The following is a 115408-nucleotide window of genomic DNA, read 5'->3' as shown; positions in this document are numbered from 1 at the left end:
TTCAAAACTAAAGAAGCTAGTACCTTCATTTTTTATCTATCATTTAAGGTTGTTTTTGTAAAAATCAATAAATATAAAAAAAAAATTATTCTAATAAAATTATTGATTCCTAATTTACTCCATTTTTTTTTACTTCACAATAAATGCATGTGTGCACAGAAAAGTTATTGCTAATTGCCCAAAATGAGATAAAAGCAAAAATATTTTGATAAACATTGCTCAATTAATTAAAGATAAGGAGACAAAACAAGGATATAATTAATAAAAGAGTAATTAATATGATTTTGAACTTTACAAATGATAAATAAATAGGGAAAAAATTCTTCAAAAATCCAACAATTAAAAAGGAATGGAGAGACTAAACAACACCATGTAATGTAGGGGTGTGGTAGGCTAGGGCCGTGTCAAACTCGTCTAGCTAATGTTTTTCTCTTTCGGGGAAATTGGTTTGGCAGTTAGTTGATCAAAAGGGCAAACCTTGGGTGCACCTCATGATTTGTAAATATTGCAAGAATGGTAATGTCCAAGTGTGCTTTCGACTGAAACTATGCAGGTTGTGAGGAATGGAGTGTAGCACAATCATTGGAAATATATTCAGTTCAGTCTTTGATTTCTAGAGTTTGGATTGTCTCAATTATTCATAACTTGTGTGAAGGGAATTTCTGTGTGTATATTTTTAGCAAAGTTAGGAGCTTCTTGACAAGAAAGGTTCCTGCGTGTTCCAACTAGCAAATTTTGTAGGAGTTGCTCGTATGAGGTTGTAGTTTTTGTTGTTTTCTTGTTTTTTTTTTTCAGTAGGTGGATTTAACACTCTTACTAATTCATCTTAATCTGAAACTAAATTTGATTAGTGAGAAGTGTAATAAGAAAAGGTAACGGTTTGATGGGACAGTTTGCTAATTCTGCCTAACTCGTACTTCCTGTATCTCTTTTTATTTTTAACTAAATTTAAGCAATTTTGTCCATCCATAATGACTATTTATTTATTTATTTATTTAATTTCTTATAGTTGTCACTTTATATATATTATTACTATTTACATTTAAAATATATTAAAAATATGTATATAATAAATATGACTAAATTAAGACACTTCATAAATTAAATCAAATCATCAAAAAATCAATTTGGTTGAAAAAGAAAAAATAGAAGAAAATTTTAAATTATAAAGTCTAAAAGATATTAATTTATTAAGTTAAGAAATAACTTATCAAATCATCGGATTGGTTAAAAAAATGAAAATCAAAATAATTAAAACTAATTTTGTTCAGATTAAAGAAATCAATTAACTAAATTAATTTGAACCAATTTTAATTAGTTTAATTTATATTATGAAATTCATCAGACCAATTGGTTAGTAGTTCCATCAACACTTCTACTTATGGTACACAAGCTCTTACACTTTGTTTGATAGAGTGAAATAAGTGTGAAATTGAGAGGAGATAGGGAAAATAGAGTGAAGGTTAAAAAATGGAGTTGTTTAGTTGAGGTGAATTACTGCTTGTATGTCGTGTAACCTTTGACGTGTGTAATTAGTTGAAGCACAAATTTCAATATAAACATAAGTAATGAATGCACATCAAAATATGACTAGTGAGAGAAAATCATAAGACAACGGGTCTCACATGAAAAGTTTCATGTTGAAATTGTAAGAAACAGTCGAAAAATAAGTCACATGATACATATTAAATTTTGACTATCTAAGGGTGCTTTGACCGTTATTTTTTTTTATTTTTACTTGAAAATAAAAAATGGTATAAAAATACGTTTGGTTGAATTTTTGAGTAAAAATATTTTCTTAAACGAACCAAAATTTCAAAACAATAAAATCTCATTTTCAGTGTTTTTAGTTGAAATCAGAAACCTCATTTTAGGTAAAATAAAAATCTGGTAACAAAATGTAATTTTAAGCAAATTTAAAAATACATTTTCTTTTAAAAATATATTTTTAGTGTTTTTATTTCTTAAAAATAAAAAATAAAAAGTCAAATCAAACTTATTTTCAAAACACAGCCTAAAATATCCCTCTTTGTTTCTTCACTTGTTTCATTCTTACTGGCCTAACCATCACCCCACACTTTATCATGCTTCTCAAATTTGCTCAACAGTGACGCCAATGTGCTTCGGCAATTCCCTCCATTCTACTACCAATTGCTTCAATTTGGACCACTAAGGTAAATGGTGTGATTAGTTCTCATTTCCCCTTTCATAATCAACTAGTTTTTTCTTCTGAGTTGATAAATGATTTTCATTTTGTGTATTGATAACAATTGATCTGTTGAGTTGTATAATTGATTTTGTGTGTGGTGGTGTGGATTGATAATAGATTTTTCTTGATGATAATCAATTTACCTAGGTGTTGACAGTGTCAATTATGAACTTTTTTTTTTAAATGTCATGCGAATTTGATTATTCCTCTTTATAATTAGTTATATCCACTTTTTTTTCCTACCCTAATGAAAGAAAATCTTTTCTTTTGACTCACAATCGATTATTGTATTTTTTTCCCATTGTATCAATACATAAATGAGTGTGAACTTATATCCATCGATTTTTGTAGTTGAAGTTGTGAGTTGTTGGATTGCAATATATGAACTGACAAAGGATAAAATAATATTTTTATTTCTAATCCCATTTTTCTTATCTCCTTCCATCTCAAACAAAACAAACTCATAATTTTTTTTATAAAATGTTTTTAATTCATCTATTTTGATAAATATATATATATATATATATATATATATATATATATATATATATATATTAGTTCTTATACATTAATTTTAATAGGTTAATCTTTGGTTTTTTAAAAAATAATGATTTGCATCTCTCATCAGATATTATTTTCACGTTTTTACGATGAGAAGAGACAAAAATTATTATAAATCTAAGGATTAAATTGATCAAAATTAAAGTTTAGAGATTAAAATCAAGTTCTACTGAAAATATAATGATTAAAAAAATATCTTCAATTTCACCTTTATTGATATTAAACTAAACAACTAAACAAACTAAAGGATAGTTTGTGAGATACTTCACAGTTTCACCAATAAATAAAACACTCTAATTATAATGGTTAAAAAAAAATTAAATAACTCAACATTTCACTTTATTTTTTTATCTTTCTTTTTTTTTTCTCTCCCTTCCTATTTCCACCTATCCTTTTTCTTTCCTCTTTAGTCAAGCCCCATGCCTTACGCGATAAAACTCTGTATAAATTATTACATCCATATTTTTCATCTGTTCAATAGCCTGCTTAATTGATTACGTAATCAATTGTTTAAACAGTAACTCACTAGTAGTATTAGGTACAAAGAAAAAAGTATTCGATTGCCAACCAAATGCAGAAAATGATTAGCGTTGAGGTTGCATTTACATTACATTAGATGTTTTGATTAAGAAGTTGAGTGAGAATAAAGATTGAAGAATGAACACCCACCACCACCACCCACTACGGCACTACCACCACCACCAACATGCCCGATTCTTTAACAGCTGTACGTGCTGGCATCTTCGTAAATTCCCCCCACAATCAAGCCCTTACTCAACCCCCATTCATTATTAATTACCACTAATAATTATCACAATCCTATATTCTAATTTCTAAATTATACTATTTTTGTTAGGTAAATATCAACCAGAGATTTGGTTAAGAATTTTTATTGGAAGACAAAAAATTATATCATTTATGATTTTTTTAAATTTTTTTTTTAATTTACATAATAAATATTTTTTTCCGTTTAATTTATTATTCAAAAGAATATAATTAACAAGATTCTGATTATTATTTATATTTTATCTCACATATTTTCTCAAGAGACAATCATCTTCAAGACATTAAAACATCAAACATCAACATATCTTTCAATGAAAATTCTAACCTTAGTTGAAAATTTATCTTCTTTCCTAGACCGAATCTCCCGTCAGTAATTATTATTATTATGTATGAAATGGAAGATCTAAGTTTGGCTTTGCCTTTGCCTTTGCATCCCCTATTTTCCTGCGACCACTCCAATCCAAACCAAATCACACGACACGTATAGACATACAAATTTTTTGAAGCTACACGCCAAGATTTTAGAGCGTGAAAAAAGCAGCATAGCAGAAGAAGAAACAGAAGCAGAAGAAGAGAGAGTGTAGCACAGAGAGAAAGAGAGAGAGAAGCATTGGTTGTTATTAATGGCGGAGGGTAAGGAAGAGAGTAAATCTAGCGAGGAGAGCGTGAAGCTGTTCGTAGGTCAAGTGCCGAAGCGCATGTCGGAAGACGAAGTGCTTGCAATGTTCAAGGAGCTCGCTTTGGTTGACGAGGTCAACATCATCAGAGACAAAGCCACTCGTGCCTCCCGAGGTAAGTAACTAACTTGTAACCGTTCCTAGACTCAAATTCGAATTCCTCGTACTCCAATGTGCGTTGTGACATGCTTCAGATTTGTGGTTTGTTTGGTCGCAGGTTGTTGCTTTGTAATTTGTCCGTCCAGGGAAGAAGCGGATAAGGCGGTCAATGCATGTCATAACAAGAAAACGCTCCCTGGGGTGAGTGAGTGGGCTTCGGTCCCGCACGCATCTTCATTCTTTGCTTTTCAGAACGTTCAGAGTGGAATGGATTTTTTTTTCTTTCTTTTAACCCTCTGGTTTATCAGGAAAAAGATGACATGATTAATGCAGAGTTCAGCCAGAAGAAAAATAAAGCCTGACCAATAATTATTTCTCCCAAAGATGGAATGAAATGTTTTGAATCCTAGTTTGGAATAGCAGAATGAGTGGCTGCTTCTATAAAAGTCGCTGATGCTGACCACCACCACATCTTGATTTGCCAACTACATCTCTCTATTTTTAGTAATTTGTATCTATCTAGCACTTGCCATGTTTGTTATTAGAGCAACCTACTCACACCGTTATGGCTTAACTAAACACCTAATATTATTAGGGTAGGCTTCAATCCATGATAACATTGAGAGATATAATAGAAATACAGATACTGGGTACACGAGAAAAAAAATTAAGGATTTATTTTATAGTGTACTTTTATAGTCATGATATATATGCTATTTGAAGTTGAAGGCAATCATGTAAATATTAAAAACTGTTCCGAGATTATGAGTAAACAGTTCAAATCTGTTTTCAGAGCTGTGTTCCGGTGAGCAATACATATTCGTGATTTAGGGAATTAATGTTTGTTGTTGTCTGTAAACTGAAAAAGTAAAAATAAGCATTTATGAATTGACAATGATCTCTCTTTTCAGAAAATATGCTTTAATGCATCATTGATATTTTCTGATCTAGGAATTATTAACTAGTGGAGGTCCTTCTGTACCGTGCTCCACTTTCAGGTGGTTGCTTAGGCAATTATCCAAGCTAGGCTTCTGCTTATGTAATATATTTCCATACTTGACTATCCATAGTTTTTTCTGGATGACTGCAATTGCTGACATTATTGACATCTTTGCTTAATAACTATGGTGTGATGACATAGTACTATTCTCCTGATTGGGAAGCATCCTATTTTTTGTGTCCAATTCAGGCATCTAGTCCGTTACAAGTGAAGTATGCAGATGGCGAATTGGAAAGATTAGGTGTGATACATCTTCCTTGTTATAATTAAAAATTTTGTTCGGCAACTCCATTTTTATGCATTATTTACTGAATGAAAAGTTCCTCTTTTCACTTTAGGAATGTTTATTGTGCCTTGGTAAATAATATTCTGTTGTCTTGGTATCCAGAACACAAACTCTTTATCGGAATGCTTCCAAAGAATATTTCTGAAGATGAGGTCTCCAATCTTTTCTCAAAGTATGGAACTATAAAGGATTTACAGATTTTAAGAGGTTCTCAGCAGACAAGTAAAGGTGCCTAATGTTACAGATGAAGCCATTCTTTATTCCCTTTGAGCATTGTAGCTTCTTAATAGCAAAGCTTTATTCGTAGCTGTATTCCTTTGTGTAGGATGTGCATTTTTGAAGTACGAAACCAAAGAACAGGCCTTTACTGCTCTTGAAGCAATCAATGGAAAGCATACAATGGAGGTTGGTGTTTGTTAAAACCATCACCTGAATACTTGAAAATATATATTTATTTGGTTATTGGTACCAGTGGAACCGGTGTGTAATATTATGATTGTTTTGGAAATTTCTATTGATTACTAATAAATAGGGAGCTGATTTCCAACTCAATTTTTTAATCCTTCTCTTGTTTTGGAAATGTAGAGCTGATTTTGAGCCCTGCAATTTTATAAAATAAGAAACATGCCCCAATTTGGTTTGTGTAAGATAATTTTCTAGGATTAGGATTGACTTGATATTTATATGACAGGATTGAACTGAATCCAAGCTCGGAAAAGGAGAAAACTAAAGCTCTGGCCTCTGAGGCCTACTATATGTTTGCATTAAATGAGTCCAAGATGAATATAGCTCAAACTTGGGATTGTTATACACACACACTTGTGCACATTGTCAATCAACCTATACAACACGATAACTATACAGAAGCTAACATGGTTGCAAAATTGGATCTTAGTGGAGTTACACAAGCATCTCATTCATTCAAAACTAATTGGCATAGGATTTGCTTAAAATTCACATTTTCCCAGCAACTAATGTTTCAGTAAGTTGACTAATGAAATACTATACTTCATGTTGACACCTCATTATTTTATGTTAACACAACTATAGAACTTTGTTTTGCCTGGGTGGTTAATATGTTTGCTACTCGTACATGATGAAAATTGTCAATTAAGTTGACAATTGCAGTCTGATGCTTATTTTTCCTTCTACAGGGTTCAAGTGTTCCTTTGGTTGTTAAATGGGCAGATACTGAAAAGGAAAGACTAGCTCGAAGGGCTCAAAAAACACAGTCCCGAGTTTCTAATGCGCCGCATGCTGATCCTCAACACCCCTCATTATTTGGAGCCTTGCCAATGGGTTATGTTCCTCCATATAATGGATATGGTTATCAGGTTAGTTCTTCTATAATGCACTATTAGAATACCTAGCATTTTTCCCCCTTAATTCAAGGAACTTTTCTTCAGTATAATCATGTCATCCTATGAGAAATTATTACATTTATGGATTAATGCTTGTTATTTTTCATGCCTAACATCTTGATGGAGGCATATGTTTGAATAATCATGTTTTCTCAATAGGCTCCTGGGGGTTATGGGCTCATGCCATACCGTTTTCCACCAGTGCAGAATCAACCAGGCTTCCATAATATGAACCAAGCAAATGCAGTGAGGCCTGATCTTGGTCACAGTATGAACCCTAGAAATTATCCTGCGCCTCCTGCAAGTTACATTGGCTCTTACCCTGCTGTTCCAGGTATACAGCATCCAATGGTATATCCCAGAGGTATTGTAAGTCCGAGGCCGATGAGTAGTTGTCCTGGTTCTGTTTCACCTGCAGGTGGGAATAGCAACTCTTCATCTTCAGGTGCCAGTAAAAGTTCCAGTGGTCAGATTGAAGGTTGTTATCTATATCTTATATTTGTGTATTCTGTGTATAGATAACATGCATGCATGTGTGTAAACATATAATAGGCTTTTTCCCATGTCTTTCCTCAGAGCAGGAAATGTTAGTTTTGTTGATAATTCAAATTCCGTTAATTATTTTAATTTCTCTGGCTTAGGACCACCTGGTGCCAATCTATTTATTTATCACATACCTCAAGAATATGGAGACCAAGAGCTCACAACTGCATTTCAACCGTTTGGTAGAGTTTTGAGTGCTAAAATTTTCGTAGATAAAGTAACAGGAGTAAGCAAATGTTTTGGTAAGCCTGTGTTAGATCTTTCAAAGTGTTAATGAATTTTTTGATGGAGCTTGTATCTGATAACTTTGATTTGCAGGGTTTGTTAGTTATGATACTCCAGAAGCTGCTCAAGCTGCCATTAGTACGATGAATGGTTGTCAATTAGGTGGCAAGAAATTAAAGGTTCAGCTTAAGAGGGATAACAAACAGAGTAAGATTTACTGATGAAGGTGGATAATTCTCAATTCTCCTGACCCATCAGATGTCAATACAATTTGTAATTTTCTGTAACATGAAAATTCATTTAGACATTGATTATTAATTTATTGATTTTTCCCTCAGAAAGCATATTGATTATATTATCACTTCATAACTTCATTGGTTTTATCATCCGGGAGGGATGATATGATCGTTATTTTGGGTCTCGTAGATACCAATCAATAGTACGTTTGTGTTACGCTTAGTTCACTGCAATTTGTGTTTACCATGTAGGAAGCATGAACTATTGTTTGCACCTCCTATTATTTGCTCATTATTTCTAGCAGGATCAGGGTAGTGTCAAACTAGTAAGTAGTTGGTGGGGCAGGGGATTTGGGTTGTTAAATATTTATTATTATTATTATTGAGATTTAATGTTAATGCATGCAGGTTAAGGAATATTTAAGGTTAATTTAATTTATTAGTCCATTAATTTATTTTTAGGTTTGATTTGGTCCATTGGGATTCAATTTATTCTTTTAATTTTCAAGATCGATTCAATTTGATTCTGTTGTCTAGATTGAATCAATAAAATATTAAGAAATTACACGTGATGTTTTAAAATCAAAAATCACGTAATGACAGTTTTTAAACACAAACTTCACATTTAGAAGGTAGGATTATATTTAACAACATGATCACTCAAAATAATTTAGATGTCACATCCAAATTGAACTGGTGTTAAAATTTAAAGTATCAAATTGAATTAAAAAAAATTAGAGGACTAAATTGGATTAATTTTAAAAATTAGAGGATTAAATTAAAAAAAATAAAAGATCAAATCAAATGTTAAAAATAAATTAAAGAAAAAAACTAATTTAATAATATTTGATAAAAAGTAAAATAGTATTGTATTTAGACTAAAATATCCTTATTTAATGTCATTCTTTGTGATAAATTATTATTGTTATAATCATTATTAGATAGGGGAAAAGGTTAAAAAAAAACAATAGTAATGTTTTAGTTGGAGTGAACATAGGTTAGATCAATCTGACTAACTTGAACAAGTCAAATTGAATTGAACAAAAAATAAAAATTTGAGTTAAATTCATTTTTTTTCTTTGAGGTCAGTTTTAGTCAAATCATGAATTAAACAAAATAAAAATCCAATAACATGATTTTATCTGGTTATATTATTTTATATCATAATATTAATAAAATGAAGAGAAATGTTATTACTATACTCTTAGATACACTTTTTTAAGACACTATTTATTATTGGCTAAAAGTATTTGAAATTATAAGATTGTATGAATCTTACTAATGAATGAGTCTTGTTCATAATTATATAATTTTTAATAAATTTTTAGACTTAGGAGTGTGATGTTAGCCCTCTTCTAAAATGAGTGTTGATGATTTGTGATTTATTATGTTTTTTGTTGTTGCTAAAATCTACTTTTTAATTAGGCTTGAATGTGATGTTCTTATGGAAGAGCTTTGAGGTTCTATGACATTTTTTTTTAGTTAAAATAGTTTCAATGTTCTAATCCTATAACCAGGGACGAAGTCAACATTCCGTGTCACGGCCCCCGATTACGTAAACAAAAAATCGTAAAAAAAGATATATATACATAATTTTTTTTTTATGTAAAATCTTGATAACATGATGTTTAAAAACATTAATTATGTGAATCATCTAAAAAAAACATAGAACGTTTTTCTTGTAGTCGAGAAAATTATCTATAATTGAATTTACATTAAACTTTTTAGCAATTTGCCTTTTAATGTATACCAAAGACAATCATTCAAAAACCGAGTGAATGATGATAAAATAAGAATGGAGTAAGTGGTTTTGATTGAAAGCAAATTAAGTATATTTTGATATAATTAACTCAGAAAAAAAGAGTTACACTAAAGGTCAACTACCCACATCGAATATTTAAAGTATAAAACAGGATAAAATCTTATATTTTATTCAATATAGGATAAAATCTTATCTATTAAATAAAATTTGATAAAAGTATATATCCAATATATAAAATATAAAAGTGGATAATTTTGTTAATAAAATAAAGATTTTTTTTTTACTGCAAGATGAAGATTTAATTGATATAATCGATCCTATCCTTTTCAATTATTTTTAATGTTTGTTAAATCTCATCCATTAAATATAACTTGATAATTTGTTGAAGGAAAAGGAAAACTTTTGTCCGATTACACGCATGCTTTAAAATTCTGCAACACTGCACAAGAGAATGAATAAATAATATTTGATTTATTATATAATATAAATATTTGATTTAAAGTCAGGGAGGGCCATGTCCATTTTTCCAGACCTTATACTCTATTTTTTTTCCTCATATTTTTTCTATTTTTTCCCATTTCTATCGGGTAACTTGAGAACTAATTCAACTAAGCCTGAAACTAATTGGAATTGGATAAAAAAAAAAAAAACTCAGAACCAACCCAGCCTCATACATTAGCATTATGTCTAATTCGGGATTTTAGCTTCAAAAACCCATCCGAACCCACCATGCTCACTTTTACATCAATAATTTTAAAAATAAAATGAACATAAAATATATGGAAAGAAGACAGTATTGAATTATTATGATTAATAATGGAAAACAGAAATAAGTGGGAGCCTTCAAAACTCAAAACATTACTCCTTTCATCTTATTGTAATTTTATTTTACAGGGAACAAGAAAAAATAATAAATAAATAAGATTAATAACTTTATAAAATTAATCTTATATTATTAATAGTTCATTTATAAATTTTTTTATTCAGCTTTAATATTATAAAAAATAAAAGTAAAAAAAGATAAAATAAGCACTCAATATTCTTGATAAGTTAAAATAATTACGATTAATTTAACGGGTCTGTTAAATTAATCATTTAAGAGACATCTTGCCATGTTCTTGATAATTAATAATCTCTTCGCTATTGGCGGCTGCTTGTTGGAGTTTGGGACGTCCACTTGCGGCTTTTACGTATGCATTCAATGTACTGACTCCGCCAAAATTAGGTTGGATTGCAAATCTTTTGTACATATAAAATATTTAAATAAACTTTAACAAATCATTTTGTAATTATTGAATTTATTAAAACAAATTCCCGCAAGGGTTGCCATACTTAAAATATTAAACTTCCCTATTTTCTTTAAAAATATATATATATATATATATATATATATATATATACTCCATAGTGATACCTCTAATATTTAACACGTCCATAGCATAAAAAATATGGCGATTCACTTAAAAATTTAGCAGGAAAAAACCAAAATATGGTGTAACACAACCTATCAAAACCAAAATATTGTGTACTTATCTAATGCCTAGAAATTATGAAAATTCTGCTCAGTTTTCTATTTGATAGGTGGCTCACTTAAATGTGTAACTGAACACGTAATGATACTGTATTAAAAAAACACGCAATGCTATTTTTTTTCATTTGCTTATGCTCTGCTACGGGAAGTAATGCTAATTTCTTTTCTTACAGTACCTAAACTCTTTTTTTTCCTTATGCTATTTTTTTGTGTACTCTGATAATTATCCTTAAATAAATCTTGATGATAATTCTTTTTCTTTTTTATTCATTGGTCCTGAATGGTCCATTAGTCCACGATTTATGTAGGGTAGATATGGGTCTACCAAACTAAACCACTCATTTATGTTGGGCATTGCCATTAGCACCTACTTACTAAATGACTATCAAGTGTTAATATTTTTTTTGTTTGACAAAAATACCTCTAATATTTGACACGTCCATAGCATAAAAAAATGACTTTTAAATTTCGGAACTAAAAAATCATTTTTAAGTTTGAGAGACTACAATAATCTTTTAGATTTAATGAACTAAAAAATCATTTTAAATTTAATCCAAATTTGAGGAATCAAATAAATCATTTTTAGTCTCAAGTTCATGTAGCAATTGTTGACGCAACTTCTGTTAGTCACGCTAGCTATTTTCTTAATGTGTCGTTAGTGGATTGAGACTAAAAATGATATTTTTTTTAAAATTATAAGGACAAAATAAAATAAAAAACAAATTTATCTCAAATTTCAGAGACTAAAAACATAGCTGAACTAAGATTTTATGTTGATTTTTATTATTAACTTGTTTTTAGAATAAATTAAAAATATCCAAACATAAATTATAAAATTCATTTAATTCAAAATAATTTTATCAATACTTATCAAAACATGTTAAGTATGTGTTTGGATATGAACGTTTATAAAATTGATTTTAAATGAAACTGATTTTGATTAAATTGATTTTGAGGTGATATACTTTATGTTTAGATGTTTTTATTATAAAATCAATTTAAATGTAAATTTCAATATAAAATTATTGATTGAATGTAAAAATTACCCATAATTGTTTTTGACTCAATGAATTTTAAATTCTTCCTTGACATGAAATTAAATATATAAAAAATTATCTAAAATTAATTATATATTCCAAATCAATTCTCCAACATAAAATCAAATACACACGAGATTGTATTACAATGGATTTTTTAAAAGTATAAAAGAATAAGTAAATTTTTTTAATTAAATTTGAATTTAACAAAATTCAAATTCATTTTGGAAAGGGTAAAATTGTAGGAAAACACTTTCAATCAAACAAGTAAACAACCGTGTACAAGTGAGCAGAAATGCATTAAGAAACCAACCTTTTTTTGTGTGTGAATATTAAGAAACTCCGCCCCACCCACGTCCTAAATGCCATGTTGATCTCATCTGTTATAGATTTAATTTTCATATATATATATATTAATTAATTAATTAATTTTGAAACTATGTTTAACATAACTTTTAGGAAACTATATGGTAAAAAAAAAACTTTCTATTGTTTAAAAATCGTGATTATTAATAATCATAAATATTAAGAGAAGAAATATGTCAAGTTAGACGAGACTTCGATAAACTTATTATTTCAAATAGGTAGGTCTATAAATATTTTATATTTTTATATGTAATATATATATATATATATATATATATATATATATATATATATATATATATATATTGTAATATAATATAATATATTTTTAATCAGAAAAATAAATGCATATGTATATGAATATAAACAGGTCAATTTATATAGTTTAATAAACTCTTTTCAAGGCTTAAAGTCTATTAAATAGATTTTTTTTTAATTACGTATGACCCCTTTCATAAAGGAGTCAAGCATTAGGCAAGTCAAGCCACACATTTTTAATAGGCTATCTTGCCTATGTCCACTCTTAATTTTGAGTATCATGATTCATCCTTAAAAAATATCAATGAAATGTTTTATCCTTATACAACATTACCAAATGATTTGCATTTTCAATATAAAAAGATAATTATGTTTGTTATAAAATGCACACACGCATCCTACGTCTTTCTATCTTATTGCTTTCATCTCTACTTCACGCATTGAAACAAAAACTTAATGTGAGTGCTGGTTCATTTCTTTCTTTGTTTTACCTTATGGTTTGTTTGGGACAATAGAAGAGGGAAGGATCGAAAACTCCACAATGTTCTTCTTTACTTATCTTACTTTTTGCACCTTTTCCTTTCTTTTCTAAACCAACATTTCATTAGTTTTTCTTTATGCTTTCGGCTTTCCCCCATCCTTTCCTGCATCGAGTTGGATTATAAGCTTCAATGATGAAGTAATATGGAAATAAGTCAAAAAGGCTCTAAAAGAAGTAGTCCAAGATTTTTCTACCGCTACGTTTCGTGCAGCCCATAACTTTGCTATCTTTTAATTTTGGTGTAAAGAGTTTACTTTTACTAGAACAAAAAATAATTATTTAATCTGTATTAGATTATAATTTTACCTTAATGACGATAACTTATGTCTCAACTAAACGTGAAAAATGCGCAATTTTAAAATTTTCATAATGCAATTATATCAACCTATAACTCTAGCAAGTTGTGGATTCTAGCTAGGACAATTTTTGCTTCATCAGTGCCTAGAAACAAAATGCACGAAATTTCGGGGAAAATCATATATATATATATATATATATATATATATATATATATATATATATATATATATATATATGTCTTACTTTGGATCCATGAATTAAGTAGCACTTATTACACGTTTTTTTATTCGATTCTTTTTTTTATAGAAAAGTATAGCTTGTCAAATTCCTGTTAATTTTGTTTTATATGTAAGATATACAGTATACACCAGATATACTTTTAAAATATATTAGATCGCATTCCTATACCGGTACCTACGACTAGGGGTTGAAATGAGTCCAGCCAAGCCAAGTTTTACTAGACTTGAGTTGAATATGTAAGACTTGAGTTTGACTCATTACTTATCATATGCGCTTTTTCTAAAGGCTCGGTTCGACTTACATAGACTTGACCCACGAGCCTATTTAAAAGTTTGCTTAAAGACGTCTTTGATTAATTAATTATTTTAAAACCCAGTGAAATATTAACTAAAAAAAACTTATAAAATTTCGTATAAGTAATGCAAATCAAAAAATAATTGATAAATAAAATCATATTGAATTCATGTCGTTAAAGCACAAAGTATATCAAAAGAAAATAAAAAGAGCATAATATTAAAAAATGTATGGATTAGGTCCTCAATCCCAAAGCTTACAAATCTATTTTAAGTCCAAGCCCATAAACGAAATAAAATAAAATCTGGACAAGATAAGATAAGATTAGATGAAATAAAATTTGGACGAAATAAAATCTAGATGGAATAAAATCTGGATAAAATAAAATCTAGATGAAATAAAATCTGGATAAGATAAGATTTGATACAATAAAGTTATTATTATTATTATTATTGTTAGTTAAACCGACCGACTTCTCAAGTTTAACAAGCTTTTTTTATAGTTTGGAATTGACTTTTTTTTATCTAAAAAGACTTTTTAAAAAGCTTGAGTTGGACCTTTTTAATAAATAAGTCGAGCCGAGCTGAGCCTTATGTAGACCGAGTCAAAGGCCCTTGACAAGCTGCTCGACTCATTTCCACCCCTACCTACCACACAAGCGAAGGCAACAAAATAAGACCACCTTCTAGAATGTTAGGGTCTCTATCACGCACGCCGAACCAATTTAAATCAGCTTTATATATATATATAGGATTAAGATAAGGTTCCTTTGATGTTAAATCATTGAGTAGTGTAGCGCATTTGTTCTAGAAGATCGAGCATGGGATACAAATCCTTTTGAGCATGCGGCATGAACACTTATAATCAACATGATAAAAATTTAATTTAGATTTATATATTTATCTTAAAACAAATTATTAAGTTTTATAATTTTTATATGATAATAAAATAAAATACTAAAGCTCATCATATTCTACAATGCAAGAATTTTATCTCTTAAAAAAAATCTAAAAAAAACAACTTAGTTAAGTTTTCTAATAAAGAGTCTCATAGAAAACAACTTTATATCTCTTTAATCTTTAGGATAATTTTTTTAAAAAAAAGTGTCTCGTACATATTTGAATCGCCGTGTCAAAAATTAAAAAAAAAAAATTAAAAATTGGATATTGCAAAAAATATATGATTTGTATGTTCATCACCTTAAACTTCTTTGATCATCATCATGATTCATAACATTTGATAAATAATAGAGTTATTTAAATATATTAATAAATATTTGTTTCTCTGATCATCCATATAAAAAAGATTACTTTATTTTAAAAAATGAAAATAACTTCTTTACATATCAAAAAATTAGTCTCATAACATCCGAGTAATAAATATAAAGATATCTTGTTTAAATAAATAAATAAAAAGTACAATGTACTTTTAGAAGACAGTCACAATATTGTGTAGGTTTGTTTGAGATACTCATTTCTTCATTTAATAATGATCAATTCTATATGAGAGAGATAAACTTTAAATAGTTGAGTTATTTAAATATAATAATAGAAAATTATTTCTTTAGTTATCTTCGCATGTCTATCATAAGTTAAACACCTCTTTTAGTCATCAACATGTTTCATGACATTTGTCATATAATTGAGTTCTTTAAATATAATGATAGAGATTTATTTTGATCGTGATTGCTTATTTGTCATGGGTCAGACACTTCCTTCACCGATATATTTCACAACATTTGACAGATAGTTGAATTCTTTAAATATAAAGATAAAAATTCTTTTGCATATTTGTCACACTGAAACATCTCCTTTAGTCGATGACATACTTCATAACATTTGATAGATAGTAATTATCTTTGAATATAAAGATAAAGATTGGTTTTTTTTAGTGGTCCATATAAAAAATTGGACTTTATTTAGAAAAATAAAAGGAGGACGAGCCCTGGTGCAGCGGTAAAGTTGTGCTTGGTGACTTGTTGGTCATGGGTTCGAATCCGGAAACAGTCTCTTTGCATATGCAAGGGTAAGGCTGCGTACAATATCCCTCCCCCATACCTTCGCATAGCGAAGAGCGCTGGACAATGGGGTACGAAGTTTTATTTAGAAAAATAAAACCAATCTCTATACGGGTCCGAGTGATTAGTCTCATGAAATCAAAGTAACGACCATGGAGATGCCTTTTATAAATAAATAATAAAAAAGTATAGTTACTCTACTCATAGAAGATTATCACAAGCTTATTTGAGGCGCCTCCTTCCCCTTTAATAATGACCAGTCCGCATTTGGGAGAGGCAAACATTGGGAAGATTGGCCAGTCTCTGTCACCAAAAGTGTCAAACAAGAGAGCCCACGTTTAATTTGCTTCTTATTTTCCTATTCTTAATTTGAGCCTGTGGTTGTGGTTGTAGGATCCAAACACATCAAAGTCAGAATATAAGAGAGAAAGAAGACCCCTTTTGCTCATGGAGAGGAAGGAGCCTATTGATTTTTCTTCTCATTTTTACTTTGAAGCCTCTGGTGACTCTGAAGAAGCTGATTTTGATCCCACCTTTGCTTGTGAAATGGCCAAAGCAGATGGTGGCGATGTTGATGATGCTCTATCTTGCAACTACGATGGATCTGGTGCTTGTAATGTTGCTGAATTCGATGGGTGTGATGAGTCTTGTGATGAACATGATGGTGGGGTTGAGAAGAAGGAGGATGATGGTGTTTTTGGAATGTCATATTGTGAAGATGATGAGATGCAAGAAGAACAGATGAAATCCTATGTGTCCTTTGAATCAGGCCAGGAGTCTTTGGATGAAATGGAAAAGAACAGGCTCTTCTGGGAAGCTTGCTTGGCATCTTGATTGTGTTAATTTCTTGGCTTTCCTTTTTCTAAATCGCTCATGTGATCCATATATGTTCAACATTAAGGGTCACTTAGCTTAGATTTTCTTTTTAAATGTAGCAGCTTAGAGAAATCCTTTAATGTTATGTAAATATTTAACCAAGGTATTAGAAGAAAAGTATTTTTCTGTTTTTTAATTTCTCTGCATTTGTTCCATTATTGTTCATTGAATGTTTGTTGTTCAGAATTATTTGCTTTGTGAAATAGAGATGATCCGATAAAGGCGTAGGTTGAAGACACAGCAATGGAGCTTAATTAGTTTGGCCGTACTATATTACTGATTTAGCATGTATGGTTCGACATTGGCTGCTATAAAATATGAGTATGCAACGTTTGACCCGTGTTTGCTAATTTGTCTGGTCCTTAATTTGTTTCTCATCTGATTTGGTTTGGGTCAATTTGTTCTTACAAATTAATCATTTGTTTTTATGTAAAATCACATGTGTTGTGTGTTTGGTAAAATAAGCATGTTAACTTTTAGTTTAATTGAAGATTGTTTGATTAAAATAGATGTATATTTGGCGAAGAAACTTATTAGTTTTTAATATTTTTTGAAAAACTAATTTATTTAGTGTTAACTTAGTACTTTGCATGTGATTTGACTTGATATGAAATTGTTTATTATTTTAGTTCAATTAGAAATATGAAATTGGAGTTCTCATTATGCAGTTAAATTAAATATTCAAGAATTTTATCGTTCATGATGTTTATACCATATTTAAACAAGATTATTATTTAGTGAAGAATGTCTATGATCTTTATTTAAAAAGAAGTTTCAGCTTATAGGTAGATTAACTTTCTTTTTTCATTTTTATTCTCGTTATCTTATTAAAATTTCTTCTTTACCTTTCCTACGTTAAAACACCCTTAACATGCTACGCTTTCACCTTTCTTTCACTCTCATCAAATATTATTTAATAATATAAAATTGTCAAAATTATAATATAAATTTATTTATGTTGTTTAATTTATTTAATGAAAATATTCAAAAATGAAATAGAATTAAAAAATATTATCCTAATTTTCAAGATGATAAATCATTTAATAATTTAAAAAATCAAAAGTGATAATTATTTAAAAATACGTATAATTACCAAATTTAAAATATGACCAAGTAATTGAACTACAAGATAAAACTAACTTTTTATATATCATTTTATATTTACGGGTTGGTTAAATAGTTAGTTTTATCTTGTAGTTCAATTAATTAACTCATCACCTCCCAATTTTTATAGTTAGCTTTTCAAACTCCTTCGTCTTCAACTTCAAGTTTTACCTAACAAGCATGTTTGAGAAAAACTAAAATGCAATCAAATGAGAGATTCAAGTTCATTTGATTTGAACAACCATCCTTTTTAGTTGAAACATTATATTGTGAATATAAGTATAGATATAAATAAATAAATGAAAAGAAAGGCTTCATGCAGCAAGTCATCATGTTTGAAATCACGGGGTGCAACAAAGAAAGGATGATTTTTTTTATTAATTTGGCTTAGTTTAGATTTAAACATGTCAACTTGATTACTTTGGTTTTATTTTTCCATCAGATTGATGCAAACTAATGAGCATCCTTAATTTCGCTTTAGCTTAGGGTCTCCAACGAAATTTTAAGCACAAATGATTTCGAGAAGAGAAATAAAAAATTAATAGAAATTATATAAAAAAAATCACTCTATTTAATGCCTAATTTTAATCAATCTAAATCATTTAAATTTTAAAATCAAATTTGCAAACAACCATTCAAACACTTCCTTCCATCTTGATAAATTTCTGAACCATTCAAATTTTGATCATACTCAACAAGATACATAGAAAGCATCCATGTCATGTCAGGCTAAGCTAAATCAATCTCCCCATTCCGCAGGTTCATCGATTTCACAGCACTTACCTGAAATTTGAAGTGGTGGCTACACCTTTTTAGCCCATTCCCATTTGTCATGGTTAGAATTGTCTAGTACAAGAACATACAGAACCAGGTCAAATTCAGCCCTAAACTGAACAAAACCTGTCCACAGATACACAAGAAGGAAACGATTCCTACTCCATGTATTAATTTACACAAGCAAACCTGCTGCTGCTTGTAGAGACAAAATCTGAAAAACATGGTACTAAAAAACTACAAAGAAAACCAGTTCTTAACTAGAAGCAAGGAGTGGTGGCACGGTTGAAATGGAATCTGCAAATTTATCCATCATCTCCACATCTTTGGTGCCGGTACATTCTATTGATGAGTTACTTGAGTCAGCATTTGAGGTCAGACTGGTCAGTGTTGTCTTCAAGCAGGAATTTCCTGCTTTTCCATCAGTAGTAGATATAAAAGGTTCTATGCTATAGCCAGAGCAACTTCTGGTGCTAACATACTTGTCCAAATGATATGCAGGTTCTTCTGAGAATCCTTCTGTGTTTTCATCCAACTGCTTCAAGAAGCAATCCTCTATCTCGCTTAAAGATTCAGCCTCCCCTTCACTGCTGTGACCATTGTGAGCACGATCATCATAGTCTGATTTGGTCCCTCTCAATTCACCGCTTGTGTCCATTTCTCGCTGACTGTCGTATTCATCCTCAGACTGACGATCTGATGAATGATATGACATCGGAGAATAGCCACCTGTTGCTGTTTCTTCGCGTTCTCTAAGTGTCTTCATGATAAGTGTCTTGAGTAAGTTCATCACTTGAACCGCATGCATCAGGGCAGTTAGAGGATCAGACATCTGTTCCAGGAGGCAAAGATGAATTAGAAACAGACCATTTTCCAGCATTCGTAGTTCTCATGTGAATAAGAGTAGCATAGCCTAGTGTAAGCAAAACATGGCAACTTGTTTGGTAATGAAAACTGAAATTGATTACGTGAGTGAAGATAAGAATGATAGATTATTTTGTTTTAACAACATATGATTTACCCAGAACAAAGGAAACGGATAATCTAGGATAAAAGACTGTAAAAAACATGCCTAAATATCTGCAGTGTGAAAATAATTAATATCATTTTTAGGAATTTTGTTATGTTACAAATTATTAGTATGTATATGTTATTATTTAGATTAAGATAAAACTATTATTATTATCATCTAGACTTAAGGATGTTATCAGTTTGATTATTGTAAGATTAAGATGTTGTTAATATTTGAATTTTGTGTCATACTTTAGATCTATATATAGAGCCCAAAAAATAAAAGTTACAGCATAACATATCTCCTCATCTTTCAAAAAGTATTTTTACAAAAAAAAAAAAACAACAAATACAAATAGAAGAACATGGAGCAAACTATACTAATATTAACAGAAAATGTGTACAGTATGTGAGGATACCTGAGTCATGTTTGGTGCAAAAACCATTGCAATATTTCTTGCATTCATTTTGTTAAGTTCCTCCTCTTCTACAACATCAGCCATGAGATCAATAGCCCAGCTGAGTAAGGCAGACTCAGTTGGCTTTAGTTGTTTCACAAGCTCAACAGATTCTTCTTCTGTGTTGCACTGAAGAACTTGCACTGGGGAAAGTCCATCTAGCACTCCGGAAGGTAGCTCTCGGAACCAGGCTTTAATCAGTCCAGCCAAACAGTGGACATCAATGTCATCCGGCACAATGCCCCTATTCAACTGGTCCCTCACATGCTCCTCTTGACTATTTTCAGGGTTAATACGAAATATACCTTCAGCCTGAAAATTGATTGAAAAGAAAAAAACAACAAAAAGATAGTTAGTATGAAACTCACTACTTGCAAGAGCTTAGAGCTTGGTGTTACAAATGATGACAAAATATATCACACAGTCAGTACCTTTAAGCCTCCCTGTGAGTATAGACGGTCCTGCATTAGCAAGAGAATAGTGGGGACACTGTTTCCTTTTGGATCATAAGAACACTGCATAGATTCTGCTGAGACCCCAAACACGCTTACACTGCAAGCATACAGGACAAGAAATCGCAAGTTAAAACGATGCTACAAACATGGGAAAAGACAAAGACAAAAAAAAAACCTGCTAGAAGAATAAAAGTCAGTAAACAAGGCTGGATTATAACTTCTAAAACATGTAATAGCAGCAAAAAAAAGCAAAATAAGAAACTCTAAATAAGATCGAAACAGTTCATTCTGTGGGTAACTAGAAATTTATACAAGGAATTCTATGTACAAGTACTAGAAAGAATCTCGATCTCAATCTATATTCAATCCGTGGCTAACGAAGCATTCAATGGACATCTTCCCCAAATCCCAAACAATCTGAAGTTCCCCATTTTGCAACTATACATCTAAGTCAAGACTCTAACAGGATCAGGACCAAAGTTAAAAGAATAACGACCAACCCGAATGCACTAGTTTGAAACATTATTGCGTGAACACATTCATTAGACACATAGAAGAAGTTCTGGGCACAGCATCTCTTCACTAATCACTACCCTTCATGAAAATCTTACACTTTCTTTCTCTTCCACACACACAGAGAAACATAAACATCAACACCAAAAGCTCTTCCAAGCAAAGAAAAAAAGAAGGTATTTTAGCATTTCAAGCAGAACCCATTTGAAATCTAAGAAGAAGAGAAGTTCCCACGAAAAAAAAAAATGCGTTTTTTTAGAAAGAAGAAGAGAAGTAGTAGTAGTTTACCTAGCACTGGGAACCCTAGCAGGGATCTCAACTTGGAACTCATAGGGGAGACCGAGGAAGCCGTTGAAGCGGTCGAAGGTGACATGAGTGATGTGCTGGACGTTGGTTGGCCATCCGATCTCCATGTGATGGACGGTGGAGATTACATCGTCGGGTGGGTCCACCCTGCACGACACCATCGATTTTCTGATGGCCGCCAACAGAAGCGCCACCAGCGACAGCTGGTTCTGCTGCTCTTCTTCCTCCTCGGCGGTTCGCGCCGCCCTCGCCCGCTTGCCGCCGCCGCATCCACCTCCCTTGGTAACCATGACCACTCCGGTCATTCTCTCTCTCTCTCTCCGAGCAAGGTTGTTTTTTTTTTAAAAAAATTGAGGATGAATGAATGGGAGGGAGTTAATGTGTTTTGTTGGGTTGCATTCAATTTCGTTTCTCAATGTTTAAAGTTCAAACTTCAAACGGCCACTCCTTTCTCTTTCTCTCTCTTTCTTTTCTTTGCTTTATCTATGCTACCCTCTCTCTCTCTCTCTCTCTCTCTCTCTCTCTCTTTTTTTTTTTTTTTTACCTCCATGTTTGCCTCAATTACCATCCTGCCACTCTGCTTTAATTACTAATTACATTAATTAGTTATCGTGGACACCATTTGATCAATATGTCATATTATTGTCAGTATTTCTAATTAATTAAAATTAACACCTTATGACAAATTGACAATAACAACTTGTCAATGTAAGTTACTGACATAAAGGTAATAACCGCCGAGATATATAATATAAAATTTAATTCAAAGAACAATGCTAACAATATTTAATTATTTATAATAGGTTTTATTGCATTTTTATTCTCTTTAATTTGGATTAGGTATTTTTTTAAGCTAGTTTGGTTTTTATTGCTGAGTTAAAAAAATTTGATTATTGGGTCAATTGTTTTTATGAGTTTAATATTTATGTATTTGCAATATAAAATTTATTCAATCATAAATTATTGTTTAAATTATTTTAAAAATAATTATTTTAAAAATTAATAAATTTATTATATATAATAAGTGATATATAATGAGTGATGATTAGATATTTGTAAAAAAATTTACACAGTCAATTCATAACTTTTTTTTACTCATTTTTTATTTATTTTGAACCCTCATTTTTCTATTAATATTCAAATACTTATGAATTTATGATGAAATTATAATACGGAAAATGCATATAAATGATAAGGAATTTAGTAGAATTTTAATAAAATTTGAAAGATGTATAAAATGTGACACTAGAGTTTGCTTAGGACAAAATTTTATACTTTTATATTTTGAATTAAATTTAATATTATAGTTTAAGAATTTTAAGGGAAAAACATTTAATAAATTAATTTGTAAATTTTTTGACATAAAAATATGAATTTAAGAATTTAAAGTAAAACAAAATCAACCGAAAACCATATCTACTAAATTTTAAAAATAGAGAAAATTAATTTACTAACAAAAAATAAGAGACTAAAATTACTTATAATATACATTGAAAAAACTAAAAGTTCAAGTAAGTTTTTATAATATTATACGATATTAAACACTTCTATGTTTGGAGGTGATGACTGGTAGGTTTTGTTTATTGAGTTTAGGTTTTGGATTTAGAAATACAGTTAAGGGAATTAGGTCCGGCTACTGCTTTAGGTGGATACCATCATACTTTTCTTTGTTTGGATGAAAGGTCTTCGGACTTACATAACATGGGAATCCCTCAATTCCAAGTATGATAATAATTGCTTCCTAATCTTGTTAAGATACACCATCAAAGTAGGATGTTGAATCTCCATGTGAAAATTTAGTTCTCATAGAGAAACGGTTAAGATCTTCATCCATTTTAAAAAATGATTTTTTATTTTCCACAAAATTGATTTACATCCAATTTTTGTAAGACTTATAAAAAAAAAATGAAAGAATGAAGGAAATCTTGAGAGTAATGTAATAGGATCCACCAATGACTAAGATCTCAAAATGAGATATTTTATTAGAGATACTTTAGATTCAAGAACTTTAGAGAAATTTAAGAAAGATTGGTTAATAATTTTTATAACTATTAAAGTATTTTTTAATACATTAAATGTTACTGTTTTATATTTTATTTATTTATTTTGAGTAATTATGATTTGATAAAAATATTTATTAACATAATACGGCATTACTCAGAATTATACGGTGTTGAGTAATTTTACCGTCTCCCTAATAGCTAATTCGCTAGTTTATATATAATGCTCAGAAATTCAAATATATAATAGTTTACTCTTTAAATAAATAAATACAAGTCATTAGTTCATCTCATTATAAGGGTATAAAATATTTTATCTTACAAATGCAATACTGTAAAAAATAATAGTGGAGGTGTGGAGAGGTGAAATTACAAACTGAGTCATAAAGAATGTAGGTATGAGTTAAATGGTTAGCCATTGTGGTGGCTCGGGTGGTCATAGATGGAGGTGTAATGGTTGTTAACAAGTTGCGATAACAAATATCAAATGAAAACTTCCATGGCATTTGTGTTGCTGATAAAGGATGAGGCTAGCGTGTCTTTAGTCATTTACAAAATGAACTTTGAGAATTTTGGTTGATAGTATATGTTTCAAGTTCACTGCAGGCTTCATTATAAAAATATCAATTAATTATAGTTAAAAATTTAATTGAGTTTCTCAATTATTAAAAAGTACAATCTTACTCTAATTATTAAAAATATTACAATCATACTTTTTTTCGTTAGTACTGTTGCTTTGATTGACAAAAAGTGTGTAAATAGACATTTTTATATTGGTTGTATTATCTATTAATATAAAAATGTTTATTTATATCATTTTTAAATCTTAATAAAAATGTCATTTTTACAATGTAGTAAAACAAATTATTTTACATGGTTGTATTGAAAATTGAAATAAAAATATTTATTTTTGTGATAAAAAGGTATCATTGTAGTATTTTAAAATAATTATAGGATTTGATTTAACTTTTTAATGATTAATAAATCTAATTAATTTTTTAATTATAATTAAAAGATTAATTATATAATTAAGCCTCATAAGTTTTGTATTTTGATAACTAACCAACTATATGATGATTCATAGATGGTGTTTGATTATTGATTGACCACATGTATGTAAGTAAGATTGATTTAATGATAAGTAAGGTTTAAAATAAATTTTAAAAAAGCCATATATTGAATCATTTCGTCAATATACGTGACTTTCAATTTTATAAAAATTAATAATTTTTTTTCACAAGCCTAAAAACTTAAGCATTAGTAGTTTTGTCCTTGGGTTGACCATGCGTGTCTCATGCTACTATTTTCTCACTTAGGCTTGACCATTCATTGACCCACAAGTGCCACTTTAAAAGCCACAATTTGATATATAAATAAAGAATACAATGCTCAACTAGAGAACTGGACAATATACATCAATATATTTAGCTGGTTAAAAAAAGAGAAATGTTCTTAAAATTATATGTATTTATCAATATTCAAGGAATGAATTGAAGTTTAACAAGTTATTTAAGGATGAATTTGTTTAAAATTTTAAAAATAACTTAAAAATAAATATTTTTTATATAATTTTTTTAAAATAAATTAAATCTATTTCTTAAAATAAGTAAAAAATTATTTTTTTTTAAAATAGAAACAATTTACACAAACACACTAAAAAAATACTTATTTTATTTAAATAAATATTTATTTCAAAATATAAGTTTAAATAAAATGACTCATGTCTTAAAGTTAATCTACAACTAAAGCTTACCAAACAAAAAAAAGAAGATAAAGTTTAAGTATAATAATAGAAATACTTTTTGTGTTATTATCTTTTAAAATTAAAATTTTAATTCAATATACAATGTTGATTTTTAAAAACAATTTTCTCTATATGTAATTGTAAAAATAAAACTTCAATATTTAATTAAAAAATAACATGAATAGTTAAAACATTATATCCAGGTTTTAACCTAAATTAGATGATAAAAGATGGTGTTCTTTGGTGTGATGTGATGCGATGCAAAGGAAAAGAAAATACCATACCAATTCCCAAGAATTTCAGGACGAAGACATATATGCCTGCTTAGACAGCGGAATTCGAAATTTTGGAAGAGCGTTGCAAAAAAGTTTATTTTGTTTCTGGGGTCAGAGGGCCTTCTTGTCGTGTAGAGATTATTGAGATTGGCCCATGACACTGGATATCATTTTTCTTTTTATTATTATATATTGATCTTGTTATTGGAGAGACAACTTTTGCATTTCCAACAACCATGGTTCTTTTTATGTAATTGGCTTGATTAAAGGATAAGAAGAGTGACAATCCTTCATTTTTTTGGGTCATAACTTATTCCTCTCACACTGGTTATCAAAACTATTTGTCATTTTGTCATAGCTATTTGGATCCTATGCAACATGCATGTCTCTTCTTTTGACGGCACGGAGGACCTCGTTGGTACTGAAATCATGTGTCTTTTTCTCTTCCACGACACCACGAGCCAGAAAGGATTGAGTTGAGAAACATTATTTCACCTGCTTATCAGAACCCACCACCATGAAAAGTCAAATGTGTGGAGTTTGGTAAAATGTCGACATAAAATATAAAGTTAATGAAAAATGTTCACGTGCCTTGAAAAAATGTGGACATATAATATAAAATTAATGAAAATTCTGAGTTTGTTTTCAATGTAATCAATCAACCATTTCATATTTCAAGATGAATAAAAAAAATCAGTCATTAAATGTATAATAAATTATTTACCTAATGAATGTAACTCAATTAATAATACACTTTAAATTTATAGAAAAAAAAATCTGAATTTAATTACCTCAACACACATTCTTGAAAATGAAATTAAATTCTATATCACATTAGTCTAAACTTGTGGGATATCTTGGGAACCAAAGGTCCTAATCACATTAGTCTGGTATGAAAAAAAAATATAGTCAATTGTTTCAAGACCCTTTTTAAGCGCAAAGACTCTGGTGATTGCTGCACCAAGAAATGGTCCCAATGTCCGAGATACTACATTAAACAATTTATAGATCGAGCCTTCAAAATGCAAGTTGCGAATGTTTGATTTCTCTTGCAATTGTAATTCACTAGTTACATATGAAACTGTTTTTCACTCGGATACCATAGTTTGAAGAAGAAGAAAAAACATGTTTAGTATTTTTAATACTCAAAGTAAAACAAAGAGGAAATAAAACTAAAAACTGGTTGCATCGAAAAAAATAGAGGATCCAAAGAAAAAAAGGGCTAACCCCAAGATTGATGGGCCAAGCTTTTGGAATGGAGACAAGGAGCGGAAGTTGTTGTGTCATTGTCCATCCATTTGACTCCCCAACAAGGATCATTAAGATGGGACCCATTAATCTGATACCACATCGATCGTACGTATTCGTATGTATATACATGTTTATGTTATATATAGCTCACTGAGATTCATATTAAGATCTCAGACACTACTCATCCCTCCAAAAGACAAAATTCAAAATTCAAAACAAAATAGTGTGACATTATTTTATTTGTACGAATTTCTTGGTTATTTTGTTTTGCATGTGCATGCTGGCGTCTTCTTCAGAAATCAGAAGGTCACACTCTCTTCTCTTGTTTGTACTTTCAGTCTGTCACCGCACATAATTGGCAACCGTATTAGTGTTTCTGTCATTGTTGTAAGCACGCTCCTTTCCTATGAAGCATCAACATCGACACAGACATGATACGGATATAGAGACACCTATAATATCCAAAATATAGAACGTAGTATAAGTGTCGTGTTAGTGTCGAACACTGTCACGAACGCGTGTTCGACACCGAACACGACAAGAGACTGAAGTGTCCATGCTTCATAACTCCTTTCTTTATCATAGTCAGTCAGACATATTGGTATCTACATTCTGATGAACCAACCCAGCATGCATCTGGGCCTTTGAGAATCTTCAAACCTCTTTTGATTATTACAAGCACGTTTCTTTTACCCGAATTGGTCGTACTTCATTCTAATGCTGAATCACTACATTAGTATAATTTGTGAGGTAAAACAAAAACTTATGGTGGCTAAAATTAGTTAGGAGAGTAGTAAAAAATTATAACTTTGAAGATGCAATAGAATTAAATATTTAAATCTTACTAATTTTACTAAAATCATATATTTGCTTATAAGATAAATATTTATTTTACTTCCTGAAAATATGAGACACTAATAAATTAGTTTGTGAAAAATGAAAAAATTGAATTTATTATTCGAATATGCAAAAAAATTTAATAAATTAGTATTTTTTTTTTAATGAGCAAAGAGATCTGTATTATATAAGGACAGAAATGGATGCCCAAAATCATATATAATGCCATGTATTAGTCACTTCACAATTCTAACAACCCATGGTTATCCAATATTAACATAAGACATGTAAATATTATTGATTAACCAAAGTCTAGCAGTAGCAGTGCCTTTCATCCAACAAAAAGAGAAAGTAGCTAAAGCTTATCCAAGTTAAACGTATTAAACAGAGACATTAAATGTGTCTCGTAAAATAGCTAATCACGTGAAGCACCAAAAATATTCCAGCTCCTCTTCATTTTTCTGTACTCACCAACCAGCATTGAATGTTGAATTAAAGGCCAATCAATACTGCCTTAAAAGTCTCTGCACAGAAACAGTCGCAGAGCACCACTGAATTAGCTGCATCAAAGTCATGACTTTATTAGCCATGCTGTTAATTCTCCTACATTATTCCTAATGTGGTCGTGTAAATGGCAACTCTAGTAATGAGGTGACATGAGATGACAGCGGAGCGGATAGTTGTCACGTTATTAAAAAAAATTATTTTAAAATAGATAAATAATTTATTTTAGGTATCTAGAATTATTCTTTTTTCAATGTATAAAATTTTAACATTGCACCGTAAATACTGGCGAATGTTACGTAGAATAGTCACTTAATTTTCCGCTAAACACATCATTCGTTAACAAGTGTTACATGGTAGTAAATAGTAGAGACCAAAAATAAAATTTTAATTTTTTAGGAATAAAAACCAAAGAAATTTTGTTATGAGGAGTACGAAATCAAAAGTCTCTAATTTTATGTAAACTGAAAACATATTTTAACTTTTTTTTCTTTCAAATCTGAACTTATTTTCAAAAACTTTTTTTAAAATGTTTTTTAAAATTCAACTAAACCATGCATATCACAGGCCTTAACAAACCAAGTTATTTACAAAGTACCTTTCCTAAGTAAACACTATAGCCAAGGTGTTAAAAAAATGTTTATATCACAAACATGCAGCTGGCATATAATTAAATTAACGCATAATAATCTCAACCTCTAGCAGAATATATTGACTTTTATGTGAATATATAAAATGAAATTTGTTGTGATTTTAACACTAGTTTACTGCTTGTAATCCAATCGTGCAGAAACGAGGATAATTTGTTGTAGGCATATTTTTATATAACACAAAGTCTATATATTTATTATTTTTTATTAGAATGTTGCGATCTCTTTCTTTCTTCCTTTAAGCATGAAGTTAATCTTATAATTTTTATTTATATATTTACTATACCATTTTTATATATTATCTGTCTTCTAAATAAACCTCATAATCACATGAAATCAGGTCAAGTTTTTGTTCCCCTTCTAATTTCTTATTCTTTGTTAATTTATTGAATTTCAAAGATGATTTTTATATAATTTTAAGACTTAAAGGTTGAGGTGCCTATATGGATTGAACACATACTATGCTGGATATATAACTCCTAAAATATTGGGAGTCCCCAGCTATCCGTTTTAGGCAAATTACATATATGTCTCAATCTAATATAGTAGCAATCAATGCTAACCAAAAGACTTAATTAAGATATATTCTGCCTGCATTCGCATCTCACTGTGAGTTCGATATATACATGTTATACGGGACGTGTATATATATTCGGCGAGTTAATAACTACACGAGTTAATTATTAGTTTGCTAGTCGATCGCTTAGTCAAAGCTTAACATAAAGAAGAAAAAAAAATAGATAGAAGAAAGCTTTAAAATTGGGTTGACCTAAGAAGATTATGACAACAAAGAACACAACATACAAGGTTGGCATGTTCTAACCAAAATAGAATACAAAGACTGAGGGCCTTTTTTTTAAGCTGATCATTCTATTAATTTCTAAACCGTGTCGTCATTATTCATTGGTAGGTGCTTATTTTAAGGAAACTAGCTATTCCCTATACATGCATGTTGCATCCAATGATTGAAGAGATGCATGAAATTATAGTTGCGCAAGCTAGGGCACCACCGGCCGGTTAATTTAGAACTTAATCCCAAATAATTACAAAATACATATATAATGCTTTAGAAAGATGATATATAAATTATAATGCCTATAAAAGGGAGGAGAACCTTGTAGCTAAGCATTCCATTTCTCAAGGCTATACTATATAGGGAATTCAAGTGAGTGAAGTGAAGGGTTGAAAAATTTGAATATGAAGATCAATATTTTGCTATGTGTGGTGCTTTTGGGTTTCCTTGGGGTTTGTCAAGGAGGCAGCCTAAGGAAAAAGTTCTACAAGGATTCCTGCTCTCAAGCTGAGGACATTATTAAGAGCAAAACCCAGCAGCATGTGTCTGCTAATCCCGATTTGCCTGCCAAGTTGCTTAGAATGCATTTTCATGATTGTTTTGTCAGGGTATATTATTAATTCCAAGATTGTTTTACGTATTTATGTTTTCTTTTTATCCGGTTTTGATATACCGTGGCATATATTTCAACATGCAAAAGTGTGCTAATTGTTTAGGAGAGTATACATAACATAATGGTTGCAATGCAAACATACATTTCAGGGTTGTGATGCCTCGGTTTTGTTGAACTCTACTGCCAATAACACTGCTGAGAGGGATGCAATTCCAAATTTATCTTTGGCTGGCTTTGATGTCATAGATGACATAAAAAGTGAATTGGAGGCAAAATGTCCCAAAACTGTATCTTGTGCTGACATACTGGCATTGGCAGCTAGGGACGCTGTTTCCGTCCAAGTAAGCTAACCCCCTGCATAAATGATTTTTTTTATCTATAAGAATTAAAAATAAATATAAGAAAATTTATAATACTCACACGTCCTTCTAATTATACAAGAAAATTCATGCTGTTGAGAATTTATTTTGTTATACACATGTCACATATATAATCTTAATAATAATAATTACGTTATTACTTCATGCATGTTTATCTGATGCATAAATGAACTTTGCAGTTTAATAAATCTATGTGGGAAGTGCTGACCGGTAGAAGAGATGGCACGGTATCGAACAGTAACGAAGCCTTGGCCAATATCCCTGCACCTTTCTTCAACTTCACCCAACTCAAACAAAACTTTGCTAGCAAAGGTCTCACTTTGCACGATCTGGTTGTATTATCAGGTAATTAACATTCATAATATTAATTAATTGCTAGTAGTATATAACTATATATATATAGATGCATGGAATTACAAAGCAAGACCATAATCAGTACACATTAATTAATAATTTAAGTTAAAGTTGGTTTGGTGATTGTAGGGAAAATGAAAAAGAAGAGGTAGTGTGGGTTTGAATCCCTTCCACTAATATTCTATTTCTAATAAAACTAACCACTAACATATTTATCGATAAAAAAAACATTAACTAATAATCTTAACAGTTTATCACAATTGTGCTTATATATAATTTTCATATATGCAGGGGCACACACAATTGGAATAGGGCATTGCAACTTGTTCAGTAACAGGCTTTACAATTTCACCGGGAAAGGTGATCAAGACCCTTCTTTGAACTCCACTTATGCAGAATTCTTGAAGACAAAGTGCCAGAGCCTGAGCGATACAACCACAACGGTAGAAATGGATCCTGGAAGCTCTACCAATTTCGATAGTGACTATTATCCAAACCTTCTCCAGAATAAGGGTCTGTTCCAATCAGATGCAGCCCTTCTAACAGAAGAGCAATCTGAAGATATAGCTAAAGAATTGGTTGATCAAGACAAGTTCTTCACAGAATTTGCACAGTCAATGAAGAGAATGGGAGCCATTGATGTCCTCACTGACTCGGCAGGAGAAATACGGAACAAGTGTTCAGTTGTCAACTCATAAATATATCCTATACTAATTTGGTTTTAATTTCCTTTCTTTTAATTGTTTTTGAGTTGCTAATTATGATTGTTGTCAACTACCTTTAAACCCTCATTGAGGTTATTACTGTTATCATCAAATGCCTATAAGCTTGTATTAAGTATCAAAATATGTGTTTTTGTACACTAGTGTACTTTCTCTTACCTGGATACATTTATTATATTTTTTTTATTGGTGCAAAATATTCATTTAAATGATTTTTGTCAGAAAATTTGGCTTCCGATCACTTTTCGTTTTATCAAAAGACCTGTATCCTGATAGCTTACTTAAAAGTACCCAAATCCAATTCCATTTGAAAATAATGGTATCTAATACCTCCTTTGAAATATTACTCTCTTTAAAGAAAAATTAATTAAGTACTCTCAGATACATCGGAATGGGGTACGAAGAGCCTCTGAGTAATGGGGTACGAAATTTTTTATCAGAAAATTACTTAAATAGTTTATTATTTTTGGAGAAAATTCAATATTTTGTTCACCAAATTAGTAATTTATTCCAAGATGTTTCATGAAATAGAAAGCATCTTGAGCCTTCCAACATGTGAGTTAACAGAAATTCTTGGTCTAGTCTATTTTGGTTAAATTATTAAAATTAATGAAATTGTATTTTGTACAACCTTATGTATAGTTCTTTAATAAATAAAGAGAAATGAAAAACTGTACATGTGAGATAGGATATCTAATGTAATGTAAAGAGATTAAAAAAATTGCTATTATAAAATGTATAATAAAAAATACTATATAAATAATATAATCATACAATAGATTGTAATATATATATGGCAATAACTTTGGATACTGTTTTATTAGTTATTTATTAGCAATTTAGCAAGTTATTTATTTTTCAAATATTAAGAAATCAAATTAAATTTATTATAAAAAATTTCTTCGGCCCATAATTTTTTTGGCCGAAGAGGACCATTCAATAGGAATTCTGGTAAAGAAACATAAAGATCATTGTTGAATGATATGTCTTTATCAGCCAATGTTACTACCTGAAGGATCTGTGAAAATATTTCAGTCAACCCGCTAGAACTAAGGTCTAGAGTTGTCAAATTTCGAAAACTAGCTAGCAAAAGGATTTTAGTACTGGCAATGATAAGTTATGACCAAGAGGAACTACTGAAAGGTTCTCAAGTCTGGTCAGTGAAGAATCAAGGGGTCTAGAGAGATTGCAGTCTCACATGCTCACTTCAAGACTAAACAGTAGTGGTAGCATATTGGAATATACCCCACAAAGCCAGCATATGACAAATTCAGATACATTTAAGTCCTTCAATTTGTTGAATCTAGATGGTATCTCAAAATTGAAGTTATTATTAGCTACATTCAAAACCTGCAGATTAGTTTGGAGACTGAAAAGAGTACTTGAATTGTCAAGTCCACCGTAGATTGATTCTCCATTCAGGTCAATAACATGTCCCTACTTGTCATAAGTTACACCACCCCACTCACGCCAAGCAATGCTTTGAGGCCAGGACTACACGTTTAGGGAAACTTTCTTAATTAAATTTGAAGTTGTCCCACAGAAATCAGTACTAAACAGAAGAAATACACATTATATATATATATATATATATATATATACCTTATAATAAAGTTTCTCCTTTTACCATAAGAAACTTAAATGCAAAACAAGATTCATGTGTAACTACCATCTTACTTTAATAAAGACTCTCACCAACTTAGAAGCAATAGTTCAAGTCTAATTCTTTGAGTTTGGTATTCTCATCACTTGAAAAGAACCTTTTAAATCAAGGCAACCTCTATCGTGAACCACTTTCATGAGTGGTCCATGGAGTACCACTTTTACTATCATGCACCTTCATTGTAATATTATGTCATGACCTTCTCTTTCTCCTTTTCCTTTCTACACTTTCGTCGCTGACAACATAACCGACCCTTTGATTTTAGTGTTGAACGCGACCTCGACACTGACAACCACCATCCTCCCGCTTTGCCAAAGACCCCAATCTGATTATTCCTCTTCCTGTTGGTATTGTGACACCTTCTGATCCCTTCCAAATCTGAAGCATTGTGATTCTCAGAAACGATTACCACATGCATCATTTCCATCCTCCTCATCACCACACCACCATCATATCCTCCTTCCGCCGCCACAACTAGCCCTAAACTCCCTTGCATGGTAACCTCCTCCTTCACCACACGCCATCGGAAACCACCACTGCCAAAGAGGCAGCCCATCCTTTTCGAAGTGAAATATGAAATTTCTCTATTTCAACAACGCAAAGAATCAAGAACAAGAGGGAAGACACGAAGAAACTAGTCCCTGCCAAGGGTTTTGAATTCATCATTGACAAAGAAGCTACAATGGTTTCACAACATTGAAGCCAAGCGTCTGTGTATGGCGATTTTATTTTGATTTTACAATATTTGCTCTTGATTTATGTTTGTTCACAATTGCTTTTCAAAAACATAATGAAAATCTTTTGTTGAAATTTCATATGGGTGCCTTAAAATTTCTGAACTTGTCGTGTAACTGGCATATGTTGGTTATTCAAATAAATTTGGTTTATTTGATGGTATTGTGAACTCCATTAGTGCCCAAGCTTCATGCACTTCGAAATTTAATATCTTACATTTTTATCGTGCATTGTGGGGAATTGCTGGTTTGGTGAGTTTAGCAATGTCACTATGCTTTTGTGTTACCTTTGTTTTTGGACGGAGGAGGAGGAGGAAGGAGGAGGGTGTGGTGGCGGTTGGGGATTACCCGTGCCAGAGGAGTCGCTAGAGCTGTTGTTGGAGCTTCCATTAATGACATTGGGAGAGGGAGAAACATAAAGGAGATGTTTTGATGAGGTAGAGCTCATATTATTATGAGTCTTCATAAATCCAAGGGCTCTTAAAAGTGATTGATGATGGACCACTTATAAAAGTGGTCTCCCTTAGACACAGCCTTAAATCAAATATGATGGATCCTTAATTTCGTGCAGAACATATTTCCCCATTACAACAAAGCAAAATTGCAAGGAAGAAAATTATATCCAAATATTAGCCTCCTACTAGAGGAAACATATATTACTTTAAGTCTTCTCTGCATGAAGTTAGAGATGCAAGCTGTGATGGATTCAAATAGGCAGTGGACAAATATGAGTAGGATTTCAAAATGTTGGTAGCACAGATTCCCCCATTAATAGAGGATCAGTATATGGGATTCTTCTTAGGGGGCTTGAAGGAAGAATTGAAGTGGGAAGTAGCAGCCTTGGAACCAATCAGTAGGTACAAAATGATTTCTCTGGCCAGACTTATGGAAAAGAACCTCTCAATCGGATTGAAGGAACTAAAGGGTTCCAGATGGAGGAGCATGGGAATAAACCGAAGTTCTTCAATGATGACAAATTCAGGGCAGGGATCGACCCAAACAGAGGCTTTTCTTCAGGAAATTGGAGCCAAGATTTTGCTGCTTCAAATACCGATTTTATTATTTTAATAAGGAGAGGAACAAGAAAAGAGGTCAAGGACAAGATAAGTACTAATGTGAGAGGACCATTTAAGGGGACAAGCCATCTCTCTTATCATAAGCTTATGGAGAGACAGAGCAAGAGAATCTGTTAAATGTAGACAGAATAACAGCCCAACACACCAAATCTTGGACAAAGCATCTTAGGCTCCTTATTTGGGAAGGAGATGAAAATCCGAGGTAAATGAAGACTCTGTCTTAGCAGTGGAAGGAAGTGAAAGAGCATGAAAAGTGTTGAAGAAGCTACACACAGTGATTCTGCAGATGAGGGTAATATTCTAGTGCAAACTTGGGAGCATAGCAAAGAAGCACTTTCATGAACCATTTTGTGAAAATTAGTAAAATTATTTATAAAATGGATATAACTGTCACAACTGCAGTTCAACGTTCAGTTATTCAATATAATAGCACATTACATCTTTATCTAACAATTGGCTGCTAGAAAATAAGGATACCTGCAAAGTAGGTGCACAAATAGGTCTAATTTAATAGCACATAGAGATCTAATTTTGGGATTCAATACTCTCTTGCCAACGGGATAAGAAAACACAGCATTCTAAAAGATCCCCCTGTTTAGAGGGCCGTCATACAAAATAAAATATTATATAAGTGCCAAATGAGACCATAGATGAAGTTGTAAGTAGAATCCCTAAAACACAATTGGCAATAAGCATTTCCCTGTGCTTTCAAAGGATCACAGTTGCCAACAAAAATTCTAGAGAAACTGGCATTGCTTGAATCAAATTACAAGAATAACACATACATTCTTAAATAAAAATTAGAGAGAGAGAGAGAGAGAAAAAAAAAAAAAAAAAGAGGAAGAGGATAGCCTAACAAAACCAGCTCATGGATGAGAAGCCCAAAATTTCATCTTCCAGCAATCTTCAACAAAGGAGAAATTATACCCTGTATCTCTTGCAATGACTGTTGAATCTGAATCTCCTGGGCAACAGCCCGCTTGAGATTTATGATATGACTCTTGATGGCTTCAGAATCAGAAGCTCTAATATCATCCGCCCTCATTTCAAGAACCTTCTTGGCGAACCCCATCAACAAACTAGAATATCTAGGCATGGTACAATACTTATGCAAGAATTCCAAGAGCAGTTCCAACTTCTCCACATCCAAGTTGGAGACACACTTGAGAAATTTCTTCCTAGCCACCAATTCCTCCATCACAGCCACCACATGCCCAGGGTTCATAGTTCCCAACACAGACACCAGAGCCTCTCCATGCTCAAACTTGTTCAACAGCGTGTCGTGCTTAGCCCACTTCTTCTTCTTGGGCTTCATAACCAAGAAATCCCCCTCAGACGGTTTGGTTCCCTGCCCTCTATGAAAATACCTAAAATGCGAAGGCCTCACCGCTTTCTTCTCAGTATTCTCCACAGGAGCAGTTCTCCAAACCAAGCTAGCCTCACTCTCCTCCTCCTCCTTCTCTTTTTCCTTCATCTTCCTCTTGCTAGCATAGATCACTCCATTGGATGTCCCAATCACCCTGGTGGAACAATCTGGCGAGTAGGCGACCGACAAAAGAGGCGCGGGGAACCTCATGGAATGTGTAACCTTCAATGATCCATAATCAAACACCTTCAAGTACCCATCCAACCCCACACTCATAATCCTAAACTGATTCGATGATTCTTCACCATAATCCTTCCCAATTCTCCCGACACAAATCGACGTGACAGTCTTGTTGTGACTCTCCATGGAGTACACAAGCTTCCCTCCACCAATCAAGTCCCAAATTTTAACCGAATTCCCACCCGCCGTCGCAACCATCCCTCCGGACGGCAAGAACACAACATCCTCCACGGGCGCGCCGTGGTTCACCTGCACCGACGATTTCGAATCCCTAACCCTAGCATCCCAGAGCCTGACGACATGGTCATAGGAGCCTGTAACGAAGATTTCAGAATTCACAGGGGAGGAGTCTCCGCACCTGACATAGTCCTTGTGGCCGAGGAACTCGGAGACCGGGGTCTCCTCGGCGACGTCCCAGAGCTTGACGAGGGCGTCGTCGCCGGCAGAGATGAGGTGGAGCTTGTCGAGGCGGGGGAAGTGGACGAAGCGGACGGGGCGGAAATGAGACTTGAGGCGGCGGAGGGCGGTGCGGGATTTGACGTCGAAGACCTGGACAAGGCCGGAGAGGTCGGAGGCGGCCAGGAGGCGGGAGTCGGAGCGGAAGGAGGCGCAGGAGACGGCGTCGGAGAAGGAGGAGATGGTGGCAGCGGGGGAGAGGGTCTGGGAGCTGTAAAGAGTGAGGGAGGCGGAGTGTGCGGCGGCGAAGGAGTGAGGGGGTGTGGGGGAGAAGGTGAGGGAGGGGACGGAGATGAGGTTGGGGATTTGTTGGGTCTTGAAGGAGGACCAGTACTTCGATTCAGGGGTTTGCTTTGGGGTTCTGGCCATCGATTTCAGCTTCGGCTTCACCGGGAAGTTCTTCTGAACTCTTGCTTCCTCCATTTTTTGCACTTTGCCACACCGCACCGCACGCCAAGGTTTAGGGTTTAAGAACTGCTCCTGCGTCTGCTATCTATCACTGTTATGTTCTTCGCTTTTAATTTATTATTATTAAAATGTTTTTTTTTTCTTCCTAACTTCTATTGCTTTTTTATATATAAATCTTTAAGAAAAAAAAGTATTCTTGATAAGCATTTAGACGTCCAATTCATTCTCGAGAAAATTAGTGATTAAGAAAGTTTGATATCATATAGGCTTAATTTCATTCTCAATGTAACATTTACACTAACAATAATTTCTCAAATCATCTAAAAGAAAATAAAATAATAGCATTATTAATTTATCAAATAAAAAAAAGTATTAAATACACACACCTCCGTGTGCCTAACCCAAATCCATGATCTCATTTTTAGTATCTTTTAAGATAGATGACAAAAATTTAGCTGAGAGAATAATCTAATGGCTTAAGACGATAAATTATTGTGACTTTTCCTCCACAACGACTCTAAATCTGCTCCCAAGCATGGATTAGTTTTCAAATTATTATTATCATCATTTCCCTTGGGATGCTTAATATTGATAAGAATTTGACCATAGAAAAAAGTACACTCCCTACTTCCCAAGTAGTTTTTGTTAGAATAATTCTAGAGTAATTCTAAGTAAAAATACAAGAGGTATCATAGTCAAGTCAATCAAGTTGCAAGAGAAAGAGCTTAGAAGGAAGATTACTCACACCAACCTAGGTTGATTCCTGGCTTTTAACACTTAAATTTCAATACATCTAGATCTTAAAAGGATTATTTTTTTCCCTATCAATAATTGGTGAATTATATTGTAGAATCATGTGCATATCAATTTATTTGAGGACCTTTTATTATTGTAATTCGATGATATCTTGCTAGCATCATATATAAATTTTAGTTATATTATTCATACAATATTTTCTATTGTTATTTTTTTCTCTATTTCTCTTCATCAATTATCTTGACCCACACTTTTCTCTCTTTTGTATCTATCTTCCTCTTTGTTATATAAAATTTATGTACAAATAGAATTTTTTTTTTGAAAAGCAGGAGACTCTAAAGAAACACAAATAATGTTAATCTTTGTGGCTGACAAAAAAATAAGTCATTAGGGATATTTAGCTAGAAAAATGAAAAAAAGTCTTGTTTCGATGGATAATTCCATCGTCATGGAGATGGAGCTTATCTTGAAAAGTAACTTGGACTAATAATAAATGTTAAAGGATTTTGGTTGATGATCTTTTGTGAACATCTGTTTTTAGTCTCATAAATTTTGAGAGGTCTTGGTCTCTCAAAAAAAAAAATCAGTCCATTTTTAGTCTATCAATTTTTTTTCTTTCCGTTTTTAGTCCCAAAAAAATTCTACATCTAAGGACTAAAAATTGAGAGGGCTTAATAATACTCACCAACCTGAGTCAATTCTTGGCACACTTATATGCATCAAATCTGAAGTAATATCTTTTAGCTGACTTGATGTGAAAACATGCATCCCAGATGCAAATCCAAACACACTGGAAAAGCAACATAGTAGCTTTCTTAGCTATATCCAAGATGAAGCGAAAAATCTTTCGTTGAGGCCTTTTTTCTCAGTGGACTGGGATACGTTTATAAACCTGAGAACTGCCTACTTCTATTTCAAGCTTTGAGACTTGAGAGACGATTGATCTAAATGTTATGAACATTTATATAAAGGAAAAAATATATATATATATATATATTTCTCTATGATACAATATATATACCAAACATCGGTATTCCCTGACTAAGTTATCCATCCCCATGTTGAGGGGGAGAAGCCACTAGCATCTCTTCCACTTTATCCATGTCCCGTGCCTAGTAAAACCAATCTCCACAAGCCATTCGCTAATTGGCTAACATAAAATAATGCACTCTCTCAAGCTATTTGCATGCTAATGAGAGTTTGCTTTTCTGCAACTAAAGAAGAATCTAGTACAAAATATGTATTCTGCCAACAATGACAGGTTTAGAAACAGAACTTTTGGTTGGCAGGATATCAAGCGATGATGAAAAATCCCGAATATGCAGTATTTATTCAAGTCGTGAATCAAATCATATATATGCTAGTGAGCCACGATCAAGGTCCGGCTGAGGTCGACCCCGAGTAGGAGTTGGTGGCCTCTGAATATTAAGCTCCTACAATAAGCAAATGAGAACCAAAAAATGAGAATTACCATTCAACAAATCCACTTACTTCATTAATTGTTAAATACAGTATAGAGAAGAAAGATACTGCATAAGGGCTCACCTGCATCCATGTTTCATCCATAACACGCTCAGGAGATGTCTCAGGAGACTGAAGGGGAGGTGGTATGGGATGAATTAATTTTGGAACTACAACCAAACCCCTACCAACTACCAGTATAGCTCCCGCATTGTTTGCAGTTCCTAAATAACACACACAACATGAGATTGAAATGCTATAGCATTGCAAAGGAGAACACTGGTGAGAAATTATGCTCACCACAATAGTTAGTTGCAGAGAAAAGGGTGATTAATTGTCCCTGGGCAAATCGTTCAAAGCCATCCATGACACACTCATGGGCCCTTATAATGAGCTGCAATTTATTTTTCTTACAAAATTCTGTGACACGATCAGGCTGCATAAAATAATCGAAGTAATGGGTCAGCTTCCCATTTAAATAGCAAGAACTTTTAAGGCATGCCTACTATTGAATAATATTCCACTGTATAAAATGCTATCAATAAGTAGAAAGATATGATTTTTGAATTGGGTTCAAAACAACTGCTAATATTTCGTAATACTTTTGCACATCAAATGGTATCTTAATTACTAAATTCTAATTCCTACCCTTATTTTTTATCTTGAAGAGACCACCAAAATTTGTTGCTTGACATTTTCATTTTTTCCTTTTTGGTTCTCAAGAAAGATCTTAATTTATATGACTACAGAAAATCATGGATGAGGAGGAAGGGTTAGTAGACCTTTTTTAAAAAAACTGTTCTTTCCTTTCTAGTTAAGCATATACTTACCCCAAAAGTAACAAGCCCTGGGCCTCTAGCATTTGGTCTCAAACCCTCTACACTATCATTCTCTGTGGGATCAGACCTACACAAACCCGTAGAAGTTGTAATAAAAAAGGAATGAGAAAAAAATGGCAACCCAATGCACAACACTCCCTCCAAGTGGGGTTTTGGGAGGATAAATGTTTGCAATCTTACCCCCGCAAGCGGAGAGATTGTTTTGAAGATTTAAACACATGACCTCCAGGTCATAAAATAGCAACCTAACTGTTGCATTAAGGATCACCCCCAAAGAAGAAAGAAGCACGGGGGATGCAAGCATAACAAGAAGCCACATGACAAAAAAAATGATAGATAAACAAAGAGGTACCATAAAAGGTCCATTAAAGTAATAGATCCTGTATCCATTGTTATGGGCCTTTCAAGCTTCTCTATCTGTTCTACTGAATTGATCGATCTTCCAATGCCACCATGCATACAGATAATTTTCTTTTCAATAAGAGCAGCTAATGGAAGATAGTTAAAAAGTTGATTGAATCGTGTCCATGCCCATATCCCATCATTTTCACCCTACAAAGCACATAGTTAGTTGCAGAGTTGAATCCAAAAATCGAATCAATACAAATATGTTTATGTCTTTACCATTCTTTCAATGCACTCAATACGAAAACCAAATAGTGCATTTATGTCAGCAGCTTCGTGGTTTCCACGTATCAAGTGAACATTCTCGGGATATTCGATCTAGACAAGAATGTCAGTGCAAGGTCAATCATAAACACAAAGAAAACCCAATACAATAATACCAGATAGTTAAATAATGTAAAATTAAACAGGCCTGCCTTAAGAGCAAGTAGCAAGGTAATGGTTTCCAAGCTGTGCTGTCCTCGATCGACATAATCTCCCAAAAACAGGTAGTCAATATAGCTGAAACATTAAATGTGTTAGCTAATTCCAAAATGCTCATATGAAAGAGCAAAGCATGAGAAAAATGCCTTAGAAAAATTTTCACTCAGGTATTGACTAGAAGAAATGTATTAACACAGAACAAGACCAAAACAGATCAAGTGTCAGATTAACCAACCCTGTTAAGGAACATACAGAGCATCTTAGCTCCCAACCATCAGTCGGCATGTTTTACTTCAAATCGCAACAAATTGAAAGTGAACATTTCTAGACATGGTTTTTGGACAAAACATTTTTTGGACAGTGTAGAGCTAATTAAATAAAACAAAACCATTGAGAAAAAGTGAAATCCACAAGCTAAGACAAGCAACCAAAAGTAGCGCAAGGGGAGAATAAATGTAGGCTACCATACCCCACAGCAAGTGGAGAAACTGTGACCTTCAGATCACAAAGTAGCTACCTTACCAATGCACCAAGGTTCACCCTCCCACATAGCAAAGCAAAAGTATAGTTTTTTCAGAGTTAATCGGTCTTAAACTGAATTCAAAAGAATGAACCACCATTACCAAGTGCATACAATATCCCTCAAGACCTCAACTGTAGCTAAAATATAAACTTCATGATGTTTTGACACATACTAACAAATACTCTTAAATAAGAATATGGTGATCTGCTTCCCAGGGAGAAGTCATTATTTTAACACCTAAAGAATATGCACTAGCTTTTTGATACATGAGCAATGGTAATCAACCAATGTAAACAAGTAACAAACTTACGTGATGTCTCCTGCAGTAGAAGGAAATCCATATTCATCAAATAGCCGCATCAAATCACCAAACTGACCATGAAGATCACCAAATACTTTGACAGGAGCTTTCAGCTGAAGTACGGTCGGTTCATGCATAAATATTTGCTCAGCAGCATAGCAAAGTTCACCCACTTCATAAGAATCCAAGAAGAACCGCCTGTTTGCAGGAGCTTTCCAGTTGCGAGGCCTAAGCAAAGTTGAAATTATCTGGCAGGAAGACAGTGATAATAAGAGATGGTCTAATGTAGCAATATTGTAATGGTAATTAAGTGAGTAGACACTAGGCAGACTATGTCAAACGCTAACAATATAAACCAAGCAGAATGTGAATCAAATAATGCTTGCCTTTTTATGTAAACCCTGAGGAGATTTCTGCCTGGTGAACTTTTTCGTAGGATATGGCAAATCATTATTTACGGGAATCATGCGTCTACTTTCATTTTCAAATTGATCTAGCGATAATTGTCTCACCATTCCACCTAGGTTACCTAAAGCCTCCTTCGCAACTACAACCTGTAACAAAATGCATATGATTTTGCATCCTTGAGAGGAACATGATCAGTTATAAACAAGGATTCCAAGCACATACAGCTCTAGGATGAAGGCGGACATCTCCCTCTGTATCACTTCCATCTGAAACTGTTTCCACAGCTTGTGAGTTGTCATCTGACACAGATGTTTCTTCAGCAGGATTACTTGATATAGCCTGCACAGCTTGCCAGACAGCACTCGCTGCCTCAGCTTCAGCAGCTGATGCTTCCCTCAGTTTCTCCAAGGAATTTTTGTCCATGCTGATAAAATGAACACACATATCACGTCATAAAATTGAAATAACCCGAGCATAAGAAAAGTGAAGTAGAAGTGTTGAGCTTCTAAAGAAGGAAGCAACAAATGATATACCCTGAGCCACCAGATGAAGGAATATCTGGTCCACCATCCAAATTTGGTGTTGTTACATTATAATTTAAGTTAGATTGATTTTGTTTGGAGCTTGTAACAGGTGAAGCTCTCTCAGGAGAATTAATGTCAGGCTGCAATGGCGAATTTTCAGCCACTAGGAAATCATCTAGTAGTATATCTGCACAGGATAACATGGTTTCATAAGAATTGGTAGACATAGGAACAAAATTTTGAAATATATAAGAAACATCAATATAAAACAAATTAAAATGTAAAATATCAAGACACTTGCAGTCTATAATACAAATTGGAGGATTTTAACACATTAATTCCTTCAATAAGCATTTCAGTTCCTTCTACCAAACTATTGATAATTGAGAATTAATCAACTCAAGGCATTATAATGCATAGCCCAAAAAATAACTAGGCTATTGTATTTTTAAAAGAGCACAAAATCATTTTTCAGCAAACCAGCACAAATGCATGACATGTGAAAACCTGTTCCGCAATCGCTCACTATAAAACCATACTAGGCAAACAATTTTGCTTGCTATGTATATAAACCACACCCTAATAATTGAGGCAGGCGATGTGGGACTTTCCAACACTCCACCTCCACAACTGTTTGCCTACTAGACCAAGCGATACAGCACCAAAATGACAAAGATCCCCCTCCACAAACCATGGAAACCATGGATATGGGTCATAGGCTCTCCTATCATGTATATTCCCTCTTAAATTTAATTGGCACTAAGTCAAGTTGTCCATGAGTATATAAACCACACTCTAACAATTGAGGCAGGCAATATCGAACTTTCCAACACCCCACCTCCACAGCTGCCTATTAGACCAAGCAATACACAACAAAAGACAACAAAGATCCCCTCCACAAATCATGGATACGACGGATATGGGCAATAGCCACTAATATCAGGTTAGATTCCCTCTTAAATTCAATTGCCATTAAGGGAAATTGTCCACAGGTATATAAACTGAACCCTAATAATTGAGGCAAGCAGTGTGGGACATTCTAACACTCCACTCACCTCCACAGATACCTATTAGACAAACTAACCAAGTGATACAGCATGAATAACGACAAAGATCCCCTCCACAAACCATGGAAACAATGGATATAGGCTCCTATTGTCATGTTAGATTCCAACTTAAAATTAATTGGCATTAGGTGCAGTTGTTTGCAGGTATGTAAACCGCACCCATTAGAGGCAAGCTATGGGGGACTTTCCAACAATGGCACCTTTGTTGTGTAATCCTGAAAGACTAAATCCATTGGAATAAACACAATAAAGAGTCAATCTATTTTTGTGAGCTTCAATGTTTTTGTAATAAAGAACTGAATATGCCTCATTCAGTTTTTCAAGTCAAAATAAACTCTTAGAGCTACAATTACAACTGCATCTCTCATAATGCAAGTACTTACCTCCTCTTAAACCACCATAGATAAATATATGAACACCAACAGCTGCAGCTGCATGACGACAACGACGCATAAGCTCCAAAGAAGGGTCATAATCATGACCTTTGTTTGAGCGTGAGGAGGACACAATGCCGTTTCTATCTAACCAAACCCCAGCAGCAGTGTCCAATACTGTCAAAGAGAGAAAAAGAAAGCATAGGTATAGAATGAGAGGAAATGGCCAATACAAGACAATAAATATATACAATAGAAACAGAGAAAAGAAAGTTACCTGCAATGGATGCTTCACCTTCCACGGACCGTCCACCCCTGAGAACACCACCTGTAACATGTAATCGTGCACCGACAAAAACCTGATAAAATACAATGCCACATTCACTCAAAAACAATCTTCAAAACTTTTAGACTATCTAGAGGATACCTCTAGATATCATATGATTACATCTCAGAATATTTTGGCCTTTAGAGAACCTTAGATGATCTCTTAGCAATAAATTCCATATATATTTCAGGATTTGTTTCCTTATTTAATTAGGATTAGGAGTCTTCTACAAGAATAGAGCTTAGTACTTTATCTTTTCTATCACATCATATCACATCTTTCACAATAATATTAATTTAATATTAGTCAGAAATCAGAATATCCTCTCTTTCCCTCATTTATTCAAATAACTAAAATTTCAACAAAAAGGGAATGAGTAATGTGGTCAAGATCAATTGACCTCACCATAAAAATAGAGAACTCTTACACTAATTCTAAGCCACTGATTTTGTTTTCATCCAACTACTAAAAGATATCAAGAACTTATTGGGGAATGTAAAATTAAATAGGAAAGAGAGAAATCCACTTTATATTCTTCTAAAATTTCACAGTCTCTCCCAAATCCAAATTTATGTCAACCACTACTATCTATCTAGTCTCTCCTATTTAGGGTTATAAACCACAATTAGCTTATCAGTGTGTTAGACAACGTTAGATAAATGGCTTAAAACTTCTCTTTTAGGTGTGTCTGTGTAGCTTTTAAGTGGGTATAAAGCATAGTTATCAATCCCGGACAGCAGCAGAGTAGCTGACCCCAAAACCACTATAGCTGGAGAGCGGATATTGGGATGACTGCTATTATGAATTTTTCATATATAAGTTAAATAATTTATATATATATATATATATATATATATATATATATGCTAAAAGTTAAAAAAAAAAAAAAAACCATAACTAAAGGTCTATTTATAATTAATAATTAAAAGCCATAATTTTAAGGCAAACACAGAAGTTAATACTTAATAACAAGAGTCAAGTAATATAAAAGAAATAAAGCAAGAAAGGGCAGCGTCAGGTGGCCTATATGAACACTGCAATGAATAAGGAATATAAAACAAAACATAGACTCCTCTTTGACATGAACAGAACAGACCCCAAAGGATGTGAACAGGGTAGAGACCACAGAACGGTGTGCCAAAGTTCTACAGAGAGTGGGTTGACAGGATATTGTGCCATGGGTTGGCTGGAAACTCCACCAACATGCCATGAGTTGGCCGGAAATGCAGCTGAGAGCTCTGGGTCACAGATAGTTTGTGTTGAAGAGAGAAGAGACCAGCATTATTTAGCCCTCAAAAGGAGTGAGAATGGGAAAGTAGAGTTTGTGTTCTGATGAAATAAAATGGGGGCAAAATCCCAGGATTACCCCCCCCCCCCCCCCCCAAAAAAAAAAACAGCACCAAACAACATTGATTGAGGGGCCACAAAAGGGGACATTTAGTCTCTGATGCAATAGCGGTTGCAATGGCCGCAATAGCAGCCAAGAAGAGGATTCGCAGCATGTCAAGCCCTGGGATTCACGGCACTTCAGGTATGGCAGCAAGTTGTAACGCAACAGGGTTCCATGAGCACCCCATAGCCATGACGCTCCATAACACTTCTGTAGCAGCGCTATAGCACGTGATTGACCACTCTGGTATAAATAAAGTGAGACCCCACAATGAAACTTGGTGCTTTTTAATTGTTAGATCAAAGTAAGAAAAATTCTTACCATCAGGGTCTGTGCAGCAACACACACGTACATAAATAAGCTTTATTGTGAGAATAAGACAAGCTAATCTTGACATTATTGTGCATGAATAGTCAAGATTAAGACATTAAATCAAATCATGTCACTTTTCAAAGTAATAGTGTGAAAGACACATAAACGAATCCTAGTGCAATAAAAAAAATTGTATAAGAAATTCACAGTAGGAATCTCTCACTTACCGCAGCATGTTGATACCTTGGTGAAGGGGAAACTCCAGGTGCAAGGGTCCATTCCCACTGGCCATTCCTATGCATGAGCAGTCCATAGGCATCTGCTAGTGGCTGCAAAAGATAAATATGATAAATGCTATTATATTTCACTGGGTAGGCCTAAGATGCAAGATTCAGAAGTCAGAACAATATAATAACAAAGTATGCTTTTCTGCTTCAGATATAATTACTTATCACTCAGCACACTACAATTTAACCATCAAATGGAATGTCGAAAATTCAGGCATGACAGATTAGCACACTAAATTTTCTATAAGCAACAGATCATGATCTGATTAAAAAAGTATGAGCAAACATACAGCTCCAGAAGAGTCTCTTCCACCACAGAGCAAAAACATTCCATCTGAGCGGGCACTAGCAGTTGCATACCTATAAGTTGAGGTAGACTAGTGTAAAATTACAATATATTCATGATGTGTGGAAACAATGAAGACAGTTAAGGCTTCATTAACCAAGAGGCTAGATAGACTTACATTCTTGCAGAAGGTCTGTCACCTTCTGGGTTCAGCTTCTGCCACACATAAGGTTTTTGAGCAGTATCAAAAGCCCAAGCATCAGATACAACTCTTTTTCCTGCCACATGGTATAAAAAGTTAAACTATTTGCTATATAGCACACGAGAGCAAACACTTTCTTCACAAGAGATTCCAAACAGATATATGTAGCATATGCATGCCCAAGGAAAACTACTTAGAGAAATCTCCACTATCGATTCAACGGTGTTTACTTTCAATTTTTTAATCAAACAAGATGAAGGTATTATGTAATAAGAACAGGATTAAAAAGAGTCAAACTTTTAACCACCAAATTATTCCATAGATTATGTTGTGACTTTCTTTAGTATTTCCAGACATATAGCAAACCCAGACCCAAATACAAAAGGAACTTACACACATGGCTTTCACAAGTGTGTTTGGATTGCCATTGGGGAAATTCCAAGCTACAGTGGACGTAAAAGCTCGTCTCCGGCAGCATTTTGCTCAAAACATGGTTTGGAGGTTCCCAATTGAAATCCAAACCCACAGTAAGTAAAGTCCTAAAATTTTGCCAACTCGATTGTTCCATGGATAAGGTCTACCCCTCCTTTATTGTTTTTACAACAACTACATTATTCATCACAGTTTTATAACAAGAATTTGAAAAACAACAACCTGGTAATGAATTTTTCTCACCGTCATTTCCGCTGACAGTTACTAGATATCTCTGAGCAACCAGGTCCATTACATGGCCATAGCGAGGCCCGGGTCCTTGCCCTTGTACAACGACCCTACAATTAAATTAATAGCAATATTGACTAATTGTGCGATTTTGTCAAAATTCTAGAAGTAGGTAAAAAGAAAAACATGTTTAATTAGAACAAATCTCACCTATGCCATTTGTATTTATCATTGGTCAAGTCAAGCACATAGAGATCATCGGTAGAATGCCCCGCTGGACCTATCCCACCCTAGCCAAGCAGAACCAATCAAACAAATGTTAATATAATCAAGCAAGTGAAGAAGAAGAAGAAGAAGAAGAAGAGGAATCTCAGTCCCCACAATTTATCCCAATTCACAAAATCACCTGAAAAACAACCATGGTACCAACTGCAGCAGCAGCATGAGCAGCCCGAGGAGACGGCGGCTCTCCGGCGGGTTTGATACTGTACAGTCACGGCAGCAAAGATCATTGCTTCAGTAGCAATTCATCAAACAAATCTAAAATAATAAAAATGAAAACACACTAAAACACACAGACACAGACACACAGAGAAATTAACTGAATTTGGAAGATTTAACAATTGTGAAAACGAGAATCAAACTCACCTAGTCCATTTTCTACTTTGAACGTCATAGGAATGGACGGTATTAGTGACTCCCGCTAACCCTGCAAAGTAAAAGCAGCGAAATTCAGGCAACGAAAAAAAAAAAAGAGGCAGACAGAGAGAGTGAGTGAAGGAGGAGTTACGAATGCCGGGGGCAGAGGAAGATCCTCCTTCAATGGCGGTTGCGCCGCCGAATAGGATCAAGCGGGGGCCTTGAGTCTTGGTGGCGGCAACGGCGGTGAGGGTGTGGCCACAGCGAGGGCCGGGTGCGTCTTCATCGGTGACCCAGAAGGTTTCTATAGTTCGATAGGTTGGAGCAGGGTATAGCCACGGTTTCGACCCCATCGATATCCCAAAATAAAAAATTAGCAATCAAAGGCAAAAAAAAAACAAAAAGACAAGAACCCTAAGGTTCAGAAACGGTGCTGGACGCTTGTGGGCCCGGACTTGCTACGGACCCGCAAAACCGTAGAGTAGTAGAGTATATCTTATTTTCCAGATCACGAATTTATTAGAGGTAGGTAGAAAAATGGTGTAGGAAGCGATGGAGGATTGGAATGAGGGTTTATTAGTTTTGGAGGAGTGAAGAAGTTACAGAGGATCGAGGTGGTGGTTATATATGCCAGCAAAAGCAAAGCAAAGCTTTTTTTGTGATTGAAGAAGAGGAAGGGAAGAGAAGACACATGGCCCCCAAGTCAAAGTGCGGTTACAGGTTGTCATTTCTGAAATGTCAAAATGCATGACACTGCCAACTTCCGAATTGGCGGATATACGCAACAACTTGTATTTGTATTCTACTACGACTATTCTCGTAGGCTCCTACTGGACACAAAGGGGAAAGTTTTTTTCCATTGCTCAGACATGGAAAGTTTTTTTTTTTTCGGGTTTATCGCATGATGATGATGATGATTCATTTTGCATTTTGCAGCCACGGATATCATGATGCACATGCATTCCCTTCAATATTTTAATTTCCTTGTTTGGCTTTGTGTTTTTGTCATTTGCTATTTAATCGTACCGAATGACATTTTATAATTCATGTTATCGATTTTGTTTAGTAAGATAAAGTTCTGCTGTTGTTGTCAATCTTATGCTCTTACATGCCAAAACAAGTATAGTTAAATGTTGTAGCACATGGTGTGACGAATCTAAAGTGGGATAAGTGTTTGTTTAGTTTCATGTTTGGATTTATCGGACATAAGTCTTGAACATAATTATCAATTGTGGTAGAATGTTTGTAATTTGACCTAAAACGCAAGTCTCACTCCGAGACACAATATAACTAAAGTTATTACTAGAAGTTTTTGTATCAAAACAAGATTGTTTTTCCCTTTAAGTATTTTATTTTCTCAGATTTGCATTTACTTTCATAATGAGTGCATTGTCAATATCACCTACTTTGGTAATTAGATGTTCTTACCAATACATTGTTGATATATGTTCTTATCAATATTTTGTTGATGTCACCTTAGTGCATTGGGGGAAATCCACGAACAGAGACCATATGGGGTACCGGCAAGGATTTCAGTTCTTAAGTCAACCCAAGCCCAAAATATATGAGTGGAAATTAACATACCTAAATCACTCTTTAGTGTACATTTATATAAGAAGAGAGTACCCAATTGAGATATGATTTAAGCAACTTTTAGGATGATTGGTCTGATTGGCAAGCTAGTTGAGAAAACCACATAATTAATCGTTATGGATGTTAACTTGGTGTATTTAATGTCTTTTTATGTTTGAGTTTCTCTCCAATAATAAGAGACATAACTTGATAGATGACCTAAATGGTGAGATCCTTGCATTTGTGTAATTTAATAACTTACCTCAAACAAATTTTGGTCCTTGGAATTATTACAGTGCTATTACATTAGTTTTTTTATTACCAATTAAATTAATCTCTCAAATATTTAAAATATTACTTCATCATCTAAAAAGTTTATCTTCAACTTAATTTCTTAAAAATTTGATATGTCCTAACATATGTTATTTTATATTATCGAGTGATGATTTCATTTTATATTATTAGCTATGACATGTTTTCTGAGCAATATGACATAGTAAAGCAAGAAACAACTAGATTGATAGTAAAAAATGGCACTTGACAACAATTAGTGATTATTTAAAGCAATAGACATGGAGTTTTTATACATTAGGAAAGGCAATGAAAAACAAAACAATAATAAAAATAGGTCTAGGAATAACGACACAATAAATACGAAGACTAAAATATGATGGTGGCATAGTCTAAGTACTGGCGATGGGGCAATGGTTAAGGACGATGATAGGCAATGATGATTGATTGCTAATAATGACAACATGTATAATCACGTATTTAAATGTCGTAGACAAATAACAACATTTGTGAGCATAAGGTCTACAGGTTGAAGACAAAATTTGTTAGATCTAAAATAATTTCACCCCATATATTTAATGAAAATAGACAATGCATAAGATTGATTTATTTATTTTCGTAAAAATTTTCAATGGTTTCTTTGTACTAAAGATTGTCTTAGCAACTAGTCTTACAAAGAAGCAACTTAGTGTAGTGTAACTTGTTTTGTCTATTAGCGAGTCAACTTCATTGGTAAGCTTTATTTGATAAGAAAAATGTGAAGAACTTGAGGAATTTTAGAGTTATATAAGCTAAATGGCATATACTATAAGCTTTGGGTCTTTGTTTTAGTCGAGAAAAAAGAAAAAAAAAGTTTACCAACTCTCTATACGATTAACACACAAATAGGGAAACAAGATGACCGTTTAAGAAAAAAACATACAAAAGTACTAAGTTGGGAACTTCTACCTTTTGTGTATATAAATTAAAAATAATAATAATAATAATAATAAGACAGGTCAAGTGTTTTACAAGAATTCATGTTAGAATAGAAATAACATCAAACACAACAATTAATGCACTTCAATGTTCATATTCAACATGAAGGATCTCAACAACTATTTTTTAGATCATATATAAAAATTTATCAATGAGTTACTTCTCAAGCCTTGCAACAATAATTTCTTGCATACTACTTAGTAACTTTGTAAATACTATGTGGGCATTGAACTTTCATTTACTGTACTTAAGTGTTACAAAATGATATTCTAGGGTTTGATTTTCTTACAAACTTTGGAAAGTTTAAGCTTGAGAAAATAATAGTTGGGTGTTGTGCCTAGAGAGATAAGTTTTAAAAATAATTGTGATTGATAATGAAGATGCTTATTGAAGCAATACACATGTTTGAGCCTATGGAGGTTTGTTGAAAGAATATTTGGCGTTTGAGCCTAAAGAGACAAGCAAAATAAGAATTGGTTTGAGCCTAAAGAGACTTAGAGAAAATAATGCTTGTAATAGTGTGGAATGTAGTTTTTATAATAGTGTGTTATAGTGAAAATCTTTTTGATTCTTAAGGGAATGAATAGGCATTTTGATCCATGTCTTTGTACTCATTTTACAAATTAATTTTTATCTTTTTGAAATGTAAAAAATAGTTTTTATCTTTACATAAGTGTTGCAAAATAGTCTTTGCCGTTAAATTTGAAAGTAACGCCGTTAGTGAGATGCATTGTTAACAATTTTAGTGACACGTAGACTATCCAACGTGACACTAAAGTGTGTATTTATAAAGCTTCCCACGACTGGGTAGTGGAGTTGGCGCCGCCGCGGAGGGAGAGGGAGAATTGTCGACGGAGGGCAGCAAATTCGATGCCGGTGAGTATATCAGAGAGGACGGGCCGGCGACAGTGGGGGTCCACCGAGGAGGAGGCGGAAGAGGAGGAGATGACGCCGTCGCACGAGATCGTGAAGAGGAGGGTGGCTGCAAAAATGACATTTTCGGTGTGCATGGGGAATGGGAGGACATTGAAGGGACGTGATTTGAGTCAGGTCAGGAATTCAATCCTCAGGTTAACTGGGTTTCTGGAAGCATGAGAAAAGATGATAATATATGCTTATTAACTTATTTTATATTTATAAAGAATATTAATTTAAATTTTATTAAAAATGGTTTTGCGGGGAAAAATCCTACAAATTAAATATGTCAAACATGCATTAAAATCAAGTTGGTGTCGATAAGTAAACAACACTTAATGTGCAATGGGTTCCTTAAATTGTGGACCTTCCTCAACTAGTAATAAGTATTTATTATCATCAAAATTGATTGTTAACATAATAATTTAATAGGGTCCAATAAAGAAATGGAAAAGGATGTTATGAATATGCCAATCAATTATTTTCATCTAAACTCTACAAATTATATACGAAGTTATGAACATGTCCTCGATTTCCATCATAAGTTTGAGACTGGTCGCATTGCATGGCAGCAGTTGAAAATTATAACATAAAGTTCTTGCATCTTATACACACTAGTTGTGATTTTTTTTTTTTTGAATGGATAATATTATTGAGACTAAAAGCCTTCAGGGAACGAAATCTGAGCTCGAAGTTCTGAAACAACAAAATCAGGAACAAAATTAAAAACATGAAATTGCAATAGTTAAAAGCCCCTGAGTTAATAGAAGTGTCAAAGTGAGTTCCACAGCCTCTATGAGTTAATAGAAATGTCAAAATGAATTAAAAATCAATTTACTTCTATTTTAATTGATTGTTGTTTTGAAACTAATATTTAAAAATGAAAAATTGAAAACTTCTTGAATAAGTCATATTTTTTAGTTTGCCATTTGAATCGGGAGAAACCAAAATTAAGTACCTGAATTTCTTTTCTTTTCTTCCCTCGATTTTTTTAAAACAATCTTTTGCGTTATGGTTCACCCTGAACAATATGAAGTTGAATTAAAATTTGTTGAGAATAAAAAAATAAAAGGTGCTTTTTGCAAATCAAGTAATACGAACCCCACGTCAAAATCAATGATTAATATACCAATCGGTCTCTTTCATCAGAGGAAAATAAATACGAAGGGGGCCTGTCATTTAGGCTGCTTGTTTCTTAGTCATGGCAAGAATGACGTTGTGAATTGGTGGTTGCATTTTATTTCTAGAAAATCTTATTGTCAATTTTGATTAAGGGGGGAAAACCGAAAACTCATTTACAAATAATATGAATTCAACAAATTAAATATGTATTATATTATTTACTTGTACACAAAATATGTTAAAACAATTGAATCATCCGCATGAAAACACGAGTATCGTATTAGTTATGTCATAAGAAAAAAATTTGCATTGCGAGAAACAATATTTTGGTATAAATCCTATTGTATTTGGTGATCATTTTGGCATTTTGAATTTATTTAACGAAGAGTTAAACTGAGTGCGTTATTTAAGGGGCTGGTACATGTGCCTCACATTTTTAAAAACAAAATTTGAAATAAGGTTGACAACATGTTTTGGTTATTATTTCCATTTTCATTTTTAAAAAAAGTATGGTATTTCCAAACACTTATTTTGCTTTTAATTTCTCCTATTTTCATCGTACAGCCAATTATGTTGCTTTTCATCTAGAGATCTTAGTTTACTTTTCTTGTTCTTCATTCAAGAAGCTAGCAAGCACTTTCCACACTTTGCCACTTTGGTGTTGTTTCCCTTAGAGTCTTTTGTTTCCAATGCTTCCTCATTCCATGTTTGGATACTTTGTTTTGAATGGTAAAATAGTTAGGTGCTCTACTAGCTAGGATATAAAATCCACCCCTGCATGTTGGGGGCACGTGTTGATTCACACCATGTTACCCTTTGTTTAGTGCCACGGATAGCATGTTCAGTGAAGCTTAGTTCCCATGACACTGTAAAATACATTATCCTTAACTTAAGTCGCTAATCCGGTAATCCCTATGACCGGATCAACCACAATCGGTCTTCAATCGAAGTCCATATGAATGGGTAAAGGGACATGGGTGTAACTGACAGGAATATATTTAGAGGGGTGTAAGATATGAGATTCAGATCTCAGATATATAAATTAAGTAAAAAAGAGATGAAGTGATAAGAATAAATAAGAATGCAACGAAGAGTTTATACAAACCCTTAAGCAAGGAAATCAAACTCTCTTTATTTCTCAAACCAATGAACATTATTGGTCCTCATAAGATTGGTTTTATAACCAGTAAGTAATTTCAAAGAGTCCTCATGTTATGTGATCCTTAAATATGTATACTCACCAAAATAAACACATGAATGAAAAACATTCCATTATCCACGATGATAAAATAAAACACAATTTCATATCATGATTAGTTACCTAACCTAATTTTCGTATCAGTTTTATACAGCAAAATATGCAACCACGAGTTGGCGGGAAACACTGCCAGTTTCCCCAGCTTAGTAACAGAGACACTGAAGAAACAAGAGCCGGGTATTATTAAACTGGATGTGTAAAATAAGAAAAGGAGTAAGAATAAAACTTAGAGAAAAAGTTTTACACAATTTAAATTCCCATGTAACAAACGTATTTGACATGAAAATCATGTTTTCTCCTCTAACAAATATACTGGATGTTATGTACACAGAAGGGAAACTCAAATTAGTGTGAAACTATGATTTTGAAAAGGGTGAGCAAGATGTGGAAAGGACTTGAGATTGGGTTGAGAGGCACCATGAGCGATCAAGTAGAGGGCAACTTGCAAATGGCCAGCCTGGGCAGCACAATGCAACGGAGTGTAGCCAGCATCATCAACGGTTTCAACCTCGGCGCCGTGTTCAAGCAACACCTTCAGGCTCTTTATTCGACCCTTGAACGCTGCCCAATGCAATGGGGTCCACCCGTTCTGGTCCCTCCCGTTCACACTAACCCCTTCCCCCAAACATTTCTTCACTCCGTGAACATCGTCAACTCTCACCGCACGCAGCAGCGCATCGCCCCAACCCAGCAAATCGACCAGGCGCGTGCGCGCGTGAGATTGTTCGTGCTCACTCTCCGCTGCAACAGAAAACGCCGTTCTCCCCTCCCTGTCCCTCGCGCACTTCACGTTGGAGCATTCCAACAAACACTCTGCGGCCTTCACGTGCCCTTTCCACGCCGCGTAGTGGAGTGGGGTCCACCCCTTCGAATCCACTCGATTAGGGTTTCCTCCCATCGCGACGCAGAACTGGATAACCCTCGCGTGCCCCTCCCTCGCCGCCACGTGGATCGCCGTCCTCCCCTCGGAGTCCACCGCATCCACGTCCAGCTCGCCGTCGTAGCGCGCCAACAGAAACTCCATCGCGTCGATTCGGTCCATCGCCGCGGCCTCGTGCAGAGACGATCCGTCGATTTTGCAACCTGAGGCTTCCAGAAGCTTCACCGCGTGGAGGTTCCCAACCCTAATTGCGAGCGGCATGAGAGATTCCGTGGTTGCGGTCGCGTCTGCGCCAGCGTTGAGTAAATCCGCGACAGCGTCGGTGCTTCCGCATTCGACGGCGGGTTTGAGCAGCCTCATGAGCTGCGGTTTCGTGCATGCGGATATGGATTTGGCGAAGAGGTTGCGTGATTGGGGGGTTTGGGAGATGAGGAACTCCGCTACGTGGGGGCCGACGAGGGAGACTGTTAAGACGGCGTCGCGGAAGACGTGGGGGCCGGGTTTGGAGAAGAAGCGGCGGAGGTCGGCGGCGGTGGCCTTCCCGGTGGGGAGCATGGTTGCTCGGACGGTGATGGCGTCGGGAGGGTCGGAGAGAGGGGGTTGATCGGAGGGCTGAGAGAGTTGTAGTTTGTATGATGCCGTAGATAGTGGGGGAATTGTGGAGAAGGGTTTGTTGATGGAGAAAAGAGAAGAGTTTGTGGTGGTTAAAGACACTGCCACTGACATGGTGTGCATGAGGTTGGTGAGCTTGAAGGAGGAGCTGCACTTTTGGCCCTTCAGAAAAATCATCTCCACTTCCTTTGTGTCTGCTTTCACTAACCTGTCCATGATCAACCTGATTGATTATTTGATTAATTGATTGATTCTGAATTTGAGATTTGAAGGGTGCTTGATTACTTGAAGGAGGATGATTGATTCTTTGGCTGTTTGTTTAGTTCATGTTTATGTTAATTGATTATTTGACTTGTGTGATTAATTAATACTATGTGTAGCATGCTTGTTTGTTGGGGTGTGACTGGGACAGGGAAGGTGGGAGACATTGACCATGACTCCTTGAAAGAATGGAGAAGGATATGAAACAGTCGCTTTTGAATATGATGAAGCATTTTCATTGTAGACTCGAGACTAAGAATGGTATTACTATTCAATTGCACAGGACGCGGACAAGGTTAAGAAGGGGTAAGTGTTGCCTTATTCCAAAATGATTTGTTTTTGCTGACGGATTTTCTAGAAAGACCTATCCTTCTGGTTGGAAGTTTCATTCATTTTTTGCTGACCAATTAAATTTCAACATATAAATGTGAAGGTTGGAAATGTTTTTCATTCAATTTTTCAAAAAGTTGGGCAAGAAAAAAGTAAAACTCCTAGGCTGGTTGGATTGTCAATTTGTCATACTATTATGCCCTCTGAAAGGGAAAACAAGGCATCCTGGTAACCCTCAAATGATATTCTCTCCACATACACTTTTTGGCCGTATCTGAAGGAGATTAGCAATTTGATTAGTGGTTAATAGAATAATGCAGTGGTCGCAACCTCAAGGTTCTTTTTTCTTTTTAATAATACAATGACATCATTCTCAGCAGCCATATGTCAATTCTTTATGTTATTTATGAATAAGAATATAAAAAATCAGTGTGTCAATGGAATATGCGAGAATTTCCTCCAACGTGATGTAAGTCTTCTTATTGCCACCTGTTCAGAAAATACATGCTGACATACGAAAATTGGGTCTGGAAAATGAATTCCCACAAATATTGCCAGGTTATACAAGGCATCTCTTTTAAGAAGTTGACCCGGCACAATCTTACTTGAATGCACATAGTTTTTTTTTTTTTTTTTTGGTGAGCTTCTTATTAAAACTTTCTTTCTGTTGATTAAATATAATATTGGAAATGCACACAAGCTCAGAGATCTTTATTTATTCTCACATTTTGATTCCCTTAAATTCAGACAAATTGTGGCTGAGTTTAACCTTGGATTTCATGATGTTGATCTGTTTATATACTGCCCCACACAGGAAATCAGCTTCTTTACTTGTCACTCGTTATGGTCTTATGGATGGTGGAGTTCCTTACTTTAGCACTATTTTCTGTTGCGTAAGTTTTTTTCAGATTAATGTTGAACCTTGTCAACTTATCCAAGTGTGAGATCAGATACTAGTAAATTCAGCCACTGGAACTGGCAGAGACTAAAGCATGGAACTCAAGGATTTGGCAGTCATGTTATCTTTTCTGCAGCTAATGATTGTATTTGGATCATCACATGCCTTTATACCATAGACAGTTGTATCATTGCATACGGCATTGACTAGCTCTCCCTGGTTCATCCACTATCATGGTTCATGGCACGCAGCATGTTCAACCAATAGCATATTGAATTACTGAGAGTCACTACTATCTTTTCTCCGCTCTCAGAATTTAAGGGAACTAGTAATTGGGTGTTTTGGGGCCATTATCCTGTGTAGTACGGCCTTGTTTGAACCCCCAAAGTTTGCCAGAAGACTGATAAGTAATGCCATGTTATGTATTGCCAGAAGTGTTTTATGAATTTGAACGGGAATAAATGCGAAAGCTGGATAGCAGAGAAAACTTACAGATACATATAAGAAGGCCTCGTGGATATGATTATTTCCCATGAAGCTGCTGAAATTAAAGTGCCAGATAACTTGGTGACAATGCAAAGATGTTTATATGTAAATTGGTTGGCTCCACTATTTTCAGACTATGTAGTACATGCCCAAAGTTCGGGTGCTATCTTTTGAAGAACCATGTCATACATCAGCATGAATAAGTAACCAATCCATTCACAAATTTTCTCCGTTATCCCAAGATAGGAGTTTCAACCAGCAGTTTGAACGAGCAACTGGATTTTTTATGCAAGTGAAAGTGTGAAACTTTTATTCAGCAGGTATGATTTTTATAGTTAAATGCTAAACCGTTTCTATTTCCTAAACTTCATTATGTTTAGGTGCTAATTGCTGAGCCGTTCTATTTCCTGCACTTCATTATGTTACACAATGTGTCCCGGAGAAGAAAACAATGAAAAAAAAAAAGAAGAAGCAAGAAAACAATGCCGGAGAAGAAGGAACTCACATGGAGAAAAACAAAAGAACTTACAAGGAGGCACTGGCAGTGTGGTGAAAATGTGTGGGTGTGAATATGTTGGAAGAAGCAAGGGGGTGAGGGAAGTATAATTTGGGTATTATATAATTTTTTTAAAAATAAATTGGAGATGTGAAAAGTAAAGAGGGGTTGAAAATAGAAACCCCCTCCGTGTACAACGCCCATCAGTTTCGACCCATTTTGTGGATTTTGTTTATAAATATGTGGATCGTTTTGTTGGACTTATTAGGCCCCCTTAAAATCTAATAAAATTGAGCCCGTTATTACGTATTCTGGCTCAATACTTGTTTAAAATGTCAGACAAGGACAAATGTTTAATTATTTATCTGGTTTTTATGGTTAAAAAAAATTTACCTCTTGGGTCTTACACTTGAAAATATCTCATTTTGGTCTCTACATATATTATTTTTAATCTCTTTTAGTCTTTATTGTGCTAAAACGATTTAAAATTATGTGTAAGGACTAAAAATAATTAAAAATAATATATGTAGCCACTAAAATAGGATGTTTTAAGTATAAAAACTAAAAGGTAAAGTTTTTACAGCTATAAGGGCCTAAATAATTAATCCAAAAAAGTTGTCCATGGTCCCTTCAGCATTTCAAAATATCTCGTGAGTATCAATATTTTTTTGTCATTATTAGGATATATAACATGAAGCTTATTCGATTAATTTAGTATTTATTTATTAATTTTTGAAAAAGTAATTGTATTTAAGGTAACTAATAATTTATTACTTGTTAATTATATTCTACAAGATTTGAAACATTCATAGTTAATATTATATTTGTCCCTAACTTTTGAATTCTTCTCTAATAATAAAATTAAAAAGAATCAAAATCAAAATCAATAAAAATAATATTAAAGCTCTTTTATGCCCAATAACTACAGTCCAGATATATGAAATTGGGTTACTATTTTTTTTATTTGGTTTGATCCAATTAAATTTAATAGGAGTTTGAATAAATGTTAACAAAATTGATTTTAAATTCATGTGAATTATGTTTAGATATTTTTATTATAAAAATAAGTTAGGAGTAAATTTTATTATAAAAAATTTATTCAATACAAAAGTTATTTTAATTCAATTAATTTTGTATTTTTAATTAATTTAAAACAACAAAAGAGAATATATTTTTAAAAAATGCGATACGTGACATTTCACTCAACTCAATAACTAATCCACGAGGCTTAGCACTGAAAACCTTTTCGACAGTCACATTCACGAACCCCTATGCAGTCATGATTCACCCTCATAAGCATAACCCTCGCCTCATCACATATGGATCATCACCTTAGGCTAGAAGAGAATAATATAATATTAAGGCTTCATGAATTTCTTCCAACTTTTACACTATTTTTACATAGATATCGACTTAAGCGTGAGAGTTCTTGTAGGTTGGCTCCAACAAAATAGATAAAATTCCATTCGAATATTCCTTTTATAGACCGGTACTGAACAACAATAATAATAGGACAAACAGACAATAACAATGATGGCAATAATAAAGAATTAAAACAAGTGATCCTTCACCAATTTGCATGACATATTCCAATTTCAAAATTGATGTAATTTTGCTAATATCATTCCAAATTGTTGATCCTTTGCTGGTATAACTCAAAAAAAGACATCACCATATTCCCTGAGAAGGATTTGGACCTAGAGTTTTGATAAACTGTGTTGCAATTCCAAATGAGCTTGCCTTGCAATATTCATTTCCCCAAGTAAAAACATTGAGGCAACCATAGCTTTTGGGGAAAAGTTATTTGATGCCACCCAACAAAATGAATGCCTCTTTGCATACTTATTTTTTAGATAAAATCCCCAGTGATAGAGCAAGTATTCTGTAAAAAGCCAAAATAATTGCATATAACATGTTGGAATGGAAGATAAATCTGACAACACTAATGCAAGCTTGCCAGCCTTATTTAGGAATCTTTTTTTACTAGGAAGTCAAACTTTTTTCATATTCACAACTAAGAAATCAAAATAAAACCTCTTAGGCCTACCTTTTAATATAAGGAAGTCTAAATATCTCTCTAGGGAGCATGTGTTGCGGATGAAAAAAATGGAGAAACATTTTTTCACCTTAACTCTAGGAACTTCTTATGACAGAAAGTCTCTAGATTTTATAAGATTAAATTTTCAAGTAAATGTAACAAAGAGTCATGTGAACCTTTTGCTTTATCGGAAAGCAATTCATTGTTAGCAAAGTATTAGGGAGGAACAGGAAGTCCATTTATAGACACTCAAATAGACAAAACAATTCCAATCACGATCTTCTTTTAAAATTTAAGGGATAATTTTTTTTTATTCATATGAAGCAAATATACGACGATAGAATATCAGCATAGCACATATCTCAAGAAAGGTGATGCAAGCCTTTATTCAATCTTGGTTGTGCAAGGTCATTGGCAAGAGCAACAATTTTAAAGATTTTTTGTGATTTGCTTAATTAGTAACCATTGCACGAGATTCAATGCTTGACTTCTTACTTGAAGAGATGCATCAAAGTGGATCCCACATGATTTTGGTTTATTGTTAGAAGCATTATGACGTATATTTTCAAAAGCAGTCTATGTTTTTATCTTGCACCATCATGTGGTAGAGATCATTGTGTGGATTCACTTGAATTTAATGTCATTACACCTCCTTGATTGGCTCTGTGGCCTATCATATCATTTCTTGGATTCAACACGTAAATAACTTTAAATTTGTTATAATCATTACATTCTTATCCTTTTTTTCACCTATATCATTTGCATTAAATGTATTATGTTTTATCCTCTTGAAATTTAGCCAATCCCCATGCATATTTGACTCAATCATTTTTTTGGTTTAACAGACATTGGAGATAATGATTTATTTTGGACTGAATTTGATTTTGTTGAATTTAATGTAGTATTAATTAAGTGTTGTGTCTCCACTAGGAACATAGCTCGTATCTGTTTTTACTCCACTACCAACCTTTATAGGCAAAATCTGACAATTATAATTTCTAGAGAGGTGAACATAGCATCCACATTCAACATAAATAATATTGAACTTTATACCAATGGTTGTTAAGCCAAGCTATTGGTTAAGTAAGGTCAATTTCAACACATATACGTACAAAATGCTCTTTCTCAACCCTTATAGTATTGATATCAACTTTAACCAGTCTACCCACTATAACAACCATTGTCAATATTAACAGAAAAAAAAAAACTCTTGTCATGCAAAACCAAATTTTTGCACTTCTGCATGGGAAGATGAAAAATTTACATCTCATTATGTTATTGTCAAGTAATGATTAAGCATCTCTCGTTGTCCACCTGAAGTAACCTGTTGACAGAAAGTCTCTAGATTTTGTAAGACTAATTTTTCAAGTAAATGTAACAAAAAATCATGTGAACCTTTTGCTTTAGCAAAAAGCAAGTCATTGTTAGCACAATATTAGTAAGAAACAAGAAGTTCATTTCTAGACACTCAAACAGACAAAACAATTGCCATCAAAGTCTTCTTCTAAAATTTTAAGGGATAATTTTTTTTTATTCATATGAAGAAAATATACAACGATATAAGATCATCTTATCACATATCTCAAGAAAGGTGATGCAAACCTTTATTCAATCTTGGTTGTGCAAGGAGCAACCAATTTTAAGCTTTTTTGTGATTTGCTTCATTACTAACCCTTGCAAGACATTCAATGATTGGCTTCTTACTTGAAGAGATGCATCGGAGTGAACCCCGCATGATTATTGTGGATTGTTAGAAGCATTATGACGTATATTTTAAAAAGCGATCTATGTTTTTATCTCGTGCCCATCATGTGGTAGTGGATCAATGTGTGTATTCACTTGAATTTAATGGCACTACACGTCCTTGATTGGCTTTGTAGCCTATTGTATCATTTCTTGGATTTAACATGTAAATAACTTTAAAGTTATTATAGATCATTACATTCTTATCCCTTTTTTCACCCATATCATTTGCATTAAATGTGTTATGTTTTATCCTCTCGAAATTTAGCGAGTCCTCATGCATACCTAACTCCATCATTTTTTGGTTTGAAACACGTTGGAGACAATTTATTTTGGCTTGAATTTTATTTTATTAAATTTATTGTAGTATTAAGTGTCATGTTTCCACTTGGAAAATAGCTAGTATCTGTTTTTACTCCACATTTATAGGCATAAGCTGACAATTATAATTTCTAGAGAAGTGGCCATAGCATCCACATTCAACATAAATAATATTGAACTTTATATCAATGATTGTTAAGCCAAACTTTACTCGCTACAGGTTAAGTAAGGTGAATTTCAACACATATACATGTAAAACATTCTTTCTCAACCCTTATAGTATTGATATAAATTTTAACGAGTCTACCCATTATAACGACCATTGTCAATAATAATAGGAAAAAAAACTCTTGTAATGCTAAATCAAATTGAAACTAGTAAACCTTATCCATATTATGGTTTTTTTGCAATTTTGCATGGGAAAATGAAAAATTTAGATCCCTTTACGTTACTACCAAGCAATGATTAAATATCTCTCACACTCCACCTAAAGTAATTTTTTCTTATCTTCGAGTAAATCCACCTTGACCGTGTAAAAGTCATTATCAACCACCATAATGTTAAACCCTCCATTATATTAAATTTCCAAATTCTTCACAACTTTTCTTTCAATGTATTGTAACACAAATCTTTCCCAGCAATTTGACGATAATAGCATCTTGACATGGATGTCACAACTTAAAAGAACACAAAATCGTCCTAGTGTACCTCTAACAATAAGTAGTTACCGTCGTCATATTTTATGTGAAATAAATTCCAAGAAAGTAAATTTGTATTCTCCATTACAAGTAAGGTGTATTTGTTCCAAAGGACTTTGTTCTACAAAGGATTTAAATATGGGATGCTAATAGTGGTGTCACTATTGCAATGACATTACCTCTGTCACTATTACAGAGCAAGTAAAACCTTTAGTTGTCGTTACGTTTAGAATATATATATAAAAAGATTCAGTCCATTTATATATAGATATGTAACCAATATAAAAATTACAATTTTTCTTTTTTTTACATTAAATTACAATTTATTAATTTTAAAAATATACACATAAATTCGATTTTACCCACCATAAAAATAAACTTTTACATTTATAGAATTTAAATCAAATGTGACTTTCAACTTAAAGACCAAATTAATTTGACAAATTGATTTTGACTTTTCTTTCTTGTTTTTGTCAACTTAAAATAATTTTTGTTTAAGTTAATCACTCTTTTGATTCCTATGAATATGTAAATGTTCACTTTTAGTTTTATCTTTTAAGATCCTCAACTTTTAGTTCTCTGCTTAAAAAATGTGTCACATTAAATCACGGTCACTAACTCATAGTGATACTTAGAAATCTTATACATTAACATTTTGGGTGACATTGCATGACTGTAATTGTCACATAACAAATGTTTTTCTTTTCATCCCTAGAAATTTTTTTGCAATATTTTTTAGTTCCTATAAAATTTAAAACTTACTTTTGATTCCTATAAAATTCAAAATTTGGTTATAGTCTTCATAAATTTCATTAGTTTGATTTTATTCTTTGTAAAATTCGATGTTTAATTTTAGTTCTTAATTTATTATCTTATTTTAGTCATTTTTAATTTTTTAATATTTTCTTCATCCATTCTTACATTCATCTTACCAACACTTAGAAGAGAAGAAAAAGAGTATATTGTTTTTTATTTTAATCAAGAGATTTATGTAATATTTATAAAGAAGAAAAATATTATGACATTAAATTTATACTAATATATCATTTTAGTTATTTTATCAAAAAAATATTTTTATTCCTTTTTCCGGAATTCTCACTCCTAAACATATTCTTACTAGAATGGACATGCTGTTGAATAATTTTTTTAAATAGGATTACATGCATATTTTATGGAAAAGAAAAATAAAAAATTTTATAATAATTAACATAATGCTTGAGCTAAACTCCTTAATAATTATAATTATATTTAAATTGGGACATTTATAGTATGGTATATAAGAATAATTTTCTTCACGAGATTTGATTTTTTCATATAGTAAGACTTAAGCCCAAAACTTTTCCAAAGAAAAATTAGAATATACCACCTGAATTAATCACTAATTAATATTGTTGAATTATGGTGCAAAAGTACTAGTCTTGTCACGAGTGATAATTCACAAGTGTCCTTTTTTGTTTTATATGTTGAATTAATTTAGTATATGATTTATGATTTCTTCGAGCAAGTAGATATTTCGCATTTGAATGATTGTTTTTATTCTATTTCCAAGTTTTTTTATTCAATTGGTGGTCAACATGTTCCCTTCACTTTATCCAATTATTTAGTGTCTCTTTCTTAAATTACTAAAATTATTTTTGACTGTATCACAGGTTTCAATATAAAATATATAATTAAGATTGAATTAAAAAATATTTTAATTATATTTAAACGTAAAATTTAATTATGTTTGATAATTTAAAATAAATTTGATTAAAAAGAATTATATTAAACTCTAAATCAAACCCTTTCGCATATGCTGGGCATATTAGTATAGATTATTAACATCTCTAACTAACTCTACAGATCTTTGTATGGTTGAATACAGAGAAATTGGTAATTTTTGAAGAAGTGATGATGCCATAAATTATTATAGAAGTAGAATTTCACTGTTCCAATGACACAAGGGCCCAAATCTATGAAGCTATTATTGGAAGGAGTTGCATTAGATAAAGGACTAGCATTAATTTAGTTAATTTGTTCCTTTTCTGAATAAGAGTTCCCTAAGTACGCGCACGAGGAAAGAGAAAAGACAATCACACATAACTTGATCATTCTTTTATTCAATTATATATAAGAACAGAAAACCTTCTTTTTCAATTTTCACAGGGGGGCAGCAGAGGGCGCGTTTGGCAAAACGTAAAAGCATGGAGACGGAACCCTTTGTCGCCACGTGCCTTGGCGTCGGGGGAACTCATTTGTCTCCTTCCTTGTACTAGCTTCTCTTTCCACCACCCAAGACTTGATCAAAGTATCCTCATGTTGTGCTTGTGTTGCTACTCTCCTTCTTCCTCTTTTCTTCAATGAACTTCGTATCGATCTTTAAGAGAGTATGCACAGTTGTTAGTGACATATAATATTCGTCAAAGGAGTTATTAGTGGCATATAATATTATATGTCTCTATTAAACAATTTTTTCGTCTGTTAAAGTTAAAAAAATACTTCTGTTCCAAAGGCATATAATCATTTATGCCATAGGACATAATCGATTTTATGTCATTTTGTGACACGTAGATGGCTAAAATTTTGTATACAATTAAATAATAAAAACTAAAAAACATATATATACTTAAGGGTAAAATAGTATTTTCATTTATGTACCATTTTTTTCTTTTCTTACATACAAAACAACATTAATTTGAATATTTTTCCTTTTCCTCCACTTTATCTTAGTTCAACCAAACAACCTTAATTTTTATTATATTTGTACTATATTTACCTTTTATTTATTTATTTATTTTTCTTTTATCTCCTATTTCTTTTCATATTTTTTTTCCTCACAACTAAACAAAGGCTTACAGTTTTTTTCACTGGATAGTTCTTTTGCTCACAATTAATTATGTGTTTTTTTCACAGTTACCCAATGAATGTCTCTTCAAAAGTAATAAAAAATATATGTGAATAACCAATGTTTAACTAATCACAGTCTAAGTACAATGGACAGATGAAATGATATGTGCAAAAACTCATAATGGATAAAGCATACTTAGAATAAAGAAGAATAATGAGTTTAAATAACACACATAATTAATTGTACCCTAAAAAATCATAATGAAATCATGAAAAAATAGAAGCAAGTATTTATTGTCTCACTTTTACTTTGAAAAATTAATTGATTTTTTCTCACCATAATTCTATTCAAGACACACTTGAAGCTATTTAATCATGAGGTGGAGTATGATTTTACAGGCATAAGGTGTTAACAAGGTGCAAAAGTGGTTACTAATATGTGGCCTCAACCTAGTGAGAAAGGTGGTAAATCCTTGGAAATATGTTGTTTTGGCCATAGATTTATGGCTAAAGTTGACTCTATCCCTTCTCAAGCTGCTTGATGTAATGGCGATCAATATAAATATATAATGGTGTTGATAATGCATTACAGGATATAAATATATAAGCCACTTGCATATATGATTAAACTATATGAAACATCTTAAATTAAGGTCAAGTGCCTCAAAGGCCTTTAGAGCATCTCAATTACGAATTACGATCACAGTACATAAATGATGCCAATAGTCGTAATATAAGATTTTGAGCATTCACTTCCTTAATTAAATTTAGACTTCTTTAGGATCATTTTGAAACAATATTCAATAATTTTTTGGACAAAATAATGTATCTAAATAACGAATTGTGCATTTTTCTAGTGTGTGAATGAAAATTGGCAAAATTAGTTTTGAAGTGAAGTATTTTATTTTTATTTTTTTATCTTAAAAACAAGTTAATAGTAAAAAAACTAATTTATTTTTTCCAATACAAAATTACCTAATTTTACTTTAATTTAAAATCAAATTTAAACCTAACATTAATTCTTTCATGTGCGACTAAATAGATATCTAAAAGTATAATGTCAGTAACATTTTCTTTCTGATTAATTCAAATTTATCTGTCACCGATGGTGTGAAAAAAATGAATGAAAGACAAAAACTCTTGACCACAAGTAAGGAAAGATAAACAAAAGAATCAAAATGAATGAAACAAACTCTAGATAACTTAAAACTAGAACTAGATTTTTTCCCACTAAAAATGAGTTTAAATAATTTAAAATTTAAAACTAATTTAATTCTCTTTTACCCATATATGGTTATTTCAATTTTAAATTTGAAAAAAAAATCTTACTACCACCTTAAGTTGGCCTTAATTTCTATTTGATATTTTGACGTATCAATTATTTTGAATATGGATTTAAAGTCATTACCATTAGAATAAAGTTGCATTATATTTTGGATAAATATATGGATTTGGAAACGATGTTTAACTAACCTATGCAATTCTAAAAATAAAAATTATGAAATATACCAATTAAGTGTAAATCCAAACCAGTAAACTGAAATTTTGGCATGGGTGACATTTGGTATAGTGTGAATGAACAAAAAAAAAAAATGGTGCTGTTTTTACTGTTTATAGCAATAGTAGCATTATCAAAGAGTTCCCCTTCTAGAACTAGTAACGTACGCACCGCTTACATTTACGAAAATAAAATATAATTTCAGATACGAGAAAATGTTGATAACTTATTTTCTCTAATTTGGAAGATTCAAAAACTTTAACCCCAACCCATATCGTAAACAAGGCCAAAACGGGGTTGTCAATAGCCATCAAGAACAAGAAAGGTTCTGTATACAAGCTTGTACGTCACAAGTCATTTCTCCCTGCCTCTCAATACACACAAGCATACAAACAAAAACAAGGGAAAAAAAGATAATATTAAAAGAAGGGTAAACTAACCTTTTAAATAGGATAGTGATAGAAAAACTAAAAAAAAAATATTTCTAATATAAATTATAGAAAAACGTAAAAAAATTATAAATAATATAATTTTCAACTTTTAATAAAATTATTTTTATTTTCAAATTCTGACTAGTATTTTTAAGATACTAATTAACATTTGTAAAAAAAAAAATAAAAAAATAGCGACCGAAATGAAATACCACATCCCAACTAAAAAACAGCCCCCTAATTTAATTTCCGGATTTCTCTATATTTATTATTTAAACGGTGGGACCCTTTATATATAGTTTAATTCGGCCGCCAGCTTTGTCGTCTCTTTCGTCTCTCCGTCCATCCCCGTCGTTCTTTTGCGTTTGACTCTCTTCATACTCTCTCTGTTGTGTTTCTCTCTCCACCACTCCTTCTTATCACTCTCTTCCTCATAATATTGTGATCTCTCTCAGTTAGTTCCCTTTGTGAAAGCACATACATATAAAGTCTTCTTCTTTGTTTGGCCGACAAATCTATCCAAAGGGAGAGATACCCCATTACCCACCCTATTCTCTCAAGATAAGAGCTTTTTTCCCCCCTTTCTGTCTCTATTTTCCATGTATTATGAGGCGGCATAAAGGGTCGTTTATCGTGACTGTGAAGATCACTTTTTGAGCGTGTTGCTGTGGATTCGGGTTTTCCTATTTGCTATCGAGAATAAGAGAGGAAGAACAAACATGACTGGAAGTAATGAAGTCAACCTCAGTGAATCTAAGGTAAAAATTACTAAAATCCATCTGGGTTTTGTTTTTCACTTTCTATTTTATCTGAAACCTGGTTGTATATATATGTTTCTGTGTCTTCCTTGGTTTGTTTCTTCTGTGTGTGTTATGTGGGGTCTTGTTGATGAAGGGTTGCGGGGGATGAAGGTGGGGGGGGGGGGGGGGGGGGGGGGGGTAATGTTTTAATCTTTTGGCTTCAATTGCAAGGCTAAGGACGGAAAACATATCTGAGTTTCTGAGAGAGCTCTCTCTCTCTCTATTTTTTTATTACCTTTCGGGGTGTAGTTAATAATGGTGGCACTTATAGGATGATGCTCTTTTTTGGGGTTTGTTTAGTTTTTCTTGTAATTTGTATTTCTTCCCGGTTTCTTTTTCTGGTAAGTTGGAAAATTCCAGTTAGATTTGGTGGTGCAAGATGCAAATTCCTCTCTTCTCATGAAGATTTTGTAAGGCGGCGTGCCCTTTTGTAATCCTTGGTTTTGCTCTTATTTGTCAACTTTTCCTTTGATAAAATTTGTTGCTTTTAATAAATCTGCTAATAGTGCCATCTGTGATACTCTCAGCTTAGTGCCCTGGTTTTCTGATTAGAGGAGTCAGTATGCAGTTTTTCTTATAGTACACCAGTGTTAAATGGAGTGCTTTGTGGATTGTTCATATGGATAAGGTTCTAACTTGTAATTATATCTTAAATCTTTTGTAGAGTGTTGTTCCACTCAACACTTGGGTGCTTATCTCCAATTTCAAGCTGGCTTACAATCTACTAAGGCGTGCCGACGGAACGTTCAATCGAGAGTTGGCGGAATTCCTGGACCGCAAGGTCCCTGCTAATGCAATTCCTGTTGATGGTGTATTTTCTTTTGATCATGTTGAACGAAGCACCGGGCTCTTCAATCGGGTGTATCAACTAGCTCCTGAAAACATGGGGCGGTTTATAGAGCTGGAGAAGCCCTTGAGCACCACAGAGATAGTTCCTGTTATAATTTTCTTCCATGGTGGAAGCTTCTCTCATTCATCTGCTAACAGTGCTATCTATGACACCTTCTGCCGCCGCCTTGTGAACAATTGCAAGGCTGTGGTGGTTTCGGTGAATTACAGGCGATCACCTGAATATCGATATCCTTGTGCCTATGATGATGGCTGGGCTGCACTTAACTGGGTTAAATCAAGGACATGGCTTCAGAGTGGAAAGGATTCCAAGGTTCATGTGTACTTGGCTGGTGATAGTTCAGGTGGTAACATTGCTCATCACGTGGCTGTGAGGGCTGCTGAGGAAGATATTGAGGTGCTAGGTAATATTCTTCTTCACCCACTGTTTGGTGGGGAGAAGCGAACCGAATCGGAGACGAAACTGGATGGGAAGTACTTTGTGAGGCTGCAGGACCGTGACTGGTATTGGAGAGCTTTTCTCCCTGAAGGGACCGATCGAGACCATCCGGCTTGTAACCCATTTGGCCCCAAGGGTAAAAATCTTGAAGGGCTCAAGTTTCCCAAAAGTCTTGTTTGTGTGGCTGGTTTGGATCTTCTCCAAGATTGGCAAGTGGAATATGTGGAAGGTCTCAAGAATTGTGGCCAAGATGTCAACCTTCTATACCTAAAGGAGGCAACTATTGGTTTCTACTTCTTGCCTAATAATGATCATTTCTATACCCTCATGGAGGAGATAAAGAACTTCGTCAACCCTAACTGTTAATATACTACTTAACCTTACTTAAAGGATCCCATACATAACTAAAAGCCTGACATTTCACCTGGGTAATCTTTTTCTTCTATTTTTGTATCTTTTTTTTTTCTTTCCCAACTTTATAGTGGTGGTGTGTAGTTATATAAATTGTGTAGTGCTACTTACTGTCATAACATCTATGGTGGTGAATCTGAGCTTTCTGTAATCGGTGGCTACTGCTTCCTGTGCTGTGCTCAAATTTTTGAAGGGTAGCACCAGTTTCAGCAGTTTGAAGTGCCAGAGTTCAGTTCATTAGTGGGGTTTGGCTGAAGCACCGTAAATGAAGCTTACTCTATTTAACTTTTTCAACCTCAGTAGCTGCAGAAGGGGAGTTACAAGATATGGCTTTGGTTCAGTGAATGCATTTATGTTGTATAACATATTATTGAATGGGAACTGGAGCAAATGCCAACCTGTTATGAACTTTTATGTTCTATAAATGGCTTGTTTGTTTACTTTTCAGTTAGAATTTTCATCAGGAAGAAGCCAAGGTTGTAATATATTTCACTTGTTTAATTCAAATTAAGCAGTTTCATCTTCTAGACATGAATGCCACAAATGGTTTTGCTTTTATTGTGGTATTTGAAGGAATGTTCATGTCTGCAAGTGTGCTTAAAAACTTAGGTTGCGCAGTTATTTTTGTCTTTTCTGATGCAAGGACTATTTTTATGACAAAAGAATAAGGATATGGAAGGACTATGGTAATGTCTGAACATGGCACAATTTATCCATGCTGTTTAGACCTTCTTGTCGTCCGAATCATCACCACCAATGGTGAAGAGTGGAAGATAAAAGTAGTAATATGCACTAGTGGTTAAAAAGATGAAGCGTTTGAATTATCATGTGGTTTTTATACCAAACTCTTTGCATCTCAGTTAGGGGTTGAACATAAGATTCGCCTCGAAAAGTTGATACCAAAGTCCAAGATGGAAAATGAGAAGAGTTTGGCGTCATGCGTGTGCCTAATCATAAGGATAATGAAAAATGTAATGGAAACGAGGTGGGTGGGAGAGGAGGACCATCCTCGGTCCTTGATTGCCTTAAGCAAATCTCATCCACCAAAAAGACACAAAAAACTTTCACAAAAACTGTGGAACAATCATAGGGAATATTAATGATATTGCTATGTACGTTGAGACCAATAAGAGAGGTGGTATGCATGAGAAATTTTTACAGTCCAGTGCTTCCTAATTCCTACTCCACCTCTGAATTGATTCAATCATACTAAGAAAAGGAAGGTTACGGGGGCAACCATGCATGATCAAGTTGACATCCACAATTGGAGTCACACTGTCTCAAACCAAATATAGTTGAAGTTCCTTGACCAAGCAATCTGCATATATAACTGAAAGCAGTGCCCATATTCAGCCACAAGAGTGCACAAAACCCGGAGTAACAAATCAAGTATTTAGCTACATCATTATGGTCTATAGAAATAAGGTTGGAAGGACCTTTACTTAAGGCAGGAAGATTGATGTGGTAAAAGATAAAACTCGAGTTCAAGTTTGATGGCAATTGTTTTTATGCAGTTGAAGGAATTTAAAATTTAAAATTTAAAATTTGTTACAATTCTTGAACAATTTATTATCTTTCGTTTATTGATATCAGACTCAATGTAAAAGAGGCAACACTTAATTAAGAAAAGATACTTATAATTATTAACTGCGAGACAAGTTTTACATTTCAAGATCCAAGAGTATGTAAGTTTTCAGTTTCAATTCGATTTTGCCATCTTTTATTACAAAGCCTTAATTAAAAACACCTAGAATATAAAGGAAGATAGTTCTTCGTAGATTGATAATCTAAAAATTAAAAATAGAAGGTCATGATTAGGAACCTACATCTGAAACTTCTATGAATTGGGACTTAAATGCTAATCATGCACCAATCAAGTGTTCACGGATTGTTTCATTCTGAAATTATGTGTTTCAACTAGACCTATAGACATCTCTAGTGTATCTAAGGATTTTCATTTGGCAACCGGTGGGATTGGAATCTGCTGAGCTGACATGCAACTAGTATTAGTTGTGTCTCAATACAAGTTCTAACACTTTCATGTGATTCATAATGTCACTGCCAATTGGTCAGACACCTTAATACCAATTTGAGAAGGCAGGTGCAGGGTTATTTTACGTTTGATCAGCGTGCAACAAGGACTTGTGGGACATTATATTCTTGCCCCTATGTATTTTAAATACAGCATATCAAGAGACCTGTTCTATATTTAATAAACTAGCTCAATTGGTAAATTCTCGAAACAGTTTATTGTTGTGACTTAATCACTCGGATAAAAAAGATTTAAAAAAAACAAAAACAAAAAGAGACACTCGATTGTGAGTTGTTTTGCAGATCAAATTTTTATTAATTAACAAGCTTAATTATTTATTAATATTATTAAATATTTTCTATATCTTTTCTATACCATTAGAATCACAATGTCCCCTCATACAGTTTCACTTCTTTCTTCTCGAGAGAAATGCAAGCACTAACAAATTAGTTACCAATAAACCATTAATTTCATTTCTAAAGTACTATTGTCTCCTTAATAGTTTCTAAACTAAGCAAATTACGTAAATGATCTTTCAAGTATTAGAAATAAAACTAAATAGTCTTTCTTTCTAATAAAAACAGTACCCAAGGCATCAACATTACATGTTTTATTTTTTTAAAGTATTTTTTAAAACATTTTCTTAAAGTATTTAGTTATTATTTAAACTAACAAAAACAAAAAAATAATATTTATTTTTTTAGGTGAGTGGCATCCCTATGTGGAAGTAAAGAAAACTAATATATATATCAATATATAGAAGAGATATAATTTTATGTAACTGTTTTTTGTGTTCACATTTTATTCTTATTCTTAATAATACTAAATTAGTGACAATAATTAATTTTCTTTATGTAGATTACAATTGATCTACTAACCAAAATTAAATAATTAGACAAAAGTAAATTGGACGAAAAAGAAAGGAAACAAAAAAGTAACAAATTAAATGTTTTTATTCTGCATAATCGTATCAAAGAATTTAGGAAAAATAAAAAGTAAGCTCAAAAGATAAGTTGTTGAACCATCTATGGATATAGCATTGTAAATGTCCAATTGTATACTGTAAAATTTGAAAGTATTCAAACGTGAAATAAATTAACTATGACATAGAAATAGATTAAAGCAAAGCTTATCATATTGCAACTTTTCAAACGTGGTTCGTGTTGTCCTGACGTTGAAGATACCTAATTAGTATTTGGTAAATCCTTATCAGTGATAGTAAGTTAATTATTTTATGATAAATTAATATTAATCTAATGTCTTGTTTTGAACAAACATGATCTTATGCCAATTATCTATTATTAGCAAATGATATCACTGCTTCCTTTTTTTTATCATTATTTTGTCATTGATTATTAGTATTTTGTCTTTTAATGCGTAACATATCTGAACATATACGTGAGGTTCATTTACTATGACCCTAATTTATAAATTTTGGTTCTCTATATTGTTGGAGTTTAATTATGTTTGTCTTTAAATGCACATGTTTATGAATATACTATGATATGATTTATAAATAATTTTAGTACGTGATTATGAATTTAATATTTGACTCGTACTCACACAAAAAATAAACATATTTGTGAGGTTATCTTTTTCTTGGAGCCTTTGTTGGATTTTAATTGTATACTAAACCAAATAAAGGTTGTTGAAAAAAAAAATCTGACTGCCCCAAAATATGAACAAATTAAAATGCGCCCACACAAAAGAGGAAGCAATGATAAATTTTGGAATATTAAAACTTAAAAATGACTAAATGAAGCGAAAACACACACACACACACATGATGTTAATTAAATTACATTTTTTTATAAAAAAAAAATACATTTTAAATCATTCATAACTAATTAGTCATGCGTTATGAATGTTATAATCTCATTTAATGTAACTAAAAAATCTGCCAAGTTAAATAGAAACATATATTATTATTATTATTATCATAAAATTTGAGTTATAATTTAGATAGGATAATGAGATTTTATATTTAAAATATAAAAGAAAAATCAATAAAAGTACCACATCTACTATTTGGTTTGGTTTGAAACACTCTTACTAAATAGCAAGATACTTGTACTTGCTGGTATAAGTCATTTAAAATTAATAAATATCCTAATTATAAACATGGTAAGTTATTTTATTTTATTTTTAATTCCCCTTAAACATATATTTTAATTTTTAATTATATTATGTAAAAAGAAACATTTTAAAATTATTTTTTAGTATAAATGTATGTTTCAATAAACATCAAGCACAATTTAATTTTACACAAAAACAAATAAAAACTAGCCTTAATTACATATTTTACCACCAAATTTTATCATTCAGTGAATTTTATTATCCAAGTTTTATTTTCGCAAATTTTACGGTTTTTACAAAATAATTTCATTTTGTTGTCAACATGATGATAAAAAGGACAAAAAGTAAAAACTTGAATGGTAAAATTTATAATAAATAAAGTTGGGTGATAAAATGTATAAAAATTAAAATTTAAGTGATAAAATGTAAGAAAAATAAATCTTGAGTAATAAAATTTGTTAAAAATCTTGAGTAATAAAATTCATAAAAAATAATAATGATTGGATGATACAATGTGCTGTTAAACCTCAAAACTAAAGGTAACTGAAAATAGAAATAACAAATAAAGAAGAAAATACAATAATATAAAAGAGAGATTGTGTGTTGCGGCTTCTTCTCCGAGCACATGCAGAGTAGAGAATCTTGTTCATCTTCACCCACCCGCCTTATCCAATATTTAATGGTAACAGTAACATCATACATATATACATATATGATGGATGATTGTGTGCCAAAAGCAGAAAAGTCCTTCAAATGTTACCCTTTTGGTTACATTACTATCTATTATCACCATTCACTACTATAGTATTACTATTTATTATCCCAAAGATTTACATAATTAAACCATAGATGTTTCCTCTTTTTACTTATTTTCGTTCATATAATTTGTGACACGAGTTCCTTGGTTTGACTGTTTCAGTTGACTTTCACTTTGTAGTTCTAATGATGATTTTGCTTATTCACGGTGGAAAATTATTTGTTAGGGATAAGGGGAACTGGGTTCTATAATTCCTAATTCATTCCTGCTTTTGCTTGCTTCCTCGTAAAATTTTAGTTTTGAGTGCAGCGAGGTGGGGTTATTTTAGTTTCGCTAATACTCTTCAGAATTAAGAATGTCATGAATTATGATGTTTGCCAAATTCTCTTACCCTGGAACCTTATATTTGTCGTCGGAAGCTAGTTCAATTTCTTTAAATTTAGTGCTTCAACACAGCATACCAACCCCATTTTAAGGTGAAAACCAGAGTCAGGCCCTGCTTGAATAAATTTCTCAATAAGTACTTTTATAGGAGAAAAAAATAAGAAGGTAAAATGAATTAAACTTCTATGATAAGTTAAAATTAACTTATGCATAAGTTAATTTACAAAAGTTATCTCATTTTGCTTCTCTGAAAACTGGTTTTAACTTTTGCATAAGCTAAGTTTAACTTACCAGATGAACTTAATTCATTTTATCTTCTTAAAGTATTTGTTGGAAAGTTTTATCCAAACCAGTCCTTAGCCTAGAAAGCTCTGCCAAATCAATACTAATATGCAGATGTTTTTCTCAAGGAAAGATCTTAACTTTCTACGTGAGAAATGAAATAGATTTATCTTTGAATGATCTTTGTTTCATTTTTTTTTCCTTTGCTAACAACGGTTTCTAATTATTTATATGAAAAATGAAATCTGAAAATTTACTCATTTTTGTGGCTATTTCTTTGTCTGTAGGATTTAGAACACGGAGATTTTATGAACATTTTGCAGGAGATAAGATGCACCAGCATTACAAAATTTTGCGTGCTTCTGTGAATAGTTATGTATGCCACATCCAGTGCACGTTACATTGACGAAATGGGTTATGCTGTGAATCCGGTCTCTGTGTAGATGGAGATGCCATTCAAGAAGATTCTAGTAGTGGACAAACTAAAAGGCCATTAGAAAATTTAGACAATGAAATTGCTCAGATAACAAAGTTGAAGTCACACCCCATCAACAATTAGTCCTAGTTGGAACTGGAAGACCAGAATTGCCTGTTTCTCCTGTGAAGATGCTGGCAGGTCGGGAATCTAATTACTCCAGCCGATCGCTGTCATCTTTTGAGCAGATATTTGCCTGTAAATGGTCCCTGGCTAATTGACCAAATGTCTAGTAGGGCTTATGTCTCCTAGTTTCAAGCTGATGGTTCTCTTTTTATTGCTGGGTTCCAGCTTCAACCTTATATGCATGCTATAGTTTTGATTCCAATTAAATTGCTTTGCAGGGAAGTCACATAAGAATATACAACGTGGACAGAGGTTGGAAAGTTCAGAAGAACATTCTAGCTAAAAATTTGAGATGGACAATCACTGATACATCTCTTTCACCTGATCAACGCTATCTAGTAAGTTACTGTGTTCTACATCCTTTTAATCCTTTTCTTATAATTCTACTATTGTCAGGCAGACTCAGGCTTTTTCTTATGGCATTTGTACTCTTCAATTTCAGGTTTATGCCAGTATGTCACCCATTGTGCACATTGTAAATGCCGGATCTGCTGAAACAGAGTCCCTAGCAAATGTTACAGTAATCACAACCAATGCTACTCCCCCAGCCCCTACTAATTCCATAAATATTGCAATTGCTTTAAATGCTACCAAATATTACAGAGCAATAGATATTAAAAAATTGGATTTTCATGATATGTGCCAATCATTTCTGGTAGATTTGGTGTATGGATTTTTTTCATTTTAATTGTATTCTTTTCCTGTTTGTAATATTTCTTCAAATACGCAGGAGATACATCATGGTTTGGATTTTTCATTAAATGATGATGGAGGATACTCCTTTTGAATTTTCTGTGTGAAATTCTCAAAAGACGGGAGAGAATTAGTTGCAGGAAGTAGTGGTGATTCTATTTATGTATATGATCTTGAAGCAAATAAGCTCTCACTTCGAATTTTAGCACACACGGTATTGTTACTAGGCATAAATACTACATTTATTTAGCTTCGTGTGCTTTAGGCTATTGTTTGATATCTATTGGTTTATGTATTTTTGTTGCAGAAGGATTTAAATTTCATGATTTCATGATATAATTGCAGTCTCTACAGGCTATATAGAATTGATTGTAACATGAAGGGGCAGTTTTATATTCTGTGTGATAGATTGCTCAACTGAATATGAACCACTCTATGTATTGGCAGTGCCTTTACAGCAGTGCATGTGAAATTTTATTTGAGATCGTGTTTCATTGATATATTTGGAAATAGAAGTTAAAATGTACAATAAATTTGGAGAACATGGGTAGATTTTCATATCCTAAGGAGGAATGTTGATTTTATTCCTAGATTCTCTTTGAGCTACAATGCTAAGTCTATGTTTGCTTAAGTGCAAAATCAAGATCATTTGAGAGAATAACTTTGGTAATCAAATATAGAATTACTACTTGTAATGAACAGATTTTCTGCACTATCTTTTTGGCTGAGGGGTACATTGAAGGTCTAATCCATTATTTGCCTTTGTAATATCTGGAATAGATAACCCAGAGTTGGTACGAATAATCTTGCTGGAGAATCACACTGCTTCTTCGTACCCCCTACCTCACCCCAAGCTACCAAAATAAATTAAAAAATAAAATGTCCAAGCCAAAACATATGAATTGGATTGGACTTAAATCCTTTTTCATTTCAGTGCAGAAGTTATTTTCCTATTGTGCTAACTTCTGATGGTTCAAAAATATTAATCCATAGAGGTTCTAACATTTGGTTTTCATTTTATGTCGCAGTCTGATGTGAACACTGTACGTTTTGCTGATGAAACTAGCCATCTTATTTACTCTGGGAGTGATGATAGTTTCTGCAAGGTTTGTTCTACACCATAAGATGACTTTTCTTTTCTGTCAAGATATTATGTTCTTTTTCCCTTTGAGTATCACAACTTTTGATTTTATACATGGGAAGTGGTGGCCACCTTTTACATAGGAAGTCAATCTCAGTCATACTAGGTTAAATAAATATATACTGAGCCTGAAAGTTATTAGTTGAGAGATAAGTGTGAGAGTTCTTTGCTTTGGTCAGTCAGAAATTCCATATCTAATAATTAGGATTGTTTCGTCCTTTCCCCCAATTTTTGGTGAAGGATAAATTCTAATACACAAGTTTGGTTAGGTCTGGGATCTGCTTAATTGCTAAAGGCAAGCCAGCAGGGGTTTTAATGGGACACCTTGAGGGCATTACATTTATTGATACCCGAGGAGATGGACTTTATTTCATTTCAAATGGTAAAGATCAAACGTTCAAACTTTGGGACATACGCAAAATGTCATCCAATGTTACCGGGTATTTTTTTTTACCAGGAATATTCTGATTTCCACAGTTCTTGAATTGTAAGCTTATATGTTTTGACAAAAGGAAATAAATAATGAGTAAATTAAACTTTGGGCCCATATTTTTTCCTGATTTTACTTTGCCACCTTATAGTTTAAAAAGTGTGAATAAAGCAATGGAGAGATAAAGATTTATACATTTGTTGATTTGGAAATTTTTTAAATTAAAATAAAATTTTGATAAAAGATATACTCATGGTGATAGTGTTTACTTATGCTAATGTCATCAAATGGATTAATGTGAAATTTAATAAGATAAAAAAATGCTTGTAAACTACCATGTGAAATATGCCATGTCATCTTATGCATTTAGTCACTGGGAAAACAGCTATGATGCTCAGATATGATAAATGTATCGGATACGATTATTTCAAAAATATATAGGATCAATACATGTAAGATACATATTTAGAAATGTATAAAAAATCATAAAATATATAATTACAATTCTGCAAACCCAAATTAATTAAAAACATATTTGTTGAACATTAGTGAAAACAAAAAAAATAAATTACAACTCAATTGTCATCATAAATTACTTTCTATTATTTACATATAAGAAAAGTACTATAAATCTCCTTGCTTTCTTGAAATCATTCATAAAGAAAACAATTTCTATTTTTGGTTCATTAAGGGACAATTATATATTATACATAAGTTTTTCATGTAGTTGTATTGGATTTTCATAAAAATACTTTAAAAGTTTGGATACTTCACTCATAAGTATGGGCGAAGTATCCAAAGAGTATCACTATTGGTACAGGAGGTAAATTGAATTATTGGTGTTTCATAGTTTTGAATACTTCATGGATACGTATTGGTGAAGTATCCAAGAGTATCGGTATCGGATACGTATATGATATGGATACGTGAGGCAAATTGGAGTATTGGTGTTTCATAGGAAAACAGCAATCAATTGAGCTGATAATGGAAAATTGAGATGATATATTGTTCATGACTCAATCTTCTTAACACATGTCTGGAATAAATAAGATGACTGAAGTTCGTGTTGGGGTAATATATAGCTGATGAGTATTGCTATGCTGCTGATATATAACAAGATACAGATTCAGTTATGCCCACATTTCCATAAGGTATCATGGTGGAATTTGAATTTATCTTAATTCTTAAATGATTCTATCAGTTAATTACTTAATTATGCTTGTGAAATTATATATATCAGATTATGAGGCCGATTTTTTCAATTATCTACGAAGCATTCTCACTACATTCTATCGGAAAAAATGCAAAATACTGGAAATTTTATGTAATTTTGTTTACAGAATGATGTTTCATGTTGGACTCATGATTCTGTCTCTATTTGTGTTTGCATGACTGTGGGAAATTGAAGATCTTAGAATGATTTTCAGAATTCAGTCTTGCATGTGATATTTATAGATCTTAAACCTAGCTTATGATGTCTGTTCCTTTCCAGGATTATGATATTTCTATCTAGATGAAATTGTCAATGCAATGACATACTATAACAGAGTTTTCTCTCTATTCCAGCAATCCTGGGTATAGGAGTTACGAATGGGATTACAGGTGGATGGATTATCCACCCCAAGCAAAAGACTTAACTCATCCTTGTGATCAGTCAGTGGCTACTTATAGAGGCCATTCGGTCTTACGCACTCTCATCCGCTGCTATTTCTCCCCAGCATTTAGGTGAGCACTAAGCTTGCATTGCTCTGTAATTGTTGTTCCTTTTCTTGTCATGGTCCTCTTTTGATCTTTTTCTTCCTTAAAGCTGCAATTGTTTGCCTGAATCAACAAAACTGTTTGTAAAAATCTGCTTTTTTTTTTTTTTGCAGGGGGGCAGAATAAAAACAAGTTGTGTCAGGTTCATATTGGACCAGCATGCAGCTTGCTTAGCATGTTTTTAAACTTCTTTTTTCAAGCAAAATTTTGACTTTTGAATTGTTGCGAATTTGATTAATTTAGCTTGCCTAATGTTTATCTTCAATTTTACAGCACGGGCCAGAAGTACATCTATACTGGATCACACCACGCATGTGTTTATATATATGATTTGGTATGTATTTTAGTTACTACTGCTCTAGCATTGTATCCATGCTGTATAATTGGGAAAACATTATTCAGGTACAAGATCACTAAAAAAAGTACATTTCATAAAAAAATAACACTGATATCCCTTATATTAAATGGAAATCCACCTTTTTTTATCTCTATCCATGTTTCATTTTTTGAGGTAAAATTGTGGATTATGATATATTTCAAGCATGGGTAATAAGACTACAGGTTTCTGTCTTCATTACCCATACAATGGCTTGCTTAAAAGGAAACACTTATCACACTGAGATGAACACCTTTGCTGACTCTACATAAAATTCCGCGATGCAGCTGCTGTGAAAAAAATTGTAGAGGAAGAATGGTGGAACGTGATGGATATCCTCTTAAGCCGTCATGCATGAACATACTTCATCCTAATCAGTAAATTTTGCGGTTAGATCGTGCTGTTTGTTTATTTGAAAAGAAAAGAAAAAAAAAAACACAACAAAAAGTTCAAGTTGGTTCTCTTTTGATGGTAACTTCGATAATTCACCACCACAGGTGAGTGGAGCTCAAGTTGCAACACTGAAGCACCATAAATCACCTTTGAGAGATTGTAGTTGGCACCCCTTCCATACTACGCTTGTTAGCTCTTCTTGGGATGGAGATGTTGTGAAATGGGAATTTGCTGGGAGTGGTGATACACCAGCCTCTTCAACTAAGAAGAGGGTATGGACAAGACATTTTTATGAACATTACCTATGATGTCAGTCAAAAAATCAGTTATGAAAAAAATGATCTGGGAGATCCATACCCTGTTGTTCATGAAGTTGTATAGAATGTTTTGACATGATAAGGCATGGCGCGAACTGCCACAAAATCTTGGTACATAAATAGCCATGTAAATTGAGATTGGAATTGATTCATTAGGACGTTGTGCCTGTAATAAATTATTTATATTGTACCAATTCGTCATTAATTGGTGCGGTCTTCTTGTGGTGAAACTAGGTTGCTGCATGGTGCTTTCGCTGAAGCATTTACACGTACACTGTACCCCTAATTATTGTGGAGCACCACCTTTTGTAAAGATCAGGCATAAAGTTAATAATGCTTCTGGTTACTTCAAAGTTAGGCTGTTTTGCTTCAGATAGCTGTAAACCATAGAAAAAACAGTGACAGCATATATTTGCCAAAACGCCACTACCAAGATGCCCATATTACTGTGGTTGTGCCGTTGTGGGTGTCATGAGAATCTTAATTCATAGTCCCATCCTTTGTTGTCTTGTTTTGGTGATTTATCGTAGTATTATTTTCTCTGTCACGATACCTTAGTTCCTTGATTTTGATAGAAGTAGAACACATAATAATGATATAGAAGAGCAGGTTGATTTATAAAAAGCAAAAGTGTTCCAAAATATTATGAGTTTTACCTTTTAAAGAATGGAGAAATTTCTCACATTATTGGCGTGTGAGATAGCTGTTTCTCGGAAAGGGCCACACTTCCGAAGGCGTTATCTTAACAAATTGTAAAACTATGGGGGACCCTTCTCTCTGCCGTCTGGATATTGGTAATGAAAGCAAAGATGTTATTCTAAGCTACAAACAAATTATGAGATGATAAAACGTGAGATTCCATTAGGAAAAGGACTGAAATGCCGAGTAAAGTTAGTACACTCGGTACTATGAAGACAACAAAACATGGAGGGTTGGGTTGGGGCCTCCTCCAACAGAAAAAGGCTATATACATTTTAATTTTTGGCAATAACGGTCTGATTTAATTTTAAGAAATAATTTATTTATTTAAAGGCAAATTGCAAAGGATTGCTATTTACTAATTCCCAGAAGATTTTCTATGTGAAGATTAGGGGTAACAAAAAATTCCATGTGGGTTGGCTAAAAAATTGAAAAAATAGAAGTTAAACTTAATGATGATGGGTTTAATCATATGTTAGCAGATATAGACAGGCACCATGCCAAAAACTTTTAGCGTGTTATCTGATCTAGAACATTTTATCTAACAAAGGCAACAACGGGAGACAGACAGTAGGCAAATTTCTCAAACTAGGTTACTTTTAGAAACTAATTCCCAAAAGGGGGCTGTTTTGAAACTTTTTCCGGGGGGGGTCTGTTTTTGAAGGGGACTCGCCAGTGGGGTTGGCGAGTCCCCTTCAAAAACAGACCCCCCTGAAAAAAGTTTCAAAACAGCCCCCTTTTGGGAATTAGTTTCTAAAAGTAACCTAGTTTGAGAAATTTGACACAGACAGTAAGTTTAATTCAATCGTACCTAAACTCGGTTCTTTTCTCTTGTTTTCTACTCAAATTTACTTTTTTCTATGATGCTTTCACATCAGCTGCTTCATGTGCTCTTCCTCTTCGGTAAATTTAATCCAACCCTACCTAATCTCAGTTCCTTTTTCTTGTTTTTTTCACATTTGCTTTTTACCATGATGATTCCCTGTCGCCACACTCGCAAACACAGAGGGCGGAAAAAGAGTCTGTCCAGACCCAAGACTCAAAAGGCTTACAATTGCAATGCGGAAAGGGATACTGCCATTGTAGGGAGCACACCTACTCGTGCTTATGGAAAGCTAAAAAAAGCTGAAGAAACGGTAATTGCGTATAATGGCCACCACCACTCCACTTCCCACAAAAGGATAGAATCTGAAAATTTGTAATCATGTGTCACACAACTCTTCTAAAAATAAGTGAAAATTGAAATGATGGAACAATCACCAATTGGCATGATACATACACATCACAGCAAATTTTACACATTACAGCTCTTCCCTTCCAATAATATGTACCAAAGTTATGAACGCGCGGGGTGCCACACCACTATATAATCATTTGGAGCTTCTACCATGACCCTAGCTAGAAGCATTTTAGATGAACCAAAGAAAAACAAAACAAAAAAGATTCCAAATGCCAAGATGAGAAATGAAACTCATCAAATTTTATAATTTTCCATGTATTTGAGTCAATAATAAAAGACTGGTGTGTTAACAAGACATGACAATAAAAATAAGAAAAAGAGTGAAAAGATTTATTTACAAGACATGACATAATAGTTTGAACTGATAGAGATAGCATCATTATAATGACCAATAACCTTTTGCTTTGATTTCCTAATGGACTAATCATATTACATTAGTAATATAGATAATAACCATGATCATGATCATAATCATAATAATAATAATAATATGTAGAGCGAGCATCAGACTTGAGAGAAGCTCTTGGATCAAAATAGTAGCCAGGGTTTCTAAATCTAATCCAAAAATATTCACAATCATCATCTTATTCATTCCCCCATAGTTATCACAAAATTAAATAATAATGAATCAAAAAGGGCAAGAAAGAGAAGGAAAGGTATATATATGATTTTGATCGGGATCAGGATCAGTCCTTCAAATCCTTCAGCTGGTTGCACTGCGTAGTAGGCCTGGTTTTCTCCTTGCCAGCCCTCAAGGGGCAGGGCGTCTCTACGGGAGGGACCATGCAGTTATACTGCAGACACAGCGAGCTTCTTTCTGGAATCACCGCCGTTGGGCTTATCTCAATCCCCGTCAGATAGTTATGCTGCAAGTAAAGTATCTGAATGCTCGCGTCCAGCAACCGCTCCACGAAGCTAGCCGGAACCCGACCCGTGAACCGGTTGTTGTTCAGGTAAAGATTCTGCACTGTCGCCAGCATCGGTGATATCTGACCATACAACCGGTTGTAACTGAGATCAACGGTCGGGATGGAAACCTGATCCACGGGCTGGACCGGGCCCGAGAACTGGTTCCTTTCTAGCTGCAGATTTGTCAGCGGAAAGGAAAAGATATGGCCCGGGATTGGGCCCGTGAACTTGTTTAGGCTTAGGTCCAAATACTTGACCTGGTCGAGGCGGGCTAGGAGGCGGTCCATTGGGCCCGTGAGCTGGTTCCAGGAAAGAGAGAGGTACTGGAGAGAGGGAGGGAGAGAGTTGGGAGGGAGCGAACCGGAGAGAGAGTTGTGCTTCAGATCGAGCCGGGTTAGTGTGTGCGACTCGAACCGGGGAACCGAACCGGAGAGGCGGTTGTGGCAGAGGATTAGGTTTGTTAGCTCCGGTAGGGTTCCTACCGTTGGAGGAATGCGTCCAGTGAGCTGGTTGTAGCTGAGATCGACGGTTCGGAGGTTGCGGAGTTCTCCCAGCTTGGTCGGAATTTCGCCGGAGATGAAGTTGCGGTTGACGCCGAGAAACCTGAGGTTCTTCAAATCGGAGAGTGTTTCGGGGAGGGGACCGTAAATACGGCCAGGGACGACGGTGAACTCGGCGAGCGCGGAGAGCTTGCCGACGGAGGGGTGGAGGCGGCCGGTGAGGCCGGGAGAGCCAGCCCTGGGGTCGCCGAGGTTGAGCGCGATGACCTTGTCGGAGTCGCAGTAAACGCCGGCGAAGTTGCATGGGTCTGCGGTGAAATCCCAGGAAGAGAAGAAATCGGAAGCAGGCATGTCTTGCAGAGCTTTACGAATGTTTTGCAGAGCGAGGAAATCAGCAGGGTCCAAAATAGCCTCCAGTTGGAGAAAGCAGAAGAAAAAGAGAAGCAGTGCATAGGAAGAAGAAGAAGAACTGGTCATGCACTTCGCCATTGAAAGCCAATGCCAATGGACGAAGAAGCAGAAAAGAGGGTTTTATAAGTGAGAGCAATCACAATTCAGAATATGCAACTAATAGTCAAACACTTTATTTAAAGAATGCGATTAAGCAAATCAACTCACTCACTCTATGTATCTGAATCAATAATCTTTTTGTGTTGGCTTCTTAGAGAAGGCGCAATCACTACTATTTTGCTTTCTTGTACTTGCTACTCAACCAACCAACCAAAGCTGGGTTAATCAATTATGCCTACAGTAATCATTTTTTATTCTTTTTTCTTTCTCGGGAACAGTTACATCAAACGGTTGTCCGAGCCTGTTTGGACTCCGTGCCTTAGCCTCGGATGCCACGTCATCACAGACCAAAATGATTGGGTCGCTGCTAGATAACTGCGACCTTCATCGGCACGGGAGAAAAAAAATATGACACGTGTTAATCAATCCACCCATGTCCAAGCCCAACCAAAAGTAGCTAGCTTTTTACATGCTTAATGTGTAGAATATAAATAAAAGGCAAGTTATTCAAAATTATTTTATATTAATTAAAAATCAAATTTAATAAAAAAAATCATATTGTTCTCTAATTTTTTTCTTAGCATAAATTAATTATTATGGTATTAACCAAGTGTGGGGGCTTTTGAGTGAAGGAGTGAGTGCCAGCTAAGTTATGCAGTGGTTATCTAATTTCACCCAGTTGTTGTTCAAGAGAAGTTGGTTAGTGGTTATATTATCGCTCCAATGGTATGGGGGGCCTGCCCTATTTCATTATTATACAGCAAAATATGAATAATAAATGTAGCATTCCTTTGTTTTGCTTCCAACTCTGTTTCAAGTAAGGAAGATCACGATTCGAGATATCAGAAGTTTGATACTACTTGATGCATCAGTTCCATTATTAGCGTAATTGATTGTGATCCATTCTTGCTTAGACTTCAGGCCCCTCACGCAATCCCATGCCATAAATGTCACTAATTCGAGACTCAAACAACTAGTACTACCCTGACCATTAAGTCACCCCTACCCCCAATTTTTTAACATTAAAAATCAACCTAATGTCACAAATAACCATAACTAGAAATATTCTATCTATTTATCTTTCTTTTTTTTTTACTCATTTTTTATATTTAAGGAAATTATACATATTTTTCTTCATTTTGAAAAATCTACATATGTTTTTTTGAAATTTAAAGAAATTACACATATTTTTTTCTGTTTTTAAAACCTACACAAATTCTTTAAATGTCATTTAAACATTTGATTGGAACAAATAATGTGCATTAACAATTTTTATTAAAAAAAATTAAAATATGTTTTTTGTCTTCATAAATATAAAATATTCAAAATCCCTATTTGTAAAAAAATTGTCTATTTTTTGTCTTCGAAAAATTTAAATTTGATCATTTTCAGTTGGAGTTATCCAAACCCATTCTATCGTTTGAAAGTATCATACATATAAACAATGCAAAAAAGTTGAAAAATTCTGACACTTTCTACAAAAACATACATATAATTTAGATCTATCCAAACCTAACTTTAAACCAAAGCTCTAGACCAAAAAATAACAAATTTAGACTTTATGAGTACAAAAATTAGATAAATTGTTTTGCAGTAAAAAATTTGAACATTTCCAAATTTATGGGGATGAAAAATATAATTTAATCTTTTTAATCAAAATTGTCAACACATTTACTTGATATTGTCAAATGTTTAGATGACATTTAGAAGGTTTGTGTATATTTTAAAAATAGAAGATATATATGTGCGATTTCTTTAAACCTCATAAAAGTCAGGTGTAATTCTTTTAAACTTCACTAGATATATGTATAATTATTTTTTATACTTGTTGTGATTGCCAGCATGTGGACAGTGTGGGAATAAACCAAACCAATAAATACTTTTTACCCTTTTTATCTTTTGCTTATAAGAAAATAAACGTACACTAATATATCTCTTGGATGAAAGGAGGGTGGTGGTTTGAAGCTGAGTCAAATGCATTTTATGGTCAAAGATATATGCATGCTCCAAAGCTTGTTTTGCAATTCACATTCCGCTACGAACTTTCACCAATTAGCGTGTGGAACAAAGAGTTCATGCCCCCCCCTCTCTTTCTTGGATACAAAATGCAAGTCAACATATAACAGAATAAAATCAGCTATCATGTGCTCCACTACGTACTTAGGGAAAGTTTGTTTCGTTTCCCTAAAATGTTCACCTTTTTACCTGTAGTCTATTTCCATCCCTCGTTTACCCCCTTTTCTTTTGCTTGGGTCAAAAGCTATAGGGCTGTAAAATCAATATTTATTTTCAAATTAATCCCAAAGAGGCCTATTTGAGGTTGCTGTAAAAGTAGATATAGGATTCTATGATTTCTATCTACAATCTTTGCTACACTGACCCACAGTTGGAGGGTTAGTTACCCAATTAAAAAAAGAAAGAAAAGGAAGCCTATTTTTTTTTAACTATTATTAGCCTAAAATTCTGAACTCTGCAGTGATTTATTTTCTACAAGACGCGGTTACGTCAGGAGCAAGTTTTGTCACAACCCCGCAGGCCAATTTCATGTTCTATGATTTATTGTTCTCTAACCTCATACCTAATTATGATTTGGTTAAATTGTTGAGTATGGCCTCTAGTAGGAATTGGTGACAATATGGCAGCAGAGAGGTAATTGCGACTTGGGAGTTACCTCAGACAAAAACATAAATGTAACAAAGCATCATAAAGACAAAGATAGAAAGCATTTTTTTTATGAATGATGTCGTCTCTGATGAGTTTGGTCCCAATACATACAAAAGCGAGGAACCATATATAGTGCTCTACATTTTATACATAGCTATCCAATTAAATCCACCCCACATCAATTATTTACTATGAACCGTGGGAGGCAGTTCAGAGAAAAAAATATCCACATATGACCCCTAAATGGTCCAGTTGGAAGTTGCATACACCAACCACAACAACCAAAACAACTACTTATTCTGGTACACATAGTCTTCAATTTATGGAGTTTGAGGCACTGGCTTTTGAGCCTTGCGTGCTGATTACTCTATAGTGTATTCATCCCGCATGCGTATTAATGTAACTTCCTTGTACGGTCTTTTTCATCCAGCTTTCTGCTAATGCCTATAATTCCACAACGTTCTTAATTCCCAATCAGTAATTACATTTTCCAACTATGCATAGATACCAACTAACAAATCTTATGCGGAAAATGTAATTAAGTTTAGTTCAATATGTATAAGATTAACAAAATTTGAAGATGTAAGGTTGATTTAGTGGTAAAGAATGAAGGGAGGGAGAGATAGGTGAATTAATATTCTCACTTTTTAATGAGATATTAAAATATTTATTTTAATTTTGTTCTATAATAAATAATATTATCTTGAATGACTTAATAATACATTTATTGAAATTAAGAGATATAACAAGGATATTTTAATAAAATTGTTTCCTTATAAATGTTAATTGTCTTGAAACACTTACTCTTTTGGTCGGTGTGAAAAACATTAAACATTAGTCATTTTAAGATATAAGGAATAATAACTAACATTTTCTAATAAAAAAAATATTGAATGAATCTTGCTAGAGTAATTCAAATGTTGTTACATGTGTGTACGAGCACGTAGTATAACGATTGAATTATTTCTAGACGTAATATAAGGATGATAATAAATTATTATTTTTTGTTGATTATGAAATTAAAATGAAATAATGACTCATCAGTGTGACAATCATATATATATAATATAAATATTTTTTTCAACCTAATTTATTTTATATCTAAATTTAGGATTTAAACCCTCGACCAAGCAACCTAACAATTATACATGCTAGAATTTATTTAATTTTTTTTAACAATATCTAATATCTTCAAACTAATGGTCAAAGATTATTTAATCATTTTAAAACATAGAAATGTCTCTGCCAGCAAAGTGTTTATGATATATATAGCCTAGAATTACATCTCTATCAACGTAGTTAAAAGATTTCAACTATTTACCAATTAGGTAAAGTTGTTAATTTAGATTTATTTAATTTTAAATTTTGTTAAAATAAACTATTTTATACATTAAATACATCGAAAAAAAATTATCATTCATAATAATTTTATCTGAAGGATTCTCACCATAAAAAATACATACATTTTAAATCAATAAACTTTTTTAGTTGTAACGTAATAATAAATTTAATTTTCTTTTTTTTTCATTTTCTTTCTTTTCTTTTAATTTCTTCTCTTGACAAGTTACCCCAAACTGATATAGATAGTCTAACACTATATAACATTATTTAGCATATTTTCATATAAAAAAATAAATTTAAATTAGTCTCCTCCAATCAGTTCAACTAGTTAAACTTCCAGACTCAAATTATGAGCGCGCGGGTTTGATTTTTTTATAAGGAAAATGGTTTTTGTTAAGAATATTTACATACAAATCACGAACGAATTATAACTACCTTGATTTCCGTTTGATTAATCATTCATAATTTAATAGTAATAATGAATAGAAAAACGCAAATATATATCTAAAACTTAAACTTGAGAATAATCCATTTAAGCTATTAAAATATTACTTAAAAAATTAAACCATTTATTTAATAGCTTAAACTATTTGTTTAATTTAAGATATTAAATAAATTAAAAGACGTATACGTAAAGTCCTTCAATAAGGTTTTTTATTTATTTACCTAATAAAAATTGCCTTCAAATTTTGCTCTGTCTTTTAATTTTTGAAGGACTTAACATCACATAAATGAATGAAAAGTTAAATAAAAAAGTAAATCAAGAAAAATACTATAATGTAAGAACTAAAAGAATTTTAACAAGTAAAAATTAAAAACATTATAATGTAAAATATTAGGTAAGTAACTTTAATAATGCGTAAAAAATATTTATCATTTAAAATTTAAACATTTTTTTACTCAATTCTTTGTATGAACAAAAGAAAAACCTTTTGGGGCCAGTTATTCTTTCTGACTTTATTTTTTCTCAGCAACTTGTGAGCCCCTTTCTTATTTGGGCCAACAACTCTGTCTGTCCATTGAAAGTGCAAGGAGCCTTAACCTAAACAAAAGGGTTATCCTTATTCATAACTGTTACTATTTACGGTATCATTGCTATATTCACGTTTACTTTTTAGGGTAAAATATATGTGTATGCATGTAAAAATTAAAAATAATTAATTTGTTTTCATGAATTTTTTTTATTAATTTGATTCCTTGAAAAAAGGAAACATAATTTTTTTTATCTTCAGTAATAACTCCATTAAACTATTCCCTGCTAAATTTTAAGAAGACGAAATTAATATTTTTTAAATTTTATAAGAATTCATAACATATTTTATCCTATCTTTTATTAGAGAAAATAGTAGATTTTTTAAGTACATTTAATTTCATATTTAGAAGGAAAAAAATTAAAAGATATATGACTAAAACACATTTTTGAAGACATTTAGTAGCTCAAGGAATCTAAAAGCTCTATGATCTATTTGACCAAAATAATTGACGAGTTACAAAAAATTAAGCTAAAGTTATATTAGTTTGTAAATGTAAAACGACATTCCTTATAATTTTTTTAGAAAAATATTAGGTTTGTAGGAAAAAATGTTCACATAAAAAAAAATGCTAACCATTGCTCTTAGGAGTTAAGGAACTTAAAAAAAATGATTGAAATATATAAAATTGTGTTGTCCAAACTTTTTTTACCTCATCATAATTTCCACAATAAATACTTTCTCCATTAATTTCTTAATTAATGTCCTAAGCACACCTATGAGCAGGACAAAAAAAATAAAATAGTACAAGAATTTGCGTACCGCTGTTTTCAAACTAATAACCTTACAAACATATCTCTTACAGTTGAAGGGCTATTAATTCCACACTTTCCAAATAAATTCTTTGAAGTGAACAGAAGAGTTCAAAGAGCTAAACACTACAAATATACGCATTTACTTTAACAAATGAGTGAACGATAAACATTATCACCCTAACGAGTAAACATGGGAAACTTCAAACTTAACAACAGTTTAGTGGAGAAGAATAATATAATATCATGTATGTATGCGACAAACTAGGCAAGAAATGTTTATTCATCATATCAGCACCATAATCCATCGTTCAAACCTTGGACGTAATTCTGAACGAGTAATCCAGGAAAAGATAAAAAAAAGAACAAAATCAGCAGCTCCATCAAAAGCTTCACTTTTTTATCACTCATCTACTCTATTGTGTGGGAATGGAACCACCAGCAGCCTTGATTTGTTGCTGCAGCTGCAACAATGAATCAATACAAGGAACATAGTTGAGCACTATATATTAGGATTCAAACCGCATGCAAGATAAAACTAAAGCAAGATATGAAGGCAATTACACTGAATAAGTACTGTAGAGCGTTCTTCAGTAGAGAGTACTCCTGTTGCAACTGTGATAGACATCTCATACATCTGCACCAACACTTGGTTTCTTAGTAATTCTCCCAACATTTATTGTGAAGTGCTCATAAAATATTTGCAATCATTTCAAGGCTCAATTAAAAATGTATATTTTATAACCCACCAGCTGTAAACATTTTCAATTTTATTTTCCTATATAGATAGATAAATTAATAGACTTGTGAGTAGCATATATCTCCTGAAAGATGAACACATGTGAAAACAGCTCACATTCACTTTAAAGAATCAATTTAATCACTAAGAAATCAAAAGATTTATGAGAAAACCTGTAGCTTTGTAATCCATACTACTCATTCATCAAATACACACAGCCAAGCGAATGCCTACGAACTGTGACAGCAGATGCATCATCTATGATGCAGTTGAATTACAGAGTTTTCATTATAATCATGCCGACATAAACTTAAGCCCTCAATCATATCACCCATGAGTATGAATAAAAACATAGATGAAAATATTCTCATATCTTTCAATCCTCATAATTCAATTGGTGATTGTAAATTTCTATTAGTACTCCACAGCAATCATATTGTTTTACTTTTTTTATTGGGAAAACAAATTTTCAGTGACATTAGCTCCAGTTTGATTTGATTTCAGTGGAAAAGGTATTTGAAGAAGATGACTAGGAGCAAATTTTCTTGTTCCTTTCCTTGTCTCCGATACTATTTTCTCAACAAAATACAGAAGACTACGAGGGAAAGTAATTTTTTTTCTTTATTGATAATATTTTGTTAGTGAAAAGAAAGCTAGAGGGCCATATGATTTCAAACCAAACAAAAATCATATCATTTCCCTCAGAAAAGTAAAGAAAAAACATAAGGAAAAGATAAAAAGAAGTTATTTATTTGTCCTTCGATCTTAAAACAACGCTTCTTTTTTATTAGGAGAGAATCTGTTTGATTGTATCTGAATTTTCTAATCATTCTATATTAATAAAAATTTAGGGAAATCACGATTAAATTTTTCTCTTAATACAAAGATCTTTTCTTTATTTACAAATGTTGGCAAATCACAATTAAATTTTTTCTCTTAATACAAAGACCTCTATTTACAAATTTAGACAATCACGATTAAATTTCAAAATTATGTCTTGAAGAATCTCAACAAATCCTACCTTAATTTTTGCCCACACTTTCCATACATCTACAAAGTAGATGTTATGACATTAAATACAAAATTGAAGAATGTTAAGAGTAATTAATTTTGGGGGAATATCACAAAATTAGGAAACTTCCAAGTACATTTTACTTTTTTTTGCGATTTTCTCTAGTGAGGGAATGATAGAACTTAGTTTTCATGTACAATAATTATAAATCTATAAGTTTACGAAGAGTATAATAAATTTATTAAAAATGATTAAACAAAAAAATATATTTAGGGAAATTCTTCCCCCAAATTAAAGCCAAAATCAGTAGCCTCTGAGAAACGCAGTAAAGAACACCAAATCAAAATGGGTAGAAGAAACGACGGGTTACACAATCTTACACTACATACCAAAGAATTCTGTGATTTATATTTTAGAGGAATTTTAAAAAACCACCACCAAACCAATTTAAGATGTACTAGTATTCTATTTGTAGATCTCTGGAAGTTTGTTAAAGTTTCAGAGAGATCACATGCTAAGTCCTATATTTGACTTGACCACCGAACAACCTTGGGGACTGACGAATCAATGCGAAACCAAAAATTTTCACATGATATGAAATATGAATGTTGGAGCAATAGCGTAAAGTACACGTTCAAAGATTCAAAACAGGGAACGGAGGAGGAATATGCTACTATTATGTTAGAACTCACCCTTCCTGGTTCTTAGCCTCACAAAAAGCTCTGAAGGTGGCGCACACATTTTTAACTCTAGCAGCACCAATACTGTTGAACAAATTAAACAATATCACACATAAGCAAATTTCCACAGGATTAAAAAGAAAAGTAAATTTCACTCGTGAGATAACACAGGAATCTCCGTATAATTTACTAGAAAAAAAAAAGTAATGTAGTATGACACCTGGCACTGCTTCCCTTGTACTGATGAGCATGAGCATCTATTTGTTTGAAATCAGCTGGCACTTGTTCTCTGCACAACAAGCCAAATCATGTTGTTCATAAATAAATAAAACAATCACATAAGAGAGCAAGACAGAGAGAAAAATAACTTACAGACAACGTGCCATGTTTTTTAGGAGATTCTCAGAATCATCAAAGAACATAGTGATAACCTCAATCACAAAATCTGGAGTGCTCTCATCTTGCAGTTTCTGAAGCTGGCTGAACTGATCATCCAAAAAACCCTTTCTCCCCGCCAACAAAAAACAACATATCAGACATTTCCCCCAAAACAACATTACAACTTGAAAATACCAGTAATAATCATCAGGGTTTTGACCTTATTACTTATAAAAATTACAACTTTAATCGTTTTATTAAAAAAGAGAAAAAGCGGGGGGGTTAAGTTTTGTTTCCGGAAAATGACCTTGCAGTCCAAGAGTCTCCAATGAATGAAACAAACATGGGGACCAACGGCGACGTCGTATTGTGATAATTATTTGAACGTAAATACAAAAAAGAGAGGAAAGAACAGTAAAAGTAGCAAACAAAGCGCGTAGAAACATACAAAATATTGAAGTGAAAGAGAGAAAACAAGAGAACCTGTTGAAACATAGCGGCTTGGTGTTCGCGCAGCTTCCTCTGCAGCTGAGCGACATCCATGGTCATTTTCTATGATGTCAGATCGATCTTGACTTGAAATTGAAAATTAAAAGGAGTTTCTTTCTGTTCTTCTGTGTGTCTCAGAATGGAAATTCCTGAATCCCGATCCTTAATTTGACCACTCAGTATTACTACACCTTCTGCTTCTTGTCGTTACAAATGCGTCTCTCTCTCTCTCCTTCAAAACTCGGACACCCCTTCGCTTTTTATTCGTGAATGGCAGTATTAAATATCGTGTATAATGTGTTTTTAACGTTAATCAATGCACTTAAATTTGGTTTTAATTCTTTTAAATTTCTTTTATTAGTTTTCTTTCTCGTCAATTTTATTTCTCTTAAAATGCTTTTCTCTGAATCATTCATTGGTGATGTGATATTAATGGATATTTGTCACGTTATTATAAACAGGCAATAAAGTTATTTTTAGAATATTAAAAATTATGAAAATATAAAATTAATAGTATAAAATTTAAAAGGTAAAACTAAATGCAACTATATTTTTAAAAAATAAATATTTAGCCCTGTAATAATAATTAATATTTAATATTGAAATATATGTATATTTATAATATATTGAGAAAGTATTATAAAAAATATTTTTTAATTTTAATCAGTAACTATAGTTTTGCATTTTCCTTTTTAAAATGCATTTTTTATTATATATTTTGTAATAAATATTTTTTAACTTTTAGCTTTATTTACAATCTATAATAATAAAAATAAAGGAAAGTTTTCTTTTCGGGTGTACATTTTACAAAACTCTTTTTTTTAAGGATTTACAAAACTATCATATACTTCAATTTTTTTTGACAGATGTTATCCTTCAACTATTCTAGAAACTATTCATTACTTTCTTATATTATTTCTCATTTTGTGTTTAACCTTCATTCTTTTTCCCTTTTTTTAAAAAAAAAAATATGAAAGAGACATGATACTTTTTTTTCTACCATTAAGTTGTTAATCCAAGTAATATTTATTTAAAATAAGATCTCGATGGTGGATGAAAAAAAAAACATGATTGAAAAAAAAAATTCAATAAAAATAATCAATTAAATTTTTCGACAAAAATTAGTCATCACTAAATTTAAAGAATAATTCATATCATTATTATAATGACCCATAAAATACTTCAATTCCCCCTGTTAAATAGAAAATTAAATTTACCACTTTTGGCACTTATATAGCCTTTATCTTTGGATGACAGAAGAAATAAAGAATGTGTGGTTGGTGATATATACAAATTTTCTATTTATTTCATTTGTGTTGGGTCAAAATATGAATAATGCAATTTCAATTATTTTGATGTAGCAAAGAGTCTTACTCTACATGTTGAGTTTTGTATTCTACCATTTTATGATCAAACGAAATGGACTATTTATATATCCATATATGTTTGCCGTATAATGTGTTAAATGCATAAATATTTGTGAAGCATACAATCTGTTGGATTCTCATATTCATCCATGAAAGTGCAAAATGGTGTCAACGAAAAGTTCTACCTACTATATGAATCTCAAAAATTATGCCTATGAGCAAGAAAGAGAATAACAATGTACTCTACTTTCTAACACAAGAAAAATATGGTAATTGCCACAAGATTTTGAATACAGAAAAAGAGAAATAAGTATGATTTTCATCTTATCAAAGTGGCTAGTTGGTAAAAAACATCAAATGTTGCATTTAATAAAGAAAGAAAACAATATATTTCAATAAGCTTCTATAATTAATTAATACCAAAAAGTGTAGTGATCATTCTATTAAGCTCTAAACTTTGTGAACTTCACTTGTGTTAATTGTAAATCTTTGAGTGCAATGAGTGGGTTTTGCATTTGTATGTCTATCTTATAAAGTGATAGATAGTGAGCGAACCTTTACCCTTAACCAAATATTTTGTGTGTTTTATGAAAACCTAAAGATATGTTGTTGTAAAGAATATTTGGGTTGTTTGTCTCAAAAGCTAGGTTTAAAGACTACTTAGGGCCAGAAGTAGTTTGAGAAATAATAGTTATAATTTTGTTTGTATAAGTTATTGTGAAATTTGATAGTTTATTAATAATTGATATATTCTTAGTGGTAGAGATAAAAATAATATAAAAAAACTTTGTATTGTTTAATTTGCTTATATTATACATTACTTAATTAACTGAGTTAAGCCCTCAGTAAACATGTGATTTCATCTCATTTTTACACATAAGTTAAATATGAATATTACATATAATATAAACATATTGTTTTTCAATTTTAAACAAATAGATTGGAAATTAGTATTCTTTTGTCGGTAATATTTAAGAGGGTTCCTATTTAAAAATTAATCAGTAAACATTTCCCTTTAAAAAAATATATAAAGATGAGTGAAATGCGTTTTTCTTCTTCCAAGAGGCTTTTTAATAAACAAAGTCTAAAATAAATTCTTAATTAACATATTTAACAAGCTAATTATCTTTTAATTATATATACAAGATTTTATTAATTGGAAATTATATTCTAATGTTAACTTATACACTAAAGAGATAAAACATGTCATTAGTTTAAATGAAATTGGATTTAATTTCTTTAAATAAGACGTCAAATTTAAAGTTTATGAATGAAAAATATGATTAAAATGAGAAATTTCATTAAAATTCGATTAAAAGTGATGAATTAGGTTCTCTCAATAGAAATTAATTATTTGCAAAGCAAGTGATAATCCTTACCAATATCAATGACTAAAAAAATACACCTTGTATGAAAGTTATAAGAGAAGGAAAATTTTTCTTGATTTTTTTTTAAAATTATGTCACGTAATATATTGATGAAAAAAATATCTACATGAACGTAATAAATTAAAATGAAAGAAAGTTTAATACATAGCAGTAAAAAATGAACATCAAATGAATAAATTTATAAAAAATTAAAACTAAAAGTAAATAAAAATAATAAATCAAGACTAGTAAAAACTACATATACTAAAATTTAATTCAATTTTTTATATATTTTATAAATAAATGTAGAATTGTAGATAACCATTATTAATTAGGATTTAGGTTCTAGTTTTCAGTTGATGAATTTAAATATATTTTTTATTAAGCAAAGAAGAAGAAGAAGAAGGACCATTCCTACCAGCCACACGTGCTTCTGGATCCATATGATTTTCTGTTTCAATCCTACAACCACCTTCCACATTTCCCCATCGTATACCTGTCATTTGATCCCGTCCTCACTACTTTTTCATCTTCATCCGCCTCCAAATACAAAACTTAGGTTCAGAAAACTAACATATTTTATTTCTTTAAGATCAAATTTGTGTATACAATATTTATAGTACTTAAACATATTTTATTTCTTTTCCTCTAAGGAAATTTCTATAATTATTTATTCTTTAATTACAATTATTTTTTTTAATAACGTTTAGTATTAATATGAATGGATAAAATGAAAATGCTCATAAAAATAAAGTATAACCAATTATAAATATATGAAAAAATTTATAAAATTACGACAAAATTATGTGTATATGGATAAGATTAGTCAATTTCAGTTTCTTATTTTGATTAGCCACTGGGCTACCAGTATGTATTTTAATAAATATTGAAAAAAATGTTAAAAACACACGCATATTTGAGAATTCTGATGACCATTTAATTAAATTGTGCTGCCTCATTTCATTAGCATATATTGATCTTTGTAATGCGCTGGAGTTGATTTGATTGTCTCATTCCAAGAGCTGCCAAACTTATTATGGATGATTATGCACTTGCACTTGTCTGTAACACAAAGCAAATATTTGCAATTATCTGCTTCCAAGTAAGATATCAAATCTTAAAACAGAATTTTTTTATACACAAGACTCTAGTGGCTTTCATTTTTGGCTTTCCACGTAAGACCTTTTTCACCTACAAAAACATTTGTGATTATGCAAGGGAAGGGAGAGAGAAAGGGAAAAGAAAGTATGTTTTTAAATTTAGGTAGACCCTATTAGGAGGGAACGATAAATTAGATGCGTTGTTGTGAGTTAAGGCTCACCGGTAATACAATGTTTCTTCCTTGCAAGTAACTAAGTATTTGACTCTAATACCATTATATATATAAGAACTATTACGTACACAGGTTGAAGGGTTTAGAATGCTCTTTTTTTTTGGGCTCAACAAAGTGAAAATTTTCATTCTGATGAGACAATTTCTAGCTGCTGAAACTCCCCAAGAAATAAGGGATCAGAGAGATCAGCTTCACTATTCAGTGATCATGTGACTTCCTGTTGCTTTCAACCTAATCAGAATCAAGGAGTTCTTCCCTAAACACTCTTCGGAAAAAAGGCATTCGAGTTTTCTTCATGCCCTTGAAGCAGCTAAGGTTCCCATTCAGAAGCTGTACAACCTGCACCAAAGGGTCACATGCTTAATAATGGTCTCTTTGTCATAGTCACATGCTTCATAATGGACTTTGTCATAACATTTAGGTACATAGACACAGAACGGTTAGTGGGTTGAGACAATTGAGTCGCATATTTTCTGCCACTAGAAAAAAGCGGACCACATTACATGTGGAAGATATAAGTACCAAATGACATTATATTTCATAAACAACCACTACTGATTCCTTATTAGTTATTACATATTTACATCTAAGACTGAACCTCAATTTAATTATTAATATTATAAAGTCAGTTATTTAGTTTCTAATCTTACTATAACTTTAAGGAACTAAAACAAAGAAAAACTATTGGGACACGTAAAATTATATTTATGGTTTTTGTTTTACATTTTTCTATAATTTTTACAACAAATATTTTTTCTTTTTAATTTCTTAACCAATACCTTAAGGATACTATTTAACAACACACTTAGTTTAATTTAGTGTTCATTTATAAACAAACAGTTAACTTAAAAAATCCAAGTTGAAATTTTGAAAAGAAATATAGAACGTGCCTGTCTTGTAGAGGGGCGACGAATTGAGGACTGTTGTATGCATAAAGAAGCAGCCAAGAGCATAAGATTCATTTGCCTAGAGTCGAAGTCACCTGCTAGTGAAGGATCAACAAGCTCCATAATATCATTTTTTTTCAGCAATGGTTTTGCCTGAAAAAATGGTAGGAGGAAAAAGTCAAAAATTGTAGTGTGGCAAGATTTTTAGCCAAAGGCTCTAGAATGAAATTTGTGAGTAAATAACTAAATATTAAATAAGATACTATACCCACAACACAAGGCTTTGCTGTGAATAATCAAGTGCTCTTCGCCCACTCACTAATTCTAATAGCAATACACCAAAGGCAAATACGTCCGTTTTCTCGTCTACTATGCCATGCAGCAAGTATTCAGGTGCTAGGTAACTGTGGCAGTCATAATAGGAACCAAAGTTAATACTTAATAGGAAGCCACAAAATCTTTTAACGGAAAGTAATTCGGAAGGGCACAAACCCGAAAGTTCCTTCGAATTTTGAAACGGTGTGGTGAGTCCAATTTTCTGGTAGCCATTTTGCTAGCCCGAAATCACATATCTGCACAAAAATTTCGTAACGTTACAATTCATTCCTAAAATATCTAAGTTCACTTACGTACATAACTTAGAAATAGTGCATTTTAAAAATGAGGGGACTAGAGGAGTTAATGATGTGATTGAAATAAGGGAAGTTTCGTCCGTTACAAAATGAAGAATCTTCCAAAAAATTGTTTGTCTATGGGGTAAATACAAAATGCAAAAAACATAAGGAACCTGTGGTGATAATTATAGAATCAAACATATACAAGGGAATCCAATGCATTCATTCATCATACCTGAGGCTCAAAGTCCTCCGTGAGTAAGATATTGGCAGCTTTTATATCCCTGTGGATAATTCTTCTTTGACATCCCTCATGGAGATATAATATACCCTTTGCTGTTCCTAATGCAATTTTGTGCCTAATAAACCATGGTGGTTTCTCCTTGGAACCTGATGCAGAATCAAAGAAATGAAAATTTTAAACAAAACTAATAATTGGCTTAGTAAATAATAAAAAGTAAAAATTAGCAAGCCATTAACCATTACCGTAAAGAACTGAAGCAAGGCTTCCTTTTTCAGACAATTCAAGAACTAGATACATTCCACCATCCACTCCATAACCAACCAACTTAGCAGTATTGGGATGGTTTACATGCGCCATTACGCCAAGTTCTGATAAGAAATCCCCTATGATTTCATCAGCTGTTCCTCTTGTTAACCGTTTAACTGCCACAAGCTGACGATTTGGCAAACACCCTTTGTAAACTTCAGCATAACCACCCTTCCCAATCAAATTTTCTGCACCGACCACATAAAATTTAAGAATTTAACTTAAATACATTCACAATATAAAACCTTTTTACACTATCATCCAAACATACTAGTATAATTAAAGACTAATATATATGGTAAGATTGTTTGATTTTTGTAATAACCAACTTAAAAGTCATGATCATTTCTATTTAGTTGAGAGCTGCATACAAATTAAACTCAACATTTAAACCAAGCAAAGCAATTCAATGTTCCTTAATGAGAAATATTATTCTGAGGCTCTCTGCATACCTTGGCTAAAAGAATTGGTTGCAACTTGAATCTCATGATGAGTAAATATCTTCCAAGGTGACCTGCAGGGGGAAGCAGTAGCATCTAAGAGACAACTTGGGAGAATGGACTCCCTCATGCTAGTGCTCATTCTTTTTGAGAGCTTGAGGACACTGAGAGGATGTAAGGTGTTCATCTGTTTCTTCGATCCGCTCCTCAATAATTGAAGAAATGCATGCCACCTAGAAGCAGATTTGGAAAACTCTCGAGACTCATGCCACCTAGAAGCAGATTTGGAAAACTCTCGAGACTCAGAATCCGCTGAAGGCTCTTTGGAAGAACTTGATTCTGAATCTGAGCTCCTGAAATAGTCCTCAAGCACTGTCACTGGGGAATCCACCTTTTCCTTCATTTTTCTTTTGTGACCCACAAACACCGAAACCCTCAAGTAAAAGAAAAGATATCACAAACCCAGCGGGAAAGTGAGAAATTTCATGGTAGAGGATAACTTAAGGAAGACAAAAATGAATTTTTTTTTTCTCTGGAAACAAAATGTTTCTTTCCTTTTTTTCTCTCTCTACAAAGTAAATACAAATTAAAAGATGATGAATTAAGAGCAACACATGAAACATAAAATTAGCTTAGTTAGGAATATCCAACCAAAGCAAGTTGGAGAATAGGAATGGATACAAAAATATTAAATTGAAGGACATTGCCCAAAACGATTGTATCCTAAAAATGAAATATTGGACTTTGGAATTTCTACCTTAAAACTTTTTTTGGGTGGCAAGAAATAAATTAGTTGAAAAAAGGGAGAAACAAGGAAAGCTTCCTAAAGTGTAAGAATCAAAGAAGCCCGAGGGATAAGCCAACGCGACAGAGAAATCCAAAACTTGAAGAGACCCAAAACACACGTATCAGAAACAGAAGAAAGAGTACTCTGCTTCCATATAGTGACACAGCGTCTATGAAACTCTCAAGGTGATAAGCACTGGAACTTGGATGATACAATTCAATCAAACGGGAAGAGTAAAACACCACTTGTGCTGCTGAGTAACACGGAGAGAAATATCTGACATTGGTTTCAACTCAAAGATGGAACAGAGGAAGGCAGGGGAAAAGACAGTGGAGAGGAGAGAACAGAGACGCAACCATAAGAGGATGTTTTACTTGGCCTCCCCGCTTCAACAAACAACCATCATTGCCATTTTCAATGTTGTCCCGCTACTTGTCACAATGTTTTTCTAATGAGTAGAAATCGAAAATAATATAAATTTTTTATAATAACTCAGATATTTCTGTTTAACCAATTCAGCTAGATGATCATACTACTTGTTACAAAGTTTCTTTCCAATTTTGAATATAAACTAAATTAGTGAATATTTTGCAGACTGAAAAAATAATAGATGGTAGTTAATTAAATAAATAATATTTTGGAGTGTTGTTTTCGTTATGTAGATATTCTGGCTATAGATAATTAATATTTTATGCGTTGTAGAATTTCAATGGGCACCGTACGAAATAAGAAATGAAAGCTGAGGGTGGGGATTATGATTATGCTATTAGGGGTTTGGATTGTTGAGGAAGACTGAAGAGGTGGCAAAGAAAAGATGGCTTTACCCATGCCAAAGTGATTTTTTTTTTATGTTTTTTATTTATACTTTTTAGTTTGAAAAAAATATATTAAAAAGTGTTTTTATTATTTTCATTATCTAACAATATTATATTAATGATCTAAAAAGGTGGTTATTAAAAAAAAAACATCGTCCTTATCCTTGTCACGGTAGCTTGTTGATCACAGAGTCAGAGGCGCCTATGTTGTGTGCGCACTCCTAGGTCTCTTCTAGGATACGGCACGTGCAAAATGGTGTTTATTATTATTATTATTATTATTTTACAAAATGGTGTTTATTATTATTATTATTAATATTATTTTACAAAATGGTGTTTATTTTATTGCACAGCAAACCAACCTCAAACTTGGCTTCATTGGCCAAACAAATTGCGATTTAGAGTTAGGATATAGATTATAGAGTATTATAAACTCATCTAATCAGATAAGTGCATTAGTATTTACATAAAAGTTATAGATTCAGTATATTTGACTTTCTCATATTGTTAGAATTTTACAAAAAAAAAAATATTTTCCTGTATTTGCAATGTTTTCTACGAAGCACTTGTTTTTGGGCAATATATAGACTTTAGTACTTAAAAGGTCTACGCATCCTTTGAGAAGAAAGAGATAACAATAAAAGAGATAGAAGAAGATAATAATATGTGATTAAAAAAAAAAAGATAAAGAAGAGTCTATGGTAGGTGTTAGTATATTGAAGTATGGGAAATTCTGCTTGCAATTCAAAAAGAATTTTTTACACCCTTAGAATATATACATGGGGAAATAGATATGAAAAGAAAAAGAAAGTAATAGAAGCTCGATCTTATTAGTTATTAGATAAACTTCTCCGTAAATAACAAAATAAAAGAAGTTTTTACAAGTTAAAATTAGTTTAATCATAAGTTAATTTTTAACAATTTCTTCATTTAACTTTATCAAAAATTAAGTTTAACATATATATCTACTTCTTTTTTCTTATGTTCTGATTTTATAAATGTTTATAGAAAAGTTTATCTGGTCATAAGAAGATATATGGTAAAAAAATCGAGACACTAAAACAAATGTAAGATTACTATAAAATTAAGGTGTCAAGAATAAATTAAAATTATTCTTAAATTATTTTATTTTGATCATGTTTGTCCATAAATTTTTGGAAACATGCCCTTCAAATATTCAGAATTGATTTTCAAACAATTGAAAAGTTTTAAATTTATTTATTTTTCTCTTGCAAAGGTTCCTGATGTTAAAAGAATCTAGTTTAAAATCTCTCTTAATATATAAATGACGTATGATATGAAAATGATAATTTTATGTGAGAATTAATATATTGATTTAACATATTTTTAAATTAAAAAATGTAATAATTAAAGGTGATAATCAAGAAATATTGCATTACCGGTGAGCCTTAACTCACAACAACGCATATGAGAAAGTTAAATACTTAGTTACTAGAATGGCTTTAGACAACAAATATTTTAAAGGGTCAACAAATATTTTAAACCTATATCACTTGATTAAGAGACACAAGTCACTCCCATTGTATTAAGTGTTGTTTGTACTTTTAACAACAATGGAGTTGCTTAAATTTAAGCATTATTTCTTGTATAAGAAACAATGATTTTTGCAACAAAAAAAAAACAATTTTTTACTTAAAAGATTTATATTTTAATGGTGGAATAAAATTAAGTGCAAATTAAAGTATAAAGAAAAGTGAGTTGGTATATGATTGCATCATTTGAATAAAATGTAAGTAAGTTGCTTCAACGTGATTTGATATAATGAGGCTCTAAATAATTGTTTTAATAAGTATATTGGAGATGCTCTAAATAAATATGATCACTCTTTTACTAATATATAATATAAATTTTGTATTAAAATATGGAAGTGTAGTTTATAATACAAAATTCACATACTCCACACGTTGAGTGAATACAATAGACTATGTAGCAGCGTGTTCAAAAATTAAAAGAAAAATTTGTTAAATAAATATGTTAAAAAAAAAAACTGGAGGAGATTGAGATTCTAATGTTTGTCGGTCAATAAATTGTGTACTATCAGGGTGGCTGCGAAGAAGATATATCCAAACGATCTATTGAGCAAAAAGAAGAAAACCCTACCAAGGAAACATACCAATCCTGATTGACATGAAATACAGCACATTCTCTAAGATTTCATTCTGCTTCGTCCAAATAACTTAAAAAATATTATAAATAAAAAATAACTTTTAAAAAAATGTTCTATGGAGCTTTTCTAGAACTAATTTTTATTTTTTATTATTAAAAACAAAAAGTTAGTTAGATGTGTGCCCACACCATAATTGTCTGTCATTATTATTGTCATTATGTACAGAACCTAAACAAGTCTTCTACGGCTAGGTTTATGCTTTGCATTTATTATTTAAGAGAAGCCAAGGCAGAGGTTTGCCTTTTTTCTTTTTGTCCACGTAAGATACTAAAAACACAAACTACAACCCCCACTAAGTAAGATACTTATTAATTAATTAAATAAAAAAGTATAATATTTATGTACCGATAATATAAAATAATTTACATTATTGATAATATAAAATATTTTACACTAATGGACAACCTTTTTTCTCTTTTAAATATATAAATGTATCTCTTAATGAATTGTGACTTGCTTGCTCATGAAAATGAATCTCGAAACAACGTAACGTCCTACCAATTTCGCCAGTATATATTAGTATACTCGATTCGCTATCATTTCAGCGTAATTAACACAATCACTACGCACAAACCAAACCCCTCAGCCAAGAAACTGAACTACAACACTCAATATCTTCTTATTATTACTCAACATTCTTCACCAGCAAATCATCTACTAGGGTCCACGCTCATCATTCCTCCGTATTAAATATATATATATATATATATATATATATATATATATATATATATATATTTTATGTATTTCCATCTTCCAAGTATCAGTTTCTTTCAGTTTTTTTTTAAGAATTAATGAATGTTAGTATCAGATTTTTTTTCCCGCGTATCTTTTAGATGAATGAGTGAATCTATTTCGTACGCCTGAAATGGTTCGCGATTGAATAAGGTTTAAGCAGTGTCCAAAATTACTTGGTTCTGGTTAGCGTCTCTCAGGGTCTCACTCTCGCCCAAATTTTCACCACAAAAGATTCAGAATTTGCAATAGTACGAGGATTTTGCTATTGCACCAACTCCTTTATGTTACTTTCATTTTCTCACTTCAGTGTGAAACACTTCAACTAGGTGATATTTTCTAGCAGTCACATCATTGGGTGAACAACATTTTTTTATCCATTACCAAGTAACAAAATTAATTTTTTTATCCATTTTCTAGCAGTCACTCTTACTCCTTTCTAAGGGAATATTTTACGAGTGATCAAGAATCAGATCAATTTCATCCATTCAAACAAAATTAATTAAAATTAAATAAGATTAGTTCAACAGATCATATATATTAAATAGAATAATATATTGAATTCAATTTAATCGGCATCTTGGCTTCAAATTTGATCGGAGTTTGATTCTTGACCATATGAGTAAATCAACCCATATGGAAATAATTTTTTTTCTATAATTGGTACTCTACTTTTTTTGAAAGATTAATCTCATAATTTTTAATTACAAAAATATATACTTCGTTGACAAGAATCCAAAATTGTCTAAAATAACTTTATTCTCACCAACTTGTGTTTATGACTTTCTAAGTGACTGAGAGAAAGTGATACACATGAGTCATGCGCATGATTTTGGACCTTGTGGGTCTTTTACAGTGCAAATCCATTTATTTGCCTCTCGTTCGTGTGATAAAACCTATCTAATCCAAATTGAGTTCAATTAATTATGACAGGCAACTTTCCATCTCAAATTTAACCAATCTCAACCTGTATGCAGCCTTACCAGTTATATAACTTTTTCATTAATTTGGATTGATATTTTACATGCATAAATATAATATAAGATTAATCCTTGAAGTTGAGGTGATTACATAAAGTCTTTGTTAGATTAAAACTCTTGAACTGAATTCTTGAAATTTTGGGTAATTAAAATTCATGAAGTGTTAAAATATATTTTTATTGTCATCAACTACTGTTAGAGAAACTCATTTAATATATTAACTAACAATTTCATAATCTGTTAATATAATCTGAAAACTTATTATTTGTTTATCAACCAATTATATACTTGCCAATTAATAAATGTATTATTAATTAGTGTGAAAATTATGTATATACCTGCCAAGAAACTCATTGAATCATGCCTCTAAATTAGTGCATGTTTATTTTTAATATTTTTTTATATAACTGTTGAATTGAGGTTTGAACCTATGATCTTACATGTAATACCTCAGCCCCACCACCAGGAGGTAACATATTTTATCTCTTTAATTTTATATGTAAAAAGACTTATATGTTTATTTAGTCTCTCAAATTTGAATAACTATTGTTTTTGGACTCCCAAATTTGGTTAATTGTTATTATTTAGAAGGTTTATTTCAATTGAACATAATATTTGAGTTATTATAAATCTAAGAATATTTGTCTTTGATTCCTACAGGAAAAAAAAATTATTTTGTTGTCTTTAAAGAATATTTTGTTATTAAATTTCTAAATAAACTTCATTCATGCCAAAATTAAAAAATGACACATAAATAACAATATCAAAATTTAAGTTAAAAAAATACTTTTCTTTTTGTTTCTTATACTCTTTTTCACAAATAATATTATTCAAGATAGATCAATGAGTATCCCTCCCTAATTGTGAGATACTGACTTAACTCGTTTAATTTAATGGTGACTGCTTTGGCACCTTAAAATTAAGAGGATGTCGAAATCATTTTATTCTAAAATAATTAATAAAAAAACAACTATATGTACATTATTTGTATCTTTTCAAAATTATATCATAAATGAGTTGAAATTTATTTTAAATTTTATAATTGCAAAACTGAGGGTTTTTCCCCCAAAGTTTTTACATTAAATATGAAAAAAAATCTGCAAGTGCAAATGAAATTGACAATAAAAAGTAAATATCTCAAGTCATTTTTTTTACTGCAAGATGGTTATCTCATATCATTACAAAGAACAACATTAATAAAATCAGGAACATTAAAAAACGAGTGCGGCTAGCATAGAATTGAAACGTTCGAGCTAATGAGTAAGCAATATTATTAGATTGACTAGCTTGTCTGTGAAGTAAAGTCAAAGATGAGTTGTGAACTAAATTCAGTTTCTATTTACACAAAGAAATAATGGATCACGTATCGGTATTGACGTATAAAAGAGGGATGCATTATGCTCATATTATTAGATTCATATTATTCATAAAGTAAATATTATAAATGCACACGTTTATATAATTTATTGATCTACTTTAAATATCTAATAATATCCTTTGGAATGTGCAGATTTCATAAAACTTGACCTAAATTCAATCCATTGTTATCTTGGATCTGAATGCGAGTGGAACGCTTACATAGGGCCGTGTTTGCCTACGCCAATTTAGGCAAGTGCCTTAGTAGGCCCCCTTAAAAATTAAGTGCTTATTGTTTAATAACAAGCACCCTTTTTGAAGTACCTTAGGTCCATCAGTATGTTACTATTTTTAAATCTCAATATATACCTTAGGCATTTAAAAGATTATAAAAATGTGTGATTGCAACTAATAAGTAAAATGGATCGACAATTAAGAAAAGAAGATAAATAATCAAACTGTAGTTGTAAACTTCTGATTTTGATGAAATATGAATTTGTTTAAATTTTATCTGAGATCAATGATATTGCATGATAAATTAAATGAACTAATCATCTTGTTTATTGAAGATGAAACATTAAAATTATTTAAAATATTGATAAATAATTTTACAGCTATAACATTAGCAGTTAAATTAATATAAAAACTAATGCTTAATATTAAATTAAGTATCTTTAAAAGTTTTGCCTTGTGCCCTAAAATTTCTGAAAACGGCCCCTCGCTTGCACGTTATGAGACTTTGCAAAATCACATGAACTGGTCTTCAGCTAGCGTAACAATATATAAATCTATTTTAATACTTAGCAACTACGTGTGAGAGATTCTTATTATCTCACTTTAATCAAATATGTGATAAATTTGGGAAGATACAGCTGATCAATAAAAAAAAAAAACTGCGACTGTGCAACTTTGAACTCACGTCTTATAGATGTCGATTCAAGTTTTGGGTATAATAAGTTTAAGGAAGAAAGGAAGGAGAAAGAGAGTAATAACTGAAATTATTTTTAAAATCATTTGATGTGAGAGAAAATGAAAGGAAATAAAAATAATTTTTTTATTTAGTTATATAAAAAGTAAAAGAAAAAGATTATTGTTATTAATATTAATAGCCTAAATAAAAAATAGATATAGTATAACTAATTTTTTTTATATTTATATAAAAAGCAATTTCCTCACTTCCTTTTTCCATAATTGGATGGAATATGATATAACAGGAATCAGGGTGTGCAAGAAGTCGAAGTTGATTTGGAAAGGTCCAGGCCCAAAAGGAGAGTTACATTCCTAAGCACATGAAGGACTTTGTGTGAAGGGAAAATGAAAAAAATAGAGAGTTAATTATTAAGAATATACTTTTGCTAATCACCGGATCCCATGTTCCCTCTTTGCTAGGATTAGCTCCAATTAGAATTCCAAGGTATATGAAGGGGATATTCCTCACCTTACAATTAAGCATCCTGGCATATACACACAAAGTACGTTCCTCCATCCATATACCAATCAATTTGCTTTTAAATTTTTTTACCTTTAACCCGATACAAGTTTGAAGCTTCTCAAAATAGTTTTGATGCATAACATGTTACTTATAGAAGCTTTTGCAAAGAACAAAGTATTATTCGCAAATTGCATGAGAGACACCTCTACTTGATCTTTGTCAACTTTATACCCTTGGTAGCTTGGAGTCTTCCCCACTCGTCTCATCAGCCTGGACAATCCTTCTGTCACCACAAGGAACAAGAAAGTCGCAATGGTATCACCTTGCCTAAGTCATTTTTGTGCTCTAAACTCCTATTAACCAAAATTGATGTTCAGGAAGATAGCAAGCCTCCTTTAATCCAATCAATCCATTTTTTCACAAAACTTCATCCTCCCCATCATGTATCTCGAAATCCACTTTAAAAATCACACAGTTTTTCTTCCTCATTAGTGCCTTATCTAAAACTTCATTGGCTATAAGCACTCCATCTAACATGGATCTTCACCCCCCACAATAAAAAAAAGTACATTGTCTCTTATCAATTAACACACATTTCAATCTTTTGGCTAAGACCTTAGATATGCCTTTATACATACACCCAAGGAGTGATAGGAATCTATAATCCCCTAGGCCTAAACACTATTGGACCAAAACTCACCCATCATTATCATAAAATTCCTTCCCATGAAAATTCAACATTTTTTAATAAAAAGGAAATTAAACCCATTCGAACTTGGACTTTTATCCTTTTCCATTCCCAAACTACCTCATTTACCTCCTCACTAAATCTTGCACATAGACTTTGGTTCTCCGACTCCCCTATAGATTCAAAATCCACTCCATCTAAAGTAGGCCTGGACATAACACTTTTCTTAAATTTGTTTTGAAAGAATTCATTTATATCTTTTTTGACTTTGGATGGATCCTCCTCCCACACACCTTCAATCTCCAAGCCCTTCACCTCACATTGCTTCCTTCTCCATTTTACCATAGAATGATAAAACTTGGTATTTCCATTTCCCTTTTTCGACCATTTAAATCTCGATTTTTTGTTGTAAAAGAGATTCATGTCTTCTAGACATCCTCCAAAAATCTCCCAAAAGCACCCTCCTTGTCTCAACTTCCTCATCATTTAAGCCTTCTTCCTCTTCTTTCAAGTCCATCCCATTTGTTGTTTCTACTAGCTCCTTAGCTTGTTTTTGAACACCCCCAAAGCTTTCTTTATTCCATCTCCTCAACTCGTTTTTGAGTCTCTTTAATCTCTCCGTGAGTACATATGCCATCCAACCATGTACCTCGTAGGACTCCCACCAATGCTTGACAATGTCTAAGAATCTCTCTTCTAAGAACCAACAATTGAGCACTTTGAATGGCTTTAGACTTCAATCCACCACTGTATTTTTCAATATCAAGGGGCAATGATCCAGAAAACTTCTATTGAGAATATATAGCATGATGTTATATTTATAATGATAGTAAAATATTTATCACAAAATATACTTTAATTGAAGTTTGAGAAAAAATGATTATAAAATGATAATATAAATTTTTTTACACAATCATCTAATCATAACCTATTATATATAATAAGTCTGTTAACTTTTTAAATAATTATTTTAAAATAATTTAAATAATAATTTGTAATTAAATGATAATATAAAATCATTTTATATTTTTAGTGCATAAATATTAAACTCTATTAATTTTATAATTTTTTTATTCTATAATTTAATTATACATAATATTAATATTGATATATTATATTAAAACATCGAGTTAACTGGACTCATCTCATTTGAGTACAAATAAATGACCTGATAAAAAAAAATTAGGTTATATAAAAGAACAGAAATAAAGCCGTCTCAGTTCATTCTTTGCTCATGCTATATGTAACTATCTCAATTCAAGTATTATTTCTCTAACATACGAGGAAAAGAACAAAAGACAACTTTGAATTAACCAATATTCATCATTTTAATTTTACATAATTTTTAATGACCAGTATGGAGTATGGACACCTTATTTATGCATTATGTCTTCTCTATGTAAGAAAAATGTGCCATTAGAAAGCCTATTACATTTATTTCCGTTACGAGATCGATAAATCATCTTTGTGTCAATCTATATTTTCTTATGAAAATTCGGGCAAATCCGAATACGACTGGAACACATTAAAAAATTAGGCAAGTATATTCCAAAGCCCACTTTAACTTACATGCTCTAAATTAGTACGATTGGTTATGTATATTATGAATTGTCTCATAATTTTTCTTAATTAAATATACACAACTTTATCGATCATTAACCCGTCAAGATGACGTAAGAAAAAAGCATGAAGTATTCGGTGTAAAGTATTTTTTTTCTCTTTAATCCTATGTTTCATAAAAAACAAAATCTTAACTATTTTGAAATTTAATCAAAAGATAAATAAAACTTATAAAAAAATATTTTTTTAAGAATCAAATTCAAATATTATTCAAACTATTAATTTAATATTAATGAATTATGTCACATCATTTGGTCACTGTGCTAAAGTATTTGGCGTCCTGCTTTTGTGACGTGTAGATTTGTTGCACGAGGAGTATCCAATTAAAATTTTGGTCTAGATGTTGAAAATGGAGTTGAAAGAGATGAACGAAATAAAGTAGGTGACCATTGGAAAAAAAAAAGATGAAGAAGGAATGATCCTCGATCCACGATCCATGATCGTGTGTATTATTATTACACACAAGTCAAAGCACACCAGAAACAACTTGAGAGTAAGTAGGTCGATCGAGTTCTCGGAAGCATCCTCCCTGTATATCTCCTGCTACTAAGAAACATGGTCACGAACATCGGATACGACACTAACACGTAAATATCTATAATATCTAAAAAAATATAATATGAGTATTGTGTCAGTATATCATATCAGATACTAATACAAATACATGCCAAATATCAATCAGCATCACATTCATCAGTAACTCCATCTAGCATGGTCAATTTAAATATCAAAATACCATTCCCTCATACGTCCCTTGTTCTTTTTCTTCTTGGGAAAATCACGAACCCCTCCACTCTTGCTTCATTTCCATAACCCCCATGATTTCCCTCTTCCACCTCTTTCTCTTCCTATCTCTCCCTCTCTCTTGTCTATGTGACACGTGTCCCCTGAACTTCACCATCCTGGGCAGCACGAAACCCAGCTCCTTCGACACCTCGCGGTGCCAGGTGATCAGCCAATCCCTCCGCCTCGTCCTATCCGACTACCTCCGCCGCAGCGGCTTCTTCCTCCCTCCCCTCAACGCCTCCGACACATGCTGGACCCACTTCCAGTCCTACGTTAACAACTTCGACCCAACCTACAATATCACCTCCTCCTGCGGTTTCCAAACCTCGTGGATCTCCCAAGGCTGCAACAACGTCACCACCAAACAAGACTTCGAGTCCCTGGTCCCTCAACCATCCCTCCAGAACATCCGTAACAACTGCAACCAATCGCTCGAGAACAACTCCCCCTGCGCCCTCTGCACCTCTTCGTTTTCCCCTCTCCCGCCACTGGGAGACTCCGTCGGAAACCTCACCCACTGCACCGACTACGCTTTTATCTACGCCGCCGCTTTCGCCAACCGCTTCGGCCCCTCCGACCCCGGCACCGCCAAGTGCTTGTTCTCCCTTCAGTTCTCCTCTAACAACAACAATTCCTCCTCCAAGAGAAAAAAGGTTCTTATTTTTATTGGCAAATGTTAATTGTTAATTTAATTTTTTTGTTAGTATGAGTGGTCAAACCTGCTCGCGACCTTTTCCTTTTTTATTTTTAACCATCCCAGTCAATTTTATATCTCCAGGTTATTATTGCTGTTGTTTCTGTTGTCTGTGTCTTGGTCGTGTTACTGCTGGCTCTCTGGGTTTGGGTTTATTGCAAGCTGGAAGACAAGGTTTTGGCCGGGGATAAGGATGTTCGTGTCTCGGAAATCAGTTTGGTTTCTGGATTGGATTCCATGGAGCAGAGCACAACCTTGATCAGGTTCACTTTTGATGATATTAAGAAAGCAACCAAGAATTTCTCGAGGGATAACATAGTTGGGAGAGGTGGCTACGGGAATGTGTACAAAGGCTTGCTTCCTGATGGGAGCGAGGTTGCGTTTAAGAGGTTCAAGAATTGTTCTGCTTCCGGTGATGCAAGCTTCACTCACGAAGTTGAGGTTATTGCAAGTGTCAGACATGTCAACCTTGTTGCTTTGAGAGGCTATTGTTCTGTTACTACTCGTTTGGAAGGTTACCAGAGGATCATTGTTTGTGATATGGTGAAAAACGGGAGCCTCCACGACCATTTGTTTGGTTCTAATGGTATGAAATTGAGTTGGCCAATTCGTCAGAAGATTGCTCTAGGCACTGCTAGAGGGTTGGCTTATTTGCATTATGGGGCTCAACCTGCAATCATTCATAGAGATATTAAAGCAAGTAATATACTTCTTGATGATAAGTTTGAAGCTAAAGTTGCAGATTTTGGACTAGCCAAGTTCAACCCTGAGGGGATGACACATATGAGCACTAGGGTTGCTGGAACAATGGGGTATGTTGCTCCTGAATATGCTTTGTATGGGCAATTGACAGAGAGAAGCGATGTGTTCAGTTTTGGGGTTGTGCTTCTTGAGCTTTTGAGTGGGAGGAAGGCTCTTCAGATGAACAATGATGGTCAACCTTCTGCTTTGACTGATTGGGCTTGGTCATTGGTTAGAACGGGTAAAGCTTTGAGTGTTATTGAAGATGGCATGCCACAACCGGGTTCAGAACAAGTTCTTGAGAAGTATGTGTTAATTGCTGTGCTTTGTTCTCATCCACAGTTGTATGCTAGGCCTACAATGGATCAGGTTGTTAAAATGATGGAGACTGATGAATCAGTGCCTTCAATACCTGAAAGGCCAATTCCTCTTGTTGCTGGGAGGCTTGATATTGAGAGATCTGTGAGTAGTAGTGGCTCTGGTCAGCTCTCTAGTCCAACGGGTTATCAATCATATACTATAGAAAGTGATCGTCAATCTTCTAATTCTAGGGATGAAAGAAGCTCAAGCTCTAGCTCTAGGATTTTGAGTACAGATTGAGATTTTGGGTGTTT

General features: G+C 32.7%; 13 protein-coding genes across 18 annotated transcripts in view; 6 read left to right on the top strand and 7 right to left on the bottom strand.

Annotated features, from left to right (window-relative positions):
• The first annotated feature begins 3841 nt into the window (after positions 1 to 3841).
• LOC100807662 (RNA-binding protein BRN1) lies at positions 3842 to 8084 on the top strand. 3 transcript variants are annotated; one of them, XM_006575037.4, is made up of 10 exons: positions 3842 to 4348; positions 4451 to 4533; positions 5522 to 5573; positions 5721 to 5846; positions 5944 to 6023; positions 6773 to 6952; positions 7139 to 7313; positions 7398 to 7457; positions 7621 to 7764; positions 7841 to 8084. In XM_006575037.4, the coding sequence occupies exons 1-10, from the start codon at positions 4180 to 4182 to the stop codon at positions 7966 to 7968; spliced, it is 1197 nt and encodes a 398-aa protein (XP_006575100.2). In that variant the 5' UTR covers positions 3842 to 4179; the 3' UTR covers positions 7969 to 8084. The 3 variants fall into 3 exon arrangements, with proteins under 3 accessions (XP_006575100.2, XP_040862978.1, XP_003518946.2); XM_041007044.1 differs by having other exon boundaries at positions 3850 to 4348; positions 7187 to 7457; XM_003518898.5 differs by having other exon boundaries at positions 3855 to 4348; positions 7139 to 7457.
• An 8497-nt stretch (positions 8085 to 16581) lies between these two features.
• LOC102662648 (uncharacterized) lies at positions 16582 to 17163 on the top strand. Its single transcript, XM_006575806.1, has 2 exons — positions 16582 to 16644; positions 16723 to 17163. The coding sequence occupies exons 1-2, from the start codon at positions 16582 to 16584 to the stop codon at positions 17161 to 17163; spliced, it is 504 nt and encodes a 167-aa protein (XP_006575869.1).
• Positions 17164 to 19105: 1942 nt separating this feature from the next.
• Positions 19106 to 22290, bottom strand: LOC100807134 (rho GTPase-activating protein 2). The gene is made up of 4 exons (XM_003518897.4): positions 21809 to 22290; positions 20984 to 21104; positions 20514 to 20864; positions 19106 to 19915 (listed from the first exon to the last, which is right to left on the bottom strand). The coding sequence occupies exons 1-4, from the start codon at positions 22129 to 22131 to the stop codon at positions 19340 to 19342; spliced, it is 1371 nt and encodes a 456-aa protein (XP_003518945.1). The 5' UTR covers positions 22132 to 22290; the 3' UTR covers positions 19106 to 19339.
• Positions 22291 to 30059: 7769 nt separating this feature from the next.
• On the top strand, positions 30060 to 32107 carry LOC100806595 (peroxidase 3). Its single transcript, XM_003518896.4, has 4 exons — positions 30060 to 30488; positions 30643 to 30834; positions 31053 to 31218; positions 31519 to 32107. Exons 1-4 carry the CDS (start codon positions 30285 to 30287, stop codon positions 31923 to 31925), a joined length of 969 nt encoding a protein of 322 aa, XP_003518944.1. The 5' UTR covers positions 30060 to 30284; the 3' UTR covers positions 31926 to 32107.
• Positions 32108 to 36003: 3896 nt separating this feature from the next.
• LOC100806066 (protein SLOW WALKER 1) lies at positions 36004 to 38074 on the bottom strand. The gene has a single exon (XM_003518895.5). It carries the CDS (start codon positions 37905 to 37907, stop codon positions 36312 to 36314), a length of 1596 nt encoding a protein of 531 aa, XP_003518943.1. The 5' UTR covers positions 37908 to 38074; the 3' UTR covers positions 36004 to 36311.
• A 1540-nt stretch (positions 38075 to 39614) lies between these two features.
• LOC100805538 (serine/threonine-protein phosphatase BSL1) lies at positions 39615 to 49975 on the bottom strand. Of its 2 annotated transcripts, XM_003518894.5 has the most exons (21): positions 49229 to 49969; positions 49087 to 49147; positions 48845 to 48923; positions 48649 to 48728; positions 48454 to 48548; positions 47755 to 47854; positions 47581 to 47650; positions 47231 to 47332; positions 45251 to 45332; positions 44983 to 45150; positions 43542 to 43719; positions 43231 to 43432; positions 42987 to 43154; positions 42610 to 42848; positions 41770 to 41854; positions 41573 to 41671; positions 41301 to 41500; positions 40940 to 41015; positions 40410 to 40545; positions 40194 to 40333; positions 39615 to 40081 (listed from the first exon to the last, which is right to left on the bottom strand). In XM_003518894.5, exons 1-21 carry the CDS (start codon positions 49428 to 49430, stop codon positions 39998 to 40000), a joined length of 2646 nt encoding a protein of 881 aa, XP_003518942.1. In that variant the 5' UTR covers positions 49431 to 49969; the 3' UTR covers positions 39615 to 39997. The 2 variants fall into 2 exon arrangements, 1 of the variants encoding a protein (XP_003518942.1); XR_001384821.3 differs by lacking the exons at positions 39615 to 40081; positions 40940 to 41015 and having other exon boundaries at positions 40196 to 40333; positions 49229 to 49975.
• A 5397-nt stretch (positions 49976 to 55372) lies between these two features.
• Positions 55373 to 59165, bottom strand: LOC100804997 (protein VAPYRIN-LIKE). The gene has a single exon (XM_006575035.4). It carries the CDS (start codon positions 56919 to 56921, stop codon positions 55554 to 55556), a length of 1368 nt encoding a protein of 455 aa, XP_006575098.1. The 5' UTR covers positions 56922 to 59165; the 3' UTR covers positions 55373 to 55553.
• Positions 59166 to 69046: 9881 nt separating this feature from the next.
• LOC100804463 (gibberellin receptor GID1B) lies at positions 69047 to 71757 on the top strand. The gene is made up of 2 exons (XM_003518892.5): positions 69047 to 69489; positions 70196 to 71757. Exons 1-2 carry the CDS (start codon positions 69451 to 69453, stop codon positions 71183 to 71185), a joined length of 1029 nt encoding a protein of 342 aa, XP_003518940.1. The 5' UTR covers positions 69047 to 69450; the 3' UTR covers positions 71186 to 71757.
• Positions 71758 to 77171: 5414 nt separating this feature from the next.
• LOC100803937 (LEC14B homolog) lies at positions 77172 to 82979 on the top strand. The gene is given in 10 exon segments (XM_041012677.1): positions 77172 to 77192; positions 77378 to 77434; positions 77581 to 77700; positions 77805 to 77882; positions 78093 to 78269; positions 79084 to 79161; positions 79466 to 79636; positions 81193 to 81351; positions 81498 to 81718; positions 82048 to 82979. Coding segments are annotated over 7 exon segments (555 nt in total). The 3' UTR covers positions 79490 to 79636; positions 81193 to 81351; positions 81498 to 81718; positions 82048 to 82979.
• Positions 82980 to 84791: 1812 nt separating this feature from the next.
• On the bottom strand, positions 84792 to 86535 carry LOC100794756 (LRR receptor-like serine/threonine-protein kinase ERL2). The gene has a single exon (XM_003520174.5). The coding sequence runs from the start codon at positions 86305 to 86307 to the stop codon at positions 85096 to 85098; it is 1212 nt and encodes a 403-aa protein (XP_003520222.1). The 5' UTR covers positions 86308 to 86535; the 3' UTR covers positions 84792 to 85095.
• Positions 86536 to 92163: 5628 nt separating this feature from the next.
• Positions 92164 to 95685, bottom strand: LOC100803400 (histidine-containing phosphotransfer protein 1). Its single transcript, XM_003518890.5, has 6 exons — positions 95409 to 95685; positions 94920 to 95050; positions 94768 to 94836; positions 94560 to 94631; positions 92681 to 92753; positions 92164 to 92580 (listed from the first exon to the last, which is right to left on the bottom strand). The coding sequence occupies exons 1-6, from the start codon at positions 95472 to 95474 to the stop codon at positions 92533 to 92535; spliced, it is 459 nt and encodes a 152-aa protein (XP_003518938.1). The 5' UTR covers positions 95475 to 95685; the 3' UTR covers positions 92164 to 92532.
• A 3736-nt stretch (positions 95686 to 99421) lies between these two features.
• On the bottom strand, positions 99422 to 103351 carry LOC100802873 (receptor-like cytosolic serine/threonine-protein kinase RBK2). Of its 3 annotated transcripts, XM_041007037.1 has the most exons (8): positions 102245 to 103351; positions 101985 to 102205; positions 101469 to 101720; positions 101218 to 101372; positions 100861 to 100940; positions 100637 to 100772; positions 100372 to 100521; positions 99422 to 99820 (listed from the first exon to the last, which is right to left on the bottom strand). In XM_041007037.1, exons 1-8 carry the CDS (start codon positions 102373 to 102375, stop codon positions 99713 to 99715), a joined length of 1233 nt encoding a protein of 410 aa, XP_040862971.1. In that variant the 5' UTR covers positions 102376 to 103351; the 3' UTR covers positions 99422 to 99712. The 3 variants fall into 3 exon arrangements, with proteins under 3 accessions (XP_040862971.1, XP_003518937.1, XP_040862972.1); XM_003518889.4 differs by having other exon boundaries at positions 101985 to 103351; XM_041007038.1 differs by lacking the exon at positions 99422 to 99820 and having other exon boundaries at positions 100373 to 100521; positions 100641 to 100772; positions 101985 to 103351.
• A 9811-nt stretch (positions 103352 to 113162) lies between these two features.
• LOC100794233 (probable LRR receptor-like serine/threonine-protein kinase RKF3) overlaps positions 113163 to 115408 on the top strand; it is a 2482-nt gene continuing 236 nt past the window's right edge. Inside the window, exons 1-2 of the mRNA XM_003520173.5 lie at positions 113163 to 114012; positions 114138 to 115408. The exon at positions 114138 to 115408 is cut by the window's right edge and continues 236 nt beyond it. Of these exons, the coding sequence (XP_003520221.1) occupies positions 113392 to 114012; positions 114138 to 115394 (1878 nt within the window). The 5' untranslated portion in view covers positions 113163 to 113391 and the 3' untranslated portion in view covers positions 115395 to 115408. The remainder of the gene's footprint in view (positions 114013 to 114137) is intronic.

Source organism: Glycine max, chromosome 2 (genome assembly GCF_000004515.6).
Source record: "Glycine max cultivar Williams 82 chromosome 2, Glycine_max_v4.0, whole genome shotgun sequence".
NCBI lineage: Eukaryota > Viridiplantae > Streptophyta > Magnoliopsida > Fabales > Fabaceae > Glycine > Glycine max.
This window is presented reverse-complemented; position numbering and strand designations above follow the sequence as displayed.

Bases quoted from the DNA above. Each gene is read 5' to 3' on its own strand.
- LOC100804463 (XM_003518892.5), top strand. From the start codon at position 69,451: ATGACTGGAAGTAATGAAGTCAACCTCAGTGAATCTAAG. The intron at 69,490-70,195 runs GTAAAAATTACT...AATCTTTTGTAG, and splicing joins TCAACCTCAGTGAATCTAAG to AGTGTTGTTCCACTCAACAC.
- LOC102662648 (XM_006575806.1), top strand. From the start codon at position 16,582: ATGACCAGTCCGCATTTGGGAGAGGCAAACATTGGGAAGATTGGCCAG. The intron at 16,645-16,722 runs GTGTCAAACAAG...TTGTGGTTGTAG, and splicing joins GCCAGTCTCTGTCACCAAAA to GATCCAAACACATCAAAGTC.
- LOC100804997 (XM_006575035.4), bottom strand. From the start codon at position 56,921: ATGGACAGGTTAGTGAAAGCAGACACAAAGGAAGTGGAGATGATTTTT.
- LOC100802873 (XM_003518889.4), bottom strand. From the start codon at position 102,375: ATGAAGGAAAAGGTGGATTCCCCAGTGACAGTGCTTGAGGACTATTTC. The intron at 100,773-100,860 runs GTTTGTGCCCTT...TGACTGCCACAG, and splicing joins AAATTCGAAGGAACTTTCGG to TTACCTAGCACCTGAATACT. The intron at 99,821-100,371 runs GCACGTTCTATA...CCTTTGGTGCAG, and splicing joins GTCGCCCCTCTACAAGACAG to GTTGTACAGCTTCTGAATGG.
- LOC100805538 (XM_003518894.5), bottom strand. From the start codon at position 49,430: ATGGGGTCGAAACCGTGGCTATACCCTGCTCCAACCTATCGAACTATA. The intron at 45,333-47,230 runs GTAAGTGAGAGA...GTATTTTATCAG, and splicing joins CAAGGTATCAACATGCTGCG to GTTTTTGTCGGTGCACGATT. The intron at 42,849-42,986 runs GCAAGCATTATT...TCTTCCTGCCAG, and splicing joins CTCAGGGTTTACATAAAAAG to ATAATTTCAACTTTGCTTAG.
- LOC100807134 (XM_003518897.4), bottom strand. From the start codon at position 22,131: ATGACCGGAGTGGTCATGGTTACCAAGGGAGGTGGATGCGGCGGCGGC. The intron at 21,105-21,808 runs GTAAACTACTAC...GTATGCTTGCAG, and splicing joins GCTAGGGTTCCCAGTGCTAG to TGTAAGCGTGTTTGGGGTCT. The intron at 20,865-20,983 runs GTACTGACTGTG...ATCAATTTTCAG, and splicing joins ACTCACAGGGAGGCTTAAAG to GCTGAAGGTATATTTCGTAT.
- LOC100806595 (XM_003518896.4), top strand. From the start codon at position 30,285: ATGAAGATCAATATTTTGCTATGTGTGGTGCTTTTGGGTTTCCTTGGG. The intron at 30,489-30,642 runs GTATATTATTAA...CATACATTTCAG, and splicing joins TTCATGATTGTTTTGTCAGG to GGTTGTGATGCCTCGGTTTT. The intron at 31,219-31,518 runs GTAATTAACATT...TCATATATGCAG, and splicing joins CGATCTGGTTGTATTATCAG to GGGCACACACAATTGGAATA.
- LOC100794756 (XM_003520174.5), bottom strand. From the start codon at position 86,307: ATGGCGAAGTGCATGACCAGTTCTTCTTCTTCTTCCTATGCACTGCTT.
- LOC100803400 (XM_003518890.5), bottom strand. From the start codon at position 95,474: ATGACCATGGATGTCGCTCAGCTGCAGAGGAAGCTGCGCGAACACCAA. The intron at 94,632-94,767 runs GTGTCATACTAC...TTTGTTCAACAG, and splicing joins TACAAGGGAAGCAGTGCCAG to TATTGGTGCTGCTAGAGTTA. The intron at 92,754-94,559 runs GTGAGTTCTAAC...GTGTTGGTGCAG, and splicing joins GAGGCTAAGAACCAGGAAGG to ATGTATGAGATGTCTATCAC.
- LOC100806066 (XM_003518895.5), bottom strand. From the start codon at position 37,907: ATGGAGGAAGCAAGAGTTCAGAAGAACTTCCCGGTGAAGCCGAAGCTG.
- LOC100807662 (XM_003518898.5), top strand. From the start codon at position 4,180: ATGGCGGAGGGTAAGGAAGAGAGTAAATCTAGCGAGGAGAGCGTGAAG. The intron at 6,024-6,772 runs GTTGGTGTTTGT...TTCCTTCTACAG, and splicing joins ATGGAAAGCATACAATGGAG to GGTTCAAGTGTTCCTTTGGT. The intron at 7,458-7,620 runs GTTGTTATCTAT...TCTCTGGCTTAG, and splicing joins TTCCAGTGGTCAGATTGAAG to GACCACCTGGTGCCAATCTA.